General features: G+C 40.8%; 1 protein-coding gene across 1 annotated transcript; it reads right to left on the bottom strand.

Annotated features, from left to right (window-relative positions):
• Positions 1-30,663: 30,663 nt before the first annotated feature.
• Positions 30,664-101,145, bottom strand: hk2 (hexokinase 2). Its single transcript, XM_074637255.1, has 19 exons — positions 101,017-101,145; positions 100,798-100,923; positions 89,973-90,135; positions 79,068-79,216; positions 78,219-78,338; positions 68,839-68,934; positions 64,744-64,843; positions 60,776-60,959; positions 55,263-55,424; positions 52,807-53,040; positions 50,894-51,198; positions 50,622-50,770; positions 49,521-49,640; positions 46,578-46,673; positions 42,434-42,533; positions 42,045-42,228; positions 40,056-40,211; positions 33,282-33,518; positions 30,664-31,303 (listed from the first exon to the last, which is right to left on the bottom strand). The coding sequence occupies exons 2-19, from the start codon at positions 100,858-100,860 to the stop codon at positions 31,159-31,161; spliced, it is 2,763 nt and encodes a 920-aa protein (XP_074493356.1). The 5' UTR covers positions 100,861-100,923; positions 101,017-101,145; the 3' UTR covers positions 30,664-31,158.
• Positions 101,146-110,780: the final 9,635 nt, after the last annotated feature.

Below are 110,780 nucleotides of genomic sequence, written 5' to 3'. Positions count from 1 at the left end.
GACTTCCAGATATGTGAATGAAAATGGATTCTATGGATACCCACGAGTCTCCCCTTTACAGACATGCCCACTTTATGATAATCACATGCAGTTTGGGGCAAATCATGGTCAAGTCAGCACACTGACACACTCACAGCTGTTGTTGTCTGTTGGGCTGCAGTTTGCCATGTTATGATTTGAGCACATTTTTTTTTATGTTAAATGCAGTACCTGTGAGGGTTTCTGTACAATATTTGTCATTGTTTTGTGTTGTTAATTCATTTACAATAATAAATATATACATACATTTGCATAAAGCAAGGATATTCACTCCCATGTTGATAAGAATATTAAATATTTGACATATCTCAATTTAAGGTACATTTTGAACAGATAAAAAATGTGTGATTAATTGATTGATGATTATTCGCGATTAACTATTTTAACCGACTGACAACCCTAGTCAAAACACATTAGCCCACAGAGGACACAGGGCCTAAACTACACCAATAAGGTACATTCAAGTTTTGAGTCAGCAAAAATGTTTTATAAGTAGGATTTTGGACGATACATTAATTCATTATGGGCTGCACGGTGGTGCAGTGGTTAGCACTGTCACCTCGCCGCAAGAGGGTCGCTGGTTCAAACCCGGCTTCGGGCCCTTCTGTGTGGAGGTTGCATGCTCTCCCCGTGTCAGTATGGGTTTTCACCGGCTTCCTCCCACAGTCCAAAGAAATGCAGGTTAATTGCGGTTACAGTTAATGGATGGATGGATTCATTCATTATTTTACTGTTGCACAATGCCATCTCTATTTGAAGCAGCATTTCTGAACAAAAATATTACAGATTTAATAATAACACGCAGGCTTGTTGAACTTTGATTGTCGGCCCATCTTGAAGGGCTGCTTTGCGTTTTGCAAGCTGCCAGATGTGACTGTTTGCTGAGTTTGAATCTTTTTCGGCACAAATAGAAAGAAAGCCCCGAAGCTTCATGAGGCTTCATTCGCCCATCACTAGCATACAGTCATCGGGATGATTTCAGTGGTTTATTGAAGAAATGTAGCTTGGTGACAGGCAAATAAAAGGATGGCAGACTTGACCATGATGGGAACAAGCAAAAGGCAGGCTGGGTATTTACAGAGTGGCTGGTGAAAGAATGAGATGCACGTAAAGAGTTGGGCGGGTAAGGCCAGGCAGAGAAGATAAGGGAAGTGGGATAAGATGAGTAGATAAGTGGGGCAGTTAGGTGATGGGGAAAGGAGAGAAGTCCAAGGGCATCTGGTGGATGGATGGAAAATGGCAATGAAGCCTTGAAAATAGTGGAAATATGACTGAAGAGGTGGACAGAGGGGCAGAATGAGCAGCTATGTGCAGACAGTGAGTCAGACAATGTGACAGTACAGCATCAGAGAAAGACCATTTAATTATTCAAATCCTTTGAATTCTGCCGAGGGCGAGCTGTCTGTATCTGTGTATTTGGAGCGTATGTTATGTAACGCTGTTTTTGTCTGTATCTGTTTTATAAATTTGTATTTTGTGTCTAGAGGACCACCTCGAAAATGAGATGCTCTCAAGGGGCTATCCTTTCAATAAATTCAAATTTTGTGCTTTCAAAAATCAGACTACAACCGTCTCCAATTTAAAAAGCTGCATCTTTCCAATACCATTATCTCTGTGACCCACCTCAGTACATGAACATTACAAAAACAAAACATGAATCCTTCTGCAGTACATTACAAGTGTGCTGTGATCTACAAAAATAAGGTTTTCACGTAGCAGCTCTAAGACAGGGCACTTCCTGAATGCCTATGGCTTTTTACACCGCATGAACAAGACAAAAGTGAGCATGGTTCACATACCCCCGCTCACCGCTTGACCCCTACTAAATTAGGGCCAAAGGTTTTGCCCTTAAGGAACTAATGGAATTAAGTCTATTGAGCACAATGTAGCTTGTTATTAGCTCACCGTCTGCAAGTCCAGGGTGCCCAAAATTTTTGAAATTTTGGGCACCCTGGACTTCTAACCCCAAAAATGAACAACTAAACCACACTGTCAACCATCATTCCAAATTTGAAGTTCCCAAGTTAAATAGTTTCCGAGTTCTGCTCCGGAAACGAAAGTGTGACACGCGAATGGACGGAAGGAAGGATGGACGGACACACGGAGCGCTACATACCCCGGACTACATTGTCGCGGGGGTATAACTAGCCTAGTGGCTAGTGGATTTCTCCTTATTCATAGCTCTTCTTGGTTTAAGTGTCTGCATCTCCCGACTCATGGAGTGTGTGTGTGTGTGCAAAGCTCTGTCCCCGGTGAAACACAGAGAAAAACTAGTGCAGCGGTAATTTACAGCAAAATGCAGTACAGACTAACACTGAGCCGAAATTAAACCAAACTCCCGATTATGTTTTGTCACTGCATCGAAGCAGAATTGTCCACGTCCGCATTGTGATGCATCTTAAAATCGAGAAACTGTTTTTCAACGGAGTCTTTTTGTTTTGAGGAAAGCATAACGGCGGTTTCTTTTCACATCTAACGTGGTGAATTAAGGGTCTCTGAAGCATTGTCTGTTTATCTTTTTGTCCCGTCAAATATCTGTCTATCCTGTAAACCTGCAGACTACCTGTCTGAATGAACGCCACTGCTGCCATGGATGTGTAAAGAGCCAATTTGTTTACTGATCCTGTCGTATGGTGAGTTTACCAAGTTGACCCAATCGCAGAGTAACAGGCAGGACAGGTAGTTTTTAAATAAAAGCGAGCTTTAATAAAGCTGAAAAATCCAAAACCACAAAACAGGGAGGGGAACAAAGTACAAAGAAACCACAAAGTACAAATGAAAACACACCAAAAAACCAAACTGAGAACAAAACGAAACTACAAACCAGAAGATACGAGAAACACGGGCAGGAGGAACACTAGGACCAGAGCAGGAGGAAACAAGGAACACGGAGGACAAGGTAGACGGGGCTGGGGAGACAAACGAACCAACCAGGACAGAGGGGAACACACAGGCTTAAATACAAGACATGATTACACAGGTGAAACAAATCAGGGCGGGGCAGACAATCAACAAAAGGCGGGAAAACAAACAAAGGAGGGAAGTAAAACCAGACAAGGCATAGGAGGAGTGAACTACCAAAATAAAACAGGAAACTGGAATGAGGATATAAAAGAAACCAAACACAAACCAAAATCACATAAACATAACTAATAAAGACTGGCACAGCCAGAACATGACAGATCCGCTGTGAAAAAAAGATTCCAACGTGAAACATTAATTGCGCATCTCATTTGAACCTGATCACGCGCCCCACCTGTCATGGGGTCCACCCCCACAGTTCAAGAACCACTACATTAAGCTATGAACTACTAAGGTTGTGCTCTTGTTTGGCTAATGTGTACCACATGGAAAAACGGTGAGTTGCTGTAGTGCTCTGATGTATTTAAAGGGGGCTGAGTACTTAAGTTTAGCCTTTAGAACTACACAAATGCAATGACATACCTGAGAAATATTGTCTGCCCTCAGTTTTTGTGTGTGTGTAAATAACAACGCATGGACCCCCCCTGGCACTCCCCCCTTACCTCTGGCTCTGTAAAAGCACACACAGGCTCAGTCCATAACCTACCGTTGGAGGACGTGCATGTGTGACACCTTCTTCATTCCTCTTAGCAGTTTATTTGGCTCTTTAGACCCAGACCATTTTATAAATGGAAGGCTCAATGAGAAGCCAAAACCCCATCAGGTGGTCATAGCTCGGAAATCTATTCGCAAAAGACACATATATCATGTCGATCATTAATTAACATAGTAAATAAAATCCTGTTAACTGTAACAACTAAACTAATGTGCCATCTCGTATGCTACACATATTGACATTCAGGTAGACTGATTAAAGAGGCTGTGTTTAATCTGTAAGCTATTTTAACCATTGATGCGTCTGTGTGAATGCATATCGTTGTAGTAGGTAAACAAAAAAATGTCAGACTGATGTCAGGATTCTTTATAATTTAACTGATGTCAAATACCATTAGTTAGCTGGACTAGATACAATTTAGGCATACCTGGTGTAGAATCAAATGTCGGAGCCAGCAAACCGCTGTAAACCGAACTCTCGCCAGACACGAAACTCCTGGAGTTCCCTTTTCAGATCCTCTATTTCTTTGGACAGGTCTTCTGTTTCAGGGACTGAGCAGTAGTCGTGATCCATGACATTGATGGGCTGTTCTTGCTCCTCAGGAGTGACCGGTTCAACTGGCCGTTCTATTTGCTTCCACACACTACTCCGCGGTATTTGAATGCTATAGCTATTCCATTCAAAGAGCGTCAATACAGCACCTTAAACAAACCTTCTTCGACAATCAATGGTCTCTATGAGGTGACCAGTGATGAAGTGTCTGCTGCAGAGCTTAGTGTGAGAGGAGATGGTGAAATGAAACCCAGCGTATGTTTACCAACCATTGTCTTCTAGGTCGGGTTGAGTAGGAAAGCCATGGAAACTTAAATTTGGATGATGCCGAACAAAGCGGGACACAGCAATGCTCGGAGTATTTCTTCTCCTGTTTTTGAAAATGTTCCGTCTTGAACATTTTACGGAATACACTTATGGTGAAATAGACTAAACATTAGTCTAGCTCGAAGGTAACAATAGGGAAGGCGCCCGGAGACCGGAAACCGACGAGCAGCATTAGTTGGAATTGGATGTACGTCACAGACCCTAGTGCCTAATGTAGCGTATTACCAAATACAAAGACATTACTATTAATATTATTATATAACATCAAACATTCAATGTGCTGCAAGGTCTGCAGTACGCCAGGGCTTGAAAAAAAATACAAATAGGATATAAACACACAACTTGTCAGAATTGTGAACACTACCTGAACTGATGGTTTTCACCACAAAATCTGAATTCAATAATTTTTTACTCCATTCCAAAACCCTGAGTGTTTCAGATAGCAAATTTCATGTCACTTTTGAAGTCCTCATAGGATTAGTGAAGAGGTATTCGAAGACTGTTTACACATGTTTGCTATCGGGTATCTCCTTCTCTGGAATTCCAGTGGATCCAGAGGGTTTAGGAGAAAACCCTGAAGGGCATACTTGCCAACCCTCCTGATTTTCCCTGGACACCCGTTTTTTATTGTCCTCTCACGGTTTCCTCCCAGGGTCACAATTCTCATGTATTTCTCCCAATTTATGGCAAATTTCCACACTTTTTTTTCCTTTTCGTTATCTCAATCTGTTTCTGGCACTGTACAGCGTGTGTAATCCCTACTGTTTCCACACGGACGACGATAACCTACAACTACAACTGTCGTTTCCCGGCAGAAGAGAGCAGTTTTCGCTCGCGACACAGCGCAGTTTGAGCTTGTGTTTGAGCTGCACTCGCCGCTAAGTTCAGCGCACAAAGTTGGGCTTTGCTCAATGTAGCGAAAATCCGGCATGGCGTGGCAAAAGCCGTTGGAAATGATGGGATTTAGAGCGCAGTGGTGCCGTTGTTGTGTTGTTTTCTGAAAGGGCCTTCATTGACTGAGAGACAGAGAGTGAAATGGAGAGTACTATCTCAAGGAAATACTCAAGCAGGGGCAAAGAAATGAAAAAAAAAAAAAAACTGATTAATATTAGTATATCTACTCTGGAGCTGTAGAGAGCATCCCGACAGGAAGCATCACTGCCTGGTTTGGCAACTCACACACTCCCCTCCCTGCAGGACCTGTACACCAGGAGGTGCAGAACCAGAGCCTATAAGATTAGGAATCCTCACCACCCAAACATCTGACTGTTCCAGCTGCTGCGGTCAGGCAAGCACCTCCGCAGCCACGCTGCCAAAACAGAGAGACTGAGGCAGAGTTTTTTTCCCCAGGCCATCAGGACTGTGAACTCTGACCTCTCCAGGGCGCCCACCAAGCGTCACATGCTGCCCCCCGTATCCACACACGTTAACACACACACACACACACACACACACATAGGGTTACATACAGAGCATACACACACACTCATTACTATTCTATTCATACACTTATATTTATAGTCCATATTGTATATAGACCCCTATCACTTCAAATATTGCCATTGTCCCTACAATTTTTATTACATTTTTAAAATATTTGTATAGTTGATGTTTTGCACAATCTCGTGAGCACTGCCACTTTATATTTCACTGCACATCCTGTATGAGTACGTGACAAATTAAACTCTTGAATCTTGAATTGAATCTAAATATGCCAGAGATTAACAAGCCAAATTCCAAAAGGAGGGGTGAATTACTCAGTTTTCATGTTCATATTCAGGTTTCCCCACCTTATACAATGACCATTACATAGATGTGATAAAAATATTATATAACCAAAACAAATTGTCCACATGCATATAAACTGGTGTTTTGATGTCTTTGAAGGAATCTATTGTGTCAACTGATTTCAATGAACAAATATATGTATATAAATATAAATATATATATATATATAGTGCATATATATATATTTTTTAATTTATATTTATATATATATATACTATATATATACTGTATATATATATATATATATATATACTGCATACATATATATATTTTTTATAGATGCAATTAACAGTAGGGTGACTGCAGAATAATTAAACTGGTTTCATAAGAAGGATGCTCAACTCACTCCTGTGCAACTGTAGCCTCGTCCACACTGGGAACGTCAGGAGCGCGTGGCGGCTGCTTTACCTTCTACCTGTTTTTTTATTTCAGCGTCCGTGTTAACAGGTTAGAGCAGCAGCTCCGTCTTTTCTAGAGATTCAAGGTCTAGCCTATTTTTGACGCGAGCCACAGCAACAATAGACAGTGAAGGTGATCTATTGACTGATTATTAACATCATATCAGCAACATTACTACAGTTTTGATGTCTCTATCTGTAGGAAATTAAAAACAAATGAAAAAAAGTGAAGACTTGTTTTAAATCAACACTTCCTGCTTTCATTTCAAAATAAATACCCTCAAGCATTTTTTTCTGTGGACAGAATTCCTCCATTTGTTAACATGAGGCTTTTATTCTGAAATATGTGCAGGAACTTGGCTCCATGAATGAATATAGTGCTGGGTTGTAATTCTGGATTATTACTATTATTTACAAATTACCACAAGTTTCTTAACCGTTCTCTGTCTAAAATAAATACACATTATAATTATAATGAAATGAAATGGCCATTATGAAAGGCAAACTCTATGTAGAAAGAAAGGGCTGACAGCAGCGGCTGTAGCAGCAGATATGGAGCTGACATCCAGCTGAAACACAGCTGACAAGCTGGTGTGAAAACCTGACGCCTCGATCACGCAGCCTCCACGCGCTCCTGACGTTCCCAGTGTGGATGAGGCGTTAAGTGTTTACCAAAATGCTTTGAATCCATGCAGGAATATTTCATTATCTAAATGTATATGCACCTGATGTAACTACCAGCAACCATGCAAAAGATTCAAACCATTTTTAGCTTCTAGTGAAAACTGAATGGTCTTGTTTTTAGTCTGTTTCTAATGAAATGTTTAAGAACTGCGCAAACAATGAGGACATTATCATTTCCCCAGCAGTCTTTACAGAAAGACTGAATGCACACACACACACGCACACGCGCACGCACACACACACACACACACACACACACACACACACAAACACACACATACACACACACAGCCTCCACAGTGACCAATGATCATGACATGCACAAAGGCAGCACTGCTTTATGGAAACAGCTGGTTACACTACTCCTCAAAAATCACACCTCGTTGTCACTGTTTCACTTCACATCCAGTGTGCTGAGGAACAAAGCCAGAACACCTACAACAGCCTGAGAACATGTTAATAACACTGTGTGCTGTCTACACCAGCATCATTATTATTCTCCCGTTGTTTAGAGAGAAACTGATGCTTCATGAGACTTGGGTGTTAAATGATGTATTACACGTGAGGAAAAATAACATTGACAGCCTGATCATTTAAACAAATAATAAAACTATAGTATCTCCCGTTAGAAATGAATAAATAAATCAATAATGGGAGAAACGCTGACTTGGCTATCGACTATAACTATTTTTTGCACTCACTCAAACTCCAAAAAACGATATCGTTTTCATAAAGGGATAAATAACAGATGTTACTGTGCGTGAAAATACACAACCGACTTTAATATGGGGGCTTGAATAGTTTGTGTCATTATTTTTCGTTCTTTTTCTAGTTTTGTTGACAGAAAAGAGACTTTACAGGCAGAGAGAAAGTTCAAGCTGGTCGATATATTTGATCCTACTGTAGTGAACCTGTCGTTGCCTTCCTGGAACAGCACGGTGTATGTGTAGCACTGATATATATATCTATATATATCATATAGCCTAAGCCCAATTAAGTCCACATCCAGCGGGTGACAGAAGACTTTTTTTTTTCTTTAGTATTTTTCCTGCAACGAAGGTAAATATATGTGAAACATGTCAAATGAAACCTACCTTTGTGGTTCCAGCTGCTCTTTAACTTGCAGGAATCAAAGAGTCGACTGTAGAAAATGAGCAAATCAAACCCAAAGACCGCGGCGTTCTGCGTCGTCCAGATAGTCTACCACTTTACAGTTCTAACAGTGACAACGATAATGTAGTCAAAAAGTCATAATGTATTGTTAGAAGTTGCTCCGGAGAGTCAGACCGACCGACCTGCTCACTGTGCTCCGTGTGGAGGAGGGGAGACCGGGCGCAGTGGTACCATGATGGAGATGATGGAGCAGCTTTATTGTTGACTATAGGTCAGAGAGGCTGAGAGACATGACTCTGATCTCTTCACACTTTCTATTCCTTAAAGCTGAAGTAGGCGAGATTGGAGTAAATATGATTAAAAAAAGTTATTTTAATAAAACAGTCGCTATATCCTGACAGTAGTACATGAGAATTACAATATGAGGAAAAATTATCATGGAATTTTTTGCCCGATGATGCCAAAAACATTCTGCCTAACCCGCTTTAAAAGATGGCTAAATGCATTGTCCATCTGAGAAAGATATCATGTCACAGAGGCTGTACAGTACATGAGTTTGTGAGTGATTGACAGCTGCCTCTGTTGAATGAACAGCCAATAGGAACGCTCTCTCTCTGAAATGACCTGTGATTGGCCAAAGTCTCCCGTTACGGGCTAGATTTTCTAAAGCCTGAAAACAGAGCTCAAGGTCAAGGAAGGTGAAGGAGAATTCAGAAGGACTTAGGAATGAACAACCGCAGTGTCCAGAGAATCCGACTGTTCTTTCACTATAGGCTCAGAAATTATGATGCGGCGGATGTTAGTAACGCGGGTCTGTTGTGGTGAAACTACAATGTTCTGAAGATGGACTACAAAAGGCGCTTCTTCCCCCCCGTGTGTTCTTAAATAGGTCTTTCAGTGTCAGGCTACTTCACCATCAGTGTGTGTGAAAGAGAGATACCACCTGTCCTTCTGCTGCTGAAACACTTTACATCAACATATAGAAAAGGGTCATCTGACCTAACGTGGACAACCAGTGAAAAATATTACTTCGTTACCAAAGTTGGAATTTAAATAAACAGGAATATATGATAAATATTGAGTTAATTGTTGGAATTATGCTGAAGGTGTAGGATCATATACTTATTCCAACTTCTTTTCAGACATGTAATATTTATTTATGTTGATTATTTGTTAATTAATTGTTTACGGTTCATTTTATTTGTTATTCTTGTTTTGTTTTTTTACTTATTTGTTACATGTTCGAAATAAATAATTAATTAAAAATAAAGTGAAACAAAATGGTTGTCACTGTCCACTCATATTAAACATGAATCCCAATTAGTGTATGCGCGTATGAAAATAATATGCAAGATAAGCATATTGTTTGTTATTATGAACGTTATTATGCGTCGCTTTAAATGCTGCAGCCGCAAGGAATTGTGTGATGTTATTTTCTCTTTTCCTTTGGTAAAGGATGGTCCAGTGTATCCTCTGCTAAAGGAGATAATAAAGGAAGCATTGACGCTCCTTTCCTTAGCATTTGGAGAATTCAAACAGCTCTTATCACGGCTGCTACTGAGGTACTTCCGGGTCATTCCACTCAGTTAGGAACCTTCCTGAGCAAAAAGGACTATTCGACCGCAGCCTGAGTGCAGGCATGAAGAGGAGCAGACTTTGACAGAAATAAATAAGTGGAAATAAAGTGAAACGAAATGGTTGTCACTGTCCACTCATATTTGTCAACATGAATCCCAATTATGACTGAAATATTATGCAAGATAGAAGATATCGTTTGTTTTCATGAACGGCAGAACGGTGCATCGCTTTAGAAGTTGCGGCCACAAAGAACTGTGGGGCAGCATTATCTCCTTTGCTTTGGTAAAAGATGGTACGGTGTATCCTATGCTAAAGGAGATAAGAAAGGAAGCATTGAAGCACCTTTCCTTAGCATTTGGAGAATTTGAACAACTTATTATGGCTGCTACTGAGGTACTTCCAGGTCATTTCACTCCGTTAGGAACCTTCCTAAGCAAAATAGACTTTATGACTGCAGCCTGTGTTTATTTTAAATGCCCATTTCAAGCATGGAGAGACGCAAGGAAACCATGCAAGGAGAGAGGAAATGAGGAAATATGTTTGAAGAGACATGAGACGTCCTTTCCTCTGAAGCGTCACGTGAAGCGACGTCCGTTTCTGGATCAGCTGTCAGTTGGCTTCAACAACTGTTTGTGTCTGAACTGAACTAATACCAATAAAGACACACAGTTATCAGTGGTAAAGCAGCAGCGTTTCCTCTCTGTAGCCTGTTACCTGTTTAACAAACACCTGCACATGAATAACAGCTGCAATCTGTATTTCTACTGTGGACTGAGTCCTGCTTAGAGGACCAGGAACCATCTCTACTGGCACAATATCTTTATATTATTTATTCACTATTAGCGTCTGTATTTGTTGATATTCTGATTGTGAATTCATTATTTAATAACCAAGAATATAACTATGGTGTCTTTTGAACACTGGACATTATTTATTAGGCTGAATGTTTCAGGGAAAATGTAAATGACTCATATCAAACCCGACGCTCAGGAATTATGAGCCTCATGTGACTGAATGGAAATGACAATTAATAAATGTGTATGTTGCTGAGAGATAGACTCTCCTACTCTCTCTGACTTTAATCATATCCATAGTAAAAATGAATGGGGAAAATAACAGATAATGAAAAAGAAAAATCATTCCAATAAATGAAGAAAGTTAATTAAGGTCTGTTTGTCAGGTGTTATGAAGCTCTTTCAGTGTCAGGCTGCTTCAGCCGCAGTGTGTGAAGGAGAGATACCGCAGGTCCTTCTTCTGCTGTTCACACCTACAATTGACACAGATTTTAAAGCTTCAGTAGGCAGTATATTTTTGGCATTATTGGGCAAAATTTCCATACAAACTTTTCAGCATTTTGTAATTCAAGTGTTCTGAGAGAAATCTAGACTTCACCCATCATTTTCAGGCTCTAAAAAAAAAATCTCCGTGACGGGAGACTTTGACCAATCAAAGGTCATTTCATTGAGAGAGTGTTCCTATTGGCTGTGCTCCGGTCATGTGACAGGAACTTGGCGTTCCTTCACAATGGCAGCGGTGTCGCAAACTTTCTCATTTTACAGCTAAACCGTGCACTACAAGATGATTCTGAAAACATTTGAAGTGAGAAATAGGCATTAACGTAACAGAATATTGATTCATATTTGATCAGCGCTGCCTAGTTTGACCGTTTGGTCGGAGTTCACGAGTGATTGACAGCCGGCTCTCATAGACTGCAGCTGGACAGCAGACCTCAGATCAGCTCTTACTGCTTGTTTTCCTCCAGTCTGTGAAATCTTGCAGATGCCGTTAGGAGTACCGGAGGACACAGAGGAACATGATTTTTTTCAGGTTACCTGTTTCATGTACTACTGTCATGATATAGCGACCGTTTTATAAAAATAACTTTTTTAAATCATATTTGCTCCAATCTCGGCTACTTCAGGTTTAACTAGTGAAGGAACTGGCCTTCTACCTCCGAGAGGTCAAGGCCCAGTTACATGCTGGTTAATCTTGTGTGACAAAGAGATTTTCCAAACAGACGGGTTAAAGCATAATAATACAATTTATTCCGAACAATCAATGTTGCATAAGTAAAATAAAAGAGTATACAGATATCTGGATCCAGTCTACGTGTCCCTGACAACATACAGTGCATGGGTCAGTTCGCGAAGTCTGAACCCCGAGCTATCCCTGATCCAGCGTTTTATGGTTTACACAATATTAATATTCATGAGTTATGGCACGTGATGTTTCTGCTGCATGTCTTCTTCTTCGTTATCTCCTTCTGGCTCCGTCCTCTCCTTGACCTTGCAAAAGAAAACAGCACCTGCCTCCTCCCTTTCCTCGCAATCACTCCATTCATAACAAATCCAACAGTCAGGTTATTGTAAGCACTTTTGTACATAATAAATCCAACACTAGATGGTGAATCAGAAGACAACTAAAATATAAAATGTTTAATCTGTGATCTATTTTCACTCCGGTATGAAACTCCAGTGATGTTGAGAGGTAAAGTTATCAGATCAGTCCGATCGGCAGCAGCGTCCAATCAGTAACTGATATTCAATAAGGGGGCGTGTCGGTCGGTAAAAGACTTTCGTGAAGACTGCTCTCTTGTATCCTCGCTCCTCGCTCCTCCGTGCAGAGATAAGAGCTTTGGGACGGTCTTCAAGATGGCGCACCAGAACAACTTCCGGTTCAAGCGAGGAGCGGCGACACGACAAATAAGAGACTTGGGATATACCCTTTGCCTCGCAGACTGTCTGCTCTCCGGCTGGATACTTGAGGTTGGTGCTGCGTGCACATTGAAATCATGACGGAGAAAAAGAAAGTAATTTCCTCTGGATAAAAAAACGAATGCACACGGGGAAAGCACCTGTGGTTGAAACCGCCCTCATCAAGTGGATTGATAATGCCAGGTCACGTAATGCCCCCCCATGATGCACAACAACAAATATTTGGTTATAATAATCATTCGCTTATAGTGATGAATTTGACCAGAACAGACATGATCAATGAGCAGTTTCCACTGTATTAAAGTATGTTTTCTTTAGTGTATAATCACCTGAAAATAAGAATCGCTGTGTTTCCGTTACCTTATGGCCCTTTCATGCAGAACGCAGCAACGGCACCACTGAGTTCTGAAACCCATTATTTCCAATAGCTTGCGCGGCGCAACAACGGTTTTGCTGCGTCAAGCAAAGCGTGAGTGCAGCAGTATATACTACTGCTGGTTAGTTTAATCCATAATAATACATAATCATTTATTAGTTTATTATATTTTGTATTTATAATCTGAAGTAACTAAAGTTTGAAATAAATGTGGGAGCAGAAGTACAATATTTACCCCTGAGATATAGTGGAGTAAAAGTGTAAAGTAGCAGAAAATAGAAACACTCAAGTAAAGTACAAGTATTGCAAAATTGTAGCCTACTTAAGTACAGTACTTGAGTAAATGGACTTACCGATAGTTACATTCCACCAACTTAAATACATTTAAAAGGCTAACTGTTTTTCCAACTCTAGTCACAAAAGTTGGGAGGTATTCTGTTTCTGCTCAATACTAATACCAATTACTGACAACTACGAATATTTTTAATATCAAAATGATTTATAATTAATCTGGAAAGTAAACAACAGTTTTTGTGGAACATATTTGAATTTTTCAATGATTAAGACATGTACTTTGAATGTAAAGAAGGTGCCAGAGTGCCTTGAAAAGCATCAAAATAGAGCTTGTTTATCAAAAAAGTTTTAATTAGACTCTGTCTGCCTCAATGATCACCATGATCTTAAAATTACAATTATTCTCCTCCTCAGTTCTTGGTTTACTTGAACCCTCTGAAAATGATGGTGGATCATCATTAAGATAACAGGAATCGGTATCATATGAATCTTGAGATAGCAATGGATCAGTTGATATGTCATGACAGCTGACTGGGAAAGCATTGCTCTAAAGTGACACAGCGACACCTCAATGGAAAATGATCTCTTCTGTATTGACTTTCAGTAGCAGAAAAAATAATCTGATTTCCTTTTCTTTGGGAAGGACATGGGTTAAATGCAGAGGTCAAATTGCATGTATGTACCTGTATGTATATGACACTAATATTCTAAGTTAATTATAAGTTTTATTTTATTTTTTAAAATGCTGCCTTGTTAATGCACTGTATGGATGCACTTTTGTCGTACATATTGTTGCCGCCGTGATTTTAATCTCAATGCGACTTCCTCGTTAAATGAAGGTTATTATCCAGTCTCACTTCATTACAGTAAGACTGATTATTAATGCAGTTATGAGGCTATTCAGGAACATTTTCAACACCTCCGTGTTCGTTAATTGACTTGCTATTCTTTCCTTTCCTTCCATATTATCACAGCAGGAAAAGCAAAGACGTAACTATTATTAATAATGAGTCACATTAGGCGTCCCTGAAACTAGCTCACCCCAACTGAATGTATTCATTATTAATGTTAATGATTACGCCTGTGCTTGCCCTGGCAATACGTGTCCAAATGTCTGCTATGACAGACATCTATATCATTTACTGTATATCAAATCCCTGGTTGTAGAATGAATGAATAGATGCTACAATAAAAGCGAGCTGCTTTTCTGCTGAAACCGATCTGCCCGTGCGCAAAGTGAAAATGCGGAGCAGATGTATGTGGTGCTTGGCTGGTGGAACCTCTGCCTCCGCCGTCTCCCAATCCTCTGTCCCATCAACAACTCCATTTGACTGCATATGAGCAAATGCATCGATAACCTATTCAAAATTCATTATATGATAATAAGCACTAGGCTAAATATGACAAATATGTATTGATAAATTCTGAAAACTGGATTGCTTTCCGATGCAACCCATGGGGGGACTGAGACTGGCTGAGTGGAACCCTACAGAGATGTATTACGCACCAGCCTCATAACGCCGCCGTTTAGGGGGAGAGGGCCCCCTAAGTAGCCTAGACGTCTACACCGGCACACACAGGGGGATGATGAAAGGAGACGCCACAGAGGAGTGTGCACCGTGATCTCTCTGGTCACGGCGGTCATGCCACAAACTACAGACCTAGAGCATTCAGAGGATGGATGCCTTTCCTAGGTAGAATGACAATAAGGGGGTTTCTGAACGGTTTCCAGAACAGAAGTGCTCACCATCCAATCGCTGAAAAATGCAATTCTTACAGAAATCTCACAAATGTCAAAAGATTTTGATATCAAATCACAGCATGGCTTTTTCTATGGTGTTCCTCAAGGTCTTGGTGTCTTAATCTGGTATTTTGGAGGGATTATTGATCATTTTTTATCAATTCTCAACTGGTAAAAAATGGTTAAATTTAGCATTAAATCTGTGTAACAAATGGTATCAACCCAAAAACTACTGCAACAACTTATAAGCCATAATAGAGCATGGGGATGGACATCATATACTTCCATCATAATGTTCTAAACCCTTACACACAATTTATTTTAATTAATGAATGAATTTATTCATGTTTATTTCTGATTTCTGACTAGAACAACTTGACACACAGTGCTGAGCAGCATCTCAAAATAATCTTCAGTTTCCCAGCTTTCAGATGATGTGGCAGACTGGGTTGAGACACCGCGGCGCGCCACGCACACACACACTCAGCCTTTTCCAGTTACCTCGCCCTGCACATCTTCCCCAACTGCACACGGATTGTGTAAATTAGCAAAGTCTGGAAATAAAGCCAGTGAATGCTCTCGCACAATCTTTACACTCCATGTCCTCATTATCATTTTGAGTCCTAATCATAATGCAGGCCAAGTTCACTAAATCTAAACTTAAATAAATACATAAATTGTGTCAAACTTCCATTTTCAAATGATATCCCGAGGATTACGTGAATGGAAATATTAGGAGTGTTAAGTGACCACCTCACATACCAGCACTTTGATTTCTCTGTACCTTTTCTTGGTCTTCCTCTCGGTTGTTACCATGATTCACCGTAAAGAACCACTGATCAGCAGGCTCATTTCTATGTATCAACATTCATGAAGTGCTTTGTGTTGACCATTTATGGTTGAATGTGGGCGTGTAGTGTTGAAGAATGAGCTCTCTCAACCTCATATAAAAATGTCAAGTTGACCCAGGCACGACTGATTTTAAAATACGTAAGGGTTCTGATCTTTTTGGTCAAGACATTCCCCAGGGATGTGTCTGGGGGAAGATTAACGGTTTCCAGGGAAATGGTATTGTGATAGAGTATCTGTGAGAAACATTAGTTAAAAACCATGCCAGGAAAATTAGGTGAGATACAAGAACATTTTCCACGTAAGGTGCTAGAACCAAGTTATAAAAGTCAGACGTAAGAACTCTGACGTTTGGAATCTGTTGTAAGCTTGTCATTCTGAGCAAGAAATATACTGTTTCCCCGCTGGTTGCCAACTCCAGAACTGGATCGCCCCCCTTCATTTTGCCACGACAGTAGAGGGCGGGATGTGATTTGGGATTTATAAAAGGAAATTGCGCACTGGCAGGTGTACGCACTGTTTTTACAAATCAGAATATTTTTTGGCGTACGTACATTTCCTCATGCAAACATTTAGTGTGGATCCTACGCACTGTTTTATAAATGAGACCCCAGGTGAGCCTCCAACCCCCCTCTACAGACTCTGTCCTTCCTGGGTCCCAGTGCTAGACTTCCATTTACCTTCCCTTCCACATCTATTTATCGTACTAATTTCTGTCCTTGTGCAGCTGCAACACTTAAAGAAATATAAAAATATAAATGGAAAGCCCAGTATTAATTGGACACTGGAACTACCTTGAAGCATTAAAGCTCACCATCTTGTCAGCTTTGGAAGATTTAACTTTTTCATGCCTCCACGCCGGTGACAGCTGTAACAGGAGGTATTATGGTTTTGGGTTGTCCGTCTGGCTGTCCGGCTGGCCGGTAGGCAACATGTTTTTGGCATCATTGGGCAAAAAATTCCATAATAACCTTTCAGCATATTGTAATTCAAGTGTTCTAAGAGATAACTAGACTTCTGCACCACTTTTGACCAATCACACGTCATTTCAGAGAGAGAGCGTTCCTATTGGCTCTCTCTCTGCCCACCACTGGTGGGCGGTGTTTGGTATTTCCTTGACTGGTCTCAACATGGCTGCCGGTCACAAACTTTCTCATTTTACAGCTAAACAGTACACTACAAGATGTTTCTGAAAACATTTGAGTCGAGTAATAGGCATTGCAGTAACAGAATATTGATTCTGTCTAGTTTGACCGTTTGGTTGGAGTTGGCGAGTCATTGACTCATAGATGGAAGCTGGACAGCAGACTCCAGCTCAGCTCTGACTGGTTGTTTTCATCCGGTCTGTGAAATCACCAGAGGTCACAGAGGCACATGATTTTTTTTTCCAGATTACCCGTCTCATGCTCTACTGTCAGGATAACCGTTTTATAAAAATAACTTTTTTAAATCATATTTGCTCCAATTCTACCCACCGCTGCTTTAAGTTTTGTACATATAATGTAAAAAGGATCCATCATCCAATAAAGCGGAAGGAAATATTAAGCTTTCTCAAGAAAGACAATTGGTACCGAGAGCTATTCTAAAAAAAACATTTAGTGGATAAAGAGCACATGAGCACACTTAGTATTCATCAGTTACTTGCAACAGCAGGAGAGTCGCTATTTTTATAGACAGAGCCACTCCATTTGTAGCACATAAAAAAGGGACCCTCAGGCCTTCTCCATGGTACAGTTTATGGTATACATGTCACTACATTATGTACAAACATTTATGCTCATAATCCACTGCAGTCATTTTGGACCGGCAGACCTGGAGGACTACAAATCCTCTTTACAGTGCTGGGTGGTGACTTTAATTTGTTGTTTAGACAACAAATTAGACATGTCTCGAGTAGATACATATAGAAAAATGAGTGCAGGTGCTTCACTAGTTAAGATGTTAGATGATATTAATCTGATAGGTGTATGGAGAACTTTAAAACCATCAGCCAGGGATTTCACATTCTACTCTAATCCATAGTAATCCTATACTCGAATGACCATTTTTTGTACCACCGCAGACCATATAGGACAAGCGATTACAGCGATTTGGTGTTTAGGTTCTGGCAGGAAAAAGGGTCTGAACCAGCTTGTCAAACTCTATGAAGGAGCAACAATAGTCATTCAAAATGTTCCTTACAGTCTAATTTTTTTCAGAATTTACAAATAAGGTGCTATATATACCAAAAAACAAACATGCTCCAAATGTCTTTCTTGGAAGACATTCATAAACAACACATTCCAAAAAGATTTTTTACTTATGTTTTATGAACCTTTGGTTTAAACTTGCATTATTCTACTTATCACATCCGAAAGCAGCGACATACGTACACTGATGGAAGACGCTGCCCACAACCTGCCCATCAGGATCTAATATAAATGGTAAATGGACTTGCATTTATACAGCGCTTTTCTAGTCTTCCGACCACTCAAATACTCATTCACACACCGATGACTCAGCCTTTGTGAGCAATTTGGGGTTAAGTGTCTTGCTTAAGGACACTTCGACATGTGTCGAACACAGAGCCACAGACGCCCCATATGGAAGAAAATATCTGGGCATCAGTTACTGAAAACACGCTTATTATTCTGAGCTGTAATACTGAAGGAGAGATACAATTCAAATATTACACAGGCTTCATTGCACACCATTATTGAGAAGCACGTTTGGTCTAAGCTCTCCTAAATGTGTTAAATGCAATTCAGAAATTGGCACATATGCACATGTTTTGGAAATGTGTAAAGATGCAAACATTTCATTGGACATTGGACATTGGATTGTTAGTCCCTTTCTGACTACTATAGAGCAAAATTTCATTTCAGCTCTTTTCTTGGATGGTAGTGGCCTTGCTTATCTTTGAATAGCGAAAAAATAATTGTACTGGTGGGAGGAAATCAAAAAGAGTTGTTTTGATGTAATATTCTGACCAGGTGAGTAGAGACGCACACCACTTGCTTTGTCTCCTTTGTGGTGCAGAGAATCAATTCCCCTGAATATCCAATTCCAAAGAATAAAGGCACTTCTCACATCTTTCTCAACACATAACAATTATAAAGTGACACACTGATTAAATATATGCAAAAACATTACAGAAATGACATTACAGATACAACAATGATAAGAACAAGGGGGAAATACCCAAGGAAAGTCTAAGAAAACAGGGTGACATACAGAACTTGACTCCCGTGTGCCATCTTTGCCATGAATGCCTTCTTTGGATGGATTGGTTAGGTTTAGGCATGATGAATAAGATTAGTTAGTTTAGGCTAAGAATATCAGGGTAAGCCAACCAGAGGCAGAGTATAGTGGGTATTGTCTTCGCCATAGTAGGAAAAAAATATTGCGATCCGGAAGGTCCAATGATGTCATTCTGCATAGTAATTTGCCATGTGCTTCTGTTTGGGATAACGGGCTGTCGGAATAATGGAAGAATAGAAAAAGGCAGTGTGGTGCACCTTGTGTTTTCAACCTATAAAACCCGCGCAGTCTGATCAGGGCCTTATACAGCGTTTAAAGCTTCAGTAGGCATCAAGTTTTAAGGGTCATTGGGAAAAAATTCCATAATAACTTTTCAGCATATTGTAATTCAAGTGTTCTGAGAGAAAACTAGACTTCTGCTCCTCCTCATGGCTCTGTTTTCAGGCTTTAAAAAATCTAGCCTGTGAAGGGAGACTTTGACCAATCACCAGTCATTTCATTGAGAGAGAGCGTTCCTATTGGCTGTGCTCCGGTCATGTGACCAGATCTTGAAGTTCCTTCACCAGATTTCACAATGTCGGCGGCGTCACAAAATGTCTAATTTTACAGCTAAACAGTACACTACAAGATGATTCTGAAAACATTTGAGGCGAGAAATAGGCATTACAGTAACATAATATTGATTCATATTTGATCAGCGCTGCCTAGTTTAACCATTTGGTTGGAGTTTGCGAGTGATTGTCTCATTCATTGTTATTTGTAAATATGTGGTCAATACAGATGTTTGTCCAGCATAGCTGCAGTACACTCTAATTGACTTGTTCACCATCTAACTATAAAGCAAGGAATCTCTGTCTGTCTGTATGTCCTTTGCTTATCTCAAGTTCAAACTGTTATCCAATCTACTTCACAATTGGCGCTTGTATTAGCGCAGTGTTGAATGTGGTGCAATTTGGCCAGAGAGTGGTCTTATATCAATGACCTTTACGTTTTGGCCTGTAACTTTGGAACCGTAAGTCTCTGAAACAAAATCTCTTTTTTTCTGTTTTTTTTTTTAGGTTCCAGCTAAATCTATCCATACAAGTTTATTTCCACCATTTTGAATTTTGTCCAAATCAGATTTTTTGGCTCAAATGCTATGGGAAGGGCGTATATTACAAAAAATGTCATATCTCCTGAATGCTTTGTGCTATTACGACCACATTTGTTGGACATATGTAGATATAAGGTCTGAGTGACCATTACAAATTTGGTGCGATTTGGCTAGTAGGTGGCATCATCTAACTATAAAGGAAAGAACGTCCGTCCGTCTGTGTATGTATTAATGTATGACTGTCCTTCGCATATCTTTGGAACTGTTCATCCAGTCAACTTCACTCTTGGCGGGTGCAAGTAGTCGTACTGCAGTTCTCAAGCAGCACATCTGGGGGCCAAGCAATCGGCCCCTTCCGGACGGGCATGCGCTCCGAACGGCACTGCACTAGTCTGAGTTAAATTACAGATGAGTGCAGTGCTGTTCAATTGAATCACCAATCTACGTTAAAGTCACCAAGGACAAATATTTCTTTACCGATATCTGTTACCTTTATCAGCCCAGAACATACATATACTATATCTTGCACACTTGCACTTGGGGGCCTATAGCCAACAAAAATCTGTTTACAGTTAGCAAGATGGAACTCCAACCAAAAAGCCTCAATACTAGGAACCATCAAGTCCAGTCTAACCTTGGTGGGAATGTGACTTTATATAGATATATATTTCTATGCCTCCCCAAAAAATATTCCTATCATTTCTAAAAATGTTGTGTCTGTTATTGAGTGGTCTAAATGTGTTTCTTAGTCAGAAAGTGCATTGATTTTTCCATCGTTAATTATGCTAGATGTTTCATGAACTTTATATCTCAAATTCCTAATATTAATATGAACTATGCTTAACCCTTTTCTTGGTAGGTTCATTAACATGCTTTTTCTTTTCTTTTTTTTGGTTATGTTCTAAAACACACGACTAACTCCGCACAACTCTGCATAATCCTGCGGGAAGATGCCGAGTTGCCAGATTTTGAATGAATGCAGGCTTCCTGTCTGCTGGCTGTGGCTCAGCGCTGCTCTCGTCAAACTATTGACACACATCGATCGTAGCTGCACTCACAGCACAGAGAGGGATCACTGGGACACGTGCACATATGACACAACCCGTTCTCATCTATGAAATACGGCCGCTTTGTATCGAACAGAGTAAAGGGGGACTTGTGAGTCGATATCAGAAGCCGATGGGCGTGACACAGCGGCGGCATTTGACAACCGGAACGAGCTGCACATCCTGCGCGCTGTTATTGGCTGGCGGTTACCCTCCCCACGTGGAGCCCAAAGGCTATTTGCTGACACCCAGAAGAGTCCAGAGTAAAGCAAAATATGAAGAAAAGAGAAAATGCAGGCAGAGGGCTGCAGGGTCTCTGCAGAAACAGACACCACCACACACTTCTAGTGGGGCATAGGTCATGATTGAGAGGGATTAGTTTTCTATCATTCCATACATTGTTTTTTGTTAATTCTTGCAAATGATATCTTTAAGAAGAAAAAAAGGTCTGATACCAATATGTATTGTTACCTTCGCCAAGGCCAAAGGCCTAAGAAGGAGGTTATGTTTTCACCGGCGTTGGTTTGTTTGTTTGTTTGTTCGTTAGCAAGATTTCTCCAAAAGACCGCGATGGATTTGAATGAACATTTTTTTGAGGGGTGGGGTGTGGCACAATTAACGCTCCGGATTCAGGAATATTTTTAAGGATTCCGATCAGCCTGAGCATTAAGACACATGCACAGTGTGACTGATGACGCGTGACCCCGCCTCCTTCTGAGAGCAGAGAGATACGTGTGTGGATGTGTGTGCGGGAGCTGCTGGCCGTCCGTGGTGAGAAAGAACAAAGCTGTAGCTGACAGGATGAGAGACAACGTAGTGTAACGTTATACAGACATAACAAGGCTGCTGAATGAGAGAGGCATCCGCCGACACGTTACACGGAAACACACCATGTTAATAATAAGCCGACCACCTCACGGTACCGCCAGCTGAGAGCTGGGATCTGTTTTTAAAGTCATGCGTTGGCGGAGGTCTGCGCTCTCCGAGTGCCATTCAAATTTGTTTCTACTTTTCTCTAATCTTTGATTTTTGGGAATTATCAGATAATTTGACCTCTTCTGGACTTGAACAGTTATTTAAATGAAATCATGTGAGCAGTTTAGAGGGTAAATCTCTCTCTTTCATCCGAAACATGACAAGGGGCAATGTGTTGTATTTCATAAGATTATCAAATGTTTTTAATGTAAAATCTTCAACTGAAAAGTAACTCCAGCTGTCATATAAATAGAATGGAATGGTTCAATATGAACCTAATTCCTAGGGATTCTGTGCTGAACAAGTTAGAACAGCTTCTACAATAGCAGCTATAACAACATTGATGAAAATAGAAAACTACACCTGCATCTACGACCTGACGAAGGCCTCCGGTGAGAACTTGAAATAGATTTTTCACACAGTCCAATTCGCAAGTACAGTCTCTATGGAGGTGTGAAAATGTACGTGTCGATGAGATGGATTGTGTGAGGTGTAATTTAACTCATCTTGAGATTGTAACCTTTTTAGTGGGAATGATATTGTCCACACAGAAGGAGATGTATGATGAGACCGTGTCCACTTGCTCATTGATGTTGCTGGATTGGGCTATGAGGTTATTCCAGTCAGTGGTTTCAAAGCATCCTTGTAGCCTGTCAATGCTGTCATTGGTCCACTGTTTGATGGTTTTAATTACCTTCTCTGTCCTCCTCACAACTGGTGAGTAGGCCGGTGCAAGCAGTATAGAGAGGTGGTCGGCAGAACCAAGGGGGAGGAGGGCAATGGGTCTGTATGCGTCTGGGACTGAACCATAGCATTTATCCAGTGTCTTTCCCAGGCGGGTGGCACAGTTGACATATTGGTAAAAACCTTTTAAAAATCTGTCGGCTGAGCAGTGGTTAAAATCACCCAGGATGAATTTGGGGGAGTCCGGGGATATGAGTTCAAGTCTGTCTAATGTCCTCTTGATGTGCTCTATGGCTGTGGTTGCATTAGCTCTGGGGTGAATGTAGACCAAAATGAAAAAGAGCTGTGGGAATTCCCTGGGGAGGTAGAAAGGGCGAAGGGAAACAGCCAGAAGTTCGATGTCTGTGGTGCACAGCTTCTCCCTGACAATCACTGTAGAGCACCAGCGTGTGTTTACAAAGAGACAAACGCCACCGCCATGTTGTTTACCAGTGAGCTCACTATCTCGGTAAAGTCTTATGGGTTTCCCGAAGCCATCTATATGCAGAGTGTCATCACCGTCATTCCTATTCAGCCACGTTTCAGTGAATGCAAGAATGGAGGCAGTCCTGTACTCATATAAATGATTTACGTTAGCTTGTAGTTTGTCTGTTTTGTTGCGCAGGGAGCGCACATTAGCTAGGATGACTGAGGGGAGCGGTCGTTGTTTACATTTCTCCCGTTTGAGTCTGGCTCTAATTCCGACCTTTTTTTCCCCCCTTCTGGTTACCTCCTTCTTGTTGTGAAAAGAATCCCCTTGGTTAGAATACTTGCATCGTATTTCCTCCGGGAACTTCTCTGTACCAATAGCTTGGTGGGAGTGAAGTCGTAGCTGCAGCAGATAATCTCTGGAGTATGTAACTCGCAGGCTGTCAGGGAGGTTGAGTCCAGTTGTTAAGCAGAACAAATACTCCAAAACGAGCAGAAGCATCAGTGACCAAATGAATCTTCTGCGATCCATGTCGCTGGTTAGTGTCCCCAAGCAGTTTTATGCTCCACAGTGAGCGGTCGTGGCAGGTAAACAGAGGAAGCGGAGACGGAAAATAGCCGTGCACGAGAAAAAAACCTCGTCAAAAAGTTTAAGATGGCGACGTAAGCAGCCAAACGTCAACCACAATATCGAGAAGGATATAACGTAACACGAGCTATATATACAATAAATAACAGACCGATAGATAAAAGAAAAAGAAAAAGAAAACTACTCTCCGAGCCGACCGGTCACCGCACGAGCAGTGACCCTGAAGTCTATCATCATAAAAGATATATAGTATATAAATTAGTTATAGCTATAGTTATATTTACTATAATTAACATCCAGTAACGGCGAGCCGTCATTACACCCATTCTAAATTGAATAAAAGGACACATTGGATTTCCTCAATTCAATAGTGGACATTGGTTGCACACCTACAGAACTGCGAAACACTTTACAATAAGGTACACAAAATGTGAGTATTACTGGGGAACGAATGAGGAACTAAATGCTAGTGAACCATTAGTTAATGAGTAACTCCCAATCCAATTTTATAGAGTAGCTAATGATTATAAAACGAGTGAGGAATAAATCAGGATGGGCTTCGCAACGATAATTGATAAATTGTTAGAGTACTTCTCTAATAATTCCTAATGGAGGATATATTATATAGTAGATAATGATGAGTTATTAGAGAACAGACTGGGAGATCCTGTATTAACGAATCATTAAATAATGATTATAGTTCATGAATATTATGTGAATTGATCATACTGACCACTTTTATGAGTCGTTCCTGATTAACTCTGAATCAGCTGCTGGGCGGCATAAAAATAGTAACGACTCGTTGATAACTGATTAGTTAAAGCTGAAGTAGGCGAGATTGGAGCAAATATGATTAAAAAAAGTAATTTTTATAAGACGGTCGCTATATCGTGACAGTAGTACATGAGACAGGTAACCTGAAAAAATCACGTGTCCTCCAGTGTCCTCTGGTGTCCTCCAGTGCTCCCAATGGCATCTGCAAGATTTCACAGACTGGAGGAAAACAAGCAGTAAGAGCTGATCTGAGGTCTGCTGTCTATGAGAGCCGGCTGTCAATCTCTCGCAAACTCCGACCAAACGGTCAAACTAGGCCGCGCTGATCAAATATGAATCAATGTTCTGTTACGTTAATGCCTATTTCTCTCCTCAAATGTTTTCAGAATCATCTTGTAGTGCACGCTTTAGCTGTAAAATGAGAAAGTTTGTGACCCCGCCGCCATTGTGAAATCTGGTGAAGGACCTTCAAGATCTGGTCACATGACCAGAGCACAACCAATAGGAACGCTCTCTCTCAATGAAATTACCTGTGATTGGTCAAAGTCTCCCGTCACGGGCTAGATATTCTAAAGCCTGAACACATAGCCATGATGAGGTGCAGAAGTCTAGTTTTCTCTCAGAACACTTGAATTACAATATGCTGAAAACTTATTATGGAATTTTTTCCCAATGATGCCAAAAATATACTGCCTACTGAAGCTTTAAACATTAGTTACTGTTTTTGTGTCCTCAAGTAAAGTGAGACATAAATACGGAGTAATTACTGAGGAGTCCCTCATTACTTCATCATTAATTTATGATTACTTGCCCTTTTTGTGTCAAAATCTGTGGTGGCAAAGACATTGCTAGTAGAAGTATTCTGATGATACAGCTCTAATATCTCTGTTAAAGGTCCCATATTATAAAAAGTGAGATTTTCATGTTTTTTTATTATAAAGCAGGCTTAAGTCCTATATAAATACTGTGAAAGTATCGAAACGCTCAATCCACAGGGAAATACACACAGCCCGTATTCAGAAACTCTGCATTTGAAACAAGCTGTCAGGATTTCTGTCCATTTGTGATGTCACAAATATACAATATTTAGACCCTTTACACAGTTTTAAACGTAAATGTGTCCCAGTTTATTCCTGGTTGCAGTGGATCTGAATGTCATCAGCTGACAGGAAGTAAACATGGACCCAAACTGTTAACTAGCAACGCAATTCTGTTGCAATTTCGTCGCAGTTCCGTCAAAATGTGCTAAAACGGAGCGTTTCAGACAGAGGGTAAATACAGGCATATTCAGGCTGACAGTATGAGGAAAATAAAGTTTTTTTTTAACCTTGCAGCATGTCAACATGTTCTAATAGAAACCCAAAATACTAGTACAACTGGTAACTCGGACAACCCTGTGCTGCACCAACATGGCGTGAACAAAATGGTCGAGTGGAGTGATAGTAATGCTCTTAAGATTAACACAAAGAAAACAGAAGATATTGTATTTGGTTCACCATCTGACTCTCATAGAGTTCCTATTGTTATTCATAACGGAAAAATCATGCAGTTATTTTCATATAAATATTTGGGCGTAATGATAGACCATCTGTTATTTTTGGAAAGACAACATTGAATTTGTCTGTAAAAAGACAAAAAAGAAGAATTTACTTTCTCCGCCGCCTCGGGTCTTTTGGGGGCGAGTAAAGAAATTCTTCTTTTGTTTTTTACTTCTGTGATTATGAGTGTCCTACAGTATTGTTTTACTACATTGTATACAAGAGTTTGTCACTACTTTAAAGACGAAACTGCTTCACCAAATGAAAATCTGCACAAAGATTGTAGGTCAACCCCTTGAGAAATTCTATGAAACAGCCTATCATAATAACATCTTAAGGCTGGCTAACACCATCGTCTCTGACCCCAACCATGTTATGAACAGTGAATACAAATTGTCCGACCATCACTGACCATCAAATCGGAGATATAGGGTTCCAAGGTTTGATAAGGTTAGAGCAGGGGTCAGCAACATCCAGCTCTTTAGCTCCTCTCTAGTGGCTCCCTGTGGATTGCTTTTAAAAATTAGTGGAAATGAGTAACTGCTTTTTGTTTACATTTTCATTTTTATTTATCATTGTTCTAGGTCTATTGTACGACGGTACGGCAGAGTATTAGGACCACATTGTGGAAAAAAAAATAAAGCTGAGATTTTGAGAATAAAGTCATAATATTACAAGAATAAAGTCATAGGTTTTATGAGAAAAAAGTCGTAATATTATGAGAATAAAGTCATAATAATATAAAGTCATAATTTTACGTGTTATTTTGTTTTTTCTTGTAAAGTTATGACTTTATTCTCGTAATATTACGGCTTCTTTTCTGGTAAAATTATGACTTTATTATCTTAATATTACTACTTTTTTCCCGTAAAGTTATGACTTTATTCTCGTAATGTTACGTTTTTTCTCATATGACGACTTAATTCTCTAAATAAATTTTTTTCCCTCAATATGGCCCTAATACTCCGTCGTACATTTGCACTTGGGCCCTCACTGCATTACACGTATATACGATATACTTAAACTATAAACTGTATTACCTTCATCACAATGCTCAAATGTTTTGCGGCTCCAGACAGATTTTTCTTCTTTTTCTTTTTGCCTAAAATGTCTCTTTTGATAGTAAAGGTTGCTGACTCCTGGGTTAGACTGAAGCGCTCCTTTGTTCACTCAACGTGTGTCATGGGGTCAGAGTGCATAGATCAACTATATGCTATAGCCAGCTAGTTGCTTCTCAACTCCATCTCTTTCAGAGCAACTTCACAGCCAAGTTGTGCGAATTTCGCTCGTCAACAGTGTGCCAAGGATAACAGAGACTCCTTCAGTCAACATCCCTCCTTTGATTAATCTATAATCATCATCATTATCTTTAGAATTTGGTATTAAATTAAGGACTGGTCAAACTCTGGCCTGCCTTTAAATGTCAATTTGTAATCCGTTTAGAGAACATGTGAACAATCACCAAACCGTATCTTTTCCCTTCTCAGAGAGTAAATTCAATAAAATCCATAAAGTCATTAGATGATCTGTGGTCATGAGTATCTGTGGTTACTCCCCCTTTGACACTATAATCTTTTTAGTAGGGAAACAAACATTGAGGTAAGCATATAGGTTAACAACAGGACCATATCAAACATAATTAAACATAACAAATATACATTTATTATCTCTCTCCACTGGATACACCCCTGGAGAAGCATTTTTCTGGGCCTCAAACTGGTCCGACAAGCCCTGACTTGGCTTGTAGAAAAAAAATATTTCTTTTAATAATAGTCAAGTCAAGTTAATTTTATTTGTATAGCCCAAAATCACAAATTTGCTTCAGGGGGCTTTACAATCTGTACAGGATACGACACCCTCTGTCCTTTACAGTGCGACCCTCTCATCGGATAAGGAAAAACTTAACCAAAAAAAATCCTTTTAACAGGGAGAAAAAATGTTAGAAACCTCAGGAAGAGCAACAGAGGAGGGATCTCCCTTCCAGGATGGACAGACGTGCAATAGATGTTCTGTGTACAGAGTAACAACAGAATGAAAATACAACATAGACAATCCATATGACAAAAAATAATACATGTGTGAGAAGGTGGATCCAGGAGGATGTCAAGCAGCTTCCTGGCGTCGCCAAACCAGTAGAGCCAGAGCAACAAGACCTCCTCTCCACGCCAACCAGAAAGAGCCGTGGTCATGTGTCATGCTCTACAGAGGCTGAGCTTAGTTCAGCATAGTCAGGTAAATGTGTAGGAGCTTCGTTTAAGTAAATTTGCTAGATCTATTCCAGAGAAATGTGTAGCGTTTAGTGGAAACCTGAGTCAAAATAATATGAGGATCCGGCACTATACCGGAGCTCTGACATGCACTTCAGCATTCACTGCTTTTAAATCTTGAACAAAATGCCAAGTGGTTAGGAGCCATTTTAACAGGGAAGATAAGTGTGTGACAAAGGGGAGTCTGGACGTGGCCCAATTGTTCCTTCCTTCAATAAGGATTCAAAGAGAGGAGTAAAAGTGCCAAATTCATACATCAAATCAAGAGCTAACAGATTAATAGGGCAACATGCTGGAAAGATGAAAGAATGCTTCCTGTCCTGTCTACCTGTTTCCGAAACCACAGACAGCGGTTTTATTCTGGAAATCTCCGATATTTCCCTCAATGTGGCCCCCAACTGATTCTCACACATGTACAACAATTCAGGAATTATCTGAAATCTCTCTCTGAATCTACACAGACCTGTTCAGACACTTGCCGTAGATTGCCATTTGTTTCTTTCTTTGTACAGCGTACCATCCAAATTTGATACAAAAGACATAAATAAATAAAATGAAACAAACAAGTCAACAAAAAAGATTAGAACAATCCCTTCTTTTACCTCCTGTATTCCTAATCCTAACCCTTTACGTTCTGACCCCTGTGGTTTAATTAACCTCCCCCCTCCTGGTAGGCAATCATTGTAAGGGTCTCTCTGTTTTCTCTTTAAATATACCCCCAATGTATTCAATGTTTACCGTTGGTACATCTTACTTCATGCATGAGAATAAGTTTGTTGCAGTCATGAGACCAGACAGTATGACTAAATAAGATACAGTATAAATAAGCTTTGCTTCCAGTTGTCTTGTTCAGTCGGGTCAATCTAGCGAGTCTTTCCTTATTGATGGCAGACGCTCCACTCAGTGAAGAGACGGAGAGTGTAACATTTATTCTTAATGAATTTTTTTTTAATATTTAACACTTATATGAAGACAAAAATTTTAATTTTATTTTTGAGGAAAAAGTACAACTGCATAAAAAGTTCTTAAATTCAAATCTTTTTCATTCTTAAAATTGATATGAAAATATAAATTCAGTGTGATAAAAATAATTTTATTCTATGAGGGGTGGAAGTAAAGAAAAATTTATAAAAATTGATGAAAATGCACGTGAATTAAAAAAAAAAAAATGGAGCCTTAAAATGGATGTGAAATGAAAAATGGAGTGATAAAATATCAAGTGATTTGATTCGTTTAAAGCCGATTTCACTAAACCAGTCGTGATGAGATGAAAACAGAGCCACGTTCCATCATTTTCTCCATCTTACAGTCATCATTTACAACACCAAATTGCCATTTATCATTTTAGGAAAGTGTCTCTCAGGGTTTGGAAGTAACAAAAAAATAATTGTAGAAAAAGGGAAGTGATGAGAATGCATATGAATTAATAATGGCAGTGATGAAAATGTATGCAAATTGATAAATAGTGATAAATTGTCCATTGATTTGATGAACTTGACTGACATTTTATTTGAAACGGTGTTGCTCTGATGATCGACTGTTGACAGTTCAACACGATTTGTTGTGTTGTGAATGTTTTTACGCATTTTCATCACTTCACCTTTTCTTCGATTATTTCTTTTGTCACTTCCACCCTTTGACGCCACTTTCCTTAAATGATAAAGGCCAATTAAGTGTTGTGAATGATGAATGTGAGACGGGGAAGATGATGACACATGGCTCTGTTTTCATGGCATCACGACGGTTTTGGTGAAATCGGCTTTAAATTAATCAAATTAATTAAATGTATCACTCCATTTTTCATTTCACATGCATCTTCATTACCTCTATTTTGATCAATTAATTTTAATAAGGGATGGAGCCCAAAGCATAATAGAACTAAGTATGCAAAAATGCAAATGCAAAAAACTAAATGCAAAAATCATGCAGATGTGTTTCTTAAGATATTTTTTTTTTTCAGCACAAGGGAAGGTTTCTTGGTTCTGTTGCACCGCAATCATCTACAATTTCCTTTCCAGCTTCCTTTATTTCATGTCTCATGGCTTTTGATTTTTTTTTGTGAGGCACTTTGTGATGTCTGATCTTTAACGTTGCTCATCACAGACGTTATTCAAAAAAAAATGAAGTCAGTTGGGATGAAAATACCTGTGGCTTTGAAGGTGCAAACAAAAAAGGAGGGAGTGTACCACAGATCGTAACAGTCATATTCCACAGAAGGTGCATCTCTAACACACTAGCTAAACTAGAATTTTCCACCGTCCTATGCAACGTCAGCTCATGACGAACAGTTCACTAATGATTCCGAACACAAACCAAAAAATGCACGTGTATGTGAAGCCACACACAAAATAAATCAGATTGAACATATCAGTAACTAAAGATCTAAAACTCAGGTCAAGGCGTGTGTGTGATTGTATTTTGGCGACCTCAGATGTAGTGGCTCATGTTGACGATTCAGTGCTGCCCATCGCTCTTGATCCTGCAGGCCACGGCCGTGATCAGCGCTGCTCCCTTCCCGCTTCCGTCCTCGGACTTGTGGAAAGTCACCTGACACTGCGGTGCCAAATCCTGCAACGTCTCTTGCATGATGCTTGAGAAACTTTAGCGAGAGTGAGGGAGGGAAAGAGAGTAAAAAAAAAAAAGGGTAGTGTTGAAAAGAGTGACGTGAAAATCTCCCCCTCTAATATTTGATGCACACTTAGTAGTGAAGTTATGAATAAACATTAAGTAGCTGTCTCAAAATTTGAAGGGGACCTATTATGCTTTTTCCCTTTCCTTTAGTGTGTTATAGTTTTTTGTGCATGTAAAAGGAGTTACAAAGCCCAAAGTCCACGTCAAAAACAGTTACTCTCCCCCCACAGAAACACTGCTCCTGGACTGCCTGAGGGGCCGTACACATGCCGCGTCTAAAACGCGCGAAAGAAACGCCAGCTGTGCCGCTATTTCTTTTCTTTCCAATGTGCCGCAGGAGGTTGTGCTCCTGTCGCGCCTACCGTTACTAAGCAACCAAAACCTGCGTGCTATAGTGATGATGATGATAATGATGATGATGATGATGATGATGATGATGATGATGATGATGAAGTTGCTTTAATTTAGCAGGAAGCCTCGCTGACTAAACTAAACAATCAAAACAAAGATAAATGGATTTCCAGCTCCGTAAATCCCTCACAGTGGATTTACTGCTCCATTTGCTTGCATCAGCGTGGCTGACCTTTCCACCGGATGTTGTGACGTCCTCGGACAGAAAGGGGTGAAGCAAGAAAAATATTCCGTGGGACTGATGCTAAAGCTCTGGGTAGCCCTGCAATAAAACGATTAACTTCTCCTACATATATTTATCAGACTTATTAGATTTACGGAAGAAAGAAACAATATCTGCTGGCTGTGATTGGTTGTTCCTCGTCACATGACATGCGGCGTACACTGCAGCGTTCCGAAAAGTTGAACTATTTTAATCTCGGGGCGCAGCCGTCACGGCTCGAAAAAATACCTGCTTGGGAACGCTTGCGCGCTCCGACGGCGTCGCTCTCGCGTTTGAGTGTGCCTGCTGCGTGTCTACATTGACAACAATGGATTTGAGCATGCAAAAGACGAGGCATGTGTGCGGCCCCTTAAACACGTTGCTCGGAGTCCTGCCCTTTCTTCTAACGTGGTGATGTCACCAAGTAACACATTTGCATAGCGGCTAGTTTGGCACGCCCTCAAACAGAGCTAGTTAGAGTGGAGTCCAAAGAGTTTTGTTTGATTGACCGATCACTTCACTGACCAATCAGAGCAGGCTGGGCTTTTCGAGGGGGGCTACAAGTAACAATGTAGCACTGACAGCTAGCGTTTCAAATGGGTAACAGCAGCCCAAATTCAAAACATTGGAGCCGCCGCACGTCCGCTCCTCTGGTGTGACTGACAGTAGTTAGCACACATTTTCGCAATTTGAGGGTTATCGTAATCACTTCACCGGCTGTGTGTCTCAAATACTCGCTGCCATGATAACCAGCTGCACACGGACCACATAGAGAGATGCCCCGAGGCTTTCGGCCGGTCGGGTAGAATCGTTAACGTTATCTCTGTTGGTCCAGTTGGTTTGCTTGCTTCCATGGCTGCAGAAGGCTGTGTTTGCATGCCAATCTGTTTCATATGTGGTAACGGGGTGTTGAAATGGGCAGTGGACGAGATCACACAGATCCAAAGCAAAAAACAGACGTTCCGGACCAGAATGGAAATTTCAAAGGAGAACATCCTGGCTGTAGCATTGTTGTAGGAGAAGCCAGTATTTCAATTCAGCATGTTTCCTTAATCTCTGATGACACATCAGGGTCATTTTACGATTTATTACAGTAAATATATTAAATATTGGTTCTTTAAAGCATGTAAACATGTTCTAGTAGAAACCCCAAGAACAAGTATGCACTTGAAAATAAGCACAACAGGTCCTCAGTTGTCTATTAACAGGCTGGTTATTTACAGGCAGCACTTAGCCTGAATGATGGTAAGGTCCTGACAATGGTAACCCAAGGCTTAAGTCTACCTACGCACACTTGTTTAGTACTTTGTGTTAGGACATGATTGCTCCTTACTGAGGGTGCGTCTTATAAAGGGTGCCGTCCACTCCCACGGTGACCGAGAGCTGATTCAGGTTGCGGTTCTGCCGTATCTTGTCGACCACGGCGGCTAAACCGGCGCCGCAGAGCTGAGCTGCGCGGCGTGCCACCACGCTGCACACCTCCTTCACCAGTAGGCTGTCGTCTGTCGTGGAGCTGGTGAGGCCCAGGTGCTGCAGGATTGAGCGGACCTGTCGCATGGCCAGACGATCACTTTGGGGGTCAAGAGAGAGAGAAAATAAATCAGGGTTATGCACATGAAAGAGACGGCTGACATGCAGGGTGTGTGAAGGACTTTCTTTGTAGCGGTGATTTTAATTTATTTAACTTGCTTCAACAGGGGTGACATTGCTGTAGATTGAATGTCGTTCAGTGTTAATATGCAGACAAGATCACTGTTAAACTGCACTTCACCCACACAAAAAAATTGTTTTATTCCAATATTCAGCACTTTCATGTTGATAATGTAAAAGCTGCTTAAAGGAACTCTCGGTGATCCGAAATTGCTTGTAAACAGTGACACCTGTGGCCGTTAAGTCAACGACAGTCAGCGTCCTGTTGCTCGCGCTTGTGCTCGCACTACGTAGACGCGAGCGAGCATCGGTCAAAACAGTGAGGCGACACACATGAGACTGAACGTAATTGACAGGCATCATGTTGATTAACGTTAGCATCATTAGCAGCTAAAAGCACTATATCACTATATGTTTCACATGCTTGGCAGTAACGTTAGCTGACCAAACGAAGGTCTCTCCATGAATGGAAGGCCTGGCCGATGTTGATCCTAGTGTTAACCTTTCCTGCTTCAGCCTCCCGACTGTGGTCAGAAGAAACAGGGGAGACACCGTAGTTTAGGTCTCCTGGGCCGGAGTCGATAACGTTACTCGCTACGGAGTTAACCCCCACCGTCACGTCACGAGTAACAAAAGTTGCGTGCTGTAAACAACAAACGTCAGTGGGGTGTTTTCAAATTCAATTTATTTTTCTATAGCGTCAAATTATAACAGAAGTTATCTAAGTCTAGATCGTTCTCTATAATGAAAACGATTTGTTGTGTTGTGAATGATTTTAAGCATTTTCATCACTTCACCTTTTCTTCGATTGTTTTTTTGTTACTTCCACCCCTTGACGCCACTTTCCTTAAATGATAAAGGCCAATTAAGTGTTGTGAATGGTGAATGTGAGACGGGGAAGATGATGACACATGGCTCTGTTTTCATGGCATCACGACTGTTTTAGTCATATCGGCTTTAAATTAATCAAATCAATGAAATGTATCACTCCATTTTTCATTTCACTTGCATCTTCATTACCTCCATTTTGATCAATTCATTTTAATAAGGGATGGAGCCGAAAGCATAATAGAACAAAGTAATTTAAATGCAAAAATCATGCAGATGTGTTTTGTGTTGTTGCTCGGGTCATTTCCATATTAAGATATGATTTTTTTCTCTTGTCCTGTTGCTTGCGCTTGTGCTCGCACTACGTAGACGCGAGCGAGCATCGGTCAAAACAGTGAGGCGACACACACGAGACTGAACGTAATCGACAGCCATTATGTTGATTAATGTTAGCATCATTAGCAGCTAAAAGCACAATATCACTATATGTTTCACATGCTTGGCAGTAACGTTAGCTGACCAGACGAAGGTCTCTCCATGAATGGAAGGCCCGGCCGATGTTGATCCTAGTGTTAACTTTTCCTGCTTCAGCCTCCCGACCGTGGTCAGAAGAAACAGGGGAGACACCGTAGTTTAGGTCTCCTGGGTCGGAGTCGATAACGTCACTCGCTCCAGAGTTAACCCCCACCGTCACGTCACTCAGCAGCAAGGAAACAAGACACATTCCTGCACAAACTACAACTTCCACTGTACATTCACTTGATATTCTCAAAACTAACTCTCTTCTGCTCCGCTGCTCTCTTATTGTCTCACACATTTGCTGCCCCTTTCTCTCTTTTGCTTCACCACTCACTCCCCACGTGCACACACTCTCTTCACTCTGGCTCTGCTATTCTCCCACAACACTAGTTTTTGCGCCGACGCCAATCACAATCATGTTTTGCAAGAAGGGCTTCGCCAGATCTAATTTTTGCTTTTTCTTGTGCTTCCGTGGAGTTTGTGTTGGAGTCTAAGTTGTGGTGGGGGCTGGTCGTTTGTTGGCGTTTGCGGACTTCATTTCTAACCGAACGTTAGCTACGGCTAAGGCGCTCGCGAGCGCGCATGACGTCACATCCGTTGGAGTTTCCCAGAAAAAACATCCCGCATTCTTCAAATTAAAAGCAGTCTACAATAGGGATGAGTTATGATTTTCGATTTATTGAATAGGCGTTATTTGTAAAAAATAAATAAAATAGTTTTATGCGACTATTCGTCCCATCTTAAAAAATATATATTTCCCTTGTATTAACCGTTGCAGGCGCTGCCTGGTAGTAACGTTACTACCGGTAAAACATGTGTGGAACCGGGTATTATTTGAATAATAATCGAATAATTCCCACTAATTTTTTAATAGTATTTTTGCTTGAAATGCACATCCCTAGTCTACAGACAGAGAGAGGAAACCCAGAAAGTCAGTTCTCAAACACATTTAGACCGCTGAGTTTTACCACGTTTAAAAAAACAAAACGATTCATACGTGTAAAAATTTACATTCAGTCCCTTTAAATATATGTGGCCCTGAGTTCACTGATTTAATCCATGAGTTAACTTTATCTTTCTGGCATTGCTTCTTTCCTGAGTGAATTGCTGATAGACAATGCAGCCACCTTTTTCGGGGGCACATGAGATTATTTTGTGAATAGAAGCGATTTTTGTATATCAGAGTCAGATCATGGTTGGAAATAAATACTGTGTCAACTGTTATCACCTTTTGTATTAAACACACAGAAAACAAGACCAGTACACTATAGAGTTTCTAATTGCTTCTTATTCCATTGTAGTTGAGTGTTTACATCTCTTATCTCAAAATAAACACTAATCTCCTCAACAGTCTTGACATTTCTAAGATTGGTTGGGCGATGGAGCCGACAGGCCTTTGTTTTCAATTATGATCCGTTTAAATGATTATTTTTCATCATGACTAGCAGATGAGCGGCATCATATAACATTTCAATTATATAAGTGTGAATGCTTTCTCAATTACTTTTCTGAATCACCTCCAGCTATCATACTACATACTAAAGCAAATTAGAAACTTCTGTAGAAATGACAATCCTAATATATACCATATACTATGGTGTACGGTCTAAAACCTGCTCTGTATATAAAGCGTCTCGAGATAACTTCTGTTATGATTTGACGTTAATTAAAAATAAATTGAATTGAATTGAATATAAAACTTAACCCCTTCACTGCCTCATTGGCCCTTAAATCTTCCTCACGGGCGGCATGTAGCAGCATGTAGACTCGGTCTCATCTCTGTCCTGTATTAACGCCTCTCCCTCTGACCAAACCACCACATACTTGCACACGTGCTCTTCTATATGAGCGGGCTGCTGTGCCTCTCTGATGTCTGTCTGTTCTGTATTCAGGAAACGTGACACCTACGTAAAACTCAGCGGTCTAAATGTGTTTGAGAACTGATAATTTAACAACACCGAAAAGGTTACACAAATACATTTGAGAATGAACTTGTTGATGAATTACTGTCTTTATTCACTAGGTTTCCATTTATGTGGCATTAAAGGGATGCGAGTGTTTACGCGTATAAACGTTTTTTTAATCGTTTTTGGCAAATCTAACGGATGTGACGTCATGCACGCTCGCGAATGCCTTTATTTTCAGCTGCGCTACAGGGATAACAGTGTGCAACCATAGCTAACATTCGGTTAGAAATGGAGTCCGCTAACGCCACCAAACGACCAGCCCCCACCACAACTCAGACTCCAACACAAACTCCAAGGAAGCACAAAAAAACAAAAACAAAGTTATATCTAGTGAAGCCCATCTTGCAAAACAGGAATGTGACCAACGTCGGGCGAAAACTAGTGTTGTGGGAGTGGCGTAGGTCATTTTGGAGGATAGCGGAGCCAGTGCGAAGAGTGTGTGTGCACGTGGGATGTGAGTGGTGAAGCAAGAGAGAGAGAGCGGTGGCGAGTGCCTGAGGAAACGCGCAATCAGCGGAGCAGAAGATAGTTAGTTTAGCTTCGAGAATATCCAGTGAATGTTCAGTGGAAGTTACAGATTGTGCAGAAATATATGCTGCAGCTCCTCGAGACCAACAACTTTCCTGTGTCTTGTTTCCTTGCTGCGGAGTTAACGGGGGGTTAACTCCGGAGCGAGTAACGTTATCGACTCCGGCCCAGGAGACCATAACTACGGTGTCTCCCCTGGGCCTTCTGACCACGGTCGGGACGCTGAAGCAGGAAAAGTTAACACTAGGATCAACATCGGTAGTGATAGTGATATAGTGGTTCCAGGGGGCTTATTGGTTCATGGTGGAGAGGAGGTTGTGTTGCTCGGGCTCTATCCTTCTGGCATGGAGATGTGGTCGTGTTGCTCTGGCTTTATCTATCTGGCGTGGAGAGGAGGTTGTGTTGCTCTGGCTCTATCTATCTGGCGTGGAGAGGAGGTCGTGTTGCAAAGGCTCTATCTGGTTGGCGTGGAGAGGTCGTGTTGCTCTGGCTCTATCTGTTTGGCGACGTTGCTCGACATGTCACTGTTTTGACCGATGCTTGCTCGTGTCTACGCACAAGCGCGAGCAACAGGACACTGACTGTCGTTGACTTAACGGCCACCATGTGTCACTGTTATTAAGCAATTTCTGATTCTTACCGAGAGTCCATTTAACGCCCTGCTGAGCGCCAACCAACTCGTTTTCCTTGTGCTTGATGTTGTTTTTATTCAACAAAATCTTATTTTCGTAAAGTAAAGATTGGCATTTTTAATATAGTTCCTAGTTGTATATGCCTGCTGTCTGTGGCTCACACATGTAACAGCCAATTACTGTGTTGATTTGACTAATGTGATCTCATTCGGTAGCTTTGGCGCATCACTAATGCCCATTCTTGTTTTGTGGCGTTGTAATTTATCTGCAAAGTCCCCATTCTTACTGCAGTTACCAAGGTGAACAGGGGTGAGCTGAGGAGAGCACCTATTCAGACCTGGCAGTTACAGTGGAGGAAATAAGTATTTGATCCCTTGCCGATTTTGTAAATTTGCCCACTGACAAAGAAAAGAACGGTCTATAATTTTAATGGTAGGTTTATTTTAACAGTGAGAGACAGAATATAAAAAAAATAATCAAGAAAATCACATCATATAAAAGTTATAAATTGATTTGCATTTGATTGTGGGAAATAAGTATTTGATCCCCTAGCAACCAGCAAGAATTCTGGCCCCCAAAGACCGGTTAGATTAGTCCTCTCGCTTTAAGAAAGTACTCTGAATCTCAACTCGTGACCTGTATAAAAGACAACTGTCTCAAGTCATTACCTGTATAAAAGACACCTGTCCACAATCAGATCCCAACCTCTCCACCGTTGGCAAGACCAAAGGTCTGTCTAAGGATGTCAGGGACAAGATTGTAGACCTGCACAAGACTGGAATGGGCTACAAGACCATCAGCAAGCAGCTTTGTGAGAAGGAGACAACTGTTGGTGCCATTATTCGGAAATGGAAGAAACGCAAAATGACCATCAATCGCCCTCGGTCTGGGGCTCCACGCAAGATCTCGTCTTGTGGGGTATCGATGATCATGAGAAAGGTGAGGGATCAGCCCAGAAATACACGGGAGGAACTTCTTAATGATCTCAAGACAGCTGGGACCACAGTCACCAAGAAAACCATTGCCATAATAGATTGAAATCCTGCAGCGCCCGCAAGGTCCCCCTGCTCAAGAAGGCACATGTACAGGCCCGTCTGTTAGCCAATGAACACCTGAATGATTCAGAGAAGGCTTGGGAGAAGGTGATGTGGTCAGATGAGACCAAAATCAAGCTCTTTGGCATCAACTCGACTCGCCGTGTTTGGAGGAAGAGGAATGCTGACTATAACCCCAAGAACACCATCCCCACCGTCAAGCATGGAGGTGGAAACATTATGTTTTGGGGGTGTTTCTCTGCTAAGGGGACAGGACGACTTCACCGCATCGAAGGGAGGATGGACGGGGCCATGTACCGTGAAACGTTGGGCGACAACCTTCTTCCCTCAGCCAGGACACTGAAAATGGGTCGTGGATGGGTCTTCCAGCACGACAATGACCCAAAATATACGGCCAAGGCAGCAAAGGAGCGGCTCAAGAAGAAGCACATTAATGTCATGGAGTGACCTAGCCAGTCTCCGGACCTTAATTCCATAGAAAATCTGTGGAGGGAGCTGAAGCTTCGAGTTGCCAAGCGACAGCCTCGAAACCTTAAGGATTTGGAGATGATCTGCAAAGAGGAGTTGACCAAAATCCCTCCTGAGATGTGCACAAACCTGGTGACCAACTACAAGAAACGTCTGACCTCTGTGCTTGCCAACAACATTTCTCCACCAAGTACTGAGTCATGTTTTGCTAGGGGATCAAATACTTATTTCCCACAATAAAATACAAATCAATTTATAACTTTTATATGATGTGATTTTCTGGATTTTTTTTTTATATTCTGTCTCTCACTGTTAAAATAAACCTACCATTAAAATTATAGACCGTTCTTATCTTTGTCAGTGGGCAAACTTACAAAATCGGCAAAGGATCAAATACTTATTTCCTCCACTGTATATGCATGTGCAGACAGGGTTACTGAGACTAGTCTGTAACACTCACCTTTCAATCTGTGAAAGGAACTTTGTCTCGAAGATGCACCGGGTCTTGAGTCGCTCGGACAGTTTGCCCCTGAACAGCAAGCCCTTATCGGTGAAATCTATGAGCACATTCCTCACGATCTCCCCCAGGTACATGCCACTGATCATCTTTTCATACCTCAGAGAAAAAAGACACACAAACTGAAAAGTCTCCACAGCCCCAGATTGGTAACATTCACAAGGTTCACATTAATATCTAGTATTTCAATCACACTATAAACCTTTTATTTTGTTGTACTGACACAAACTCTATAATCAAACAGGAATGAATCAAAGAGAAGAGCTCTAGCTGTATTTTGATGAATGAAAGTTGAAACAAAGACGAGCTGGCAGCCCGGTTGTTACAGAGGGGGGGGTTTAATAGACCTTTTTCACAGCTGGAAAAGCACAGGTGTATTCGATAACATTAAAGTGGCAATCCTTGAGATTTCTCCTTGAGTCTTGCTTGATTTAGAATTTCTATTTTAGTGAAAACAAAAGAGTGCTTCAGGACTGACGTATTTGTGGAGGCCAACCAGGAAGTTAGCATCGCCCTGGTTCCCTCCACAAAAAGTCAATGGGATTTTTCCATCGGGTTTTGGATTATTGCTGAAAATAAACTCTGTGGCAAACACATGTTATTGATACCTACACGTTTTGTTATGTAAAATAATCTCCACAAATGACAAGTGTCAATTCAATCGCCAGAAGTAAAAAAGCTAACGTCAGGCTATAAAACAAACTACTTAACTCAACTGAATAACAATTTGTGCAGTAATTCTACTGTACAATACTGTCATTAATACTGCATTTATACTATACATGCAAGAAATATTCGTATTCATTCCTTATTTATACCATTCCGGCATTTATATTTAGCACACATAGATCCTACTTCTCGGCATTTTGTATTTACTTATTTGCACTGTGGATATTTGTTATATGCGGCATGTCTTAAAGTGGTAGTAGGCATAATATTTTTGGCATCATTGGGCAAAAGTTCCATAATAACCTTTCAGCATATTGTAATTCAAGTGTTCTGAGAGAGAACTAGACTTCTGCTCCTCCTCATGGCTCTGTTTTCAGGCTTTAGAAAATCTAGCCTGTGACGGGAGACTTTGACCAATCACAGGTCATTTCATTGAGAGAGAGAGCGTTCCTATTGGCTGTGCTCCGGTCATGTCTCCAGAACTTGGCGTTCCGTCACCAGATTTCACAATGGCGGCAGCGTCACAAACTTTCTCATTTTACAGCTAAACCGTCCACTACAAGATGATTCTGACAACATTTGAGGAGAGAAATAGGCATTAACGTAACATAATATTGATTCATATTTGATCAGCGCTGCCTAGTTTGACCGTTTGGTCGGAGTTCGCGAGTGATTGACAGCCGGCTCTCATATACGGCAGCTGGACAGCAGACCTCAGATCAGCTCTGACTGGTTGTTTTCCTCCGGTCTGTGAAATCTTGCAGATGATGTTAGGAGCACCAGAGGACACAGAGGAACATGATTTTTTTCAGGTTACCTGTTTCATGTACTACTGTCACGATATAGCGACTGTTTTATAAAAATACCTTTTTTTAAATCATATTTGATTGCCTACTTCAGCTTTAAGTGGTGTTAATAGCGCACTTGGTGTGCACTTTCAGGCTCTGTGTAGGACTCTCGAGCTACTCAAACTAATGTCACGGTGCTGAATAGACTGCACTTCACACACATCTTTTTAATTTGCTGGACAATTCCTCTTTTACAGAAATGTTGTGAAGAGCCTCAGCTATTCTCTGTCACTAGTTTTTTTTTTTTTTTTTATCTCCGTGCCTATCTTGGTCTCTGTCCATGGCTCCCACTCGCTCATTAGTTTATACTGTATTTGTGACTATGTGATGTTTTATGTGAGTGTTGGCACTTTGTGGTTGGTTTTTCCATTGACATAAAGTCGATTTAATATGTCATAAATTATCCATCCAATACCTCTGTTTCCCAGGGTTGTTAGAGCAATCGTCGACTATGCGATCAAACTCGGTGGAGAAATCATCGAGTTCGCCGTTGTCACCAAATGCTCCCCACTCCATGTTGACACACATACGGCCATCATCACCCTCCACCAGTTCGATGTTCTGCATTTCCTCCATGTAGCAGGCATTGGTCCCTGTGCCTGAGTTAAAAAAAATATAAATGGAAAGGTATTACTTTAAGTTCTGCCGTGGAAGGACAACAGTCAGTTTATAGAGCTTCATTCCGAAGACTCAAAGAAAAAAGATCACTCAATGTTCGCTCACAATTAATTGATTCTAATGTTTAAAAATGGCAAAAAGAGACAGAGACTGTCTCCCAGAGAGGAAGGTGGGGGACAGACTTACCTACGATGAGTCCCACCTCACATTCGGGGTCCTCATAGCTGCAGGTCATCATGGTTCCCACTGTGTCATTAACCACCGCCACAAAGTTCAAGTCAAATTCCTGCAAGCAGTGATAAAGAGATGAAAATCTATTATAATTTCCAGAAAATCAATTCATATAAAAGTTATAAATTGATTTGTATTTTATTGTGGGAAATAAGTATTTGATCCCCTAGCAACCAGCAAGAATTCTGGCCCCCAAAGACCGGTTAGATTACGGTAGTCCTCTCGCTTTAAGAAAGTACTCCGAATCTCAACTCGTGACCTGTATAAAAGACAACTGTCTCAACTCATTACCTGTATAAAAGACACCTGTCCACAATCAGATTCCAACCTCTCCACCATGGGCAAGACCAAAGGGCTGTCCAAGGACGTCAGGGACAAGATTGTAGACCTGCACAAGACTGGAATGGGCTACAAGACCATTGGCAAGCAGCTTTGTGAGAAGGAGACAACTGTTGGTGCCATTATTCGGAAATGGAAGAAACACAAAATGACCATCAATCGCCCTCGGTCTGGGGCTCCACGTAAGATCTCGTCTTGTGGGGTATCGATGATCATGAGAAAGGTGAGGGATCAGTCCAGAAATACACGGGAGGAACTTCTTAATGATCTCAAGACAGCTGGGACCACAATCACCGAGAAAACCATTGGTAACACACTACGCCGTAATGGTTTAAAATCCTGCAGCGCCCGCAAGGTCCCCCTGCTCAAGGAGGAACATGTACAGGCCCGTCTGTTTGCCAATGAACACCTGAATGATTCAGAGAAGGCTTGGGAGAAGGTGATGTGGTCAGATGAGACCAAAATCAAGCTCTTTGGCATCAACTCGACTCGCCGTGTTTGGAGGAAGAGAAATGCTGACTATAACCCCAAGAACACCATCCCCACCGTCAAGCATGGAGGTGGAAACATTATGTTTTGGGGGTGTTTCTCTGCTAAGGGGACAGGACGACTTCACCGCATCTTAAGGGAGGATGGACGGGACCATGTACCGTGAAATGTTGGGCGACAACCTTCTTCCCTCAGCCAGGACACTGAAAATGGGTCGTGGATGGGTCTTCCAGCACGAGAATGACCAAAAACATACGGCCAAGGCAACAAAGGAGTGGCTCAAAAAGAAGCACATTAAGGTCATGGAGTGGCCTAGCCAGTCTCCGGACCTTAATTCCATAGAAAATCTGTGGAGGGAGCTGAAGCTTCGAGTTGCCAAGCGACAGCCTCGAAACCTTAAGGATTTGGAGATGATCTGCAAAGAGGAGTTGACCAAAATCCCTCCTGAGATGTGCACAAACCTGGTGACCAACTACAAGAAACGTCTGACCTCTGTGCTTGCCAACAACGGTTTCTCTACCAAGTACTGATTTTTGCTAGGGGATCAAATACTTATTTCCCACAATAAAATACAAATCAATTTATAACTTTTATATGATGTGATTTTCTGGATTTTTTTTTTATATTCTGTCTCTCACTGTTAAAATAAACCTACCATTAAAATTATAGACCGTTCTTTTCTTTGTAAGTGGGCAAACTTACAAAATCGGCAAGGGATCAAATACTTATTTCCTCCACTGTATATTATATAATCTATTTCTGTTTTATTTTATTTTATTTTTTTTATGAATTCCTGTGTTTACAGTTCTGTTGCTTGATTTTGCAATTTTGTTACCGTACTTAAACTGTCTGTCTTTCAACATTTTGTTGTTTTAAAGCCCTGACACAGCCATGGTTCACCCACACAGGTTGTGTCAGACCCACTGTTTTGACACCTCCCTGTTAGTTTTGTTGTACCTGTCAGAGCAAGACAACTTACACCTTAAGCCCCTTAGACCCACAATAGACCTGTTTTTGTCTTTTTTAGGAGGGTACAGGGGGTCTTTAGGGGACGATAGCAGGTCAGCAGTAGATGTCACATAGAAGTGGTGAACATCATCCGAAAGCTGGGAACCTGAAGATTAATTTGAGATGCAGCTCAGCACTGTGTGTCAAGTTGTTCTAGTCATAAATCAGAATGAATGAATGAATTATTTAAAATTAATTGTAAAAGTGTATAAGGGTTTAAAACATTATGATCAAAGTATATGATGGCCATTCCCATGCTCTATTATGTCTCATAAATTGTTGCAGCAATTTTGGGGTTGATACCATTTGTTACACAGATTTGGTGCTAAATTCACCATTTTTTACCACTCGAGAATTTATCAAAATCAATAATCCCTCCAAAATACCACATTAAGACACCAAGACCTTGAGGAACACCATAGAAAAAGCCATGCTGTGATTTGGTTACAAGAATTGCATTTTTCGGCGATTGGATGGCGAGCGCTTCTGTTGTGTAAACTGCTCAGAAACCCCCTTATTGTCAATCTAGCTAGGAAAGCCATCCATCCTCTGAATGCTCTAGGTCTCTAGTTTGATCCATCCATCCTCTGAATGCTCTAGGTCTCTGGTTTGATCCATCCATCCTCTGAATGCTCTAGGTCTCTAGTCTGATCCATCCATCCTCTGAATGCTCTAGGTCTCTAGTCTGATCCATCCATCCTCTGAATGCTCTAGGTCTCTAGTCTGATCCATCCATCCTCTGAATGCTCTAGGTCTCTAGTTTGATCCATCCATCCTCTGAATGCTCTAGGTCTCTAGTCTGATCCATCCATCCTCTGAATGCTCTAGGTCTCTAGTCTGATCCATCCATCCTCTGAATGCTCTAGGTCTCTAGTTTGATCCATCCATCCTCTGAATGCTCTAGGTCTCTGGTTTGATCCATCCATCCTCTGAATGCTCTAGGTCTCTAGTTTGATCCATCCATCCTCTGAATGCTCTAGGTCTCTAGTTTGTGGCTGTAAAGCTTCATGAGGCTGTGATTATCCTAGAGGTCACCACAGGTCATTTTATACAGTGAGGTCAAATTTAAAAAAAATGGTCTCACTACATTGAAATCCACAAGAGTCTCAGCTTTACAGTGATAACCAATTTATGCAATTCCAAGATCGTTTATGGACCCCAGTATGTAGAAATATTCAAATAACACCATTTTTAGAATAGGTGAAAATAACACATTTATACTGCATGAAAAAAACTGCATGGTTTTTGCCCCAAACTGCATGTGATTATCATAAAGTGGGCATGTCTGTAAAGGGGAGATTCTTTTCTAGTTTCATGATATCTGTAGCTTCACTCCAGCCCTAAAACTGAACCTACTAGAACCTCTGAAAGACAGTAAAGCTGGTCTCAGAGGGTTATTAATCATTCTTAGTACTACATACAGTTTGGTGGCCTCAGAGCATTCCTAGCATTCCTATGAACAACCTCAATATGAGCCGAGGTCTAATCATCCAAAATAAAGTAAAAAAAGAAACGTGGGTGTAGTTTTGATAAAGGATTACTGGTGAAACCAGAAATGATCTAAAGTTACATGTCCCTGTCACAGCAGTTATCTAATTAAAATAATGTGTATATTATATAATATTATTTATAATTATGATAATTACTAGAGCATGATCCAGACCCCATAACAATGGAATATATTACACATTATCATTATTAGACGCTGCATTATACACAGGTTCAAAAGGAAACCTGACTTAAGATGAAACCATTTAGAATAAGAACTATGTCTTTTATTTTATACCTCTGAAACCTCACTAGATCAGCTACTCAAATTAATGGCTGGTTAAATTTCACCGCTATTGATTCTCTGTTAAACCTTTCAGATGTAACCAATTAAAAAAAAGTTTCTTGTATGGGACACTATAAAGAACCTCCAAAAGGTTAGACGTTGCTGTGTGCAGCAGTTTGCAACCTAAGATGTGAGGGGAATAAGGGAGGGAGAAAGAATGAGGGGGAATATAGCTGTAGACAAATAACTTAAAGGATATACTGATGAAACCTAAATCCAGGAGGACTGAATTCAAATACAATTCCATAGGAAACAGATAAGATCAGTGTGGCCATTTCAACTCGCTCTCTACATCACACACAGTAAAAAGCTGCTCGTAAGCCACATGGGTTTACTTTTTTATTATATTCTTCAAGTGTGTCAACACTCACAGGCCACGTTTCTCAATAAACAAGTGTCTGACAGAGTGTCTGTGATGCGTTTACTGACCTGTCTTCGACGGACGGCATCTTGCAGTAACGTAATGACATCTTGTCCCTCACAGCCGCTGGCTTTGAAACCCTTTGTCCACTTCAGAAGAATGCCCTGGACAAATGACAGCAGTGATTTGTGTGAGTGTGTGACTTTTATAATGAATAAAGATAAATTACAGAATCTAAAATCTAAATCAAAAGTTGTTGCCACAATGAAGAATGCAGAAACAACAAATTCTAACATTTTCTTTAAATGCACAGATATTGTGTTTCACTACATACTTTTGCTTGCATAATATAATCGGATGTATTTTTTTTTTTTTTAAAGCTCCCATATTATAAAAAGAGAGATTTTCATGTCTTTTGTATTATAAAGCAGATTTAAGTGCTTAATAAATACTGTTAAACTATCAAAACGCTCAATAAATGGAGAAACACACACAGTATGCAGAAACTGTGCGTTTGAAACAAGCCGTTAGGATTTCTGTCCATTTGTGATGTCACAATATATAGATCATTACATGGTTTTAAACATAAACATTCTAAATGTGTCCCGGTTTATTTCCCATTGCAGTGTATGTGAATAACATCAGCTGACAGGAAGTAAACATGGACCCAAGCTGTTGCCTAGCAACGCAATTCCGTTGCACTGAACCGGAGCTTTTCAGACAGTGGGTGAATACAGGTATATTCAGGCAGACAGTATGAGGAAAATAAAGTTGTTTTTTTTAAGATTACAGCATGTAAACATGTTCTACTGGAAACACAAAATGCAAGTATGAACCTGAAAATGAGCACGATATGGGACCTTTAAATCATAGCTTAGATACATGTGGTACATGCACACCGTGGCAGAAGCTCATTTACGCTTCACCAATCGATTTTTGTTATTTTGTGACCTGAGACACAGTGAAGGGGCGCACAGGTAAAACGTTGTAACAGGGTTTGACCTTGTGGGCCAAAGCTCAGTAAAGCCTTTGCTTGAGTTAAAGGGCCCTGGGCCTCATTCACTAATATGTGCGTAGAAATGTTCTTACTTTAAATAAGTGCACACGCAAAATTACTGTCAGATTCATGACACGTGCACGCCGGCCAATTTTGTTCTTACCACCTTGCGTATGTCAGTGAATCGGAATCATTCTGAATTGACAAGCGAGTGCCCGCTATTTGCAATCAGCATACTTTTTTACAGTATCCGAGGTGGAAGGCCAAAAAGGCACACTATTCCGAAGTGTATGGAAGTGACGATGATGAGAAAATAAAAGAGTGTCGGGCTGCAGTGCACTGCGGCGGTGAATGATGTGTCCCCTGAGATACTGACTGTGACTCCGGTAAAAAAACAACAAATGGTTTCGATGTTAAAGTTGATGTGAAAAAAGAAATAACAGACCAGAAGAAAAAGAAGGAAAAGGGTGGAGGAGGTGGACCACCTGATCTGTCAGCCCAAGATGAGAGACTCGCCCGAAGAGGGACTCGTCCAATAAATGAGGGTGGGGCACCGTAGTAGCTCACCTGGTAGAGCGGGCGTCCCATGTACCAATGTCCTTACCGCAGCGGCCCCAGATTCGAATCCGACCTGTGGCCCTTTGCTGCATGTCATCCCCTCTCTCCCCTTACAAAAAACTATCTTTGTCTCTGTCAAATAAAGGAATAAAAGCCCAAAAAATAATCTTAAAAAAAAATAAAATAAATGAGGGTGAAAGTGATAACATCCAAGGACTTTCACCCAGAGTAGGGCTGGGCGATATGGCCTAAAAATAATATCGCAATATCGCGATACACAATATACTGTATATCGCAATATTTTCAAATATGCTCTAAGCACTTCACAAATGCTCAATTTAACCACTTTGATGCATACAATCACACCAATATTATGACTCTCGTAGTCCCTGCAGCACACTGTATGTCTGCATTAAAACCTTCTTGTTTATATTCATTAGTTGTTTCTCTTGGAACAATTTTAATCTTGCATGCAAAAAGGGGGAAATCACAAGTTAAATGTTGTACATTTTAAAGTTAAATGCATCAATCTGGTGCACTTTGAAAGCAAAATTAAGAGACTAGATCTTCTACTCTTGTAAACAATTTTGTGCTCCAGCAGTGGTGGACTGTAGGCTACTCAAGTACTGTAATTAAGTACGGAGCAGGGGACCGCCCCTCCCCGCAGCGAAAGAAGGAACAGCCAGACCTCACTCAACGGCCCAATGTGTGTGTGAGAGGGAGCCGTAGGAGAGAGGGACAGAAGGAAATGCCAAAGTTAAGAGCTGATAATCAGGGAATTTATTTTGAAGTATAGTTCTGGTTGAGCTTCTGCTTTAATTTATGTTGATGGCCTTAGTCTATAATTACATTATATTTATATGAAAATAACAAAGCTGCATTTTCTTTCAATTAAGATTTGATAATGAAGAAGTGTTTATGTTACCTATGTAAGCCATACTTTTGTTAAGGCGAACATTTGTTAACTTATTTTTGCCAAATAAATGAAAAGCATGTTGAAATCAGATCATGACCTCCTCGCTGTTACATAAATGTACTGAACCGAACCGAAAAACCGTGATATGAACCCAACCGTGAATTTTGTGAACCGTTCCACCCCTAGTTCACAATGTACCTTAAAGTGAGATTTGTCAAGTATTTAATACTGATCTCTATCAACATGGGAGAGGGCAAATATGCTTGTTTTATGCAAATGTATATATACAGTATATTTATAATTAGATATCAACTAACAACACAAAACAATAACAATTATTGTCCAGAAACCCTCACAGGTACTGCATTTAGCATAAAAAAATATGCTCAAATCACAACATGGCAAACTGCAGCCCAACAGGCAACAACAACGTAATGTCATTCACACTTGAAGTTCAGGAAAATGTGCAAAAATTCAGAATGTTACCATATGCATGATAGCTAGTCTTCCACTTCTAATGAATACTGAATCAAACATTACCTGATCCAGTTTGCTTTGATGACAGGGGAAGGAGAATGTAAATCCCAGAGGTAAGGATGCTCCACTCATGCCCATGTATTCCAGAAAGTCGGCGATGCAGTGCACAATGTGGTTGAAAAGCTGGCACACAAGACAAAAAAAAACAACAAAAAGAAAAAAAAACTGAAGTTACATATCTTTATAAGGAAACTGAATGCAAATTCACATATAAAGCAAGTTGGTGTTCAATATAATGAACTGTGTTCCACTGTTATGCATTACATCAGACAAAACTGTTCACGTGTAAAATGCTAACTTTGATAAATAAAATGTGTTGCTCGTAATTAAGCATTGAGACATAGATGAGTCTATTTCAGATTTGCACAATTCATGACGCCATTTTTGTCAGCGGACCAGTTTCAAACATTGAAAGAGATGATTCAACTTTACAGACCGTCCCTCAGTTCCATCCTTTCAGAAGCTGTAATCACTTATAATTTGGGCTGGCAAAATTAATTAAAATATTTAATCACGATTAATCGCATGATTGTCCGTAGTTTATTGCGATTAATCGCAAATTATTTATCTGTTCAAAATGTATCTTAAAGGGAGATTTGTCAAGTATTACCTACACCCAAACTGCAGCCCAGCAGGCAACAACAGCTGTCAGTGTGTCAGTGTGCTGACTTGACTATGACTTGCCCAAAACTGCATGTGATTATCATAAAGTGGGCATGTCTGTAAAGGGGAGACTCGTGGGTACCCATAGAACCCATTTACATTCACATATCTTGAGGTCAAAGGTCAAGGGGACCCCTTTGAAAACGGCCATGACAGTTTTTCCTCACCAAAGTTTAGTTTGGAGCGTTATTTAGCCTCCTTCTGTACAGGCTAGTATGACATGGTTGGTACCGATGGATTCATTAGGTTTTTCTAGTTTCATATGATGACAGTATCTTCACTCTAGCTTTAAAACCTCCGAAATACGAATCGCGTTAATGCGTTAAAGAAATGACGGTCATTAAAACAAATTTGCGTTTGCGAGTTATTATCGTATTATCTTTGACAGCCCTACTTATACTGTGAAATACTAAAGTACTTCAACCCCAGTGATGTTTTTACCTCTTCCCCTGTGCCCTGCATAGTCTCCTGTGGGATATTGTAGATCTTGTGGTGCATGTCCACGTTGTGTCTCTTTCCACTTCGCACGCGCACCAGCAGCACCCGAAAGCTGGTGCCCCCAAGGTCCAAAACCAAGAAGTCTCCATGCTCTGATGAGGAACAATAAAAGACAAGAATCACAAACACAGACATAAAAGCATTATATGAAAGAGAGAAAAGTGAACTCAATAACAAGTCAAGTGGAATGTCTGTTTTTTCTCTTTAAAAGCTACCGGTTCCATCTGGTGTGTCTCTAACATAGGTGGGAAGCATCTTGACGCTCGCTTGCTCGTGGGTTTGCTTCGACAGGCCTCGCACCATCTCCTCACAGATTCGCCTCTTAACCTCCAGCAGCTGTTCGCGGCTCAAACGCAAGGCGTCGAGGATGCGCTCACGCTCGGCGTGTTGAGCGGCGAGACGGTAGGCTACTGCTGTTACCATGGCAGCGCCCTTCCCGCTGCCACACTGCGACTGCAAAAAACGCACATCACAGTCCGGCACAAGTCGCCGTACCATCTTGTGGAGCCTCCTGGAAAACCTAGGGAAAGGAGGTACATTTTGTTAAATCTGTAGTCACTTCTGTTATCCCCTTTCCTCTTGCGTAGACAAGCTCATTAAAGTTTAAAAGGTATCAAAATGCTGATTTATGCCATGTCATTTACAATTTACTCCTTCAAATGCAATAGCACAGCTCATTACGAGTGTAGAAGTTGGGAATATAAAAAGCTAACCTTGACAACCTACAGTGTGCGCGAGTGAACGTTATTAGCCCAGGAGGGAAAACATGGATGAACGTGTGAAACTTTGAAAGTAATAGCCTGTTAGGTAGGTTTTAAAGCCTTAGCCGAGGTATGCGCAAACATGTGCTTTCTTGTTTGTAAAGCAGAGTGATCACTCATCGCTTCGACTACAGTAAAATCTATGTGCCGACTTTATGATAATCGCATGCAGTTTGGGGCGAGTCAGCACACTGACACACTGACAGACTGTTGGGCTGCAGTTTGCCATGTTATGATTTGAGCATATTGTTTTATGCTAAATGCAGTACCTGTGAGGGTTTCTGGACAATATCTGTCATTGTTTTGTGTTGTTGATTGATTTCCAATAATAAATATATACATACATTTGCATAAAGCAGCATATTTGCCCACTCCCATGTTGATAAGAGTATTAAATACGTGACAAATCTCCCTTTAAGGTACATTTTGAACAGATAAAAAATGTGTGATAAATTTGCAGCTAGTAGCAATTAACTATGGACAATCATGTGATTAATCGTGATTAAACACTTTAATCGAATGACAGCCCTGGTAAGAATACAAAATGCTATATCTAAGAAACATAAACTATATTAAGTTATTCTTTCTGAGACAGGTTGGACATGATAAGGGTGTAGCTGTTTTTGTAACAAGCAACAAGACCAGAATGCATTCTGGGAAGAGAGCAAACACAATTAAAAAGACTGTTTTTTTTCCAGTCAAATATCAGTTGCACAGTTGATACTGGGCAAGCAGAAATGACAAGCAAGCACAACATCAACAACAAGTATGCAACGGGTAAACATGGAAACTCCTTAAATGTTATGGCATTTAGGCAATTTAGCTGGCAGCAATTTCCCTCAAACTATGGGGGCCTATAAAATCAGTCACCCCTCCGTGGATTTGTTTGTGCTATCACAGGCTTGTTGGTCTGATATTTCATCAGCATTGCTTGACACTGAAAAACTACAAGGACAAAGCTCATGCACTATAGCTCAGACCTTTTTCATCGCCATTCTGTTGCTAGGGCAACAGCTTTGTTCCCCGTTTACTTCCTTTTAGCTACTGGCACTGATAAACATTGCAACAGGAAACAAAGGTGCCCACTTAGAATGTCTTTTTGTTAGCAGGTGATAATAGTAAGTGCTTCTGTAGAGCGAGGAATACAGAATCAACAGCAAATGTGTAAACTCAACAATGTGGATTCAATCACGGCTATTATCTTGTCAGCTACTACTATCGAACTCTATTCAGCGGACATGCATTCAATCCTACCCCTACTATACAATGTTGAATACTGAAATCACTCTATAAACTCTGCTTAAGTGTATGCGTGTGTTTTTGTGAGATACACCGAGACAGACATGACGGTGTTCAGGAACACTTACTCTGGATGATTCTTGTAAACGGAGCCGTCCACTCCGATCGTGGTACGCAGCTTCTCAGCTGCTTTGTTATCCCGGAGCTGCCGCAGCACCGCCACTAGAGTGGCAGCGCACAGGTGTGCGGCCCGTGTAGACACGATCTGACACACCCTCTGAGTGGCTATGCAGTCCTCGACCGACGGGTCCAGACCCAGGCCCCGGAGCACCTTCTCCGCGCTCGCCAGACCTTCCTCATCTCTGCAGGTAAACATATTACAATTACAAACTGTAACAAAAGAGTATAGAAGCAAAGAGACAAAACTCCGGTGCTTTTCTGACAACAGCCGCTAGATGGTGCTGCGGTAGAGCTGCCGCCATTTTGGACTGAAAACGCCAATGAGTCCATGGCCTTGGGTGTATAAAGAGACGACTGTAAATCAGAGGAGACTTTTTTTTTTTTTAGGTAAATCTACTTCCCAGTAGGAACACTTACATAGCCCTCATTTAAATCATTATTTCTTAAAAGTTGTAAAATGAACTAATAGCCAAATCCAGGGTTATTCTCCTCGGCATAATGAACGTGCATCAGACCCACGGGACTGGATTTAATTAGCGGAGGTATTTTGCCTGGCGGTAACGTTATTACAGTGGCAGTCACAGTCCTACACCAGGGAAGCACGGTCTTAGTCACAGGGGGAAAACACACAGGTCGCGGCTTACGCACGGTCACACCGGTGAAATACACTCTGGTTCAAGCTGCCTATGTGCGGATTCCGCTCTTGTTAACTCCAGGGAAGTGAAGAGGAGTTCGGTTGTAAAGTGAACGACAGGCAATGAGCCGCGGCTGTTGGGAACGATTGCTCCCGGTATTGCTACTGGCAGCATGGTCGGAGGCTCCTGCTCGCTGTGGACGTCATGCTCGTCTCAGTCCGCAGAGCCCTGAAGGCCCCTCCCCCACTGCTACACAGAACGCTATGTGCCTGTTTATTCAAAGTTAACTAATATTGAACGTGTCACGTGTCCAAATTGCACAAAATTCGACACAGAACGGTTCTCGAGATATGCAAATAAACACACAGACGGACAGACAGACAGAGATTCCTCGCTTTATAGTTAGATAGTTATAATAAGCATATTATAAAACTTGTTTTGTGAGGTCACAGTGACCTTGACCTTTGACCACCAAAAACTAATCAATTCATCCTTGAGTCCAGGTGGACGTTGTGTCTAATTTCAAGAAATTCTCTGAAGGCATTCCTCAGATATCGCAATCACGAGAATGGACCATACAGACATATGGACGTACAGACGGACAACCCGAAAACATAATGTCGCCAGCGGGGATGCATAAAAGCAAACACCATGCTGGAAATGTTTGTATTTAGCTGGTTTAGCAAGTGAGCCTGTTACCAATGCAAAATGATTGCTTATTGCCATTTTGAACCGACAGTACGACTTGCCTGCATCTACTGCTATACTTCACTGGCCTACAAGGAAGACTTCAAATGTAATGCAAACTCATCTTTTCTGTCCTTACGTATAATATAAAAGACAGGAGGGACAGCAAACATCAGGAGAGCCTATTCTTTGCATACTTAAAGGCAGGGTTGACGATGTTCTCTAGTTTCCACTATTTGTTATATTGGTTGAAATGGTCTTTACACCCCGACAGCGATCCATTACTGATGAGCTCTGAAAAAGGGCCGGAGAAGAGCCGTCATCTGTAGCTGCTGTAATCCTGTAAAAACGTCTACCAATCACTGCCTCGTGGTACGCTTGGAAAGAACCAATCAGATGCCTCCCTGCTTGTACTCTACCCTTGGCGTGCACCAGCCTGAACTCAAAGGTTCCAAGGCAACACCCCCCCACACACATGCACGAGCACCGCCGCGTCGTAACTACTTCACAGACACAGAGCGGAGAGAGGACCTCAACTCAACAACGCTACCTCATGACAAGTAACCGCAGCAGTGCTACTGCAGGGCTGAGTGTTCTCTTCCATTCTCCAGGAAACGTGCGGCGGCGACGCGCTTTGAGTTCAGGCTGGTGCACGCCAAGGGTAGAGTACGAGCAGGGAGGCAGAGAGGCATCTGATTGGTTCTTTCCAAGCGGACCGTGAGGCAGTGATTGGTAGACGTTTTTACAGGATTACAGCAGCTACAGATGACGGCTCTTCTCCGGTCCTTGTTCAGAGCTCATCAGTAATGGATCACTGTCGGGGTGTAAAGAACATTTCAACCAATATAACAAATAGTGTATACTGGAGAACATCGTCAACCCTGCCTTTAAGTAATCAGTGATTACCAGATTGACTAACACATGCTGATTGATACTGTCAATAGAGTCATCTCATTCATCCAGGTGATAAGATGTCAGGTCCAAGTTAACCAAAACCATTAGACCTTTTTGTGACCTTAAACACACACACACACACACACACACACACACACACACACACACACACACACACACACACTAACTTGTCATTGTCAATGGCATAGATGTAGCTGGTGTTGAAGCTTCCAGTGGTGAGAAGCTCTGACTTCGTCTTGCCCTGGAACAGCAGCCGCTCTTTGGTCATTCTCACCAGGATGAGACGCACCAGTTCCCCCATGTACATGCCACTGATCATCTTCTCAAACCTGCACGCCAACACGAGAAAAAGAGGATCAAATATTACACATTGTCACATCTATGAGTTTCAATCATACCTTAAACAGGCCTATCAAAAAATACTGTATCTATTCTACATATGCACATACAAATGCAAATGCAGCTAACTGAAAGCCTAACAGATGCTGAACTCTCATGAAACCAGTGATATTTCAGTAAGGACACCTCCTGGTTTACATCTCTGTCTCGAGGACATACATTTCACATTTTCCACTCATGTTCTACTTGATCTGCCTTTTGATAGCAGGTGATTTCTGTTTGCAGCGAGGCAGCATAGAAACATGAAACATGAAACGCAAAGTGCACTCATTTACGTCGAAAAAAGGCACACGATTAATACAATCGTGCACTGAATCAACCTGTAATAGTTCACTTTATCTAATACTATTCCTTCAATTTAGAGCGTGTGGGTGTATCTGTTCTCTCCATCGGTTTAGGCTGATTATCATCTGCATGTACTGTATTCATGGTAATTGCTAATTTGCTTTGACCTATCTTCAGCTGGCTACATAAATGGTAAAAGGACTTTTATTTACAGACGTAGGCAAAGTTGTTGGTAACGTTCCGTTAAAGAGAGAAAAACCCACAATGGTCACTGAAATAACTTGAAACTGACAAAAGTAATAATAAATAAAAATTCACTGAAAATTAACTAATGAAAATCAGATATTGCTTTTGAATTATGGTTCAGCAGAATCATTTAAAAAAAACAAACTAATGAAACTGGCCTAGACAAAAATGATGGTAACATTAACTTAATATTTTGTTGCACAACCTTTTGAGGCAATCACTGCAATCAAGTGATTTCTGTAACTCTCAATGAGACTTCTGCACCTGTCGACAGGTATGTTGGCCCACTCCTCGTGAGCAAACTGCTCCAGCTGTCTCAGGTTTGAAGGGTGCCTTCTCCAGACAGCATGTTTCAGCTCCTTCCACAGATGTTCAATAGGATTTAGATCAGGGCTCATAGAAGGCCACTTCAGAATAGTCCAATGTTTAGTTCTTAGCCATTCTTGGGTGTTTTTAGCTGTGTTTTGGGTCATTATCCTGTTTGAGGACCCATGACCTGCAACTGAGACCAAGCTTTCTGACACTGGGCAGCACATTTCGCTCCAGAATGCCTTGATAGTCTTGAGATTTCATTGCACCCTGCACAGATTCAAGACACCCTGTGCCAGATGCAACAAAGCAGCCCCATAACATAACCGAGCCTCCTCCATGTTTCACATTAGGTACAGTGTTCTTTTCTTTGGATGCTTCATCTCTTCGTCTGTGAACATAGAGCTGATGTGACTTGCCAAAAAGCTCCAGTTTTGTCTCATCTGTCCAAAGGACATTCTCCCAGAAGCTTTGTGGCTTGTCAATGTGCATTTTGGAAAATTCCAGTCTCGCTTTTTTATGATTTGGTGTCCTCCTCGGTTGTCTTCCATTAAGTCCACTTTGGCTCAAACAGTGACGGATGGTGCGATCTGACACTGATGTACCTTGACCTTGGAGTTCACCTCTAATCTCTTTGGAAGTTGTTCTGGGCTCTTTGGTTACCATTCGTATTGTCCGTCTCTTCAATATGTCATCAATTTTCCTCTTGCGGCCACGTCCAGGGAGGTTGGCTACAGTCCCATGGACCTTAAACTTCTGAATAATATGTGCAGCTGTAGTCACAGGAACATCAAGCTGCTTGGAGATGGTCTTATAGCCTTTACCTTTAACATGAAGGTCTATAATTTTCTTTCTGATCTCCTGAGACAACTCTCTCCTTAGCTTTCTGTGGTCCATGTTCAGTGTGGTACACACCATGACACCAAACAGCACAGTGACTACTTTTCACCCTTTAAATAGGCAGACTGACTGATTACAAGTTTGAAGACACCTGTGATGCTAATTACAGGACACACCTTAGTTTAACATGTCCCTATGGTCACATTATTTTACATCTTTTCTAGGGCTACCATCATTTTTGTCTAGGCCAGTTTCATCAGTTTGTTTTTTAAAATGATTCTGTTGAACCACAATTCAAAAGCAACAGCTGATTTTCATTAGTTAATTTTCAGTAAATTTTTATTTATTATTACTTTTGTCAGTTTCAAGTTATTTCAGTGACCATTGTGGGTTTTTCTCTCTTTAACGGAACGTTACCAACAACTTTGCCTACGTCTGTATATAGCGCTCCAAAGCACTCAAAGCACTTTACACTACATGTTACATCACACAACATTCACCCGTTCACACACACATTCATATACTGATGGCAGAGGCTGCCATGCAAGGTGCCGACCTGCCCCTCTCCCCGACAGTTTTTGGAGCTCCCGGACAACAGCCCCAGATCAGAGGTAGATCCACACTGGCTCGGCACTCGAGCCGAGAGGCTCACTGATTCATCACGGGCAGATAATTAGCGTGCTAAATATGTGGACCTGTCAAGGAGTCTGTCAGGGAGCTATAATCAATGAGAGTGCAAGACACGGGGTTGAGGGGAAACCTGGCGGAGGACCAAAGTTGTTGTTGCACTTAAGAGTGTTGGATGTTTGCATGAATAACCATAACACATGACACAGACACCGATCTACATAGGGGCTATAGTAAATATGTGTGGAAACAGGCTACATCAACGAGCGTGACTTTGCACGGTCACGCTTGTTGATGTTAGTTTTCGTGACAAAACATAGTTTGGAGACCTCATCCGTGATTCCTCCTGGTGAAAGATCTTGTAGCGTGTAACTCCCTGTCTCCGGTCAGACATTTTAGTATGAAAACCACGACTTCAAGACTCCCGATAAAGACAGCAAGTTGTGTAGTGTGAACTTGGCTTTACCTCAGCTGCTGTACTTCACTGTTAATTACACATCCACGCATTAAAAGACATTAAAGTGGCAGTAGGCAGTATATTTTTGGCATCATTGGGCAAAAATTCCATAATAACCTTTCAGCATATTGTAATTCAAGTGTTCTGAGAGATAACTAGACTTCTGCACCTCCTCATGGCTCTGTTTTCAGGCTTTAGAAAATCTAGCCCATGACGGGAAACTTCATTGAGGGAGCATTCCTATTGGCTGTGCTTCGGTCATGTGACCAGAACTTGGCGTTCCTTCACCAGATTTCACAATGACTTGACTATGACTTGTCCCAAACTGGCTGCACACTTATAGTTAATAATACAATGAAACAAGTACAAAAACAGAAAATAAATACATTTTAAGCACTAGCACACTAACACAAAACCTTCAATTGACTGAATGGACTGTGGGGAAGTTTGCTGAATCCTCTAAAGTCCGAAAAAAATCCAATTGAATACTACAAACACATCTGGCAGCACTATTCTACACAAGGCAACACTAAATCGTTGCCACAGCCAAGACAGCTGAACACTGCTTTAACATGTCTACATTACAGGTTTATAATAATAATAATAATAATAATAAATTAAACTTATTTAGCGCTTTTCAGGGACTCAAAGATGCTTAAAGTCACCAGATATAGAGTTACGTGTAATGAATGAATTAGGGATGCACCGATACAGATACCAGTATCGGGTATCAGGTCCGATACTGTGCTCATGTACTCGTAGTCATACTCGCAAAACGGCGCCGATACCACTTTACAACAGCGCGACATTAACCTCTCGTCACCATCTTTCGGGTCCTCACGCTCCACCTCCCCGACTGTGCGGGAGAGACATGCCGGTGCGCCCGACCCCGCTGGGTCGGGATCCCACCTCAGTTGGCGCGCGCCGGCCCTCACTTTCATTGTGCCACAGGGTTTTGCTTGCACCCTCTTGCTCGTGCGTTAGACTCCTTGGTCCGTGTTTCAAGACGGGCCGGGTGGGTTGCCGACATCACCACAGACCCCTGGTGCCTTTTACGTGGGCCGCGGCACAACGCGGTTGGGGCGCACTGAAGACAGACCGCCCCGGTCGACCGTGACGGGGCTCCCTGCTCCCGGTCCAGGTCGGGGCAGGAAGCGCTGTAAAGCTGCAGCCGCGAGCCACCTTCACCCCGAGCCTTTCCAAGCCGACCTAGAGCCGGTCACGGCGCACCGCCTCGTATGCGGGACTCCCCAGCCTGCCGTGTCGCTCACATCCTCCAGCTGGCTGTTAACGAGGGTCTTTTGGCACAGAGAAGTGCTCGTATTGGTACTCGGTATCGGCGAGTACCCAAATGTAAGTACTTGTACTCGATCTGACAAAAAGTGGTATCGGTGCATCTTTAGAATGAATGAATGAATAACCAGATATAAAACTGATCAAAATTAATTCAGCTCATTTAAGCAAGTCAGTGTCACTGACACTGGAAATTATTATTAACTACCTAAAATATCTCGACCAAACCTGATTCATTACATATATATACACATGAATGACTCCTTATATACATAAATATAAGGAGTCAGACTTCCAGACTTCAATTTAAAAGAACCGTATGAATGAATTAGCGCTGTCAATCGATTAAAATATTTAATCACAATTAATAAAAATTTTTATCTGTTCACAATGTACCTTAGAGGGAGATTTGTTAAGTATTTAATACTCTTATCAGCATGGAAGTGAGCAAATATGCTTGCTTTTTCGCAAATATATGTTTATTATTGGAAATCAATTAACGACACAAAACGATAACAAATATTGTCCAGAAAGTGAAATTGACCGTGACTTGCCCCAAACTGCATGTGATTATCATAAAGTGGGCATGTCTGTAAAGGGGAGACTCGTGGGTACCCATAGAACCCATTTTCATTCACATATCTGGAGGTCAGAGGTCAAGGGACCTTTGGAAAATGGCTATGACAGTTTTTCCTCACCAAAATTTCGCGTAAGTTTGGAGCGTTATTTAGCCTCCTTCGCTACAAGCTAGTATGACATGGTTGGTACCAATGGATTCCTCAGGTTTTTTTTATTTTCATATGATGCCAGTACCTTCCCTTCACTAGCTTTAAAACTGAGCCTGCTACAACCCAAGTTGTGTTAATGCGTTAAATTTGTGGCGTTAAAGTGTTACAGTAGCTAACTTGTTGGCCATAACAAGGATTATTCCCTTTGAGTTGCTGAAAGGCTTTTTTATGTGCAGAAAGTGTTTCACTCAGTGAGTTGCATTGAAAGCAGCTTAACACAGTGAGAAAGAACATGAAGTTGAATAGACTGGAAATCGCGAGTGAGAACAGCATCCGTCTGTTTCAAGGAGAAATCAGAGTTATGGCAGGATAATGCTATGGAAATGAGATAAGAAATAAAGGCATCTTTTATACAGGCCCTGTCTGCAGAGGAGTAAAGTCACCGCTGAGGAATGTTTTACGTAGTACCAAGTCAGATACGCTCAAAGACACTCACAGCTGCTTGCCAGGGTTCAAAGAGCCTGCGTCTATGTCCCGGTCAATGTTGGTGCGCAGGTCCTCCAGGGCGCCGTCGTCTCCGAAAGCGCCCCACTCTGTGTTAACACACATCCGTCCCTCGTCACCGTCCAGCATATCAAGGTTCCTCATCTGCTCCATGTAGCAGGCATTGGTCCCCGTTCCTTGAGGGAAGGGATGTTAGAAGAACAATTAGTAATTCTCATCTAAAAATAACATCCAGATTGACTAAACATTCTATTGTAGAGTCTCTCAGTCATGTTTGAATCAAGGAATCACCCTCTCCCATGAAAACTAACACAAACTCTTCATTCAGAATCTCCACCAGTGTCTACTCTTTTCTTTAAATCTTAACAGTTCTGGTTTGTTTCATTACCAAAAAATGTGTCATGTCAAATCTGTTCTGTGGTAAGAACTATTACAGTCTACAAAAGGGAAAAGCAGCAGCACTGAGATAATGTCAGCAGCTTTGAGAACAACTTCCTGGCTGAGCAGGTACAAAAGGACCAGCACCCCTGCCCACTAATAATATCCAGGTGCGTGCAGATTAACTGGCAGATGTGTTCACAGAAATGTTCAACCTCTCACTGCAGTCTGTAGTGAGGTAGTGCTGACTGATAAATCGGATTTTCATCGTTTTCGCGATATGAACATACCCAATAAACACATCACAAAAGACCGCCTGAAACGTAATGAATGAGAAAAATAATTTTATTTAGGAATGGCTACCGAAACTCTGAATAAAACGGGTGAAGTGGAGTTGACAACTACGCTCATTAGGTCTCTCTAAGTAAGTGCAATAAAACCTTTGCAAGTAAAGCCAGCTCAGCTAACGTTAAAAGCGTAATTTTGTTGAGTCCTGAATGACTTTAAGTTCCCTCTAGTGAGCAGTGTTCCAGTGTATGTGTCCGGGGATTTTATTGTGAAGGGTGGAACGGAAGGAGTGAAGCGGTGATGCTGCTGTAGTTAAGAAGGTTGGAGTAATAAAGTAGTTCCCGTCTTGGTGCAGACTGCGGAGCCTCCGTGTTATTAACTTATTTCCTTCATAAATTATAGAGGTTGTGTCCTGTGCTTTTGCCCTGCGTGTTAGTAAATAGCCTACACTACATTAAATTCTGGCACTACTAGCTACTGGCCGATAGCCGGTTGTTTGGGAACAGAGACGTTAATACATCCAACACGGTACAGGCTTACACCATACAGCCCATGGGTGTGTTCAAATAAAAGTGATGAATTACAGCCAATATATCCATTATTACAGCCGCATACAGCTAGCAGGAAGCTGGCAGAACCGGATTTGTCATATGAGCGTACATGCCCGTGGGTCTGATGCACGAGGAAAATAACTCAGGATTTGGCTGTTCGTTAATTTTATAGCTTTTAAGACATGATTTAAATGAGGGGTATTTAAGTGTTCGTACTGGGAAGTTGATTTACCTAAAAAAAATTTTTAAAAAATCCTCTGATTTACAGACGTTTCTTTATCGGAATTTTGTCTTTTTTATGGTCTTTGCCTGAACATCCTGAAGGGCAGACCCCAGGTTGTGCGTATAGGCACCACCAATCTCGGAACCCATCGGCTATTGGGTCTGACGACGGATAAGCCTCTTTCCGTGCGCTGCTCATTGTTTACATCAAACCTAACTGGCATTGTTAACCAGTGGGATGCTGGTGTGGGATCATGTTCCTGTTGCTGCACCAGTGAACTCTGTCTAGGTAGTGAACAGTGCTCAAAGTGGGCCGGTAGTCACCGGTAGGCAGAACCGGCACTTCTTCATTTTACTCTTTGGCGTATTGTGACTTTTTCTTGCACACACAAGCTTCCAGTACTCTTTTCTGCCCTCTCCATATCAGGATCTCTGGGAGATTCATAACGGCGCAACGCCAGCGTATTTGCACCGCGCCTCTCGATGAACATTAAAAACTACGTGGGGAGCATCTGGACGAGCAGACGCACGTCACGGAGGAAGCGGGGTGAGCTGCAATTTATCAGTACAATGTTCACGTCCTTTTTGTAAAATAATTAGCGAACTGTTCGTCATAACATTTGTTATTTATGAACAAATACAATTAATGAAACATTATCTAAAAGTTTTCTGAATCTGCTCTTTCAGGGGAAACATTTCCAGAAGAATTAACCTGACCGTGCAGTTGAGGTCACAGATTTCTCGCCTGGTGCAGACTTGCCATGAAGATTATGGGGGTCGATAACCACCCTAACCCTCCAGGTGCTTTATGAGCAGTCTGTCATCAGACAGGCACAGAAAATTGTGACAGACCCAACTCACATCTTTACATCAGGAGTTCCAACTTTTACCTTCCGGCAGGAGATAGAGTCCCACGGAGCAGATTGAACCGTTACAAACATTCGTTCATGCCGATGTCCATTAAACTTCTCAACAACTCGTAATATAAAACCATCATAAGGACAGCGCAAAATACACAGGCAGAGTGCAATATGTTAAGACAGCAAATAGGTGACATGAGTGCAATATAAAGGAAGTGCAATAGGGGACAAAAAGTCATAGTGCAATGTGTTATACAGGGACAATGCAATAAGTTAGGACAGTGCAATGTGTGAAATAGGGACAGTGCAATATGTTAGGACAGTGCAATGTGTGAAATAGGGACAGTGCAATATGTTGCATCTGTGTAATATTGGGTTATTGTCTGTGCAATGTGGGCAAGACGGTAGACGGTGTAGTGCACTACCTGGGGGCAATACCTGCCATGGTGTGTGTGATGGTATGTGCCATTATGTACGTGGACTGTCTGTGTGTTGAAACATCTGTTTCCGTCAAACTGTTTCCCTGTCTTATGTGGAAACGTTTATCATTCTTGTTGTTGTTGTTTTAATTTAGCGTTAGTAACTGCAGTTGGACAAAGTCCAGGGAAAATTTCCCCACGGGGGACAATAAAAGTATATCTTATCTTATCTTAAAGAAATATTGAATAAATAGGAAATAGTCACAAGAGATTGCTGATACCGGCCGATACACAGACACACCAGCATGTGAATAAGAGAGTACTACTGGTACTTTTTTTTGTTTTCCTCTTCAAGCACTGATAGTGAGACACCTCTGCAGCAGGGGATGAGATCTAACGGGTAGATTAAAAGAACTCCATGTGAATCCGAGGAGACATAAATCTTTCCTCCAAAACAAGAGTGGGAGTTAGTAGTGACGGGCCCTGCAGTGCAGGGGAGAACTGGCTGATCCAAATTGGGGAAAAAAATAACAAAAAACAGACTAAAGGATACTATAATGTATATGGCACTGCCTAGGCAACACCCTTCTGCCCTCCAGGAGGTACAATTCTGCTCTGTTTTCTCTGAGAATTCCTTTAGTGTGCATAGTACTGTTAAAATCCATGACTTCTGATTTGATACAAGCGCATATAAAATGAAATAACACAGTGATACTACAGGAAAGAGGAAAATCTATCATGGTATCGACACGATGGAACGGGTTCTTGTCCCATGTCAAGACACAGATCTATCCTTTCCAGCCCTCCTTCTGCTCGCTTTGCATATTTAAATCTGCACATTATACACCTACTCTATTATGGTTGCATAAACAATTCACTGTGGCTTGCGGCACATATACAGCCAGGAGACAAATTACAGGAAAAACCTGAATAACATTACCAATGCAGATGCTTCCATACAGGGCACGAGGGGCTCACTGAATGGTTTAATGTTTAGGAACATTATGTAAATAACATGGAATAATAAAAATGTTACACCTATGTGAGATTATTTTACTCCACATGGCAAATGTTGGCAATCCGCCAAATGACGATGCATTTTTTCCCCTGAAATGCTGCTCATTCAGTAATGTTTCCTCCAGCATCAGTATCCAAACACTCTGCTAATTGGCATGTGAGCAAACACTGACCTTCACCGATCCTTTGTTATTTCATTTACATTCAAAGTTAGACTGGACTCACCCACAATGAGGCCAATTTCACAGTGATGATCATCGTAGCCGCAGGTCATCATGGTTCCCACGGTGTCATTGATCACGGCCAAAATGTCAACGTCAAAGTCCTGCGATGAGATTTAATTGTATACATTTAAAACAGCTCAGACTGTAAAGCTGCGGCAAAAGGCATAGAACTTTTGATTTACAGATAATATACGATATTTTCCTAATATTTAGAAGTATTTCAAGTCACCAGGACTTACATTCAAGCAGGTCAAAATGTCATAGACTAGGACTGTCAAAGTTAACGCGATAATAGCATGTTTATGCGAATTTGTTTTAACGCCACTAATTTCTTCAATGCATTAATGCAACTTGCAATTTTTAGCTTGTAGCGGGCTCAGTTTTAGGTAGAGTGGCGATACTGGCATCATATGAAACAAAAAAAAACTAAGGAATCCATCGGTACCAACCATGTCAGACTAGCTTGTAAGGAAGGCTAAATAACGCTCCAAAGTTATGCTACCTTTTGGCGAGGAAAAACTGGCATTGCCAATTTTCAAAAGGGGTCCCTTGACATTTGACCTCTAGATATGTGAATGTAAATGGGTTCTCTGGGTACCCACGAGTCTCCCCTTTACAGACATGCCCACTTATGATAATCACATGCAGTTTGGGGCAAGTCATAGTCAAGTCAGCACACTGACACACTGACAGCTGTTGTTGCCTGTTGGGCTGCAGTTTGCCACGTTATAATTTGAGCATATTTTTTTATGCTAAATGCCGTACCTGAGCACAAGATACGTCTGTACGCGGATGATGTTACTCTCTCCAAACCAGACTCTAGCCTGCCTAAACTTAAGTCCCACCTTGAACAGTTTGGTTTTGATTCAGGATATAAATTCGAAATACATAAAACCCAAATCCTTTCTTATGACTATTTACCACACAAGAACATACATAAAAGTAAATGGAAAAATAATAAAATTAAATACCTCATTGTTAATATACCGAAGAATCTGACTAATATTTTGAATTTAAATTACTCTTCTATCACAAAGGAAATGAAAACAGATCTGGATAGATGTGTTCCCTTAACACTTAATATGTATAACCAAATATAGATTATAAAGATGAACATTTTACCACAATTGCTGTTCCTTTATCAGTCTCTACCTGCAGAGATACCAATGAAGCAATTCAATGAATGGAAACAAATGATTTCCAGATTCATATGGAAGGGTCAAAAGCCTAGGGTGTGACTCAAAATACTACAGTTAGCCATTAGAAGAGGGAGGAATGTCTCTTCTATGCCTGGAGGATTACTATAAAGCAGTTAAACAATTAAGATTCTTATTCTGCTGATGCAATGATGATTATAAAGCAAAATGGAAAGAAATAGAATTAAACCAATTGGATACCCCCCCTTCAATCCATATAGGGTGATAAAACTACTAAGACCATGCATTCAGAAAAATTAAATCACCGGAGAATGGTTCCTCTCAACATCACAGAATGTCAAAATCTTAACTTGCAGTTTCCTCAGAGCCGCACCGCGCACCTCCTGAAAAATATGTGTCCCCCCCCCTTCTCCGTTCAGCTTGCGCCATCATCCATGTCTATTTTTTGTTTATGTTGAGATCAGCTGTTGTAAAACACTTCATTCAAACTGGATAGAAACAAAATAAATCTCACCTAAACCGTCGTCGTTACTCTTTCCAACAATCACCAAGTGTGCTTTGGTCGAACTCAACTGTAATTTCACAGAGTTAAATGTGAATAAACCGCCGAATCTACAGTTGAGTTCCATATCTACTGCATGCTGCAGGGCAGAAGCTTTACTGTACTTCCCACAGTTGTTCACGGATGAATCGGAATGTAAGTCCTCCCCTGAAATGGTTGTGTTTGCCCCTAAGCCCCAACCAAGCTCCCGTCCACCTTCCTGTACCTCACCTAAATCCCCAGCTGTTGGTGAGTATCAAGGTGTGATCAGACAGAACTTGCAAATGCTTTGCCCACGTTTGAAACCTTTTTGACTCACGCAGACAAATATTGCCTATAGTCGTGCCTTTCCATTGTCTCTGTATGCAATCACGCAACCTCTAAATTTCGCTTTGCATTCTGTCTGAACACACGGTCGAGACAGATCCAGCCCGCACTCATAACAGTAACCCCTGAAGGTAAGTATGTTCCTTTTTGACATGTGGTATTTAAAAAAAAGGAGGAGTTCAGTTTTTTCCCACTGAAATGCTTCTGAGAAGAAGTGAGTTGTGCTGTGCCATGCTGCTTGTCACCAAGAGCTGCCAGGGGCTGTTTTCAGCTCACTTTTGCAAATTTCCCTCAAGCATTACCCTCAGACTGAGCCTGTCAAGAACATGTATTCTTTCAGCTCTAGGACTATAACTATGTTTATAACTATACTTTGAGGTCCAAATACAAATTCTTTGTCATGTACAGTTTGCAGTATTCATTGTTTTGGGTTGCTAGTAGGGCTGTCAATCGATTAAAATATCTAATCACGATTAATCGCATGATTGTCCAAATCGCGATAAATTGCAGAACATATCTGTTCAAAATGTACCTTAAAGGGAGATCTGTCAAGTATTTAATACTCTTATCAACATGGGAGTGGGCAAATATGCTTGCTTTATGCAAACATATGTATATATTTATTAGGGGTATAACGATTCATCTACTACATCGATGTATCGATTTATATTCCTACGATCCAACTACATCGATAGATACTCGGCAAGTTGTCCTTCACGGGAGACGTATATTGATTTTTTAGCATTTTTATTAGTAAAGATAAGTTAAACGTTACTCCAGTTCACTCTCCAGACATGTGCCAGCTTGCCAGCTTGGCCCTCTGCAGCGCGAGCACGCATCCATGGCGTGCATGTGGACGAACAGCGCACTGGACTCCTCGCTCTCTCACCCGGTAGCGGCGTGGAGGGAGACGGGCAGCGGTCTGCATGAGCTGCCGGCGCTGCAGTGCCAAAGCTGAGTTTCATTTTGGGGGCATTATGTGAGCAGGCGCTATCAGTCAACTTGCGAGGGCGGCTTCACCTACGGGTGCTTTCCCCGTGCGCTGTCAGTTTTTCATTCAGAGAAAATGACTTTCCTTTCCCCGTCATGATATCTATGTGCACACAGCATCAGCCTCACGCATCCAGCCGGAGAGCAGAAGGTGCGCGAGGCAAATTATCACGGGAGTAAAGTAAAAAAACAAAACAGAAATTCAACTAACGTTAGTCTCACCTAGTTTTAAAATGTTTTCCCAGATTAAGCAGGTTAAACCACTGTTCATTTAACTTGAATAGAAGTTGGTTTATTATATTTTTTGTTAAATATTGCACTGCCTTGTATCTTGAGAAATGAATTATTTTCAAATAAAAATGTGTATGTATTTGCCATTAATCGTTGTTTACTTGTTTATATCCATAATTAATTTATCCCTGATTCCCTTACAAGAAAAACTTTGAGGAATCCTGACCTGCTCTGTCCGGTATCAGATATTTATTTCACAGTCACACTGATTGAATCTTTGGCAAAAAACAGTTACTGTATCGATTTCAAATCATTGAATCGTATCGTGTCGTATCGCTCTAGATGAGCCAAATATCGTCCTTGAATCGTATCGGAACCATGGAAATCGTATGGTATCGTATCGTTGTAAAAACGTATCGTTGTAAAAACGTATCGTTGTAAAAACGTATCGTTACACCCCTAATGTTTATTATTGGAAATCAATTAACAACACAAAACAATGACAAATATTGTCCAGAAACCCTCACAGGTACTGCACTTAGCATAAAAAATATGCTCAAATCATAACATGGCAAACTGCAGCCCAACAGGCAACAACAGCTGTCAGTGTGCTGACTTGACTATGACTTGCCCCAAACTGCATGTGATTATCATAAGATAGTTTCATATGATGCCATGATGGATCTTCACTCTGGCTTTAAAACTGAGCCCGCTACAACCTAAAAGTCGCAAGTTGCGTTAATGCGTGAAAGAAATTAGTGGCATTAAAATTAATTTAAGTTACCACGTTTTTAACGCAAAATAAATTTACACGGTATTATTAACACAAAACTAGAATATGTACACTTACCCCTCGTTTTTTGATGGATTTCCTCAGAAGGCTGACCACATCTTTTCCCTCCACTCCGTTTGACTTGAAGCCTTTGGTCCAAGACACCAAAACACTCTGCAAACAGGAAAATAAAAGACATAGAGCAGAACCAAGATTATCTTCCCATTTCAGCCTCGTCATATTGTGTCATTATAATCAATCAACACACTGTTCTGACCTCACCGAGTAACAATCTGATCGAATGACTTAACATAAACGGGCAAAAGTTAAAAGTTGACTCTTTCCTGTGAAAAAATTAGATATATGGCTAATTACTATGTTAATCCAAAAACCATGTATTTAATAAAAATGCAAGAAAAACTTGATGTTATTGTATCACATGGAAATCTACTATATATACTGTCTACTGTATTTACAACAAGGTTTGGAAATTGGCACCATTCACCAGCCAAATGCTGGTAAAATCTGCAAGTGGCTGCTACATTTGCTTCATTTACCAGCAAAAAAAAAAGGTTATCTACGGAGTGGCTGGTAGATTACAAAATCTACCAGCCACTCTATAGATTACCTTTCTTTTTTCCACAGTGGCAGGTGGACAAAAAAAGTCAATTTCCAACACTGTATACAGCTTTATCGACTGTTTGTTTGGTTTATTTACAATACGGTGTGATATTGAATTATTCAGTTCTATAGCTGTGTCTGTAGCTCAGAATGCAACCTTGCATTATGCTTCTTTTGCTGCATGTTATTGCCATGACTTTGTGATGGACAGTTTATTGTGCAATGTTTTTCTACTTAGTGCTGAACAGCATAACGACAACACAACCAATTAACTGAAGTGACCTTTTTTAAATAACACACTGTTGGTGCCAGCCATTGTCACCCACAGAGATGCGAGTGGTCCTTGAGCTGTCATACAGGCAGGTGTCGTAACCAGTTCCTCCTCATCATCCAACTCTTCCATAACTTGTTTTTTCTAGCCATGGAGTTGTGTTGGGCCAAACTTATATAGAACTATTGAATCACGCCTATCAAATAAATGAAAGACTGCCGACAAAGGATTTGAAAACCGCGGGTCTAAATCAAAAAGAAATGACGTGCTACGTGCAAACTGCCGCGGTACTATGGTGTGTGCGAGAGGGGCCCACACAGACCGCTTAGGCGCACAGCCGCAGGTGTATAAATCAGGCATAAGCATGCTGTGTCCACTTAGGCAGGCCATGGTGGGAAAGCCACAGAGAATCAATAGGTGTGAGCTATGAACAATCGTTATTCTCTCAGGGCTCGACATATCTCAGGCGTTGATATAAAGGGCAACAGTATCATGTCAAGTGTCAAAAGAGGAGACCACGTGTCTCACGTGACGTGATCAAGATGGCGGAGTAGTTCTCCCGCTGCCCAAACTCCCCAAACTTTTCTGCTATAAAACCTTTGATCAGACCTCGTTTTAGTCAGTCAAACTTGCAAACAAGCAGATTAATATCTGCCTGCCTCGCCTATTATAATGCCGACGCGACTCCGCAATTCCAAGCCCAAAGAGACAGCTGACAAACAACAAACAATGGATGACGATGAGACCGCCGCTGCAGGCCAGCTGACAGTGGCCTATCTGGAAGCTACTTTGGAAAAGTTCTTCAATCAGGCTGAGAAAAACTCCAAAGGAAGATTCGAACGTCTAGAAACTCAACTGGGAACCATACAAGAGACCCTATCCAAACATGCTGAGGATATCAAGGCCCAGCGTACAATCACTGCAACGCTGCAGACACGGGTCAAGAACGCTGAAGACACCACATCGCAACACAGCCAAATACTGAACCAGCTTGAGAACAAATTCGTAGCTCTGGAGGACAGAAGCAGACGAGACAATCTGCGCCTTATCTTCCTGAAAGAGGGAGAGGAGAAGGGAAACGCACTGGCTTACCTGATGTCCAACATCCACAAGTGGTTCCCGCGGCTCACCGACAATCCACCGGAGCTAATGCGGGCTCATCGCATCGGACCGCCGCGTCCCTCATCGGCTGCTCTAAGAGTCATGATAGTGACATGTCTGCGCTTCACAGAGATCGCATCCTGAACGAGTCGAGGAGAACACTTGTGGAAGTCGCCGGCCACACTGTTCGATTCGCACCGGACTACAGTGACTGCACTGCCAGGCGGAGACGTCCCTGCTATCCGCTCATGAACCGGGCTCGCGGTCTGGGCTACGAGGCTTTCCTGCTGTACCCCGCCGTCATCAAACTGGTCCACGGCGCTGAGCAACATCTTTTCAACGAACCGGCAGAGGCAGAGACGTTCCTCAATTCCCTCGAACCCACGAAGAATAGTTCGTAACCTGTAAGGCTCAAAATCTGAGCGCTCCACATCAACTCTACGCCACCACTGTACCATGCTGGTTTGTTTACCTCCGCGTCAAGTGACGAGTGACGTTGCATGACGGAGATGACGTTGTATGACTCTCGAACTCATACTGCAAGACTTTCCTGCAAACACTTAAAACTCTGCCATCTCTGCTATTTGGTTAATTATTTTCTAATGGGGAAAATGATATCAATTTATGTTGGATGTTTGATATTCAGTATTTAGGTTTTTCTTGATTCATGCCAGACTTTATCTGAGTATAAATATTAATAGCAAAATATTTCTGTTTGAAGATGGGCAATTTTGTCCCTGTTTGTTTTTGTTAAGCTATATTCCACTCAGATAAGGGATCAGCTTAAGGGGAGGGGGTAAGGTGGGTTCTTTAGCCCCTATATTTTCAGACTGTCTTTTTCAGTCACAATTATTTTTGGGGTGGGTGGGTAGGGGTTCTGTTTTTTGTAGGGACACTTCTCTTTTCTCAGAGGAGTACAGGGTTGGGAACAAGAGGAGACCGGGGGGCACGGTAGACGTGAATATGGGACTGGACCTGATGAAACAACCTTATTTATCTTTATTAAACAGCTGTATTTTCTTTATTGAGCATACTTTGGTAGCACTGCTGTTTTCTTTACATATTCATGACTAACATTACACTACTATCTTGGAATGGGCGAGGCTTAAATATCCCTCAAAAAAGAATAAGCATTATGGATTTATTAAAAAGGAAAAAAATAGGAGGTGGCCTTTTTACAAGAAACACACTTATTGGAAAAAGATGTTGCCAGAATGCAGAATAGATTCTACCATGTTATTGCATCTTCAAACACAAAAAAGAATAGAGGTGTAATAATCCTCGCCAAACGCACCTTTCAATATACAGATCTGGGATCTGGGAGAGATACTGAAGGGAGAGTTGCTTATATAAAAACATTAATTAATGGGTTCAAAATAGCATTTATTTCTGTATATGCACCGAATGTATTTGATGCTGAGTTCTACAACTACTTAACTAATACAATACTCGAATTATCAGAATTTTCTCTAATAATAGGGGGTGACTTTAATGCAGTTTGGCTACACTCTTTGGACAGAACTGGGATTACCGAGTCAAGAGAACAACGTCTGGCATCTAGTGCATTAAGGAAATGGGCTATAGATTATTCGGTTGTAGATGCTTGGCGAATGTCGCACCCCTCAGTGAGAGAATTTACCTGTTTTTCTTCACGACATCAATCCTTTTCCCGTATTGACTACATTTTTGTCTACACAGCTGTATGATAAGATTTCAGATCTTGAATTACTTCCCATGTCTCTGTCAGATCACAGAGCGGTGACAGTTAAAATAACCATTCTCTCTATCCCAAAACGTGCAGCACGTTGGCGTTTTAACTCCACTCTACTGCAGAATGAAATCTTCCAAAATGAAATGAAAGAACATTTAGATGAATTTATTGCAATTAATAAACCGTCAGTGAATGATCCTGGCATTCTGTGGGAGGCATTGAAGGGATGCATCGGGGATAAAACAATTGGGTTTGCTTCCAATCTAAACAAATCTAGACTGCAGCATATTCAGAAATTAGAAAAAGACATCTCTGAAGTAGAAAATATGATGACCTTGAATGTTACACCAGAGTTGGTACTTAAGAGGGAGCTACTCCGTAAAGACCTCAATCATTTACTTACACATAGAGCAGACTTCCTCATACATAGAACAAGACAAAATTATTATTTAAACGGTGCACAACCAAGTCACTTACTGGCACTAAAACTTAAAACCAGCGAAAGACTAGCAAATATAACTTCTATTAAATCCGCCACTGGTAAATTGTGTACAGACCCAATAGAAATTAATGATAACTTTAAGGCCTTCTACTCATCTCTATATACATCAGAGATAAATTACGACAGTCGATCCTGCGCTAGCTTTTTAAACCCACTGCAGCTTCCGCAGTTTTCTCAGGAGGATCGTGTTGTTCTTGATGCCCCTTTATCTTTACCTGAACTCCATAAAGCTCTCCTGTCAATGAACAAAGGCAAGTCACCAGGCTTAGACGGGTTACCTCCAGAATTCTATTTAGCCTTCTGGCCCCAAGTAGGACCTCTCTTATGGGATATGATTCTCTCTGCAATTTCTAAGGGTTCATTTTGCAAAAATAATAACATAGCCATTATCTCTTTACTTTTAAAAAAAGGCAAGGATCCACAGGATTGCTCAAATTATCGACCACTATCACTACTGAATACTGATATCAAGCTATATGCCAAAGCACTAGCCTCTCGATTGGAACCGCATATGAATTATCTCATTCATGAGGATCAGACAGGCTTTATCAAAAACCGCCTTGCCTCAGACAATCTACGCCGTCTTCTTCATATCATTGAGTTTTCTAATAACACTGACTGTTCAACAGCTATCCTTTCTCTCGATGCGGAGAAGGCTTTTGATCGCCTTGAGTGGCATTTTCTATGGTCAGTGTTACGCCGCATGGGCTTTGGTAATCATTTTATTACTATGATTCAAGTTCTTTACTCAAATCCCACTGCTATGGTATTGACGGGGAACATCTTTTCTAAACAATTCCTTGTATCTCGTAGCTCCCGCCAGGGCTGCCCTCTCTCTGGAACCTGTGGCCCAGGCTGTCCGACAATCAGTTAGCCATGAACCTATCAATATGCATAAAACCAAGCACTTTATTTCCCTATATGCCGATGATATATTACTATTTATTCAGGATGTCTCTCGGTCTCTTACCCATCTGCTAAATATATTCAATAGTTTTAGCCAGATCTCGGGATATAAAGTTAACTGGGCTAAATCTGCTTTACTCCCACTCAATGCTTCAGCAAGACAGTTGACCTCTATATCCAATATTCCGGTGGTTCAGAACATCAAATACTTAGGAGTGTCAATCTTCCCTTCAATTGCAAACATTATAAAAAAACAACTACAACGTACTTGTGACAGAGATTGAAGCAGATTTACAAAGATGGAAAACCCTCCCATTATCATTCCATTCTCGCATCTCCACTATTAAAATTAATGTCCTCCCAAGAAGCAACTTTCTCAGCTCAATGGTACCTTTACAACCACCTAAAGACCACTGGAAAAAAATTTATTCTTTAATGTTGAGGTTTATATGGGGGAATAAAAAGTCAAGACTGAAACTTAACTCTCCAAAGGCCAAAAGATGAAGGGGGCCTCGGTGTACCTAACTTCCAGTGGTATCATTGGTCGTTCGTACTGCATCCTGTCTCCAAATGGTTAAATCCTGCTTCTCGGGTGTCTTGGAGGCCAATGGAAGAGAACATGGTGCACCCTCACAGGTTACAAGACCTGATATACTCCAACATTCCACTCAAACAATCAAAAGAGAAATTTGGCTCAATTATAACCGAAGTAATCTCTACCTGGCGTCTTGCCGAAAAGCACTGTAAAATTTTGTCTAACTGGTATCTTCACCCTCCCATTTTTAATAATGTTAACCTCCGTTTGGGTAGCCAACCAATTTCGTTTTCTCAATGGAGCAGTAAAGGGGTGCACACTTTTGGTGACATCTATGGTCCTCATGGCCTACAAGCATTCCAAGACATCCAGAAACATTTTAATTTACCTGGTTCATCATTCTTTTTCTATCTTCAACTCCGCACAGCGATGCGCACTTATGGTGTGCCTTGGAACATATCTCTTCCCATACATGCATTTCACACAGCTCTTACCAGCCCTAGTGGACTGGTCTCGAAAATATACTCTATCTTACATAAGGCCTCCTGTAAGCCACTAACTATTGACAGACTGTGTAAGACGGACCTCTCTCCAAATAACTCCAACCTAAATTGGAAACTAATCTGGCAGAACATCCAACTATCTTCCAGGAACCCCAACCATCAAGTTATACATTTCAATTTCATACACAGAACATATTTCACCCCCCACATATTGCATAAATTTAAAGCTTTACCATCACCAAACTGCACCTTATGCAATCAAAATGCATTAGGTACTTTTTTCCATATGGTTTGGGGGTGTCCAAGGGTTGCAGAGTTCTGGAAAAAGGTTGCAGAGATGCTATCAAACATATTGTCAAATACAATTCCTTATTCACCTGAAGTCCTGTTACTTAATGACAGCGCCAACCTGGAACTCTGTGTTAAGCAGAGACGTCTCTGGTTAGCTGGCCTTACAGCTGCAAAACGACTAATAGCTTGCAGATGGAAAGCTCCACATTCTGTCAATATACAAAGATGGCTTCTTGACTTCTTAGATATAGCAGGTATGGAACACTGGGCTGCAAACATGCATTTGGCAAAAAGGGAAAATATATCACATTGGAAACAAGCAATCACTACAATTAAATCCTCCATATAATTGTTCTCCGTGTCCCAAAGGTCTAGGGTGGGTGGGATGGGAGGGAACCAAAAGGGAGGGATTCGGGGGTGGAGGGAGGGGGGCGCAGAAGTTTTTATTTAAATGACTTTTTGTTGTTGTTTGTTGTTATTTTCCTTCTTCTTGTTTGTTTGTTTTTGTTTTTTCATTTTCTTTTTTCTGTAGCTGCTTGCCAATTCTGTATTGATTAGTACATGGACATTTGTGATTATATATATATTTTTTTTTACTCTATTGGTGATCTATCAATTTGTAACTCCACCCTATGTAATTTTGCTTAAATACCAATAAAAAATTTATCACAAAAAAAAAAAAAGAGGAGACCACACTGCACCAAATTTGCACATGACAGAGGAGGCAAATCTAGCGAGCCTTTTCAGGACAACGGAGTTCAGGTTCATACCAAGAGGAGGCCGAGCCGTATGCGCATTTTGCTGTGAAAATGTTGTGTGTCGGATGTGGAAGGCTAAAGCACGACTTTGAAACTAAGCATGAGGAAAGTCTCGGTATCAGATCCATCTACCTTCATAAAACCCTCTCTCCCAGTTCACCCCTTCAGTCAGAATGTAACTGACATATTGTTATGTAGCTATAGGCATGCTCCTATTGCCTGCTGGTGCACTGGTCATCGTTTCAACCTTCTGCATTAAACTTTCATAAAAATACAAATAAGGAGGATTATTCATATAATCTCATGTTCTGCATCTGATTCCATTAAGAAGCATGTGTAATGCTTTATAAGGCCCTGATCAGACAGAGTGCATTTTAGCAGGGGGTGCTTTCTGTAATTGACAGTGAAGCAACATGCAAGGGTTCCTAAGTGCCAAAGTGTTTCAGGACGCAATGGTTACGCCCCAAGAGGAACACCGTTCAACTTTTGGAACGCAGCAATGCGCACCGCATGTCATGTGACAACCAATCTCAGCCGGCAGGTATCTTTTCTTTCTCCCGTAAATATCAGCCTACTAGGGATGCTAATTTTGAAAACATTTCTTAACCGATAACCGACCCTCGTTAACCGATTATTAACCGTTAACCGACAAGATTTATGCCTCGCATGCAGCGGTGCACCAGCTGCAGGAGCACAACAGATATTGGTTGACGGGAGTCCCCAGTTCACCGTCCGGGAGCGTCAACTTAGCAGCTACGATGCTGCGTGTAGTGTCGCGGACATGCAGCCACTTTCACAGTAAAAGTCTCCACCGCACATTTAGTTTAGTTCTGCAGGTTGTCCGATACTTTGTCTGGCCGGCATAACTTTAGCAAGTGTCTAACAAACAGTGTGTGTATTTGTACTACGTTAGCAGCTCTAGCATTGCCGGAGGCTTCGTGCTCGTTGCCGCCACAACCGTGTGTGTGTGTTGGTGGTGAGTGTGAGGTTGTTGGTGGCGTTCTAGCTGTGATCGTAGGTGTAGCAGTGTGTGTACAGTTTATTTTTCTGTGAATAAATGCTACGAAACTACAACTCCTCCGCTCAACTCAAGTGAGCTGGAGAGACATCCATGTAGAGACCGGAGCCAACTTTCTGTATCCTGCAACTCCGGCTCCGCCTCTTAAGGTGGGCTGTTAAGGTGGACCAGCTTTTCTCCTTAAAGTGACGAGCCGCTCATCTTTTCAATTCTTTATTAATATTTATTTTAACCGATAGTGTTAATCAGTCCCACGGACAACTTCACTTGCTTTCCCTTTCCGTTTGAGGATACAACATCCAATACAACATCCAGTTGAAAGGTCAACCAACTAGACACGGAGAAATCGAGCAGTAGGCCTAACGTTACTGTGAGGGATTTACGGCGCGGAAATTCGTGTAACTTTGTTTTGCCTTTGTTAAGTTTAGTCAGTGAGGCTTTCATTTCCGCAGGTTCATTATCGTCATTGCAGTGCGCAGGTTTTGGTTGCTTAGTAACAGCAGGCGCGTCAGGAGCGCAACCTCCAAAGCTTTTCCACGCGTTTTTAGACACAGCATGTGAATGACCCCTTTGAGTTTATCCGCTTCATGCAACTCGCGTTTTTTGCAGGAGCACCCTGAACGCCTACATTTGAAAAAACTTCAACTCAGAGCAGAAAAGTACCCGACGTCATAATCGGTTTTTTTTTTTCCCATTGTAGTGACTTCTGCTGTATACCCGGAGCTACAGTATATATGACTTTACCAACCGCAGTTACCATGATCTGAACAGAAAACAGCAGGCCTTGGAGGCAAATTAGTGCGGTACTTGAGATTTTGTTTTCGATAATTTAAACTGTACTATTAACTATTAGGGACCGTACAGTTCTTGGTTCATGTTAAGCTAACATTAGCACTCATTCGGTGGTTGCCTTCCAACAATTAAAAAAGAAAAACGTCGCAAAGCGCAAAAAAAACGCTTTATCTGATCGTGTGTCTTTAACAACAAAAAAAGGCGGTGCGGTGCGCGCTCTTGTCTGATCAGGGCCTAATAAAACCAATGAGGTGGATCTGATGGATCGAACAGCCGCTGGACAACTCGGCTCCCATTCCTGTTGTTTTGGACAAGGCTAAAACAAAGCTGCACTAAAACTCACTATATGCTATACTGACAAACTTCACCAGTGTTTGTTTACAAGAGCAACTTTCACTCAAAGTTAAAATATCACTAGAAGTAGATAAAAGAACTTTTATATCACTCACCTCATCCAACTTGGTCTGTTGACAGGGAAAAGAGAAGGTGAAACCCAGAGGAAGCTTTTTATCCTTTATGCCCAACTTCTCCATGAAATTCGCCAGACAATCAGCTATGTGGTCAAATAGCTGCAGGAGAGAGGAAAAGGTCACTTGTCTTATTAACCAAGGGCTTCAAAATTGAGGGTTTCATTTGAAACAGTAGCCTTGTGTTGTCACATTTGTGACAGTTACACTGAAATCTTTGTCTGTTGGTTAATGTGCTCTCTCCGAGCCGCTGAAAGTATTCTGCACAAAGATAGTTGTCAGGGAAAAGACCCATCACTCTGTAACATCACTCTGTAACATCATTCTGCGACCACAAGTGAACTGTGTTGTTGTAGTTCAACAGAGTGGCGGCTCTCCTCTAGAGAAATCATCTTGCTGGTTAAATACAGGAGTCCCAGGTAAACATTTTATGAATATGAAATCTATATTTTAATTTGATCTCTGACACCACAGGTGACAGGCTGTGTGTTCTGTAGGGGCTGACCCGAATGCTTCAAAGCTTTGACAGTTGCCATGGTAACTGACCTCCAAATCCGGATTCGAATGCTACGTTTTTTTTAAATAATTTATCTTTTATATATAAGTATGTAATATAAAGTATACATCCCAAAATAGCCCATGAAATAAAGAATAATCCCACATTAATCATTATTCATATTCATTATCAATTTTTATTAGTTCATCTCAGACGGATAACTGATGGGCAGGTCGGCACCTTGCATGGCAGCCTCTGCAATCAGCGTCGGAAGACTACTAAAGATAAATGCAAGTCCATTTACCATTTACCATGTAATGTGTAATGCCTCTCACCTCAGACCCGCTGCCTCTCATGAGGTGTTCAGGAATGGCATAAATCTGATTTTCCATCTCCACCTCTTGCTTGCCGTTAGCCATAACTTTGACCAGGAGCACCCGGAAGTTGGATCCTCCAAGATCGAGTGCCAGGAACTCACCTTGCTCTTTGAACAAAAACCAAAAGACAAAATGTAATCACGTATCATATCATATATCTCATATCACAGACACACACACACACAAACAAAAGGAATTCAAATTTTAATCAGAGTTCCTACCTCATAAAACATTAAAGCCGCAGTAGGCAGTATATTTTTGGTATCATTGGGCAAAAATCTCATAATAACCTTTCAGTATATTGTAATTCAAGTGTTCTGAGAGATAACTAGACTTCTGCACCTCCTCATGGCTCTGTTTTCAGGCTTCAGAAAATCTAGCCCGTGACGGGAGACTTTGACCAATCACAGGTCATTTCATTGAGAGAGAGTTCCTATTGGCTTCCTACTTGGCGTTCCTTCACCAGATTTCACAATGGCGGCGGCGTCACAAACTTTCTCATTTTACAGCTAAACCGTGCACTACAAGATGATTCTGAAAACATTTGAGGAGAGAAATAGGCATTACAGTAACATAATATTGATTCATATATGATCAGCGCTGCCTAGTTTGAGTTTGCGAGTGATTGATAGACGGCAGACGGACAGCAGACCTCAGATCAGCTCTTACTGCTTGTTTTCCTCCGATATCTGAAATCTTGCAGATGCCGTTAGGAGCACCGGAGGACACAGAGGCACATGTTTTTTTTCAGGTTACCTGTTACCATGTCACGAGAACTGAGAACCAAGTCGATGCCAACATTTAAAAAAAGTTACGGTACTCTTTTTCTACAGTACCGAAGGTACCGTACGATGCCTGTAATGGTCATTGGTAGGGATGTGACAGTGAGGAAAATTTTCCCTGTGTGCTGACTCTGATCTTTACTGTCGGGTGGCGGTGTGTCTGGCCTCTCCGGTAGCGCTTTTGCTGTGGGGGTCTACCTAGCGCCGCTGCCCTGTGCACACCGGCTGTGACGGCCCCATCCACCTCGCGGCGATTATCTCATTAACGTTATTGTTCCCTTATAGCACATATGTCAAACTCAAGGCCCGCGGGCCAAACCCAGCCCGCAGTGGTATTATCTTTGGCCAGCAGGATAATATCTAATTACTATTAGAGCTGGCCCACCGGTATATTGCACGCACCACTAATACTACAAATCCCACAATGCACTGCCAGTGCGTTGCCTAGTGAGGGCCTGCAAGCGCGAATCTGCAAGCGCGAGCCCTTGCACTACTCGCTCATCAGCAGCTTTATGGAGCTAGTCACCTGTGGCTAACTTTCAGCTATCCCACTCCCCAAAAAATGGCTAAACGAAAGGTGGACTTTGAAAACAGAGGTTTTCAAGGCAGGTGGGAGGCAGAGTATATGTTCGCGGATATAAAGGGCAAAGCTGTTTGTCTTGTGTGCGGAGACGGTGTGGCTGTAATGAAAGAATACAATGTAAGAAGACACTATGAAGCGAAACACCACGACAGGTACAAGCATCTGGACATGAAACAGAGGCTCCAGAAGGTAGAAGAGTTGAAAAGAAGTCTTGGGTCACAGCAGGCTATGTTCACAAACGCCAAATCACAAAGTGAGGCTGCTGTAAAGGCTAGTTTTATTGTGGCAACAGAGGTCGCTAAATCAGCCCGGCCCTTTACCGAGGGAGAATTTGTCAAAAACTGCATGATGAAAGTTTGCGACGTCGTGTGCCCAGATAAAAGGCAAGCATTTTCAAATGTGAGCCTGAGCAGAAACACCGTTGCTGATCGTGTACGTGAGCTTGCCACCAATCTACAACAACAGCTGGTGGGAAAGGGAAAAGATTTCATCGCATACTCCCTTGCTGTGGATGAGAGCAGCGACACTTCTGATACTGCCCAGCTGTCAATTTTCATCCGTGGAGTGGACTCAAGTCTGTGCGTAACAGAGGAACTTCTGGGATTAAGATCAATGCATGGCACAACTACGGGAAAAGATCTCTTTGAAGAGGTATCCAGATGTGTAAATGAAATGGGGCTGCCTTGGGATAAACTTGTGGGACTGACGACAGATGGAGCGCCCGCGATGTGCGGTCAAAAGAATGGATTGGTGGGCAGGGTCCGGGAGAAGATGCGGGAGGAAAACGCCGCAGGTGAGCTGACAGCTTATCACTGCATCATACACCAGGAATCGTTGTGTGGCAAAGCCTTGAAAATGGAACATGTAATGAGCACCATAACACGAGCAGTTAACTTCATAAGAGCCAGAGGTTTAAATCACCGCCAGTTCAAGTCTTTTCTGGAGGAGTTGGGTTCAGAATATGGTGACTTGCCCTATCACACAGAGGTGCGATGGCTAAGCCAAGGAAAAGTGCTGAAAAGATGTTTCGAGTTGCATGAGAAGATCTGTCAGTTCATGGAAAGCAAAGGGAGAGACACAACAGAGCTCCGGGATAAAAAGTTGCGGTGTGAAGTGGCGTTTCTGTGTGACATCACGAGCCATCTCAATGCGCTCAACCTGCAGCTTCAGGGGCGCGACCATGTGATCACAGAGATGTACGCTACAGTGAGAGCTTTTGAAACCAAGCTGCGCCTGTGGGAGACGCAGATGCTGCACGAAAACTTGAGCCATTTTCCGTGCTGGCAAACTACGAAAGAGCAGGTCTCTACCGCCGTGTTCCCAAGTGCACAGTTTGCTGAAAAACTCAGCATACTTGGTGCCGACTTCACACGGCGATTTGCCGACTTTGAAGCCCAAAAAAGCAGGTTTGAATTGCTCAGCAATCCATTTGCAGCTGACGTGGAAAGCGCACCAACCAACCTCCAAATGGAGCTGATTGAACTCCAATGTAGTGACACACTCAAGGCAAAGTATGACTCTGTGGGTGCTGCACAGTTTCCACGTTTCATCCCCGACACAATGCCCCAGCTGCGTACCCAAGCTGCTCAAATGCTCTCTATGTTTGGCAGCACATACCTGTGTGAACAACTGTTCTCCTTGATGAAGATAAACAAAACATCACACAGGAGTCGTCTTACTGATGAACACCTTCACTCAATCCTGAGGATTTCCTCAGCTCAGAGCCTGACCCCAAACATTGATGAACTTGCATCCAAGATGAGATGCCAAGTATCTGGCTTAGACTAGTGTGCATCACAGAGCAGCAAACTGAGCTTTAATGTATGTTTCCTTTTTGCACTTTTTTTCTTGTACCAGAGGGCATGTTTGGTTTTTCTTTGGAGGAAATTATTTTTTGGCTGTTGTTGGCCTGTGGAAAAATGTCTTCATTAGAAATGAATAATAAATAACAAAGAACATTTAAAGTTAAGGCAGGGTGTGTTTGGACAAGTATTCTTTTCATCCTTTACAACCAGAAGCAGGGGTGTCGCTGTACTTATTAGACGAACCCTGCCTTTTAAGATGGTTAACTGTGTTGAAGATCGGAGTGGTCGTTATGTTATAATTAAAGGGAGTTTACAAGGTCAAGATATTGTAATAATGAACGTTTATTTCCCACCAGCTCATCCAGTTGCTTTTCTTTCTAAAGCGTTTTTAGATTTTGCAGAAATGACAGCAGATATAGTAATTGTGGGTGGTGATTTTAATTGTATATTAAATCCGCTCATAGATAGATTCCCACACCGCATTATGGCCCCCTCTCCCCAAGCAAATGCTCTTCGTGCCATCTGTGAAGATCTCGGATTTGATGATGTTTGGAGGAGTCTTCACCCTTCTGACAAAGAATATACATTTTTCTCTGCTCCTCATGGGTGTCAGACTAGAATTGATTATTTTTTTCTACCCAAATCCGAACTACACTCTGTTTTATCTTGTAATATAAACAGTATAATAATATCTGATCATGCCAGTATGGTTATGGACATAACACTTAAAGTCTCAATAAATCAGGCCCGACAGTGGAGACTTAACACTATTATTCTTAAAGATAATACTTTTATATCTTATTTTTCCACTGAATTTAAGGCATTTTTGTCCATCAATTTACAATCTTCGAATAATCCCTCAATTCTATGGGAAACTTGCAAAGCCTATGCAAGAGGGTTGATTATATCATACTCTACAACTAAGAGGCGCCAAAAACTTAAAGAGCAAAAATCCTTAGAGAGCAATTTGTCAAATAAAGAAAAGATTTATATCAGCTCTCCATCACCTTATTTATGGCAAGAAATTTCTGCTCTTAGATCAGCTATAAACTGTCTTCTTACTAAAGATGCAGAGAAAAAAATTAAGTATATTAAACAGAGCTTTTATGAATATGGAGATAAACCAGGAAAATATCTTGCATACCTGGCTAAAAAACTAGCAGAGTCCCAGTCTATAGCAGTGATTGCGGATGCTGAGGGCAATAGGGTATACGAAAACAGACTGATAAATGACAGCTTCAAAGATTTTTACATAAATTTGTACTCTTCTGAACAGACAACTGACGCACCTCAATTAATGGAAGACTTTTTTGCTCAGATTAATCTTCCAACACTATCAGAAGAACAGGAAAGTTTTCTTAACAGCCCCATTACAAGAAATGAAGTAGCTAATGCCATCAAAAAGCTTCAGAGTGGGAAGTCGCCAGGGCCTGATGGGTTCTGTTCTGAATTTTATAAGGAGTTCCAAGACTTACTTTTGGAACCGTTACTTGAAATGTTCAATCATTCATTTTCTATTGCAGATTTGCCACAGACTCTTAAAGAGGCTAACATATCACTTATCTTAAAGAAAGGGAAATGTCCTGAATCCTGCTCATCCTATAGGCCGATAGCTCTTTTAAATGTGGACAGAAAATTGCTTTCTAAAATTTTAGCTAGTCGTTTGGAGGACCTTCTGCCCATATTAATTAAAGAGGATCAAACTGGCTTTATAAAAGGCAGAAACTCAACTAACAATGTCAGATGTCTCATTAATGCTATTCAGGCCTTTAAACAAAAATCTATAGATGGTCTGCTGCTTTCTCTGGACGCAGAGAAGGCATTTGACCGAATTGAGTGGCCTTTTTTAATTTACACATTAGAAAAATTTGGTCTTGGTAATAATTTTGTGAAATGGGTTGAAATCATTTATAATGATCCTCAAGCTGCGGTTATGACTAATGGACTTAGATCAGAGTATTTTAGTACACATAGAGGAACTAGACAGGGCTGCCCTCTATCGCCTCTCCTGTTTGCATTGGCCATTGAGCCACTGGCTGAGGCCATTAGAAGAGAGCCCTCTATATGTGGTCTGCAGGTCGGAGAGATATGCCATAAGATAACATTGTATGCTGACGACGTCCTAGTTTTTCTAACTGACCCAGAGACATCTGTTTCAGCCCTCATTAAGGTGATTAACATGTTTAGCAAATTCTCTGGGTATAAGATTAATTTAAACAAATCAGAAGCTATGCCCCTGGGTACTCTAACTACTATACCTAATACGGTCCCATCCTTCCCTTTCAAATGGTCCCCTGCAGGTTCATCATTGTCCCAGCGTAGACTACAGGATTTATTATTTTTTAAGAATTTTAAGGACATAAGAAATAATTGTATAAATCCAATAACAATCAATGCTTTAAAGGCATGGCGATCAGTCCGTCGTCTGGAGGGGAGGTCCAAATTAACTTCCACACTTACCCCAATAATAAACAACCCTGAATTTTTGCCAGGGATATTGGATTCTGGTTTCCGACAATGGAACAATAAAAATATTACAAAATTGGGAGACTTACTCTCAGATAATAGTCTCATGTCATTTGAACAATTGATAAGGGAATACCAACTCCCAAAACAAGATTTCTTTCGGTTTTTACAAATAAGGCATTATATCACTAAGAGTACAACCATTATAGATCATCCTGAGGTGTCTGCTGTTGAGAAAATGCTGTTTCAACGACCAACGAAGGTGTCTCTGAGTTTGCTATATAATGTAATGAATGGCAAGTATACTACAAATACACAAAGGATTAGGAGTGTGTGGGAGAAGGAATTGTCAGTGACTATTAATGATGAGACATGGGACGATATTTGGAGTCATGCCAAAAAGATATCTATCTGTACCCGGATGAAAGCAATCCAATTTAAAATTATACATAGAATACATATATCCCCTAATCGCAGGCATTTCTTTGACCCCTCACTTTCTCCTCTGTGTCTCAAATGTAAAACAGAAATAGGTACCTTAACCCATTGCCTTTGGTCGTGTCATAAATTACAGAAGTACTGGTCTGAAATATTATGTCAAATGGAAAAGATATTTGATAAGGATTTAGAAATGAATCCAATGTCTTTGATTTTAGGAATCCCAAGTACAAATATAATTACTGCAGCCAACAAAAGGTTATATAACATTCTTACATTTGCTGCTAGAAAAAATATACTACTACAGTGGATCAGTGATAAGAAACCCTCTGTACAAGGCTGGCGAAAAGTGATATTTGAGATGGTCCCTTTGGAATATCTGACAAATATTATACATACCTAAGTAGATCAGTTCCATAATATCTGGCAACCCTATCTGAATTATATTGGACCCGAACTCTCTTCCATTATCTTACAAGGAGTCTCTTAAACATTACCTCATATATCCTGTGACTTCCCTGCACTATGGACTATTTCCTATGACCTCCTATATACATTTTTTTTTTTTTTTTTTTTTTTTACCTGAGCTGTACCAGTGTTTTTTTTGTTGTTGTTGTTGTTGTTGTTTTTTCTCTTTTTCCTTTATCCTTATTGTGTTTGTGAAAATAGGAAAACCCAATGAACATATTAGTGTAAAAAAGAACAAAAAAAACAAAACACCAACAGTTGTGGAGTGGTATAAACTGATATTTGAGCTAATATCAATGGAATATCTAACATGCAGATTTAAATGTAAAATGGGTGATTTCTTTAAGACTTGGATATCCTTTTTTAAATATGTTGGTGAAAAACTTGAACTAAAGGGTCTGATAGATTGCAATATTGAAAATTTGCCAAAGGGCCATTTTTGGGTCATAGGGCGAGATATTTATTTGTTATCTTATTTTTCTTAAAATGTTTTGTTGCATCAGTGTCGATTGCGATAAATTGTAACGGACTGAGCGCCTCCTTATCCCTATTTATATACATACATAGATGCTTTGATTTTTCAAATACATATGTGATTGTGTAAAATCTTCTCTTTGAGTATATTAGGTGCTATGTATACTGTGTGTTAGGGATCTAAATCTGGTGTTTAGTTATTGTGACCAATGTGTGCTGATTTATTGTTGGTTTTGTCGGTGTTTGTGTTTAAAAGCATAATAAAAATATTGTGAAAAAAAAAAGAAGAAAAAAAAAGAAATTACTCTGGAAAAGCTGCAGATAGAGCCATAAGAAATGAATGCAACAGATTGTTCATTTATTTAATGTTTAATGTTGTTTTTATAGGCAATAACTTAAGCTTTGTTAGTTCCAGGTTCAATATGTGCAATAAGTTAATTTCAATAAGTTTTGCAATAAACATTGAACCAGTTCGGCCCTCGACTTGTACCAATTTTTTAAATTTGGCCCACTGTGTATTTGAGTTTGACACCCCTGCCTTATAGTATTGGGATTAAACATGAAATATTGCCAAATAGGTGCGTTTGCTTTTCGCTTCCACAATAAATCCTCTGCTACAACTAACGATTATTTTCATAATCGATAAATCTGCTGACTATTTTCTCAACTAATCAATTAAGCATCTTTTCTGTAAAGTGTCATGAAATTGGGGGGATAAAAACAATGCCCATCACAATTTCCGAGGGCTCATGGTAATGTCTTCAAATTGCTGGGGGGGGGGTTTTCAGGGGCAAAACTCCATAACCTAAACAAATTCCATTCATAATGATATAAAACAAGAAAAGCAGAAAAAAAAAATCCTTCAACTTGAAAAGCTGGAACGAGCAAATATTTGGTATTTTTGCTCGAAAAAGGACTCAAACAATGAATTGATTATCAAAATAGTCGACGACTACTATTCTGTTGATGAACTAATCAATAAACAGACTAATTGTTCAATTAGAAGCGTGCTCGTGCATATACAGCTGGGTGACATGGAGAAAATCAAATATCACGATATTTGTGACCAAATACCTCGATATCAATATTGCGACGATGTTGTATGGTTGACCATCGGTGCTTTTACAAAATATGTCCACAATGAGATTTTTGATAAATAATCATCAGTAATGTGGATATAATGACTAAGTGGCTGTAATGCTGTAATGTAATGCAGCTTTTAAAACAACTTGTATACAGATATCCAAAATCTAAGATGATATCTAGTCTCATATCACGGTGAGTGGTGTCAATGTTGGCTTATCAAACCAGCGGGAAAACTAGGGCTGACAATTTATTAAAATATTTCATTGTGATTAATCGCATGATTGTCCATAGTTTATCGCGATTAATTACAAATGAATCTCACATTTTTATCTCCTCAATGTACCTTAAAGGGAGATTTGTCAAGTATTTAATACTCTTATCAACATGGGAGTGGACAAATATGCTGCTTTATGCAAATGTATGTATATATTTATTATTGGAAATCAAATAATAATATAAAACTATGACAAATATTCTCCAGAAACCCTCACAGGTACTGCATTTAGCATAAAAACATATGCTCAAATCATAACATGGCAATCATAACAAAAGTTATGTTGTTGTTGCCTGTTGTTGCCCAAAAGGCAACAACAGCTGTCAGTGTGTCAGTGTGCTGACTTGACTATGACTTGCCCCAAACTGCATGTGATTATCATAAAGAGGGCATGTCTGTAAAGGGGAGACTCGTGGGTACCCATAGAACCTATTTACATTTGCATATCTTGAGGTCAGAGGTCAAGGGACCCCTTTGAAAATGGCCGTGGCAGTTTTTCCTCGCCAGAATTTACCATAAGTTTGGAGCGTTATTTAGCCTCCTTGGTGACAAGCTAGTTTCTAGTTTCATATGATGCCAGTATCTTCACTATAGCTATAAAACTGAGCCCACTACAACCTAAAGTACGTTGTGTTTATGCGTTAAAGAAATTAGTGCCGTTAATACAAATTTGTTGACGCGTTATTATTGCGTTAACTTTGACAGCCATGGGTAAAAAACATTCAGGCTGTCGTGTGTGTGTGGGGGGTGGGCGGTTGGTTTCCTGTAACTGGCGATGTCCTGCAGGCCTCTCCACACTGTCACAGGGCTGTTGGCTGAAAACCTGTTTTTCAGCTAGTCAGTGTAGCTTCTCTTTGCTACTCTGCTCTCCTTTTTTGTTTCTGGCTTGGTTGTACAGGATTTAATTTATTCTTATATAGCATCAAATCATAACAAAAGTTATGTCAGGACTAGGGATACTAATTTTGAAAAATGTTCTTAACCGATAACCGACCCTTGTTAACCAATTATTAACCGTTAACCGACAAGATTTTTGTGTACCAGCTGCAGGAGCACAACAGACAACTGAGTCCCCAGTTCACCATCAGGAGAGCTACTATAGCAGCCACGGTGCTTCATGTAGTGTTGCGGACATGGAGCCACTTTCCCAGTAAAAGTCTCCACCGCACATTTAGTTTAGTTTAGCAGATTGTCTGTTGTGTCTGCCCGGCGTAACGACACTCTGTCCGCCCGGATTAACAACAGCGATTGCCCGACAAAACAGTGTGTGTGTTTGTGCTACGTTAGCATCTGTAGCTCTGCTGGTAGCTTCATGCTCACCGTTGTCACACACATACAGTCTGTCAGCGTATCTTCAGCAAGTTTCCGACAGACCGTGTGTGTGTTGTCGGTGCGGTATAGCTGTGAACGTAGATGTAGCAGACAGTGTGTGTACAGTTTATTTGTCGGTGAATAAATGCTACGAGGCCAACCTCCTGTATCTGTAACGCCGGCTCAGACTCTCTTAAGGTGGACCAGCTTTTCTCCTTAAAGTGACAAGTTTTTCTCAGCTTTTTAATTCATTATTAACATTTATTTTAACCGATAGCGTTAATCGGTGAAGATGCTTAATGTCGGTTAACGGTTAAACGGTTAATTATCAACAACCCTAGTCAGGACGCTTTTGGTATAGAGCAGATACTCTGTAGGCCTCTGTAGAGTTCAGCTGTAAACCAGGGTTTGTTGTTGTTGTTGTTGTTGTAAGTGCAGAAAGTTTGAGTTGGCAAACATATCCTACACAAAAGCTGAACTAAGATGTCACAGTGTCAGGGAGTTCATCCAGGTCTGTAGCTGCAGTCTCAAAAACACTCCAGTCAGTGAAGTCAAAGCAGGCCTGTTACTCCAGCTTTGTCAGGAGAAGATGAACCAGACAGTGATCAGAGAGTCCCAAAGCTGCACGTGGGGGGAGGGGTGCGATAGACGTCCCTTAATATGGTGTAGCAATGGTCTTCTGTGTTTATATCTATAGTGGGACAATAAATGTGCCGTCTGTATATTTGCAGTTCACTGCAGAGGTTTGCCCTGTTAAAATCCCCTACTACAATGAGCCGGGAGTCTGAATGTTTGTGCTCCGTGGAGGTTATCTGGTCAGAACAGGTGTTGTAACGCCTCACTAACACAGACCTGAGGTGGGATGAAAAACACCGACCAGAATAAAGGAGGAAATCTCCTGCAGTGAATAAAACGGTTTACAGTTAATGAAAATGGTCTCTTAGTGAGGAGTGCATGTTGTCTTTAACACTGTGACATCTGCACTCACCGACCTTTGTTTATATATAAACAGATTCCACCTCCCCTTGTTTTCCCCCGATAGCTCCGTGACGCAGGGCACTGGGAGGGAGTTGGAAACATGGCAGATGTAGTGTACTATCTGGGATGTGCTTACCCAGGATTTTGGTCTTAAGTGGACCCAGTTTATGTATTTGTTGTCTGAGAAGGGGGTATTACCTGTTCCATCTGGAGTGGAGAGCACAAACGTGGGCAGCATCTTGACAGCAGCTGTGGGATTGGTGTCTCTGCACAGGCCTTTGTCCATCTCTCGCCGAAATCGTATTGACAACTCCATCACGGTCTTATCTGACAGCTGAAAATGGTCCAGGTATTTGTCCACCTAAAGACGTTGCAGAGAGAAGAAACTGTTACACGCAAGCCAAGAAGTCATATATAGCAGTGGAGCAGTGAGTCAATAAATAAAATAGTGAATGCATTGTCATTAAAACAAATCAACTAACAAATTACATAAAAAAATGGAGAGCTGTGCATTGAGAAAAGCTCAGAAACTCTTTAGAAGGGTTCCTTTATTTTGCTGTCTGTAGCAAAAGCAGCATGTTAAAAGGCATGATGCGCCTGAAATAGATGCAAAACATCCTTTTTTTGTTTGCTCAAAAGCAGCTCTGCTGGTATTGCTGGCTGATGCGCAAGTGTGGATTTTCTTTCAGTGCCTGGGACAGTGCTGCTGCTGCACTACTGCACACAAATGCACCTCTACACACAACAAACAGCGATATCCATCTGAGAGTAGCTAATCATAATTAATGTTCAATGTGGAATTATTCCTTATTTCATGGGATATTTTGGGGATTTATACATTCTTATTATTATTACATACTTATTTATAAGAAAGCTTCAGTAGTATTCGGGTCAGCCCGAATAGGATCCACACTAAATGTTGGTATACGCACAAATGAGGAAATGTACATACACCAAAAAACATTCTGATTTGTAAAACCATGCGTACGCCTGCCAGTGTGCAATTTACTTTTATAAATCCCAAATCAATTTGGAATTGTCTGCACAAGGATCAGCCTCATATACCGCCCTCTACACATCCACATTCATTCAACCATAAATGGTCAATGCAAAGCACATGCAAAGTCGTCCCTGAACACTCGTTCCCTCATAATTCTTCCACTCACATAGTCCCAGTGCATCCACCATCCACCGTTCAGCATTATGAGTGTCACCACAATATTTATATGTTTACAGCAATCAGACAAATTTGCTTGGGAAACTTGGCCTACGTCATGATTAGGACTGAAGATATGGAGTGTAACGATTGTCACTGACTTTATTTCCAGACTAATTTACACATTTCATATGTGCAGGTGGTGAAGATGTGCCAGGTGAGGTGACTGGAGGAAGCAGAGAGTGTTTGACAGCCACAGCGGTGTCTCCAATGAGTGCGCCACAGAGCACTGAAGACACAGTATGATACTTGCATCGGATAGCGGTTTTCAGTTGGTCTATGTATACTGTATCTGTCCGTATCAAATCCATTTTCACTGCAGCATTTTACACACAAAAACTATATGAAAACTAGGGGTGGGAAAAAAAAATTTATTCACCTATGTATCGCGATTTTTATTTTATGATTTTGAAATAGATTTTTTTAATGCCAGAATCGATATATTTGCTTCATTTGAGTCTGTGCGGAGGTAGAAGGAAGTTACCACTTTTATTGTTGTAGTCTGAGTAACGTGACGTCATCTCTGTTCCGTATCCGTCAACCAAAACAAACCGCAGCGAGCCGAAACGAGAAAGCAGAAAACGGCAGAGGTTCCACGTGGATACGACCTGCACCCTCACGTGTTAAATCCAAAGTGGTAAACACTACACATCCAGTAAAGTATGGAAACACTTTGGGTTTCACATATTGCCAAGAAAAGCAGAGCTAGACATCACGGCTAAAGCTGCATGCTAACTCTGTAATGGACTGTTAACATTATCGTAACGCGGTAACGTGCGGTTACCAGCCGTCACTCTCATCTCCGTGGTCAAATGGGCCGACGCTACAACTGTAGAGCACCCATACACTGACATTTATGTTAAATGCATTCAAACGGCCCCGATGGAGCTGACCATGGATGGATAAAGAGAACGGAGCTGACGGGAGAGCTAGCGACAAACTTGGTGAAGTTAGCGGAAGTACACACGTCCGGTTTTCAAAATAAGGTGTTAACAAAGGAAACTGTATATACAAAATACATATATGGAAATAAGATTGATTGGACTTGTATTCACCAGAAGTATAAAATATATGTCCCTTATAAATTAAAAAGAAACAATCACTAATTTGTGAGGGAAATGTCTTTATTATTTGTTTTTTAGGGTTGCTGGAAAACATTTAATAAATAAAATGCCTGACAATGACTGATATATTTGACTTTAGGACATCTCCGACTAAATACATGCTGAAAATCTAACATTTTACTGTATCAATGTAGATATTTTCCAAAGTAAAAGTCTCTAGAAATGTATGATTCAACATTTCCCCATGGTGTAGTGTTAAAAAAGTTAACAAAAATCACAATAAATCGTGATATCGAATCACATTACTTGTAGAATCACAATGGTTAAAAATCGCAACACATATCGAATCGGCATCGTGATGCTATCGAATCGGGAGATAGGTGTATCGCTCCAGCCCTAATGAAAACTAAAATCATGCTTGGTGATATATGCACAGTATTATAAGATTATTGAAAATATACATTCTGTTCTGCAGTTCTTTAGTGCTATTTGAGGTTATCTTGGATTTCTACGACCGATGATAATTTCAACAGCTTGAAAGGTGCTTAAGGAATAGTCATAGCTCATTAGCACAAGCACAGATGGTTTGAATGTTTATGATAAAGTGGGATCTATAAGTAACATGAGATATGAGGAATAATTAAATGTGTGAGAGGCATCATTATGTGTATAATGATGCCTCTCACACATTTCAATTTCTACCGTCTGGCTTCAATTCACCGCCTCACCATCCGCATCGCCAATTTCTCCTGTCTACATAATGTACAAACGCGTGGGTCACAGTTTACGTACAGGTGCGCACATTCTCCCACAAAGTCTGTTTTTATACATCACAACTGGAAGGTGGCATTTTGTGCATAAACAACGGTTCCAAACAAGACATTTTAGGATTTTTCTAATAAATAAATTGTGTACCCTGAGACCACCTTTTACGGGAAAAGTTTTCAGAATGGATTTAAGACAAAATAAAGACTTTTAAAAATGCATCAGCTTTCCTACTACGTCACCTTGGCCTCTGGGCATAAAAAGAAACAGAAGTAAAGAAACAAGAACAGAAAGAACAGAATAGTCTGGCTCACAGGTACAAACTGTCTGTACTATACTACAGTCTGAGAGTGGAGATAGTGGGGATAGCAGAGTTTAACCAGAAATAGTTTGACAAAACGAGGTGAGAAGGCCTTTTCTGACGATAAGACCAGATTTTCCCCATCTGATGTTATGACATTCAAAAAAGGCCCAGTCTACTACTGGCATGTTTTGTCTGACACATCAAATAATCTAAGGGTAAGGAGTGAGTGGAAGAAACTAAATATGGGCCTGGCATTAACCAAAGGAACAGGGGGAAATGCAATGTTTTGTTTCAGGTGATCCTTTTTTTTTTACTTTTGTACAAACAAAGGTCAGCATTCTTTCAGAATCAGAATCAGTCTATGTCTACATTACCTTATTTCAGACTTCTGAGGCCCACTAAGAGTGTTGAAACAGCAGAAACCATCCCAACAGAGATTCACAACACAGCTGCAACACTTTTTCAATAACTGGTTTGAATAGATTTGCGTAGGCAGAGGACCAACTACAGGGATCCTATTGACCCAGAGCAAGTTGAACTCCATGCAAATCCGAAGATGTGAATGTGCTTCGCAACAGGAAGCAAATGTTTTTTCGCCGCTTTGCTCGCATAGAATGGAAGCGAACAGGAGGCAAATGTTAATTTTGGATGTGTGACCGTGCCTTCAGGCTGCAGTGACATCAGATCCGGCTGTGCAGTGAAAATACAAGTCCACCAATTCATTTTGACTTGAGGTAGTGTGTTTGGGCTGCGGCTGCGGCTGCGGCTGCGGCTGCGGCTGCGGCTGCGGCTACCACAGGAGGTGCCAAAAAAAACACTACGGCTGAAAAGTAGGAACAGAATCAACTTTTGGACAAACCGACATCACGCTTCGGTGGCCAATCACATAACTGGCGATCCAGAGCTGTACAACCTAGCCATGAGGGAACAAAGTCAGTAATCAGTGCAATCAGTGGGCCATTAAAGTAACTGTCCCACAAGGCCACACAACCCTGCGGCGATTCGCTGCAACGCCTGATCTGGTGTGAATACAGCCAGTCTACAGGAAACCATAACTTGTCCACTGTTAAAAAGGAAATGACAGCAAGGAAATAGAAAGCAACAACGGGAGCCAACAGCAGGTCAACTGGGTCCATTCGACCATTTTTCAAAAAAAAAAAAAAAAAAAAAAAAGATCTGTGGGAAAGGCCCAAGTGTAGTGTTACTGAGCATATGTTCTATGATGCAGTAAAGATACTATGATTTCTATCAGTGATTGCACAAGACTGCTCTCAGGAATTTCACTGAATAAGAAATCAAACATTAGATAAATTAATAGGATAACCAGATATACTGTATGCAGTGCTTAGTGCACCTTGATCTTGCTGAGGAAACAGAAGCTCAATGTGAATTCCCACAAACAGTAATGACAACTGTGTATATTAATCCAAAAGCCAATCCTGACACTGCCACAAGCAGTAGTAGCAGTAGAAGTAGTAGTACAGCATACAGTCCACTTCACACAAGTCTCCCAAATCTTATACCTGGAGATTTTTATCATGTGTTCCTGAAAAAGTTTTTGACAAATTTCTACCAATATGTAACTTGTCCAACCAGGCAGAATAAGATGTTAGATCTCTGTTATGGTACAGTTAAGGGAGCATATAAATCAATGCCCCTGCTCTCCTTAGGTTCTGCCGACCACAACTGTGTGCTCCTTCTCCCCACATAAAAAACTGTCCTAAGGAGAGAAAAAAAAAACAGACCAAAGAGGTTAAATTGTGGTCTGAGGAATCCACTACTTGTCTTCAGGATTGCTTTGACTGTACCGTCTGGGAGATGTTCAGAGACTCTTGCAAGGCTTTAGTTCTTGAGAAACCCCTACCTCAGGTAGAACAAAGCTCAACTGTGTGTTTTCATAACTGGTTGTATAAAAACATTTTACATGACTTAATTGCACATACCTGGTTGGTTTGAACATTCTGACTGAATGAATTGGGAAAAAAAGCAACGATTCATCTTAATTTGAATTATAAATCATTAATAAATTATACAAAGTACATAGTAGACGGGCTATAAACTGGGGTCCTCTGTATTTGCATTTGCTTTGTATAGCCTATTGTTGGTTTTCCATTCAAATCAGTGATATAAATAAGACATTTAGCCTGCTATTCATCATTCCTACTTTTAAGATTTACCTAGTTTCTCCATAGAATACTTTAATGAATAATTCGTACTATCGTAAGTAGGATACAATTAACATAAAAGGTTAAGTTACAATTCGGGGAACGATTTAAAGTGCACTGCACACACAGAGCTTTAATTTTAGCTTGTGTCAGTGACCTCCATCTGCATTGTCCTGTACATTTAAGAAGAGAAGGGCTGTTAAACGTTAAAGATGGAATCCTTCTGGAGAAGCAAAACGGTAAGATCTGCTTTAAGTATTGAAAACAACAGAAAAGAAAAATGTTCCAATGGATTTGCAACTAACATCAAGCTAAACCATAGTAGTTGTAGATGGTGTGTATTGTAAATGTGTCTAATGATGGGTTATATTTTACAATGCTTATAAGGGAAACATCAAGAATTTAACAGACACATTTCTGATCGATTACCATCAACATCTTTAGTATCTATTACTGTTAGCGTTAGCGCTCCCCTGCACAGCTCTAACCAACTTGTAGCCAAGCCTAATGCTGAAGTGGAGGCTATTCATACATAATGCATGATCTCAAGGACATAGATAGCATTACTTCAGAGTCTGAATGAATCAGGGTTTCAAACACATTCTCAAAAGAATCTTGTCACTGCTATTGGGAGAGGGAAAAAAATCAATTGTACTGCCGTGGTATTTGATCGATATGACCACCTAAACTCCATCACACAACAAGAAAGATAAAGACGAGGAGCAGTTGGAGATGTAGGAACCAACACATGTGATCTAAGGGCACACTTAAAGTGCCAAATTACAGGAGGTACTTGACAAGCAGTGGCAACAAGGGTATGCTTTCTGCTTTTGTTTGCAATTACATAACCAGTTCTGGTCCACGTAGACTCCCTGAGGAACAGACGATCATCTTGGCCAGAGGTTTTGAAGATGCAGAAGAAACCAACACAAGGATAAAGCTACATGCCATCCACCTCGCCGAGACATACACAAGAGTCATCGTCAAGTGCAATGACACTGACGTTCTTGTGTTGCTCTCGTATCAAGCAAGTTGCAGCGTGTTTGGATCGGGTTTGATCCAAATGTGTGTCATGCGCTGACAGGCTGATCCAACAAGCAGCTTTTTCAAAATAGGAAAAACAACTGCTTTCACAAAACTACAGAAGCACTTGGAGGAGCTGAAAGGCCGAAGTCACTATGGTTTGAGAACACATCTTGAGGAGTCATCGCCTGTGGCCAACGTTAAGCGCTCATTTTGTACGGCCAGAAGAAGAACAAGAAGAGTATCAGTGTACCAGTCAGGATAAGTTGAGGTACAGTATGTACTGGCATCCACCTCAGACATGCCTGCAGCATGTACTAAGAGCCATGTACCAAACTGCTGTTTGGTGTCACAGCCATCACAAAGAACAGTGTACCAGTCAGGATAAGTTGAGGTACAGTATGTACTGGCTTCCACCTCAGACATGCCTGCAGCATGTACTAAGAGCCATGTACCAAACTGCTGTTTGGTGTCACAGCCATCACAAAGAACAGTGCTTTGGAGTCCTGTGGGGAAAGGTTGGAGGTTGACGGAAGGAGTCATGGAACCAGTGATGTATGAAAAGGTAGCAGCACTACAAGAAGTGCAAGATCGCATTGGATCCTGTGCCTGTGACTTTCTAGAGTGCCCTAACAGAATTATGGATGACAGCGTAGGTGGAGAATGGAACTTATAATGTTGGGTCACATTGTATATCTATACTGTATATAAGTGATTATTCATTTAGGATCCAATTTATGATTCATCTATGATTCTTCCAATTCAATGAGCCAACATTTTCAGTTAAATCATTCAAAGAAAATATAAAAAAACATTCAAACATACATTAAAATATAGAAAAAGTGCATTTAATATAATAAGGAAATGTATATTCAACCTGTTTGCATTAAATGTATGTAGTTTTTGTCTTCATCTATGGTTTGTGTCATTCTCTGCCCATATTTACATAACCCTTTGTATTTGTGTGTTTTAAGTGCTGGCTGCATTAGTTACCTGTTAGGGGGTTGTGACAGAGGGTGAAGAGTCAAATAACCTACTTTTTACGATAAGATAACGGTCTTCAGTACATGTACTTTTTTGGTGATAGGTCTCCTTAATGACAGACAAACACATACCTCTTGGATTTTTTATTTCCTATTCAATTTCCGCCTATAATTCAAATGTGTTTGTGTATGCATTTAAAAAATGGACAAAAGTATTGATGATGCTTTATTGTATGCAATGACTGTCTGCAAACACCCAGTCCAAATTTGGTGACATTCTGATTATTTTTTCCAGAACTACATGTGATAAGGCAGATGCTGTCCTCTTTGGAGAAGCCTACATTTTCACTATTTTCGGAATCAAAACATCAACCAAATAAACTCATTTTACAGTCAAATATTTTTTTATACAACCATACATTTAAAAACTAGACATAAAGTTATGAAAAAGACTCGGTCAAAACAGACTATATGGCTGGACCTTGTATGGTCAGTCTGTTAATTTGTGGACACACAAATAGTCAGTGGTCATGTCTATAATGTTAAATCCAGCGGTAAATGTCCACCAGGTCCGGCGAGGACACTAGGGGACGCACTGCTCCACTCAACTGGCCGTTCAAGCGGTGACGTACCCCCTCGTGGAATGCACCCGATTGGTCCCTGGTTTTCTGCTTGCCGTTTCAAACAGGAAACAACATGGCGGCCTGCTCATAAACTTTCTGTTATAACAGAACCAACATTATTATGGATGGCTTCAGGTCAGACAGTGAGTTTGCCAACGATCTTAATAAATTCTACCTGAGATTTGAATCAGTTTGATTTTAGAGATGAAGTTGAGGGACTCAGATGTAAACCAAAGAACGTTTATTGCCAAGAAGTGAAAGTCAATTGGTCATTCCATTGAAAACATCAGCGCCAACCAGCAGAACTACGCTTCCACTTTGGACTGAAAGCGACTACCGGACGGCAATAAAACATCCGCCTACAAAGTGCCGTTCAAAAGTAAAACAATATTATTTCTATTCTATTGTCATATATTTAATGTCTCAACCGAAATGGCCTGTGTTGGAACAATAAAAATATTATAAATATGCATACTAGTATAATTATTTACTTACTTACTTACTTATTTATTGAACTTTTTTGCTCGGTCGCTTCCCGGAGGAGCATAAAGTGAGCAATGGACATAAATGGAAGTTAGAAAAATCCAGCACACAGATTTTGGGAACAATCTCAAACTTTTTCATGTCAAGGATCTCTAAAATGTAAGTACAATAGACCAAAGACCATTATTACAGCCGTATACAGCTAGCAGGAAGCCGACAGAACCGGATATGTCATATGAGCGTACCGGGCGGTGCAGTCCTGTGAATCTGATGCACGTTCATTACAACAAGGAAAATAACTCCGATTCAGCCATTAGTGAATTTACAACTTTTAGGACATAACGATTTAAATGAGGGCTATTTAAGTGTTCCTATTGGAAAGCTGATTTACCTAAAAAAATTATCCTCTGATTTACAGATATCTCTTTATATGTCCATGGCCAGAGAGTCTTTGGCGTTTTCAGTCCAAAATGGCAGCAGCGCTATTGTCAAAAAACACCACAGTTTCGTCTCTTTGCTTTATGTAAACTTAAAGACAACCAGCATTTCGTCCTGGAGCAGAGAGAGGTTGAAATGGACTTCCTTTCTCTAAACATAAACAAGAGCCCTGGTCCTGACAACATCTGTGGCCAATTGCTGAAGTCTTGTGCAAGTCAGTTAAGTTCTATCTTTTATGATATTTTCAACATGTCTCTGAGCCTACAACGTGTACCTAACCTGTGGAAGCAGGCTCAGATCATCCCTGTTCCTAAAGCCAGCAGCACCAAAGCTTTTAACGACTGAAGGCCGGTCGCCCACACTTCTCTCGTAATGAAAATCTTTGAAAAGTTTGTGAAGACAGAGCTGAGTAAGGGGAACCGAGCATGCACTCGACCCTATACAATTTGCCTATAGGGCACATAGAGGAGTTGAGGATAATACAATCATCCAACTTAACCTTTTTGTTTAAACACCTCGGGGAATAAACCCATGATACATTGCTATTTATTGATTTTTCTTGGGTGAAAGTGAACGTCAATTTATCAGATTCATTATGTTCTTCGACTGGCTCACCCCAGGGCTGTGTTCTCTCACCCATGTGCCATAGTAAGCATGAAAACAGGACTATATTGAAGTTTCTGCTGAGTCTGCTACACGAAAATGAGTTCAGTCATTGATGAGTTTGTCACATGGAACGACGGACCTTTCTTGGAGCTAAACATATCCCAGACAAAAGGATATAATTATAGAATAGGATATATATTAAGATTTGCCATCCACTACATGAATTTTAAAGTCTGAATTCTAACTTTGCTGGATCTTGTTAGTTCAAGCCCTGGAAAAAAATAACGCTCCAAACGTACACTAAATTTTGGAGAGGAAAAACTGACACGGCCATTTTCAAAGGGGTCCCTTGACCTCTGACCTCCAGATATGTGAATGAAAATGGGTTCTATGGGTACCCACGAGTCTCCCCTTTACAGATATGCCCACTTTATGATAATCACATGCAGTTTGGGGCAAGTCATAGTCAAGTCAGCACACTGACACACTGACAGCTGTTGTTGCCTGTTGGGCTGCAGTTTGCCATATTATGATTTTAGCATATTTTCTATGCTAAATGCAGTACCTGTGAGGGTTTCTGGACAATATTTGTCATTGTTTTGTGTTGTTAATTGATTTCCAATAATAAATCTATACATATATTTGTATAAAGCAGCATATTTGCCCACTCCCATGTTGATAAGAGTATTAAATACTTGACAAATCTCCCTTTAAGGTACATTTTGAACAGATAAAAAATGTGTGCTTAATTTGCGATTAATCGTGATTAACTATGGACAATCATGTGATTAATCGCATTTTTTCGATTGATAGTCTTAGTTACTATATAAAACCCAATGTTTTATATCGAAACATTTAATATATATATATTTTATATCTTATGTTTATTTTCTTCTGTTATCCAGTGTTTTTGTGTATTTTTATTTTCTAATATTTGCATATTTTTTCTTAAAGTTTTCATAGATACAGTATATAGCTAGAAACATATAAACGCAGTGACTTCAGATCCACTGAATGTATTAAACACCAGATGTAATGAACTACGTACAGTAAGTACAGCACTGCCTCATAATGGTGACAGGTCACACAGTGCTGTCCAATCCCTTATTGCACTGCACATCTGGTCCGAGCTCCCAGCTGATGTTGTGATGTTACAGGTCGATCAGGTGGGATATTTAGTTTGAGCATGAAGTGACGGAGGAGCCATCACTGAGTTTATAAGGTTACATGCTAGGAGGAGTCGGGCTCCCTGCTGGACCCGTGTTCACTCTCAAAGTAACTTAACTCACAGTAGAGCAACACGTCCAGACGTCCCTGAAACAACCCAGCTGAGTGTGTTACACCAGTACTCACTTTAAGCGCGGTGTCATCATGGTGCTCGGTACCGTAGTTAGCCAGCAGACTGGAGGCTAACATCTTGACTGAGTGATGTGATGTGTGGCGACGCTGAGTCCTGCTCGTCCTCCTGCTTTAGACGATCTACAAAGACAAACTTATTTAAATAATAAATACAAAAACAATAATAGTTTCACCCGCCGCTCGGTTTCTGGTCTAAAAACTGGTGAATTCAACCTGTAAAGTTAGTCAAACACGCAGTAGGTCGGTGGGTAACTTCCAGCTTCCTGAAGTTAGTAGTAGTTCGTTGACGTCATCCTGATTTGATGGCGCTGATTGGCTGCAGAGAAGGCGTGGCGTGAGCTCTTTTTTTCCTGCTAAAATAGTCATGTCTAGAAGGTAACCCGCAAATTGTAAAATCTCGCGAGATTTGATTCCTATCTTAACCGTAACCATTTGAGGTCAATGGGGTCAATGTTTTACCATAACCATCTCGCGAGAGTTTTGCAATTTGCATGTTACCTTCTAACCACGACCAAAATATTGTCCATGGATGTGGTGTGGGTGGACAAAATAATAGAACTACCTTGTTGAGCCTTGCAACAAATACAACATTCAGCTGCATTTCAAAGTACTTTGCAGATTACGACTTTTCATACTAAAATTATAATCACGTTATGAAATATGATGCATTTTACTGTATGTTAAACTACCAAACAGTAATTAAAATTAGCTCCACCTTGACCAGCTGCAACATAAAATGCCACTTACATGTAAATTCATTGGTAATAATATATACATATATATGTATATATATATATATATATGTATATATATATATATATATATATATATATATATATATATATGTACATATATGTATATATATATGTACATATATATATATATATATATATGTATATATATATATATATATATATATATATGTATATATATATACATATATATATGTATATATATATACATATATATATATATGTATATATATATACATCTCATTTCTCTGTAGGGTCCTTTCCATAATTTTGTCAGTAACTATAATAACAATCTGAGCATGTCAGTGGCAATAACAAGCACTTTTAGTGGACGTAAACTGACGATGCCAGGTTGCCCCAAATGTTACATCACAGCTTGTTTAGCTACTGACATCTGCAGCGATCTCCCTCAATACTGGACCAATTTCAAAACGTGTTGTCCCCACACTTAGACACAAAAACATGGAAAAATAGGGTCCAGGTTGAAAAATACCAAAGTTATCTTTTAAGTTATTGTCAGTGTAGTGGCTTTCAATAAGTCACTGTGGTGCTGCTATGTCGGGGGAATTTATCTGAAATGCGGCGTAGGCATCGGCTGGGTAACGCACAAACCAACAATGTCCAGATGTTTACCTTTGCTGTTGGCCTCTTAGGGATAGGATAAGATAGGATAGGATAGGATAGGATAGGATAGGATTGGATTGGATAGGATAGGATAGGATAGGATAGGATAGGATAGGATAGGATAGGATAGGATAGGATAGGATAGGATTGGATAGGATAGGATAGGATAGCACTTTATCTATCCCCGTGGGGAAATTGCAGTTGCACAGCAGCACAGATTCTAACAGAAATAGAAATAAGAGCATGAAATAAGACAGGGCATACAATAAATATGAGTAAAAATACCCAAACGATAAGAACACTAGTAAAAGTTAAATGTTATAAAAAATAAATAAATATGTGCATTATAAGTTATGTGCACTGGTATGCATCAGCAAATTGCAAAACAGAATGAACAGTAGCAGTAGTGCAAACATTATATCCACATGAACAAGAAAAACAAAAAGAATACAAAAACAGACGGTGTCAGAGACCACCGAGTTGGCCGAGACTGAGGTCATTGATCACGTCAGTTGGTATTGTACAGCCGGATGGCTGTTCGCGAAAAGAAGACCTCAGAAGGATGAGTGGGTTGCTGAAGGAGCTTCTTAACCCATTCATCTCCTCATAGAGGACAAACAGTATGTTCTTGATCTTAGACCTCATCCTCCCCTCAGCCACCTCCTCCAGGCTGTCAAGGTGCACTCCTAAAACAGAGCCCGTCTTCCTGACCAGTTTGTTGAGTCTGTTTGCATCACCAGCCTTAATGCCGCCTCCCCAACACACAACTGCAAAAAAAGAGTACACTGGCCACCAGACTCATAAAACACGCGTAGCAGCCTGGTACACACGTCAAATGACCGAAGTCTCCTCAGGAAGTACAGTCTGCTCTGTCCCTTCCTCTTAATTTTATGGCTTACAAAGTTAATTGTTGACTCTGAATGTCCCGTAGGTGTGAATGTGAGCGTGAATGGTTGTCTGTCTCTACGTGTCAGCCCTGTGATAGTCTGGCAACCTGTCCAGGATGTACCCCGCCTTCACCCAATATCAGCTGGGATCGGCTCCACCCCCCCGAACCATGGATAGGATAAGCGGTTACAGATAATGGATGGGGAAAGTTTATTTCATCCAGGTAACATAAGCAACGACACAGTAAGGTAGCTTAACCAATTGAAGTCACCGCTATGCTACCTGCTGACACCATGGCCACGGTCAAAAACGGTATGCCACACCTAACATGCAACACACCTGGCTGCATTACCCTTCCCGTAAAAAATGCAGTCTCATTATAGGTGACTGCCACCCGGTGTACAAAAAATGTATTACACCAAATAAACACAAAGGCAAACAATTAATAATAAATGGCTCTTACAGTCAGGTTTAGTTTTTGGAAATGCTTTCTGTTCGGTAGTAATAATCATAATTACACTAATCTCAACCTGGGGATCTTCTTTATAGCTGAACCATTACAAGCAATGCAGAACAAGATCAAACACAGCGGCAAAAACAAGCACTTTTACTGGACGTAGACGGTGACGTCGCCATGGTTGCTGCAAATAATTACCTTGCTGTTTAGCGGCTGGCGGTTGCAGCGTTCTCCCTCAACACTGGACCAATTTCAGAAAAAGCTGTCTCCATTAGTCACTTATAGACACAAAAACATGGGAAAATATAGGGTCCAGGTTGAAAAATACTTTTCCCTTGAAATACATATAAAATGTCACTGTATGTATGTTTCTGTGCTGTATACTTTAGGTCAGTATCAGTACCGTACAGGCCTCACATTCCCCCTGATATAGGGGATTATATTTAAAAAATGTGGTCATGGATGGAACCTGTGGGAGCTTGTGACCAAAGCTTCAATCATTGCTTAAGGAACAGGTTAAGCAGAAACTCATGTGAACTTGAAAGTGCAACCAGTGATCCAGGTATCAGATGAAGAACTATTTATAGCCTTAAGTTATGTTTGTCATAAGGGGTGGCAGTAGCTTAAAAGAAATGGAGCTGGTATGTGACCAGAGGGTATCTGATTGAAATGCATTCATCAAATGGAAAGATAGGCTTCTACAGGCAGGGCATCAAACTTAAAAGCATCTTGTTACTTTCACTTTCTTCTCTTGTGCAAATGATAAAGTGAAAATCTCTCATGTGAGCTCTCATTTGTAATCAGTTGTACTGTGTCTTTAAACTAGGGCTGTTAATCGATTCAAACATTTAAATCGCAATTAACCCTCCGAGACCTGCGGCATCGCAGGCGATCCCAACCGACTTTACTGTCTTTCAGAAGCTATAGCAGGTTCAGTTTTAGAGCTAGAGTGAAGGTAGAGATTTCATATGAAAAGAAAGAAAACATTAAAAATCCATTGGTAGCCTCACAACCATGTCATGCTAGCTGGTTGGGAAGGAGGCTAAATAACGCTACAAGGTTAGGCTACATTTTGACGAGGAAAAACTGACCTTGACCTCTGACCTCAAGATATGTGAATGAAAATGGGTTCTCTTTGTACCCACGAGTCTCCCCTTTACAGACATGCCCACTTTATGATAATCACAGTTAGTCCCCATAGTAGCCATTTCATTGTAGTGAGACCATTTTTTAAAACTTGACCTCACTGTATAAAATGACCTGTGGTGACCTCTAGGATAATCACAGCCTCATGACACTTTACAGCCACAAACTAGAGACCTAGAGCATTCAGAGGATGGATGACTTTCCTAGCTAAATTGCCAATAAGGGGGTTTCAGAGCAGTTAAACAACAGAAGTGCTCCCCATCCAATCGCTGAAAAATGCAGTTCTTGCAGAAATCTCCAAATGTCAAAAGTTTTTGATATACGCTCAAATCATAACATGGCAAACTGCGGCCCAACGGGCAGACTGACATTTCCTTAACGGATGATAAAGTGGTGGATCTGACTTTATTAGGCTGTAGCCTGCATTACATTTTAAATATTCAGCTTTAATCTGATGGGGGTCAAAACACAGGAGCTACAGCAGAACTGAAGATGAAAACTAAAAGAATATATAGACATAGAGACATGATTGTAAGCTCACAATCTGATCCAGTAATAATGTGTTTGGTGATTTGCACTTGAAAGACTAAAATTAGTAGATCTTAAATTGTAGACATCTATTTGGATCTTGGCTCAATGGCATTCAGAGGTTTTATTTCAGCTATTTCAACAAATGTTGTAAATTGAATCACTGAAATGCTGTTAAAACACATTCAGACTATATGCAGTCTATTTAAAAGCTCACTTTCTCACTCCATTCTGCAGCTGAACCACGATCCTGCCCACTCAGAAATATTCGAATATAATCTCTAATATTATAGGAATCATGTTCCATCAGTGCGACCAATCACACCATGAGAGATAATTAATTCATTGATCCTACGTGTCTAAAGCTTTGTACCGATTTTCACAATTTAAACTGAGATTACACATCATGTGCAATGAACATTTTAGTGGAACTGCTCTGAGTCAAAGAAGGACATGCAGAGGTTTTATTCTGAGCTGAGTCACTTGATGCTATGTAATATTTGAACATGAGGGCAAAAAATGCTGTTCAAACAAATGACAGCACATAAAAAGCGGTAACTTTAGATAGTTACAAACTAATATCCAACTGGGATTTTGATTCTGCCGTACAGTTAACCTTCGATATGCTTTGATGCAGACTGAATCAATGAGGAAACAGCGTGTCTGGCTCTGTGGGGAGGAGACAGAGAGGACCTCAGGTTGATTGATAAAGAAAACCTGCCAGCGAGCAGGTTACCTCTCTTCCTGGAACAGAAAATCCAGAGTTTCCCTCATCTCAGGTTTAACAAAGTCAGAGTTTTCACTAATCCCGCTTTCTGAAACAGGGCCCTGGTTGTGGTGCCAGCTATGACAGGCTTTTCCAAGGCCCTTTATCGGCTGCTCAGGACAAAGGTAATGTCATATGACCTTTTCCTTTCAATGAAACCGCCCCGCTTGTGCAGAGAAATATTATAATATAAATGTTTCTGATGCGAATATTAATCAGAGAGATCACAAACTGTAAACGGTGTTTGAGAGAGACACCGCACTTTGTAGTCAGGTCATACTTGCCAACCCTCACGATTTTCCTGAGAGACTCACGTTTTTCATTGCCCTCTCCTGGTTATGGCAATATTTCACACCTTGTTTTTCCTTTTTGTTATCTCAACATGTTGCTGGCACTGTACAACGTGTATAAGCCCTACTGTTTCCACCTGGAAAACAATACAGTTTCACCATAATGACTTTTCCTGGCGGAAGAGAGCTGCTTGCGACACAACATTGGCACATAAGGGCCTTCAGTGAGTGAGTGATGGAAAGAAAAATTGAGGGTACTAAGAGAAAGAAATACTCAAGCAGGTACAAAAAATAATGAATGAAATAAAAACTGATGAATAGCCTATTAGTTTATACCAGAGATTCAAACAAGTTCACACCAGAGGGACAAATTATTCTGTATTCTTTCCTGAGAATTAAAAGTGGGTCTACTTAACGTAAAAATGTTGCAGTGTACTTATTATTTTACCCCCAGAAAACCCCACTTTGGTTTTGAAATCCTCCCTTTTTTTGATCAGCCCCATTGTCACCGATACCCGATACAGCTATTCGAGTCAGTACCGGCCCGATATCCAATGTCAGTATTGGTGCATCCGTACAATGCAGCGCATTTTGGAAGCTGAATAAAGTTTGCAATGTATACAATGCCTGAGATAAAAACAATATCCATAGACTATAATGAATTATTTAACTGATAATGAATTTTAAGATGTAAATTTGATTGGATTTGTATTGTTTAGAGTGGCAGAGTCAATAGTTGTCTATGTTAGTTTATTGAAAGTGTAAAAACATTTAAAGACAATTAAAAAATCAATCAGAGCAACAAATTACACAAAGGCTTAATGTAAATTGCAAAGATAAAAAAAACATATACAAATTAAACGTTTAGAAAAAAATCAGCAAAATGTCACACAAAAATTAACAAAAAATACAAATGTATTTTGTACTTAATTTCATGAAAATTTCAAAATACATAAACTTATTCAGACAAATAATGTGCTAGTTATTATATTTTTTCATCCTCTATTTCTTCCAATCACTCTGATAATGAGAATGTCTAATATATTTCCTAAATGTCCCCTGTGGGTGTGAAAGACATAGGAAATGAATAGAATGGAGAAGCATTTAGTGAGGACAAAGTATGGGAGTGCTGTAAGCTCTCATGCTGAGTGGCATGATTGCCACTGTGAGTATATCTATATAGAGGTAAACAACTAATTGACCTATACAAAGGACGTCTATGAGATTGTTTTCAAATTGTAATAGCTCAGAAAGTATAAAAGTTTGCAATTAAAAGGTCACAGCTTCCGTCTTCACAGAATTCTGCACAGTTTGACGTATCACCAAGGTAACATAGAAGCTGTAGGAGGAGATACAAGTCAAAGAAGTACAGTTTTTTTTTATCTGACATGTCGCTTTATGCTAATTTAGTCCAATGAGTCCAATTTTCAGCTTTGCCCAATACCTGGTCGTCTAATGGTTAGACGGAGACCTGGAGAGGCCTACAAGCCTCAGTGTCTCGCACCTACTGTGAAAGTTGGTGATGATCTAGGGGTGCTTCAGCAAGGCTGGAATCAGGCAGATTTGTCTTTGTACTTTGGCTTGATTCATGCGTCCTTCACAAAGTTGTCCTGGAACAAAACTTGCTTCCTTCTGCTCTGACAATGTTCCCCAACTCTGAGGAGTGTTTTTTCCAGCAGGACAATGCTCCATGCCACACAGCCAGGTCAGTGAAGGTGTGGATGAAGGACCACCAGATCAGGACCCTGTCATGGCCAGCCCAATCTCCAGACCTGAATCCCATTGAAAACCTCTGGAATGTGATCAAGAGGAAGATGGATGGTCACAAGCCCTCAAACAAAGCCCAGCTGAGGAGTGGCATAAAGTCACCCAACAGCCATGTGAAAGACTGGTGGAGAGCATGCCAAGACGCATGAAAGCTGTGATTGTAAATCAAGGTTATTCCACCAAAATATTGATTTCTGAACTCTTCATAAGATAAAACATTAGTATTGTGTTGTTTAAAAATGAATATGAACTTGTTTTCTTTGCATTATTCCAGATCTGAAAACACTGCGTCTTTTTTGTTATTTTGACCAGTTGTCATTTTCTGCAAATAAATGCTCTAAATGACAATATTTTTATTTGAAATTTGGGAGAAATGTTGTCAGTAGTTTATAGAATAAAACAACAATGTTCATTTTACTCAAACACATACCAATAAATAGTGAAACCAGAGAAACTGATAATTTTGAAGTGGTCTCTTAATTTTTCCAGAGCTGTATATATTTTTTAAGTTACAGGTGAGGTAAAAACAGCACAGAGAACTGTAAGAACTAAGTAAGGGAACATGCGTGTGGTTGATGTTTACAGCAAATAAAGTCAAACAGAGCCCATGAGCTGAAAGAACAGAAGACTTAACGTGATTCATCCACATACTGCGAGAACCGTGAGCCTTCTTGAAAAGTACACATCTGTTTAATCAACGAGCATGCAGTGCACATTAAAGGCATTGATCCTTGTGACCATCTGCTCCGGTTGTTTACTCTGATGGATGCATCAGCACAAAAGATGGCAGACAGAGGAAGGCAGACAGACACTGAAGGTGTAGTGAAACAGGGAAATATACTCTTGGGGAATTAGTACTTAATAGCATAATTGAACAGAAGCTGGCATCATGGTAACCACAGGAAAACAAGAACTTTTATGATGAATTTCTCTGAGGCCTTGCAATGGCTGTCGGTCGGTCCACCGCCTTGGTCCAGATTGAAATCTCTCAACTATTTGATGGATTGCCACAACATTTTGTACAGACATTCATGGTCCTTAGAGATTGAGACTTTTCCTGCATAGATAGTGCCACAATGGGGTTGACATGTTTTGGCTTTTAGTTAAATATCTTAATAACTACTGAAATTTGGAACAGACATGCATGGTTCCCAGAGGATGGTATCCTAAGGACTTTTCCTCCACCGTGCACGATACCACATTATTGATTTTTGTTTCAACAACGATTGGATGAATTTCTTTGACATGTGGTCAAAGAGTATAGAAGCAAAGAGGCAAAACTCCGGTGCTCTTTTGACAAGAGCCACTAGATGATGCAGCGGTAGCGCTGCTACCATTTTGGACTGGAAAAGCCAATGAGTCTGTGGCCATGGATGTATAAAGAGACGTCTGTAAATCAGAGGATCATTTTTTTTATAGGCAAATCAACGTCCCAGTACAACACTTGTATAGCCCTCATTTAAATCATTAAAATAACCTAACAGCTGAATCCAGAGTTATTTTCCTCAGCGTAATGAACATGCATCAGACCAACGGGACTGCACCGCCCTGCACGCATGATATATCCGGTTCTGCCAGCTTCCTGCTAGCTGTATGTTGCTGTAATAATGGATATATTGGCTGTAATTCATTACTTTTATTATGTTATAATACACCCATGGGCTGTATGCTGTCAGCCTGTACCCTTCGTGGATGTATTATTAACGTCTCTGTTCCCAAACAACCGGCTATCGGCCAGTAGCTAGTAGTGCTAGTAGAATGACATTAACAGAATTTAATGGAGTTGTAGGTTATTTACTAACACGCAGGGCAAAAGCACAGGACACAACCTCTTATACATCCATGGTCTGTGGTCTATTGGACTCCATTTTGGATCCTTGACATGAAAAACGTTGAGATTGCTCTCAAAATCTGTGTGCTGGATTTTTCTAACTTCCATTTGTGTCTATCGCTCACTTTATGCTCCTCTGGGAAGCGGTTGGTCAAAAAAGTTTGAAAAATCAATAAGTAAGTAAATAGTTATAATAGTATGCATATTTATATTATTTTTATTGTTCAACACAGGCCATATTGGTAGAGACATTAAATATATGACGATAGGGGGTGCCCCTATACCCGATAGAGCGGGCGCCCAGGGTTTGAATCTGACCTGTGGCCCTTTGCTGCATGTCATCCCCTCTCTTTCCCCCTTTCATAACTGTCACTGTCACTATCATTAAAGGCATAAAAAAAGACCAAAAATGATCTTTAATATATATATACAGTATATGACAACAGAATAGAAATGATTTTGTTTTACTTTTGTACAGCACTTTTTAGGCGGACGTTTTACTGGAGTCCGGTTGTCGCTTTCAGTCCAAAATGGCAGAGGGGTAGCTCTGCTGGTCAGCGCTGATGTTGCAATAAAACTAACAATTGACTTTCACTTCTTATCAATATACGTTCTTTGGCTTGGTTCATCCCCTCAGGATGAATTGTAATAACTTTTGTGATATCGTGATATTTCCTCTAGCGATCAGGTCAAAATGTGCAATGCTTTGGTTTATGACCAAATATCTGCAGAACTAATGACATCAGCCTCAGCTGTCCTTTGTGTTTATTAGTGCTAATTAGCAAATGTTAGAATGCCAAGATGCTTTGTAAATGTGGTAAACATATAACTGCATAGCAACAGCATGTCAGCCTTGTCATGGATCAAATTAGCATGCTGACATAAGCGTTTAGCTCGAAGCACCACTGTGCCTAGGTACAGCCTCACA

The sequence above is a fragment of the Sebastes fasciatus genome, chromosome 6 (genome assembly GCF_043250625.1).
Source record: "Sebastes fasciatus isolate fSebFas1 chromosome 6, fSebFas1.pri, whole genome shotgun sequence".
Taxonomy (NCBI): domain Eukaryota; kingdom Metazoa; phylum Chordata; class Actinopteri; order Perciformes; family Sebastidae; genus Sebastes; species Sebastes fasciatus.
Note: the sequence above shows the minus strand (reverse complement) of the source record. Positions and strands in the feature narration are given on the sequence as shown.

Bases quoted from the DNA above. Each gene is read 5' to 3' on its own strand.
- hk2 (XM_074637255.1), bottom strand. From the start codon at position 100,860: ATGTTAGCCTCCAGTCTGCTGGCTAACTACGGTACCGAGCACCATGAT. The intron at 68,935-78,218 runs GTGAGTGATATA...TCCTGTTTGCAG, and splicing joins AACAGACCAAGTTGGATGAG to AGTGTTTTGGTGTCTTGGAC. The intron at 33,519-40,055 runs GTGAGTGTTACA...TGACCCCCAAAG, and splicing joins TTCCTTTCACAGATTGAAAG to TGATCGTCTGGCCATGCGAC.